General features: G+C 43.9%; 2 protein-coding genes across 5 annotated transcripts; one reads left to right on the top strand and one right to left on the bottom strand.

Moving 5' to 3' along the window:
- Window positions 1–18,952: 18,952 nt before the first annotated feature.
- On the bottom strand, window positions 18,953–84,702 carry IQCE (IQ motif containing E). Of its 2 annotated transcripts, none has more exons than XM_030211298.1 (24): window positions 84,550–84,702; window positions 83,276–83,394; window positions 79,976–80,023; window positions 79,016–79,058; window positions 76,915–77,061; window positions 73,725–73,856; window positions 73,419–73,489; window positions 72,221–72,334; window positions 71,547–71,597; window positions 71,377–71,447; window positions 69,611–69,683; window positions 66,829–66,878; window positions 66,374–66,537; window positions 63,890–63,945; window positions 55,749–55,963; window positions 50,548–50,631; window positions 40,536–40,611; window positions 39,647–39,817; window positions 34,858–34,881; window positions 26,080–26,190; window positions 25,215–25,345; window positions 20,763–20,875; window positions 19,593–19,688; window positions 18,953–19,489 (listed from the first exon to the last, which is right to left on the bottom strand). In XM_030211298.1, the coding sequence occupies exons 2-24, from the start codon at window positions 83,327–83,329 to the stop codon at window positions 19,350–19,352; spliced, it is 2,235 nt and encodes a 744-aa protein (XP_030067158.1). In that variant the 5' UTR covers window positions 83,330–83,394; window positions 84,550–84,702; the 3' UTR covers window positions 18,953–19,349. The 2 variants fall into 2 exon arrangements, with proteins under 2 accessions (XP_030067158.1, XP_030067157.1); XM_030211297.1 differs by having other exon boundaries at window positions 73,725–73,859; window positions 84,578–84,702.
- Window positions 84,703–84,998: 296 nt separating this feature from the next.
- BRAT1 (BRCA1 associated ATM activator 1) lies at window positions 84,999–109,993 on the top strand. 3 transcript variants are annotated; one of them, XM_030211296.1, is made up of 13 exons: window positions 84,999–85,168; window positions 86,080–86,234; window positions 89,736–89,880; window positions 89,979–90,351; window positions 91,162–91,281; window positions 94,710–94,801; window positions 95,780–95,895; window positions 99,930–100,116; window positions 101,651–101,724; window positions 101,939–102,041; window positions 104,265–104,363; window positions 104,803–104,981; window positions 107,739–109,993. In XM_030211296.1, the coding sequence occupies exons 1-13, from the start codon at window positions 85,042–85,044 to the stop codon at window positions 108,462–108,464; spliced, it is 2,496 nt and encodes an 831-aa protein (XP_030067156.1). In that variant the 5' UTR covers window positions 84,999–85,041; the 3' UTR covers window positions 108,465–109,993. The 3 variants fall into 3 exon arrangements, with proteins under 3 accessions (XP_030067156.1, XP_030067155.1, XP_030067154.1); XM_030211295.1 differs by having other exon boundaries at window positions 104,767–104,981; XM_030211294.1 differs by having other exon boundaries at window positions 84,999–85,207; window positions 104,767–104,981.
- Window positions 109,994–112,355: the final 2,362 nt, after the last annotated feature.

The raw sequence follows: 112,355 nt of genomic DNA, 5'->3' as shown, positions 1-112,355 counted from the left end.
AGAGTAGCAAATCACCTGGACCGGATTAGTATTCATCCCACAGTACTAATAGAATTGAAAAATGAACTTGCAGAACTATTGTTAGTAATATGTAATTTATTTTTAAAATCAAACATGGTACCAGAAGATTGGAGGGTGGCCAATGTAACGCCGATTTTTAAAAAGGTTCCAAAGGCGATCTGGGAAATTATAGACCGGTGAGCCTGACGTTGGTACTGGACAAAATGGTAGAGACTATTATAAAGAGCAAAATTACAGAGCATATTCAAAAGCATGGATTAATGAGACAAAAGCCAACATGGATTTAGTGAAGGAAAACCTTGCCTCACCAATCTATTACATTTCTTTGAAGGGGGTGAACAAACATCTTCCCTATGAAGAAAGACTAAGGAGGCTAGGGCTTTTCAGCTTGGAGAAGAGACGGCTGAGGGGAGACATGATAGAGGTATATAAAATAATGAGTGGAGTGGAACAGGTGGATGTGAAGCGTCTGTTCACGCTTTCCAAAAATACTAGGACTAGGGGGCATGCGATGAAACTACAATGTAGTAAATTTAAAACAAATCAGAGAAAATTTTTATTTACCCAACACATAATTAAACTCTGGAATTCATTGCCGGAGAACGTGGTGAAGGCTTGGCAGAGTTTAAAAAGGGGTTAGACGGTTTCCTAAAGGACAAGTCCATAAACCACTACTAAATGGACTTGGGAAAAATCCACAATTCCAGGAATAACACGTATAGAATGTTTGTATGTTTGGGAAGCTTGCCAGGTGTCGTTGGCCTGGATTGGCTGCTGTCGTGGATAGGATTCTGGGCTCGATGGACCCTTGGTCTTTTCCCAGTGTGGCATTACTTATGTATTTATGTACTTATGGATAAAGGTGAGCCGGTTGATATTGTGTATACAATATCCAGATACATCTGGATTTTCAAAAGGCATTTGACAAAGTACCTTATGAAAGATTTCAGAGGAAATTGGAGAGTCATGGGATAGGAGGTAGTGTTCTATTGTGGATTAAAAACTGGTTAAAAGATAGAAAACAGAGAGTAGGGTTAAATGGTCAGTATTCTCAATGGAGAAGAGTAGGTAGTGGGGGTCTGTGCTGGGACCACTGATTTTTAACATATTTATAAATGATCTAGAGATGGGAGTAACTAGTGAGGTAATTAAATTTGCTGACAACACAAAGTTATTCAAAATCGTTATATCGTGGGAGGATTGTGAAAAAGTACAAGACCTTACAAGACTGGGCATCCAAATGGCAGATGACGTTTAATGTGAGCAACTGCAAAGTGATGTATGTGGGAAAGAGGAACCCGAACTATAGCTACGTGATGCAAGGTTCCACATTAGGAGTCACTGACCGGGGAAGGGATCTAGGTGTCATCGTTGATGATACGTTGAAACCTTCTGCTCAGTGTGCTGCTGTGGCTAAGAAAGCAAATAGAATGTTAGGTATTATTAGGAAAGAAATGGAAAACAATAATGAGGACATTATAATGCCTTTGAATCGCTCCATGGTGAGTAAAAATCAAATGTGTTTCAGACAAGAAGAATAATAGTTCCTTAATGTCCATGTTTTATTAATTTATTCATAGCAAGAGGTATGGAGGAAGACATGTATATAAGGACCTTTGTTCCACTGAAAGAAGAAGGCCATCTGATAATCTAATCAGACCTCCTGGAGTACAGGCCTAGATCTTTCTGTTCAGTGAAACTCCCTACTAAAAAAAAAAATATCCTGCTCATCACGTCATGGGTGTCCAGGATCCAACTTTATCTGTCTGCTGGATACTCGTTTTCCTGCCATGCATAGGAGCCAACTCTGTGGGTGCTGTGGGTGCTTGAGCACCCCCAATATTGAGAACATTCCTTGTATGTGTCCAGGGAGGGGGTATTTCCATTGGGCTTAGCACCCCCAATAATTACGAAAAGTTGGCTCCTATGTATATAGTTCTTAATGTCAGTCCATAAGATCTGGCCTAGTTGCATGCCCCAACAATCTCCTACCACTGAAGGACTGGGTCTGTCTCCCCCCCCCCCCCCCCCCCCCCCCCCCCACTTGTTTAGGTAGAACAACTACCTGGTTGTCTGAATTTGAACAATGTAGTCACTTCCTCTGAAAGCCTTCAGAGTGTTCACTTCAGCCCATTGTGCCAGACAATTGATATGATCTCTGTTTTCTCGGATTGAACAAGGGTCCTGGGGACAAGGCATAGAGGGTGAACTCCCAGCCCAGGCTGGAGACACCCATTGTCAGATGAAGTGAAATTTGAAACACTAAACTCAAGCGCCAGATTGGCATGAGCGAGCCACCAAGGCATCTTGGCAGTGTTACCCACAAATTTCACATTTAAGCTTCTTCAGCCCCTTCATGTATTTTGTACATGCGTTCACATGTCTTTGTAGATGTGACCCAGGGATTCAATTTTTTACAAATGTAATAAAAACAGGTCCCTTGAAGACCATCAGTTAAGAGGGTGCCTGGACAAGTACTTTTACCTACACTGAACAGCCTCACTCTTGCCAAAATTTAGACATTTAAATATAGGAAGAGATGGGAGGTCAAGGCAAGACTAAGATTCTCCCCAAAATGCTGTGTTGTAAAGAAATACTTTACCCGCCCACCAGACAACCACATTTCCTGTCGAATCTTCTTTTCCTATGCGTATGTAACATTTCCTAACGCATGCCCCTGAGACCAGCTTGTCTTATCAGTCCAAGCATGAGCTAAGTAAAGATTCACTTTTAAAGACAAGTGAACGAAAAACACGAGAGATGAATCAGCAGCTAGGGTTGAAGTCTTGAGTTTGGTTCCCTGTACTAATCATAGGGGTGCCAGCTCTGTGGGTACTTGAGTAAATTCTTTCACAGTACCCAGGAAGGGGTAATTTACATAGAGTTTAGCCCCCCCCCCCCCCCCCGATTGTTCTGCAAAGTTCAACCTATGCTGTTAATTCAGCCCCTTTATAAGTCTGTTACCCTGTGTCCCATAATAGGGCTGGGCCTACCATTAAGACTGTTTTTCACACATGCCCCCCTCCCTTTTTGGCCCCATATTTCAGCCCCTGCTGAATTAGGCAAACGAGGATCCACAGTGAGTCTTTGCACAGGACCCCACATCCCCCATGGGCTGCTCCCTCCTATACAGGCACATGTATGTTTCGGGCAGGGGAGGAAACGGAAAGCAGCTGCAGTCACAAAGGCGATTTCCTGTCTGCCTGAGGTTGGTGATACACGAACAGCGATAACAGTCAACTGATAAAGGCACCTCTAGTTCGTCCTACACACAAACATATCAGGCTGAAGCACAAAGAGTGTCTGATTTTTAATTACAAAGAGAAAAATGTGCTTAAGAAGGGTGAGCCCTGCACATTAAGCAAATCCCTTTGTTTGAACAAGGCTTGATGCTGAAGGGAGACCAGCTGAAGAATGTTCAGTGAATTTATTTCAAACTGAATCTCTTAAGCAGCAGTGAAGCTAACTGTCAGCATATCAGACACATCTGTTTCATTCAGATTCTTCAATTAGCCACGGGAGGGGGAGGGGAGCTGTTTACATTTTATGTATTTCGTATTCACGGTGCCCTTGGATTTATTATACTGCCATAAAGCAGGAGCGTGTCTCTACTCACCACACAATTCGCCCTAAGCCAACCAGGGTCCTGGTACCTGTTAAATTATTTATTCATGGAGAATGGCCCAAGGTTACCTTGTTCCTCTCTCCTCATGCCCTGGACCACTGTCAAGGTGCAATTTTCATAATCCATTAATTTCCTAGCCACTATTGATTCTGTTGAACCCGTGCTTGAGTACGAGGGCCGCGTTGTCATAATCAATGGCATGACATAAGAAGAATGAGAGAAAACAGTTTCTAGGTAATTTAAACAAAAACCATATATTAAAAAACAAACAGCACAGCCATTTTTCACTTTTTACTTTCACTGTGCACCCACAGTCCTTGTGTTTCAAATTCCACTTATCATTTCCTAGACATATAGGCGTCTTATAAAAGTACTCCCTATGCAGGATGTCCAAAAAGATGCCTATTTTAAGTCTATTGTATAAAGGCAACATAGATGCCTAAGTACCTCTGTACAATATGCTCCCAGATCCGCTTTGATCGTGCACAAACACCAATTTACACCGGCTCCGAAGTGTATTCTACACATGTAATTTATTTAAAAACAAAAAAACCCCAGATGCATCTATTGCAATGCCACTTCCTCTGCCAGATTCGATATACGGTGGCAAAAAAATCTTCGCCAAAAAAGTGCTATTCTCATAGGCGGTCGGTGACCCAACTGTTTGGGAAGACTAAAGGGGGTGGGGCCAGGGGTGGAGCTTACATCCATAATTGTCTGACAACACACAGAAAAAAATAAGTAAAAATAAAAGTCACACTACCTTTTATTAAATTTAGATATTAGATATGTATCATATGTCAGAGAATAAAGTGGTTGCTCAAAGCATATACTAACCACAATCGCTCAACAGCAAAACACTATGCACAAATTTGTGCAAAAACACACTCAGAACCTTACTGTACCATAAATATTACACTGGGCAGAACCTAATACACCAATATACCACCCATACGGAAAATGCAGACCGTCAACAATATGAAACAAGGGATCATAATATCACAATTCTCATGTAGAGCCACAAAACACCCTTTTAGGGTGGACAGTGTTCACAATGAGCTCCTTTTAACGACCAGATACAGATAAGAGTTTTCAAATTTCAATTTTGGCACAGTATAAGACATCTTTATGACTACTGATGCACTCAAGCTTGCAAGTAATTAATTTGAAACTCCAAAGCCACAGTCTCACACTACCTGTGTATCAGTGGCATACCAAGGGGGGGGGGGGGACGGTGGGGGCAGCCCGCCCCAGGTGCACACCGCTGGGGGGGGGGGGTGCCGCGCACCTGTCGGCTCCACTCGTTCCGTGCTCCCTCTGGCCCGGAACAGGTTACTTCCTGTTCCGGGGCAGAGGGAGCATGGAACGAGCGCAGCACCCCCCAGCAGGTAAAAATGCACCCGGGGGGGGGGGGGGGTGCATTGGCGATCCACCCCGGGTGTCAGCCACCTTAGGAACGCCGCTGCTGTGTATAAAACAGGATACAGGAACAAGTTATCACCCACAGTTAAATGTGAATCTTTCAGCATATATAGAGTGGAGAAAAAAGGGGGGAGGGGGTTCAGTAGCGCCACCCAGCCAGCCCAAGATGATCGGACTATAAGGCCTAGGCCCGGCGCAATATCATCTAGCCCCCTCCCCCCACAAAAAAAACGCCACACTATTAAATGGCCAAAATATCAAAAATGGAATTGAAATGTCCTGAGGGTTAATAATGGACAAATTCCTGTATCCAAAAAGTTGAGTATAAGTCATCACAAACAAAATATAGGAAAAACCAAAAGCATTAGGGGCTCATAGCCCATTTAGTTATGTTTAAACAAAAGAGATCTGCATGAAACAAAATATTTATTTTTTTTATTTTGACTTAAAACCTTCAGAGTCAGCACCTACCTCTCCTGAAATCCAACGTGCGCTGCGTGCCACAATTTCTGGGTCTGGGAAGGAAGTGGGAACAACTCCGGCACAGGCAGCTCCTTGTGACTCTGGGCAAGTCACTTAACCCTCCATTGCCCCATGTAAGCTGCATTGAGCCTGCCATGAGTGGGAAAGCGCAGGGTACAAATGTAACAAAAATAAAATAGATACTATTGGAGATTCTACATGGAATGTTGCTACTATTGGAGATTCTACATGGAATGTTGCTATTCCACTAGCAATATTCCATGTAGAAGGCTGCGCAGGCTTCTGTTTCTGTGAGTCTGACGTCCTGCACGTACGTGCAGGACGTCAGACTCACAGAAACAGAAGCCTGCGCGGCCACATTGGGGATCTGCAAGGGCCGACTTCTACATGGAATGTTGCTAGTGGAATAGCAACATTCCATGTAGAATCTCAAATAGTAGCAACAGTGGAGGAGTGGCCTAGTGGTTAGGGTGGTGGACTTTGGTCCTGAGGAACTGAGTTCGATTCCCACTTCAGGCACAGGCAGCTCCTTGTGACTCTGGGCAAGTCACTTAACCCTCCATTGCCCCATGTAAGCCGCATTGAGCCTGCCATGAGTGGGAAAGCGCGGGGGTACAAATGTAACAAAAAAAACAAACCAGCCCTGGTGGTGCATGTAGGCCACCTGGACCTCCCACCCTCCAAAACCACAAATTACCATGATGGCCCAACTCCTGGCCTGGGCCCCCAGACCCCGCCCCCCCTTTCCCCACACACCTTTAAGTTGGAAGGGAGGAGTAATGCCCACTTGATCTTTCCCTGCAACGTCATCTTAAAAAAACACTGTGACCCGCCCAGAATCAGTCTACCAAATAAAGCAGTTGATTCAACTAGTTGGTTCTGGGATAGGAGATAAGAGGAAGTTTGTGACAAGCCAACCCCGCTGCTGTTAAAGAAAATCATACAGTACAATTTGCTTCGGGTACAAAGTGTGCTTCTGAATCAAAAGTGGAAATAAACCCAGCCCCAGCATTAAAGAAGTAGGTTATACTAAGACGCCTGAGGCAGTCACCATAAAAGAACAATAGAGAACGATGACTAGGGAGTCTTTCACCTCCAGTCTGCTGACTTCTTCTTTCCAGTGAATTTATCAATGAAATGCTGTTCCAAGCAAGAAGCAAGTAGTTTAATCTAGGAGTAGAGCAAAAACCAGGTCACTTTCTTACCAGCCTTGAGTCTTCCCTACAGTGACAGCCCCTCCCGCGCATTCCCGCCTATGTGGAACAGGAAGTTGCATCATGACGGGACGGGAGCTCTCGTAGGGAAGGCTGAGCCTGAGGCGAAGAAGCACGATCGGTGACGTTGCAAGCCCGAACCGAACCGAAGCCGGTTTAAGGCGGATCGGCGGTGTGGAGGCAAAAAGAGGAGGAGGAGAGACGCGGCGCGCCGGTGAGAGACCGAGTAGCCCCGGGCATGGCAGCGGTGATGGCGAGCCGGCAGCACTGTCTGCAAAGAAGAGTCAGGACTGGTCTACTCTCGGAGAGAAACAGCCGGTCCATCCTGCTGCAGCTTTATACCGGCGGGCGCCTATGGCTATTCTATAAGCCATGCTTAAAGTTAGGCGTGGTTTATAGAACAGCGCTTATGCCCAGGAATCATGCCTAACTTTAGGTGCAAAATGGAAGAAGTTCCAAGAACTACCAGAAGTGCAATATCTTCAAGCCAAAAAGTTTTATTCTCCAATAAAGGCTGCATAAACACTCCTGACCCAACATGGACGGTGTTTTGGCAATGTGCCTTCCTCAGGGGGTCACAACTTGACGTGAATACAAAAACAGTATGGAGCAGAACTGCAGTGAAGTCACTCAACAGCACAGCTTGTTTGTCCCAGAGACTGTTTTTGGTTGTCTGATTACTGTGGAAGCACTTAGCCTTCCTTTTTTTGGTCTAACTTTAGGCGCAGCCATTCGAAGCAACTGAAACATGGTACAAATGTACAGATCGAAATTAGGCACATAGCCAGGTTATTCTGTAACGATGTGTGTTAATTTTAGGAACGAACCTCCCATTTTCGCACCCCTTTTCAGATTACGTGTAAATTTTAAGTGTGGATCCTGTGTCTAAATTTACATGTGTAGATGCTAATTAAATCTAATTAGTGCCAATAATTGCTCGTTAAAAGCTAATTATTGGTACTAATTCGCTCATTATTCAATTAAATTGTGCATGCAAATTTTTGGTGACTTTTAAAGAATTAGGGGGTGTGTAAAGTTCCACATGCAAGTTATAGAATACTGTCAATTATGCATATTATTTAATTAGCTAATTGGCATTAGCAACCAATTAGCTGTAATTGGTGTTAATTGGCACTAATCAAGTTACATGCATAACTGTCAGTCAGGATTCTACAAACTGAATCTGCAAAATCCATAACGTGCAACTACAAGGGGGGCGTGGACCTGGGAGGGGCTTGGGTAGGTCAGGGAGGGGCCAATATGAACTCAAATAGAACATTGAGATAATAAAATCCTTTAAAAAAAGAGGCAATTAAGAAAGAAAGAGTAGAGATGGGTTTAGGAGGGCAGGCAAAAGTAGGGAAGAAAAGATAGTGTCGCGGGTGATTATCAAGTTAGAAACTCTCTCCGAAAGCTTGTTGGAAAAGCCAGGTTTTTAATTCTGCTTTAAAACTCTTAAAAGTGCTGTTGCTGAATAAAGAGAGGGGTAAATTGTTCCAAGTGTGTGGGGAGAGAAAGAAAAATGCCCTGCGCTGTGTAGATTCTAGGTAAGCTGATCTTGAACTAAGTAATACCAACCTATGGTCATTTTATTGAGCGGAGGGACCTAGTGGGACAGTAAGGAAAGATGAGGCAAGAAAGACAGTTGGTGACATCAGTACGAAAAACCTTGAAAGCAAGCAACGCAATTTTATAAGTAATCCGTTGTTCAACAGGACGCCAATGATATTTTTTTCACAATGGAGAAGTACGGTCTGAACAGTGCTTTAGCGTACAACAAGGAGTCACACATGTAGGCAGAGCATGTCTCCAGTTTACGTGTACCTTTGGCATGCACACATCTCCTAGGGGCACACCATCCTCACCTCATCCATTTCATCTTCTCTCACCCCTAACTCCCTGACCTCTCCTCTGCATTTTTGCTGTCCTAACTTAATCCCAATAGTTATCCATTTAGTGAACTGAATAGTGTCGCTGTGTTAATGTGAGCAAGGGTGGACCCGGAGCCCAGGTACGACAGACCACATAGCGGTTGCAGGTAAAGGCAAATAAATATTTATTAAAGGTATTGGGCAAGGGGTCCTGTTTATTTTACAGGAAGGAAGAAGGCAGACTCAAAGCAAAATCCTTTGAATGTAACAAGGTCCTCGGGTGGCCTGCAAATGTTTCTCAACTCAGCAGCACTCTTACTGGTCTCTAGCTTGGTCCCTGGGTCCAGAGCTACCAGCACAGTCTCTAGTAGGTACACATGGCTGGCCTGCAGCCGGCCTGGTCAAAACAAACTCTTCAAATTGAATTTGGCCTACCTGAATGTAGGGGTTGCAGTTTCTCAACTTCGGGGTGGAGGCCTCTGCATTGGGTGTTGCTGTTTCCCTCTAGGCCTCCTTGGGAGGTTTAATGACAGGCGATGGCATGAGCCTGTCTGGCCCATTATCTGGGCTGAAGCCAGTGGGCAGAGCTTGCTGCTATATAGGTGAGAAAACAATAATAAAACTTGTGAGGTTTATATTGTTTTATTAAGCCTCCTAGGATTTGCATTCTCTCTGTTAGGAGGGGTCGGGGTGGGGTGGATGTATTTGTCAGTGCTCCAGAGCTTGCTTTCCTATTTACAATGCTGTATTGTGGTTTTCAGTGCTGAACTATATGCCTTTATTTTTGCTTATGATGACAATAAAGATATTTTTATATAAAAACAATAACAAACGCTTATGACTGCCTATGGGTGTTTTGTTTTTTTTTATTTCTTTGATATGTGTAGATATATAGTATGAAATAACATTGAAAATCATTAAAATAATTAAAAATTATTGTAGCTGGTAGAAACAACTGTCTGTATTTTGTGCTCAATTTTCTACACTGTTCTATACAGTACAGTAATACATGGCCAAATCTCAGTGAGGATATCCTATTTCCTCATGGGTTCATCTTAACTGCTGTAATCTGCCTGGTGTTAAGATGGAATATATTGAAACTAAATGTAAGTAAAATTAAACTCTCCTTTCATTGGGGGCACATTGAATCACATCTTCCCTTCATCTCATTTGTAGAGGTTTACATTTTAGATACACAAATGGATTTTTCTGTTTTGAGCATGTTTCAGTGACAAGTGATTTTATAAGGCAAAATAATAATAATAATAAATATTTGGTTTCATGCAGATCTCTCACAAGAACAAAATATCAGAAAACCAATGAACCCATCAGGAAATAGGCTATCCTCACTGATTCTCAGAACATGATGTCTGTTTTGGTGGCCCTTTACTAGGTGAAAACATCTCAGCGCCAATACAATGCCTGCTAGGGTGTCCCTATAACCAGCCCCTCGAAATGACACGATTACAATTTAGAATCAAGGTTATTCCATTGTGATAGGTCTTCCGTATACATCCGTATGCTACACAAGTTGTCATGTTTCTAACTATAACCGAGATAAAATAACAACGAACAACGACAACATGGATACAGAAGCTGTTTGTTTTGATAGCAGGGGGTGGGGTCTATTTCAATTTCAGCCTTTTGACGTCACTTCGGCTCCTGCCTTATTAAACCCTCCTTGTCCTTAACCTTGCTCTGACCTGGCCTTTTATACATCCTGGATCATGCTCTCCTGGCTCCACCCCTCCTGTGTCACTTCCCCCTTGGGTGGGACTAGGAGTTTTAAGGTGGCCCTGACACTGTGCAAGTGTATTCTTAAGGGAGCGTAGCAGCATCCTACAGATTCCCTCGCGGTTACTTATAAAAAGATCTATGAGTGTAAATCATCATATATGTATAAGTACCAATTTTAGAAAAAGCACTACCTATAAAGGCATATAACAATATGCAAAGATTTAAAAGGGGCGCTTTCTGGGCAGTCCTTAAAGAGTTTGTGTGTTCCATATGTTAGATTCCTTGACAAAGTCAGGGTGGGAGCCGAAATCATAATAAATCCGAAAGCCCAACACTCCACAAAAACAAGATATGGAGGGAAATTCTCAATGTCCCTCCAGGCTGAAAATAATGGTGGGGAATAAGTATTCTCTCATATAAAACTTTCTACATGTTCCATATGTTAGAGCAGCAATATACGCACATCATTCCTGGCTACCTTCCCGTTTGGAATTGGAGGAGTGCTGGGGGGGGGGGGGGGTGAATAGCGCTTGCCCCTTTGGCATTCAAAAGACCTCTGCTTGCAAAATGTTTAAGGTTCAGAGAATAGTTTCATGATTAGCTACTTGAGGACAAGCAGTTAAACATGTAAGTGGAAGATTTTTTTTTAAGTTGCAAAATTGTTTCTTATATGTGTACATATTATATATAAATCCATTAGCATTGCCTTTCCAGAACATGTTGTGCACGGCACCAAATATACTTATTTCTTCAATGCTGCTTTATGTATTTTATTAAAAAGCTTGGCATTTGCCAAGCTCTTTAAAAACTATATTTGCACAGATTTAAGGGGTCTTTTTACTAAGCTGAAGAAGAAAGGGCCCTGCGGTAGCAGCGGGGGCCATTTTCCCCATGCGCCAAAGCCCTCTGTACCACAGTGGGTAAAATGCCCCCCCCCCTCCACAAAATAGCCATGCGATAACTCTTACCATGTGGCATGAATCACTTACCGCCACCCACTGAGGAGAAAGTAAGGACTCCTGCGGTAACCGGGAACCATGTGGTGATGCCCGATTAGTGCCAGGTTAGCACCACACTATAAATCTTTTTTTTTTTTTACAGCGCGCAAGAAAAGGCGCACACTGCAGCCAGAACTACTGCCGGCAGCTGTGTGGGGCTTACCGTCGCTTTGTTAAAGAGCCCCTAAATGTCCAGTCTTGAATATCAATTTCTGCACCTACAGCTGACCTACACAAAAAGTTATTCTTTTAATATCAATGCACAACTTGTCTAAAACTGTGTCATAAAGCGCATGTTTGAACAGGTTTACATTGCACCATGAGATGTCTAGGTAAACGTTCAGCAAATCTTTCTGCCAAGGCAAACAAGTTACTCAAGAGGTAGTGGAATCTCCATTGTCATCTAGGTCAAAGCAATGAGCCATCAGGCACAGGATCCTGCCTCTGAAACTGGCCATTCCACATCACAGGGAAGAACCCAACCGATCACTGCTCATTCTGAGTTCCTAGTGCCTCCCTAACAGTGGTAAATATCTAAAAAAAAAAAAAAAAAGTACTGAGTCAGGGACCATCAGGAGTTCCCCCTTCCACTCCAGCTGAAATGAGGAAAAGGAAGCAGGTTCTAAAAAAAATTCCAGACCTAGCAGAAAAATCAACACTGCTTCCCAGCAGGTTTGGGTACTGCAAAAAAGCTAAGTGTTAATGGGTGGTGGGACACATAGATTCTAAGGGAGTATCTACTGGATGTGGCTTGGATGGTGCAAAAAAAAAAAAAAAGCTAAGAAGTGTAAATGGACGTATCCTCTAGAACTTGTCCAAACCTTTTTTAAAACCCAACTATGCTATTAACGTTGACCCCAACCTCCAGCAACAAGTTTCACAGGCAAGACAGATGTGTATCTGACCTGATAGCGAATCCCAAAAGGAAGATGGTCTGAATGACCTTTTAGGTCCCTTGCCAGCATCATCTTTAAATGGCGTAAGAGGTTATTAAAGCCAACAGGACATTTTTTTTAAAAATGGGAAAAAAGCTTTAATGAAGAAAATAGGAAAGTCAATAAGCACTGACATGTTAGCTGTAATATTTTAATAAGCCAAACCAAATGTGAATTTGGAAAGATGCTTACCCTTCAGACAAAAGCTCATAATAAAACTTTTATCAAGTATGTTTGAAGCAAGAAGGGAGTCGGTTGTACTACTGGATGGCCAAGTGGTAAATGGAGCACGTGGAGGATGAGGGCCAGTGTAAGAGTATTAGATGCCCTAGGCTAGGGGTGGGCACATCTTTTGAACCAAGGGTCACATTTTGAGACATGACTGAGACAGGATGGTCTAGGGCTTAAGGAGTAGGGGGTGGTGAGTCCCCCCCTAACTTCCAGGACTCTTCCAGCCAGACCCGCCCCACCCTTCCCCAATCTCTCACTCACTCTTGTGTCTCTCCCTCCCTCAATCTCTGCTGCCTTCCTTCAGTCCGTCTTGCACTCTTCTCTTCTTCCCTTTTTCAGTTTCTTACTTGCTCTTGCCCTCAGTATCTTCTCCTTCCATCAGTCTCTCCTTACTCTCTTCCTGTTTTCCTTCCTCTGTCTCTCACACTGCCTTCTTCTGTTCCTCCAGTCTTTCACCTTGGCCAATCCCCCCCCATTTCTCCCTCTCTACTTGCAACCAAGCAGGACATACACAGTTCTTTCCATATTGACTCCACTTTGGAAACCAGAAGTAACTTATGGTGGTCTTGTGCGCCAAGGTTGGCCAGCTACTTGTGGGGCCTGGCTACTGTGCTTCAATCAAGTGAAAGCATGTGGGAGCTCTAAGTTAAATTGTGCAAGTGGGTGATGTGGCATGGAAGCACATGTTGAAGCTACCCTGAAGTGACTGGCTTGGCTAATCTCCTACATCTGATGGTTCCTGCTTCGCTTCCAAACTTCCCCCTCCAAGAACCACTGGTAGGCACTTGGTCTGGCTGCACAAACCCAACTAAAAGTACTTACAGGCCACTCTTGACACCCAGAATGTAATTTGGACACCTCCTGCCCCAGGCAAAATTTCAGAGTTGTTCCTTCTTTCAATTAAATTTCAGGATATTACGCTCCCATCCGAGACTGTGATATTTAAACTCAACAATCATGATCACTCCAATGCCTCCTTTCCTAGAATAATCTTTTAAAATTACATAATTGGATATACTTTTTACAGATTAAACCCTGCTTTGTGTGTTTACTTATTATGAGGGTAACTGTATTAAGTCACCTTGAGCTACTAATGAAAAGGAGTGAGTTAAAGCTAGATACATAAATAAGAACACAATTGGAAAACAGCAAAGATCCATCAAGCCCAGTATACTGTTTCCAACAGCGGCCAATCCAGGTCACAAGTATCTGGCAAGATCCCAGAACAGTAAAGCAGACTTTATGCTGCTTATTCTAAAAATAAGCAGCGGATTTTCCAAAGTCCATCTTAATAATGGCTTATGGACTTTTCTTTTAGGAAATTGTCCAATCTATTTTTAAACTTCCATTCTCTGGCAATGAAGTCCAGAATGTAATTACACATTGAGTGAAGAAATATTTTCTCCAATTTATTTTGTAATTTACTACTTAGTAGTTTCATTGCGTGCCCCTTAGTCTTAGTATTTGTGTAAACAAGTGATTCACGTCTTCCTGTTCCACTCCACTCAGTATTTTATAGACTTCTATCACATTTCCTTTCATCCATCTTTTATCCAAGCTGAAGAGCCCTAGCCTTTTTAACCTTTCCTCAGAGGAAAGTCATCCCATCCCCTGTATCATTTTCATCACCTTTCTCTGTACCATTTCTAATTCCACTATATCTTTTTTGAGATGTACTGACCAGAATTGCACACAGTATTCGAAGTGCAGTCGCACCCTGAAGTGATACAAAGGAATTATAACATTCTCATTTTTGTTCTCCATTCCTTTCCTAATTCTATTCGCTTTCTTAGATGCTGCTACACAGAGCAGAGGGTTTCAATATATCATCGATGACACCTAGATCCTTTTTCTGAGCGGTGACTCCTAGTGTGGAACCTTGCATTACGTAGCTACAGTTTGGGCATCGTTTTAATTTATAAAAGGCAACCTATGTGCCTCTGTGCCTTTATAAAATTACCTCAGACAAAACTAGCACACACATTTATACCTGCTTTGAGGCAGGCGTCATTGTATGCCTGAAGGAACAGATACAAGTGTAGTTTACAAAGTACATGAATAAGTGGCAATCCTGTGCTTTTGTGCCTATTTTCCCCTCTGGGAATATCTACGCATATGTTGCACAGAAGCAGGCTTACTTTTATAACAGGATGCCTAAGTAAGAATTCCAAAGTGCTAATCTGATCGTAAGCCCTTGAGCCTAGGCTTAGGAAGGATCTTGGCCAAGGCCTAGGGTGGACCAAACAGGCACTACGCAAACCCACAGCCACAAAGCCCAGCACACTCAAGACACTCAACCAGCACCAGCAGAAAAGGGAGATAGACCACTCAGGCGGGCCTCACGGCTGAACGGGAACCCACTCGTACAGAGTCCAAGCGTACGGGCCTCATGGCCGATCTGGAACCAAGTCATACTCTACGGAAGGGAAAAAGAACGAGGAACTGGAGCACATGCAACACACACAGTGCTAGCTAGACACAAGGGAAGGGCGAAAGACAAGAAGCTGGCAGGTACAGGCTAGGACCAGGGGAAGAGAAAGCTAAAGACAGAATGGGACACAGACTCTATAGGAGCGAAGCTCCACAGGAACACTCTAGGTAGTACCATACAGCACACAAATACACTAGGTTGTGCCACACAACACCCAAGGGAAAAGGGAAGCCACCTATAGGAATACACAAGGCTGTGCCACTCAGCACTCAAGGGTCAAAGGAAACCACACACAAGGCTGTGTCATTTCCCCTACCTCAACGCAAGCGGCGTCCTCGGGCTGCGCAGGGTCCTGGCAACACACACACTTGACTGGCTCAGCCTTGAGCCATGTCTGTGTACTTCTTCTCTGGCTGCAGGGTCCTTGATTGCCTTGCTCTCATGCACCTGGATCTGCTCTCTCTGCCTGGCTTCCAGGCTCTTTAATTGCTTTGCTACCACGCACCTGTGTTGACTTTCTCTCTGCCTACCTAACCTATGGAAGCTCTCTTGTCTGCTGCCTGCCTGAATATCCTGCCTGGACCTGGTTATTCTCTTGTCTGCTGCCTGCCTGAATATCTTGCCTGGACCTGGTGACTCCCGGGTCAGTTACCTGCCTGTATACCTGCCTGGACTTAAGACACTCCTTAGCCTACTTACTGCCTGTCACTCTGTTGTGACCCGCTCCTGAACTTCTTCCTTCTGCTCTCCTCTGGCTGGTCTCTCTGGGCACCCCTATCCTGGCCTCTCAGTATAAGTCCTGTTGGCCACCCGCACCTGGGGGCTCAACCCTTGGGGAACGGCGGTCACCACAGGTGAACTTCGGGGTTGCTTGGCCGCCAAGCAGAACCCGGGTTCGTGCCTTTTCACACCCAGCAGCACACTGCTTTGCACGGGAACTCACCATATCTGACACTGTGCCACAGAGTCACATAACAGACACTAGAGACAAAGGGAAAAGCAAGCAAACAGGGAAAGCTGCCTTTACATACACCCCACAGATAAGGAGCAATGCTTACAGGACTCAGGAGTCAACCACAGCAGACAAAGAGTTAAAGCAGGCTAAAGGGAAGGGCTGCTAACAACACTCACATCAGGAAGAAGCAGGGCTTACACTAAAATCAAAGGTTTAAAGCTAACAAAGGAAAAACACAAACAATGTTCCAACCAGAACTCAGCAGCACACAGAGACAGAGCAGATAGAGCACCCACAGGTGCAGGGAAGCAAGGTAATCAGGGAAAGCAGCTTAGCTAGGAAAACAAACAAGCATACGCTGGGAACAACCAGCACACAGAGAAGCTATGAGCAATGAGAGGAGTAAACAACTCCCAAGAAAGCACAGTGTGCTACTAGCACAGACAGAGAGAGGGTAACAGGCTTCAGATGACCGGGATCAAACGCTAAAGCACAGACTGAAGGGAGAGGTAGGCTTAAATAGATCTGACCTCTGATGTCTGCTGCCTCAGACGTCAGCTCAATCCCCAACAGTCCAATCAGAAGCGAGTCCCAGTCATTCCCCTGCCTGTCTCAGCAGAATCATAACACAAAGACACCTATTTGAAGCTCATTTGATTAAAGGAAACGCAGGCACCTAAGTGCTTTTATAAAATAATACTCCCCAGTAATGCACAAATGCCGATGACAAATTTATACCTGCTTTGAAGATGTACATGGTGTGCATGTATTCTGTATGTGCATTGCAACTGTACCTCCATTCTGTTCAAATAGGTAGAAAAGGTGATGGTGAAAGCTAGAAGGATGTTTGGGTGCATACGGAGAGGAATGGTCAGTAGAAAAAAAAAAGCAGGTGATGATGCAACTGGAGAGAACTCTTTTAGAGTATTGTATATAATTCTGGAGCCTACACCTTCAAAAGGATATAAACAGGATGAAGTCAGTCCAGAGTGCGGCTATTAAAACAGTCAGTGGTCTTCGTCATAAAGCGTTTGGGGAGTGACTTATCCTCAATATGCATACTTTGGAAGAAAGGTGGGAAAGGAGAGAACATAAGAATTGTCATACTAGGTCAGACCAAATGGTCAATCTAGCTCAGTATCCTGTTTCCAACAGTGGCCAATCCAGGTCACAAGTACTTGGCAGAATCCCAATGAGTAGCAATCCCAGGGCAAGCAGTGGCTTCCCCCATGTCTATCTCAATAGCCGACTGTGGTGAAACAGGGGATTTTCCTGCTTGTAAATTGTATAGTATTTCTATGATATGCATTTCCCTTGTTTGGCCAGAAGATGGTGTCTGTTTTGTTGTTGTTGTTGTTGTTGTTTGTAACGCTGTTGCAGAAATGGCAGTTTTTCTTCCCACCTAAGGAAAAAGAAAAACTAACCTGCACTGCTGTTGGCCAGAGGTCCCTTAGTGCTTATGCTCTGGGCTCTGATTGAAACTGCTGGAAATCTTTAGTCTCAGTCTGGGAGCAATGAGGTAAACATCTCTGTCCTGAGACCCTGTTCAAGGCTTGTGAGCAGTTAATTTCCTGAAGCTTCCCAGGTGCTATCCAGGTAGTGACAAAGTGTTTAGACAGTTTTAATATTGATCCTTATTCAGTTACCTGTTATTGTCTGTTACTTTTCCATCTGTTTTATATGGTCCACTGTTCTAATTCTATGACAATAAACCTTGTTAGTTTATTGACTCTGTTGTCCTGGACTGACTAAGAATTCTGGTGGTTTGTATGTTGGGTCTGTGGGTGATTTCCAGGAACTGTGGAACCCCTGAGAGTGTGGTCCCAATAACCTAGAAATCACTGGGAAATAACTTGAGAGTGGGAGACTTGCCTAGAGGACCCAGTTGGTGGGGTGGAGGGTGTTAGTATAGAACATATGACCAGATGCAGGTGGGCCTGAGCAGTGCTGAGTAACATAGTAACATAGTAGATGACGGCAGAAAAAGACATGCACGATCCATCCAGTCTGCCCAACAAGATAACTCATATGTGCTAATTTTGTATACACCCTACTTTGATTTGTACCTGTGTTCTTCAGGGCACAGACCGTATAAGTCTGCCCAGCACTATCCCTGCCTCCCAACCACCAGTCCCGCTTTCCGCCACCGGCTCTGGCACAGACCGTATAAGACTGGATCAACGTTTTAAAGCTCTCATGAGAAGCTCAGGATTTCTTCTACACCGAACCCATAGCACTTAGGGGTCCTTTCACGAAGCTGCGGCAAAAGGGGGCCTGCACTGGTGTCAGAGCATGAGGGTAATGTACTGCACTGTATTTCTGAACGGTCTTACAAAGAAACAGTTTTAAAAAGAGAATGTATTAATTACACATTTGTACATACAAAACTATAGTAATATGTAATTTAAGGCACATTTTACACACATTTAAAAATATCTTCATATAAAACTGTCCATAATCATAAGTGTTCTATCATATCACAATAGAAATGATGCCAATGTTAACAACTGAAACTATAATTGTTCATCAAGTTTATAAACAGAAAAGAATAAATTAGACATAATTAACATATGGTACATTAGAGAGCACCGCACAAGTATAAAAATTCTGAGTTTTTCTGATAGACTATGGAAAATCTATTATAGTGTTCCTAGTTTCCTGTGATTCTGTAGGAAAAACATCTTAGCTCCTTTTAACATTTTTGAACACACTAGCTTTATACTGGGCCCTGTTAACTAAGCTGCGCTGTAGGCGCACACTAAAAATTAGCACGTGCTAACACTAGAGATGCCCATAGGAATATATGGGTGTCTCTAGCATTAGCACGCACTAAAAACGCTAGCGCGTCTTAGTAAACAGGGCCCTATGGTTGAAATAAAGGGAAAGGGAACTGGGACTTGACATACTGCCTTTCTGAGGTTTTTGCAACTACATTCAAAGCGGTTTACATATATTCAGGTACTTATTTTGTACCAGGGGCAATGGAGGGTTAAGTGACTTGCCAAGAGTCACAAGGAGCTACAGTGGGAATCGAACTTAGTTCCCCAGGATCAAAGTCCACTGCACTAACCACTAGGCTACTCCTCCTTAAAGGCGTAGAAAGTCAGCTGGTGCTGCTCGGTGATTTGCTGACCACCTCCGGCATTATACCTGGAAATTCAATACCAGGCCGTGTCTGGGTGTGAAAAACGGGTTAGTCCACTTGTCTGTAAGACCATCTAGATGGTCTTTGGCTGGGGATAAGGGATCAGTACAGATTCGAGACAGAGAGGAAATGTGTGTACATATGTCATGATTGCTAGTGTGACGATGTTAATTTTACTGTTCACCACCTTAAGTGGTTTAATCCCAGGGAAGCGATTTATAAATTTGTAAAAAAAATTAAAAAAAATCTAAGCACATGAGTAGGTTAAAAAATAGAGCTAATTACTCATTCCAAAATACAATGTCTCTTTTTCTTGCTGGCCGAGATGGAGGCACTACGATGATCTCATCTGAATCATCTGATGGCACCTCGTTCGCAGGCGGTGTGGAAGTTGATTGATACTGCTTCTCATAAAAATGGGCTAAAAAAAGTAAAAAAGGAGCTTCAATAATCTTCAAAAACCCTCACTCTCAGTAGTAATTCTCCACTTCCGCTTTAGACTGGTGGAATATATCAGCACATACCTGATGAAGGCTGTCGAGGTGAAGGACTGTGTTCCACCAGCTTTCTCCACTTTTCCCCGCCTTCTCCAGTCCCCATTTCCGCACTATCTTTCTCATCTGAAATAAATTATAAATGAGACCTCTCATTACTGAAAGACACTAAAATACTACACCTAAACTCAGAAGGACCTTCCTCAATGTGTCTTTCTTATCTAGGGCATAGATCCCTGCTTAGCTCATAATTCATTGCCTAAATTAGGCCAGGTTCTATCAGTAGCAAATTACGATATTTTACCACATCTGGAGACTGAACAGTATATGTACACTTCACCAACCACCTAATTCAGGGAAGAGGAGTGTGATACCCTGAGTGGGGGTTGGGTGTGGCTGGTGAAATAATACAACCAGATAAAAGCATGAAAAACAAAATAAGTATTTTATTTAAAGGGGTTCTCCAGTCTGTTCCTTCACAGGGCCCGAGACACAAGGTGGAATGCCGTATGCGGTTTAGCATCCAGGGTCTTAGGAGAGCCTCTGGCAGCAGGCCAAACACAGTCCACGGCTGCCGGGGTTGTCATGCCCAAAACACAGCCTACAAGTTCTCGGGTTCCACCGAGATCCAGGTCTGTCTTCAGCCAAGACCTCAAAGCAAAACTTCCACAGTTCAATTCAACAGAAACAATGGCTTACCTCAGCCAGGTTAGGATTATAGAATGGGCGCATTCACGGTTTCCTTCCCTGCCCCTCCTTAACTTCTGCCTGACCCTGTCTTTTGAACTTCCCCGTTGGTAACTCCACCCCTCCCAGCTTACTTCCTCCCGAGGCAAGATCTGCAGTCTTAAGGTGGCCCAGGCTAATTAAAGAGGGACTTTTCTTAAGGGTGAGGAGCAATGTCCTATAAACACCGTCACAGGGAGAAACGTTTTGGCAGTTGGAACATCAAAGCATGGCTCTCCTACTCGTCCACTTCAAGAACTGTAAATGAAGTCTCTGGAATGTGACTCTATCGTTAATCATATTAGTGAGGTTAGTTTAGATGTTGAAGCTTAGCAACTGGTCACCTTTCCAGCACACTCATGTGTGGATATGAGAACAGTATGCAGGGGTTTTGAAGACCAACAGAATTACTGCCTATATTTATATACTTCCCACTCATAATGAGCTTGGGGATACTGGAGAGAATGACATTACCTGAAGAAGAGTATATGAAGGCTGGAGGTTTTCCAGGGGACTGTGAAAGGGTTTTCTTTGGACTATAATTTTTAGCAGGCTTTTGTTCATCACCAGGACTGCATACAGAAAGGCTGAGGAAAATATCATATATTAGACAAATTATTAGTTCATTTGTTCAATCTACCAAGAACTGGAGCGGTCACAAGAGAAAACTTCAAATTATGTACACAGGAGGGGCATTTTCAATATGACGTCTAAATCCAATTTTGAATGTTTTGCGGAAAACATCCAAAAATCCAGTAATGAACATGGCCATTTTCAAAGCAAAAAACGTCCAACTTTTTGTTTCAAAAATGGCCATTTGCTAGATGATGTTGTGCTCAGTGCACCAATCTTTTGGGACCACTTTAAAAAAAATGTCCAAGGGAAAAATGCATGAAAACAAACCACTGGGATGTACGGGGGAGGGGGGCAGCATTCCTAGTAGACTGACCACACAGACATCCCAGAAGAGCAGTGGGGCACCCTAGGGGGCACTGCAGTGGATTACACAATAAAGGTCCCAGGTACACTTCTCACTGTTACCTTCTTATATTATACAGTGAGCCCTCCAAAACCCACCAAAAACCTACTGTACCCAACTCTCTCCTACTGCAATAGCCCTTATGGCTGCAGGTGTCACCTACAAGTGGGTTCAGTAGGTTTTTGGTGGGCTCACACTTTCCACCACAAGTGTAACAGAGTGGGATATGGGCTTGGGTCCCCTTCTTCACCACCAGTGTACTCCAGGGACCTGCTTGCTGTTCTGATAGGACTGGTCATAACATCTAAAGCTGTCATAGAGCCTGGTATATACCGCTTCTTTCAAATCTTTTGGGGGGGGGGAGGGTAGAAGGGCGTCAGTGACCACTGGAGTAGTAAAAAAAGGGGGGGGGTCATGCCCTAAACCCTCCAATGGTCATTTGGGGCACCTTTTTGTAACTTGGTTGTGACTGAAACAGGTCTACACCAAAACGTTTAACTTTTAGGCTTGGGCATTTTTGCTTTGCTCCATTATGGCAGAAAAATGTCCAAGTTTTGGGAATGCTCAAATCCCCCCTCTAACACGCCCCCCCCCCCCCTTGTGAGTTGGACACACTGCATACAAAATAGTCTTAAAAATGGGTTGCGAAAATAGCAATTTGGATGTTTTGGCAAAAAAACAATTTGTCCATCTGCCGCTTTTGACATTTTCTTGTTTTGAAAATGAGCCTCAGAGCACCTAGGACACAGCAGTTCAGGAAACACAATGAATTAGTTCAGGTATAGCAGGCGAATTCAGTACCTCAATCTGCCACAAAGGGTGGGGGAGGAGAGGTTAACATAGTAAACTGCCTAGGTCTTCCAATTTGGCGATATATCAAATTTTAAATAAACTTGGAAAAACACATTGTATAATGTTATAATCAGAAGGCAGCCCTCAAAGTTGAATCTCAGATTCTTTCATTTCTGCATGCATCATGAGGGTAATTTTTATAAGGAAATGCGTACTCTATGCTTGAACCTAGGTGCCTGTTTTTCTTTATATAATTCTAGCATATTTAGTGTAACTCCTACCTACATTTATACCAGCCCAAGATCTGAGGCAAATGAACATGTAAAGCATAAGATTTTATAATCTACTTGATTAATTGTGTACTCTGGGCTAGATTCTATATATGGAGCCTGAAAAACCTGCATGGAATAAAATTTCCACCTAAGCGTATTCTATAAGCAGCGCCTAGATTTAAGCGCGGTATATAGAATATGCTTAGTTGATATCCCAGCGCCTAGAACTACACGCATCCATCTACAGCAAGGAAAATGTGGCATAAATACTGGCGGCCATATTCTATAACACAGGGGCATAGCTAGGTGGGGCCACGGGGGCATGGGCCCCCACAGTTTTAGCCCTGGCCTCCTCCACTTTCGACCTCCCCCGCCACTTTCGACCCCCCTCCACCAGGTACCTTTGCTGGCGGGGGTGTCCAAGCCTTAGTCTTCTTCAGCGCCGGTCTCCGGCGCGTTTGCTGATCTGACTGACATCCTGCACGTTCCTTTAAGTGTCACTTAAAGGAACGTGTAGGACGTGCATGCAGGACGTCAGTCAGGACTCACATCATAGATCAGAGAACACGTCGGAGACCGGCGCTGAAGAAGACTTCGGCTGGCGGGGGTTGGGGACCCCCACTAGCAAAGGTACCTTGCAGCGGGAGGAGGGGGGTCGAAAGTGGCAGGGGAGGGTTGGCAGCGGCTGGGGGTGGCGGGCTAAAATGTGCCCCCCTACCTTGGGCTCTGGACTCCTCTCCCGCTGAGGTCTGGCTACGCCCCTGCTATAACAATGCGTGCACATTTTGGAATGCCCACGAAACACCCATTTCCCTGCCCATAACCATGCCCCTTTTTGGCTCTGTGCATTGGAATTTAGGCGCTGTGTGTCATTTTTCAGCGTACCTGCAAAAAAAGTCTTTATTTTTTGGTGGCCGCAAATGAACGTGCGGCAAAATTAAAACAAGCGCATGTCCATTTTTGGCCTGAGACCTCACCGCCACCCACTGACTTAGCAGTAAGGTCTCATGTGTTAACCGGGCGGTAATCGTCAGTGTGCGTACACTGCATGAAAATTTCTACCGCGTGTTTTGGATGCAAGTCAAAAATGGAATTACCTCCTGCGGCACGCGGTAGTCAGGCAGTAGTTCCAATTTGACACGTGTTGTATGCGCATAGGCACCTACGTGCCTTAGTAAAAGGGCCCCTAAGATATGCGTGTTGTTATAGAATACGCTTGGATTTCAACGCGGAATACTAAACGCGAGATATAGAATTCGTCAGTCTGTGCCCAAACCCTGCGCATTTATGCCCCCAACGGCAAAGTACGCACTATCAATTCTACATGCATGTGCTTACAAAAATCACTCCCACTTATGCACATATGTGATCAAGCACTGAGACCACGTAAACGCATAAATGCGCTACATACAAAATTACCCTCTATCCCAGGCTTCCCAAACTGTGGGTTGGGAACCCAAAACCCACATTTGGGGTCATGGCCTCAACACCTACACCATTTGTGCACTGAGGGGGTCTTTTAATAAGCCATGGTAGCATTTTTAGCTCACTGTAGAAATCACCTGGCAGTAAACGCTGAGACACCCATTATATTCCTATCGCTTTCCAAAAATACTAGGACTAGGGGGCATGCAATGAAGCTACAATGTAGTAAATTTAAAACGAATTGGAGAAAATGTTTCTTCACTCAACGTGTAATTAAACTCTGGAATTCATTGCCAGAGAATGAGGTAAAGGCAGTTAGCTTAGCGGAGTTTAAAAAAGGTTTGGACGACTTCCTAAAGGAAAAGTCCATAGACTTATTAAATGGACTTGGGAAAATCCACTATTTCTGGGATAAGTAGTATAAACTGTTTGTACTTTTTGGGGATATTGCCAGGTATTTGTGACCTGGATTGGCCGCTGTTGGAGACAGGATGCTGGGCTTGATGGACATTTGGTCTGTCCCAGTATGGCAGTACTTATGTACTTATGGGTGTCTCTGCGTTTACTGCCAGCTGATTTCTACCACAAGCTAAAAACGCTTCCACGGCGTAGTAAAACACCCTGTAAGATTATAGTATATTAGCACTTACACATGTGAATGTCACATTCACGCACCTAAGTAGGATGTGCGCATGCACAGCGGTGTTCTACAATGTGAGAACAGAAGTCTCAAGGCAAGTAGCTGCAAGCGGCGCTCATAGGAGGACGGTCACAGGCGGAGCATGGGCGTCAAACAATTCTGCACTTAGGTTATATAAAATACTGTCATTTGGAGCTAGATTCTATACACGGTGCCTGAAAAAATTTGCGCCAAAAGATACGCCTAGGCACATTCTATAAAGTATGCCTAAATTTAAGTACATGCATAATTTAATTGGCTAACTAGCTGATTAGTGTCAATTGCCTTTTCAACAAGCAATTATTGGCGCTAATTGGAATTAAGATGCATGCAGCTACATTTTTTGTGTGTCCCATAAAAGGGGGTGCAGGAACGGGAGGGTCATGGGCGTTTTGGGGCGTGGTTTTGGGTTACACGCGTAAATTAGGCAGGGGCACTTACACCATGTTTTCATTAGTGCAAAACGGATGCACCTAAATTTACACGCAATTCACAGGACTTAAGCGCTATTCTATAAACCGTGCCTAACTTTTGGTGTGACTTATAGAATAAGGCTTAATTGGTTTTTATTTGGTACTGATTTTTTAAAGTACGATTTATAGAATTCACCCCATAATGTGTATACATCTAGTAGCGCTATAGAAATCAGTAGTAGCATCAGTGCTTTATTCATACAGTTTACACGCTGCATGAGTATCCCTTTTTCCCTGGAGCTTCAGTGCTGCCTTACCAGCATTCCCTCGTGTCCAGCAGATTACCAGCCCAGCCCTGTTGCCTACCTGCACTGATGCTGGTTTGTTCGTGCCAGATGTGCCCGGAAAACTGACTGGAGGATGGTAATCGCCTCCTCTTCACTGTTGGTGTCGGAAATCGGGCTTGACAGGCTGTCACTGCGGGACGTATGAGGATCCTAGAAAAGTTACATCAGAGGAAAGGACACTATTCACTTAAAAGAAAAGAAAAAGGTTATAGGCATATACATCACTGGCCATTGAGTCCAGCTGTTGGGCTGTTCAAAGCAATGAAATACCGAATGACCAGTACTGAATACCAACGACTGATGACCATTAAGTTAGCTCAGTGTGGGAGACCTGGTTTTGGGAATATCTAATTTCCAGAGCACCCCAAGGAACCAGTTGTAGAGACGATAAACACTAACAGACAGGGTGGCCTCTCTCTGCTAAAGGAGGGTCAATTCTGAAGCACAAACATTTTTCCAAAAATACTAGGACTCTCTTTCCAAAAATACTAGGACTAGGGGGCATGCAATGAAGCTAGAAAGTAGTAAATTTAAAATGAATCAGAGAAAATATTTCTGCACTCAACGTGTAATTAAACTCTGGAATTTGTTGCCAGAGAATATGGTAAAAGCAGTTAGTTTGGTGGGGTTTAAAAAAGGTTTGGATAGCTTCCTAAAAGAAAAGTCTATAAGCCATTATTAAAATGGGAAAATCCACTGCTTATTTCTAGGATAAGCAGCATAAAATGTATTGTGCTATTTAGGATCTTGCCAGGTACTTGTGACCTGGATTGGCCACTGTTGGAAACAGGATACTGGGCTTGATGGACCCTCGGTCTGTCCCAGTATGGCAACACTTATGTACTTATGTCATGAGGGAGCACAGGGAGAAGGCACCGACATACCCTGTCTGAAAGGCGAGGCATGCTTGGAGATCTAGGACCGCAGATGTTACTTGATAACAACTTCTGCCGAGCCAAATGTCCCCTAAAAGCTGCCTGAAGCACTGCAGCCACCTAATGAGAAAAAAAAATAAACAGATTAGGGGTGGGCAACAATAAAATTTTTTAATTGCAACTAATCACTTGATCAAAAATGTTAATCACACGATTAATTGCGCATTATCACTGCATGCATTTTGGGCAAATGCTCTTCAATTTTTTAACACTGACCTAAACATCTTTTTGAACAAATGCTCAGTGTGGCTGATTATCCTGCACACGCTTTTCAAACATTTTTTTTAAACGTTTTAACTTTTTATCTGGCTCTTCATAAGGTCTTTGGCAGCGAGTCCCACACGCTGCTTCCAACTGACGCTGATGCCTTCCCTCTGCTATGTTATGCCAAGGTGAAACAGGATCGGCAGGGAAGAGAAAGCAATGATAGACAACAGAGGGGAGCTAAAAGTTTTGATCAGGATTTAAAAAATGTAATCATAGTTAAAATTGTAAAAAAATGAATTGAATTAAAGGTGCACTAAATGCCCAACCCTAAAACAGATAGAAACAATTTTAGCTTTAGAGAAGTAAAATAGGGCCTGATTTTATAATAAGTTAACTAAAAGGCCTCTATTTTAAAACAACTTTATATAGACATTATGTGCCTTAGGTAGCCAGAACCCCAGAGGTATTAATTGTGTGCATGTACTCGCATATTTTATAAAATATGCAGACACTGCCATTCTGCCTCGGCTCCAACCAAACTATGCCCCAGGAATACCTAAGAAAAGTAGGTGAACGCTATCCACGCATGTGTATGCAGACACACAATTTTATACAGGCAAATCTTTTTATTACATTACCCCTACAAAATCAGATTTCAACTTTCTTGAATCCTGTAGAAATAGGTTTTTTTTAAAAAACCTATTCATCTCTCTGATCCAGAAAACAATAAAACAGCCATTATTAGGACAAAGAAAATTGTACTTACAGTAGCTATGAAATTACCCTGTTGAGATTCAAATTGATTTTTAAATACTATAACACGACACTCATGTATTTGCAGTCCAATATCCCCAACTAAGAAACAGAATTACAGTACAAACATAATTACACTAACCAAGACCACCATACAATGCATTGCAATAAATATAAAATCATGAAATAACCAAAACAAATTAGAAGTTTTAAAAAAAGGTAATTAGGGAGAACCACTAAACCTACAGAGCCGGTAGTGGGAGGCGGGGCTGGAGGTTGGGAGGCGGGGATAGTGTGGGCCAGACTTATGCGGTCTGTGCCAGAGCCAGTGGTGGGAGGCGGGACTGGAGGTTGGGAGGCAGGGATAGCGCTGGGCAGACTTATACGGTCTGTGCCAGAGCCGGTGGTTAGGAGGCGGGGCTAGTGCTGGGCAGACTTATACGGTCTATGCCAGAGCCGGTGGTTAGGAGGCGGGGCTAGTGCTGGGCAGACTTATACGGTCTGTGCCCTGAAGAGCACAGGTACAAATCAAAGTAGGGTATACACAAAAGTAGCACACATGAGTTGTCTTGTTGGGCAGACTGGATGGACCGTGCAGGTCTTTTTCTGCCGTCATCTACTATGTTAATATGTTACAGGCAGGGCCAGGATGGGGATGGGTGGCGCGAACGGGGACAACTGTTTACCCTAACTCCCTCCCTTCCTCAGTTCTTCACCCTCCCATCCTTCCAGGGTGAATGGGCCACCACAGGTTACCCACAGTCAAGCTCCCTTCCACTCTGCATCTCTATAGGCTGGCAGCAGGAGACACATTATTGTCATGTCACCCAAGGGCCAAATCTCATGGTATTAGGAGATAGGAGCCAAACCTTTGATGTGAAATTCTAATTCAAATACTCTCTTATCCACTTAGATTGACTCACTGCATGAGAGGAGGAAAAGACTTCAGTGACTGAATCGGCTTATAGCAATAATTGTCGAATACCCTCACAACTGACATGTCATTAGTCTAAAAAACCTCTCCTCATTTAAAGGTGAGACCCCTGCCTTTCTTTTTCCTTTTGGTTCTTTACATTCCCAATGTTATAAAATTCAATGACTCAATTCATATACAATATCCACAGACGTGCATATTATTTATGTCAAAGAGATTTTTAGTGACGTATGATGTGGCGCAAACGTTCCTCAGTGCTTCTCTTTGAAGCTATTCTCATCTGCTCAATTGAGCTGCTCATTTCACTGGATGCTTCAGGAGCTGCTTCAAAAGAATCACAGTTTGCACCAACACCAGCCTTTCCAATGGAGCTGATTTTCTGCTTGGCAGAGTTTTTGTATGACATATTTGTGTATGATGTATTGAGCTGCTGTTGTTTGTCATTTATGCTGGTTGACTGGTAAAAATAATGATAAAAAAAGAAAACAAAAGAAAAGGAGTGAATTGGAGGCAAGCCACTGCCATACCATTATCCTCTGGAAGACAGAAACTAACTCTTCCCATGAATACTACTGCACTCTGAGTCAGGGGCATAGCCAGACTTTGGCGGGAGGGGGGTCCAGAGCCCGAGGTGAGGGGGCACAATTTAGCCCCCCCCCCCGGCGCCCCTGCCCCGTCCCTTTTGATTCCCTCCTGCCACCGCCAGGTACCTTTGCTGGCGGGGGTCCCCAACCCCCGCCAGCCGAAGTCCCCTTCAACACCGGTCTCCGAGTCCGGCACGTTCGCTGATATGGATTCTGTTTCTGTGAGTCCTGATGTCCTGCACGTTCCTACGCGCAGGACGTCAGGACTCACAGAAACAGAATCCAGATCAGCTACGCGCCGGAGACCGGCGCTGAAAAGGACTTCGGCTGGCAGGGGTTGGGGACCCCCACCAGCAAAGGTACCTGGCGGCGGCAGCGGCGGCGGGGGGGGGGGGGGGGTCGAGGCTAAATCTGCAGAGGCCCATGCCCCCGTGGCCCCACCTAGCTACACCCCTGCTCTTAGTGGTCTAGCCCGCACACTAAGGCTTGCTAACTCTTGCTGGTGTGGTCCAAGGAGATGATTCCTTGACGTTTCCTGAAATTGTTGCCTTAAAAACCACTGTACTTTATTAGATCACATCAATAGACCAAAGATCTATCTAAAGTTTAAAAGGACCTGGGCACCTACAAACATCTCAAGAATGACCGAAAAGTGACTTAAGAGTGGCTATCCCTGCCCTGAACTAGATACATCACATGGTTTATTTAACCATCAGAATAAAGCCCAGTTCCAACAGAACAAAACACCACCCTCAGAAGGAGAAGACCTTTGGGCACAAAGATACCTTTCCTTCAAATTACCCAAGGAGACCACAGGGCTTCAGAGAGGAGGGGGTAGGGGAGGCAAAATTCCCCAGGCCCAGGCCTCCAAGGGGTGCCCGGTGCCGGGGTCTCTCTCTCTCTCCTGCTCCTGACAGGACCTGGGTGATCGTGTCCTGAGAGGAGCTGGAGAGAGAAAACTCCGGCGCCGGACCTCCCTTGGAGGCTAGGGAGGACCCAGAGGATCAAACACTGCAGCTCTTCCTCCAGCGCTGCTCTTGAAACCGAGCATGCGCCGAGCGGAAAAACAGCCACAGGGGCAGGCAACGGGAATAGTGAAGAGCAGCCTGGAGGAAGACCTCTTCTGCTGACGGGGCCTCAGGATCTCTGCCAGCCAAGGTATTTGTATAAGTTGCAGCGGTGGCAGAGATCCGTGGGGGGGGGGGGGGGGGGGGGGGGCAGTTACGACAATTGTTTGTGTGTGTGTGTGGGGGGGGGGGGGGGGGGGGCGGCCCTGCCCTGGGCCCGGCTCAGTTTCTCAGCGGCCCTGGGAGACCAATCTTTTTCCCAAGGCCTAAAAAAATGCTACTCTGTGAGGCTTGAGAGAAAGGGAGAACTGAGCCCTCAGGCCTAAACCCAGGTTCCAAATAGTAGTCCTGCATGTTCAACTCCCATGAAAAAAAAAAAAGAGTAGCCAATGTGGAAGCGTAACAAGAATGCTTCTGTGACTGCCTTCTAGAACCAGTCTCTACCTCTGGGAGATTTGTGAGTTTATCTTCATCCTAACCTCTTGTGGCGATAGAAGCTTGAAGAAACAGATCACTCAAAGGAAATAGTGCCCCCCCCCCCCCTCAAAAACAAAAAAACCCTGAACTTGAAGAGGCTTCAAAAGGGAAGCATCTCTCGTGACTGGCCCCCTCAAAAACTGTACCAGGGTTTATCCAGGCTCCCAGCAGGAACATTTGCAGGAGACTGAATGCCAGTTCTTTGTTCTACCAGGATATCCATTCCCCCTGGCTCCTGCTTTTTGTTCTTTGAAGAACTTGCTTGTCTTGGAGTTTCACTAAGTTGACATGAGGTCCGCTCATAGAGGTGCCCCACCTGACCCCTATAGAGCCACAACCGATTCTTCCAGTCCAGGGTCCCAAAACAAGTTGGCTCAGCAATTTCCTCCGACCGATAATGGTGTCAATCATGTGTCCTGTGCTAGGTCCTGCAAGGGAACTCCACCCCATATAAATCTGATGCACTTACTAGGGCATCTGAGGACTACTAGTTTCCCTTAGTTTGTTCCCATCAGCAAATACTGCTGTCTTGCACCCTCTGCTGGAGCCATAGAAATACTGAGAAGCTGAAGGCAGCACTAGCCCCCTATAAGGAGAGTGAACTCAGCTACAAGGTGTTTTTCCTTGGGCTTCATCTGCTGGCGGGGGGCGTATAACCCACTTATCTGGGCTGGGCTGGCACGGATGATAAAAAATGTCAGATTTGAGTCTCCTGCCACTGGCCAGTACGAATGATCAAGCATGGGTATTTTCATCGTGGCCTATTCATCCTGGGAGGATGAGGAGGGTGGAGAACCAAGGAAAGGAAGGAGTCGGGGAAAAATCATGGAAAGAAAGGAGTCAGGCTGAGAAGGGTGTGAGAAGCAGGGAAGAGGTTTAGGAAAGAAAAGCCTCTTTAAAGGGAGTAAGAAGGGAGTAATACCTTCATGAGGCCTAAACTGTGCCTAGAACAGTGGTTCTCACCCTTTAGTCTGGACACACCAGACAGACAATGCCCGCATATGTGACATCCTCAATACATGGCCCTCATTCATAGTTTGCGTCCACAAAAATCTCTCCCTCATCCCACCGCAACAGGTGCAGATCAAAAGTAGAATTTTTCTCCACGGAAGTTACCACACAAACAAAAAAAAAATATTTCAATTCTAGTAATAGCAGCGTAAATATCTCCACTACTAGGCACATTGTGAAATTAATACAAAACTCGAATGAAAAAAATCCCCACTCAACATGTATGTGGCAAACCTATCATACAACAATAGCACCATTTCCTATGGTTGAAACATGAATTCTACCTATGAACAGGCAACACTAAAAACATTACACTAGCCCTAGGCCAATACATCCAGTGGTGTGCTGGTAAATTTTTAACAACAGGCTCTTTCCCCGGTCCACCTCTGCGCCCCCCCCCCACCCCCAAATTGCAGAGCTGGCTATAGCCGGGGGGGGGGGGGGGGGCAATGCATTACTCTCTCCAGGAAAAAAAATTAAATGATCACAGGTTCCAATCTAATTCACGTTTAATATGGGATAAAATGCCATAAATAAGTAAATAAATATAAACTTTTAACGTTCAGCACTTGATTCTCATATTCCAAACACTATAATGAAAATAAAATTATTTTTTTTCTACCTTTGTTGTCTGGTGACTTTGTTTCTCTGATCATGCTGGTCCAGTATCTGATTCTGCTGCTCTCTATCTGTTCCCTTGACTCCGTTTCCAGGGCTTCCTTTCCATTTATTTCTTTTCTTTCCTCCTTTCTTCTTCATTTCTGGTCCTCCGCAGACTTGACTGTACAGTGGATCCAGCTTCTGCCTATTTTCTCCATCCATGTGCAGCTTCTCTCCTCACTTCCTTTTCCCTCATCTAATCTCCTTCCTCTATCTTCCCTCCATGTCCAGCATTTCTTCTCTCTCCCTTCCCTCCCCTCCATCCATGTCCTGAAACTCTCCTCTCTCCCCTGCCCCCCTCTATCCATCCATACCCAGCAATTGTCTTCTCTCCCCTGTCCCCCCTACCCATCCATGCCCAGCAATTCTCTTCTCTCCCCTTCCCCCCTCTATCCATCCCTGCCCAGCAATTGTCTTCTCTCCCCTGCCCCCCTCTACCCATCCATGCCCAGCAATTGCCTTCTCTCCCCTGCCCCCCTCTACCCATCCATGCCCAGCAATTTTCTTCTCTCCCCTGCCCCCTCTACCCATCCATGCCCAGCAATTCTCCTCCCTCCCCTGCCCCTCCCCTCACAAACATGTCCAGCGATTGTCCTTCGCCCCCACCATCCCCTCCCACTCCCATCCATCTTTTTTATTACCTCTCCGTTGAAGCGCACGTTATTTAAAGCCCTGGTGCCCGTCTCCAGCCTTCCCTGCTTACTTCGATGAGTTCGTTCATGCCCTCTGATGTCAGACGTCAGAAGGCGGGACTAAGGGCACGAACAAACTCATCAAAGCAAACAGGGAAGGCTGGAGATGGGCACCAGGGCTTTAAATAACGCGCGCTTCAACGGAGATGTAATAAAAAAGATGGATGGGAGCGGGAGGGGACGGTGGGGGCGAAGGACAATCACTGGACATGTTTGGGAGCGGGAGGGGAGGTAAGCATGGCCTGTGATGGCGCCCTCCTGCCATGCTTACCTCCCGTAATGGAGCTGGCTCGCCCCCAAGAACAACCAGCTCGCAAGAGCTGTCAAAATTTAACAAGCGGCTCTTGCGAGCCAGACCAAGCCGGCTCCAGCACACCACTGAATACATCTACTACTGGTAACACAGAACAAGCAGAATTCTACACAGAAACTAGATGCAAACAGAATACCACAATTCAGTCACACACAAATGGTACAAATACAAACAGCCAAACTCTCATCAAATACAGAGCAAGGGATCACAAGTTAGAAATACAAGTTTGAAGACAAAAATTGAACTGGGAATCCCAAGTCAAACTTGGGGTGTACCACAACATGGGAGAAATAAAAAAAAAAAACAGAAAAGCATTTCCTCTTGTACTGAACAAAACACAGACATTCCCAACGCACATTTCCCACAGCTAACATAGTACAGTTAATAAATTCAAAATAAGATACTTTTTCCTACTCTGTTATCTGGCCATTTTAATTTTGCAAGCATGTTGGTCCCAGTTTCTCTTTTCTGCTTTGCTATCATCCACTAACTCTCTTTCCAGTAGGAGCTGTCCATTTGTCCTTTCTCTGCTTTTGTCTTCTTCCATTCCCTCACTATATATCTCTCTGACATTTCTTTTCTGCCTGTCTGTGCACTCAAATTTCACTCTCTTTTCTCATTCTACAGTCTTCCATTTAATTTTTCACTTACCTATCAACTTTCTATCTCCTCATCTCACCCCCTATGGGCAAAGTGTAAAGGTAGGATTGCTGCAGCTTTAGTGCAGGCAGTTAGCTTTCTTATTATGTTTGCAATATAGGCTATGCATGTTTTTATGTTGGGCTTTGAGTTATTTTGCAAAGTGTATGGAAGTACAAGGAGAGTATTACTGTTCCTGATTTGAAAACACAATTTGATTTTTTTGTTGTATGGTGAACTGTAAGGGGAAATATCCTACCACCACAGCCCGGGGTCATGTAGAATATGCGTTACAGAACTGGAGGTTGGGATTCTCTTTAATAATGTACAGCATTCAGACTTCACTTCCATGTAGAATAATTAGTTGAATGATGCTATCAGTTGTAATGGTAGTTTTACAGGATAGCTGATAATCTCTGGGTGATTTCTTTATGTAGAGAAGGCTCTAGGGGCCTTTTCTTCTATTGCCTTTTGTAACCAATTTAAAAGCAAAGGGAAAAGTCGTAATACAGTGGTGGGCATAATGTATGGATCTGACTTTTCTTTTCCTCCACCCACTGCCACCCTAAATACTTCTGACCAGAGACACCAATGGCCTGCTGGCCTCCCCTTTCCCCACCTTGATTGACAGATCATCTGAACCTTTGAAGGTGCTGAGGAGAACTGCTGCTCCCTCCAACCAACCCTCCCTTACCCTCTCTACTAAAGCAAACTCAAATTGAAAAAAAAAACCAAAAAGATGAGGAGATGGAGGTAAGTTTTTAATTCTGAATATCTGTTCTGGGTGCCGAAAAAGCTTGTCCTGGCTCTGCCTACAGGACTAGGGCAATGAGGCAACAGACGGACAAAAATAAATAAAAGAATGAACCTGGCAGGATGCTGCTGCTACAAGAGAATATGCTGTGAAGGCAAGAAAAAAAGCTAGGGTTGACCTAAAGTCCCAACCTTTACATTGGGCAAGTTAAAGAGCCTATGGCTTAAATGATGAATTTCAGCCAGTGCAACTTAATTATTAATTCTACCATCAGCATATTTCTAAGATCCAGTAAATAATGTTCTCATATTCTTGTAACACTGCAGAGAGCATATTAGTCTGGACGTACCAAAGATGCACTATGCGAGAAGAACACAACAATATACAGTCTAAGGATGTGTTTTTAATTATCCTTTTTTTACTCTATTAAAAGCTTTCTTATTTTCAGAGCTATTTTGGTCTCTGTTACTGTAATAAATTAGGCTCTTCTTTCTTCACTCAGTTCTTTGCCCTGCCTTCCTTTGGCACGTCATCCCATATCTTTAATGTGTCTGCTTGCAGCTGCAACTTCCTGCACTCTGAAGGAATTTCCATGAATACTGAAGGAAGCTTCTTAGACGCACCACAACTGCTTACCTCATCCAAATGACCTTCTTCTCTCTGAAAAAGAGAAACAAAATTCAAATTAATAGCATATAATTTTGTCTGTTATTGATAGATTCATACGAAACATAGAAGTAGGATGGCAGATATGACTCTCATGACCCACTAAGTTTGCTTTCCTTTGCAGTACCATACACCTCCGTCGATCCATGGCTTTCCCTTCCTTTCTTTGCATCTTCTGTGCTTATACCAAGCTTTTGTGCTTTCTTTTACTGTTTTTGCCTTCATAGGAAGGCTGTTACATGCATTCACCACTTTTTATCTCACACAGTGGCGTTCCTAGGGGCGCTGACACCCGGGGCGGATCGCCGATGCGCCCCGCCCCCCCCGGGTGCAGCCGCCCCCCCCCCATGCAGCGCGACTCCCCCCCCCGGCGAAAGGATACCTCCCCACCCCGGCAAAAGAACCCCCTCACCCTCGGGTGCACGCCGCTGGGGGGGGGTGCCACGCGCCAGTCAGCGTCGTTCGTTTCCATGCTCCCTCTGCCCCGGAACAGGAAGTAACCTGTTCCGGGGCAGAGGGAGCATGGAAACGAACGACGCTGACAGGTGCGCGGCACCCCCCCCCCCCCCAGCGGCGTGCACCCAGGGCGGACCGCCCCCACCTTGGTACGCCACTGATCTCACATTCTTTTTGTAGCTTTTACTGAAAAGAAACAATTAAGCCCCAGAGACACACAGATCAGCAGCAAAGCAAACGTACCAACAGAAAGCAACTGGAGGGCAGCTGCTGCTGTTAAAAGTGAACAAGGAGGATCCTCAAGGGCTACAAACTGGTCTGGTTGTCAGCACGTCAATAAATGTTAGGATATATAGAGCTGGTACTAGACATCCTAGCCAGATCTTCAGCCTTGTACCTCCCTTTAGTTCTAGGCTCCTAGTACCCCCCTCCCCCAAAAATTTTAAGAATTAAACTCAACAATTTCTGCTGTCAGAAGTGACTCAATGACTAGATGCTTTGGAGAGCATTTTTGACTTGATGGCAGTGTTTTCAAGTTTAGGAGGCTATTTTTATTTGATAGCATCATTTTGTGGGGGTAAGAAGGGTGAAGTTTATTGTTTTAATTGATGTTTATTGTTTTGTTTTTTTTGTATATGACTTTGTGGGTTTAAAAAGGTTTGGACAAGTTACTGGAGGAAAAGTCCATAGTCTGTTATTGAGATGGACCTGAGGGAAGTCACTGCTTGTCCCTGGATTGGTAGCATGGAATGTTGCTACTCTTTGAGATTCTGTCAGGTACTTGTGACCTGGATTGGCCACTGTTGAAAACAGGATATTGGGCTAGATGGACCATTGGTCTGACCCAGTATGGCTATTCTTATATTCTTGAATCATGATCACCCCAATATCAATTATAGTAAGGTTACTTACCTGTAATGGAGGCTGTCTGTGGATAGCCTGGTAAATGCCACAGATTGTATCTTGCTTACCCACGTAAATGAAAGACGATGAAAGACTGTCCACCTCACTAAGTGTCAGAAGTTCCTTAAGTTAGTTTGGCTTTCAGGACCCTACTGTTCTGCTTTGACTGCAGCTGATCTTTGCTTCCCCTCCCCCAAGAAGCTATTACTCTAAGCCACTGACCGGTCTGCCTAATAGTCAAGCCAGCCCTGAAGACATATTAGAATGCACTTCCTCCATCGTGGACATTCTGAAAACCAGACTAGTTTGGACACCTTGATCTATGTTGGACTCCAGGCATGCTACTAAGAAAAAATGGAGACTGTAAGTGGACAAACGATGGTAACTGAAAACAGCTCTCGAGTCATTCAGATAACTTTATGTAAGAGACCTTCATATCTAAAAAACCGTGTTGGTTGATTATACTCAAATAACATTACGCAAAAGGAAACAGAAGAACAAAAGCCATCACACATAAAAACTACTGTGAGAAGACAGGTAGCAATAGGCTTGTATGTTTTATTATATATTTTATTATATCATGTTTTTGTGATTTTTCATTCTACCTATATTGTATTGATTTATATGCTCACTTAACATATGTCTGGGTTTATATGCCAGCACAGGCATGTTTTAGGATAGACACGTCTACATGTCTTCTTATAGACATATCTATGTTTTTATTATCCAGTGTTCATTTTATCACATGTACACTCACTTTGTATTATGACTGTATGTGTTGGAATTATTATTATTATGACATTTATATCTCACATTATCTCCAAAATAGGCTTGAGTTCAATGTGGATTACAGATTATATTAAAATCCAACGTACAGAGTACAACAATATTGAAATATACATTACAGTGGCTAAGGACCGACCCCTGAGGCAGGCGGTACTTCCGTCGAAACACGAATCATGTCGGGTCCTTTCATTTCTACTGTTGATGCTCTGCAAATAAATGAGTCCCTGAGGACTTTTCTAAATAAAGAAAAGATTTAATGTAGAGTGATAATCTTGGTGCTACCTGTCAATTTGCAGTAGTTTGTGTGATAGGTTACTCTCCATTGTCCTAAAGGAGGAGGCAGAAACATTCAAACATCCTGAACTGCTTTCAACAACAACAAAATTCAACAAAAAGCACCACCATTAACCATCCTTTACCAGATACATGTCATGGACTTTTTATGTTGTCAATAGCCAGATTTTTCCACAGCTGTGGTGCAGGACCCCAAATATGGCGGGTCACTTTGCATAATATTAGGTAAACTGTTCCCATAAAAAAAAAACAAATGTTTGCCAAGACTATTTTATTTAGAAAAGTAGGGCCGAATATTCAAAGCACTTATGCTCCTAACTTTCCCCCCGTTTACAAAGCCATGCTACTTACTGGCTGCCGGTGAGCTAATGCCGACACAGCCCATTTGAAGAGGCTGTGTCAGTATTGCCGCGTGGCTTTGTAAACAGGGAGAGGTTTGAGAGTTATGCTCACAAATTGGCTTCTTTAAAAATTTACTAGGACTGAGTTCATAACATTTTACTCAAAATTTCACTAAATATTTACATTTAGGAACATAAAAAGTGGTTGGCAACAGGCGCTATTTAGGGCAGGGAAAAGAATTTGGGAGATTAGCACTAATTTTCAGTACTAGACTCAAATTAGGCTCATAAAATGTAGGCAAATGAGTGTGAGACCTAAATTTATGGGTATAACTTTTAAGCTCCTAAATTACGATGAATTTTCAGCTGAAAAGTTACGCTCCTAAATCCGGCTAAAAATAGGCAAACATTTAGGAGGCTAACTTAGAAGCAAAAATTTAGGAGTGCAGCATTTTCTGAATATTGGACCCCCAGCCTTTCACAAAATCATTCTGGGGGTCTTTTACAAAGGCACGTCTCTAGCATTTAGCACAGGAATGCCAGTGCGTCTTTGTTAAAGGCCCCCTCTTTTTCTAGTACTTTAGCGATTTAGAACAAAGAAGTTAATATCCTCTGACATCCCATATATCCTTCGCTTCTCACTCCTGCCCCTGTCACTGTTGTAACAAAGTTATTGCCCTGGCCAAATTCTGATCCTCTATCAAAACACTGTCAAAAGTCCTGACGAGGTGTAGTGGTTAAGGAGTATCTGTAACTGATAAAAGTAAAAAGTGGAGGAGTGGCCTAGTGGTTAAAGTGGTGGACTTTGGTCCTGGGGAACTGGGTTTGATTCCCACTGCAGGCACAGGCAGCTCCTTGTGACTCTGGGCAAGTCACTTAACCCTTCATTGCCCCATGTAACCCACATTGAGCCTGCCATGAGTGGGAAAGCGCAGGGTACATATGTAACAAAAATAAAATAGATACTATTGGAGATTCTACATGGAATGTTGCTACTATTGGAGATTCTACATGGAATGTTGCTATTCCACTAGCAACATTCCATGTAGAAGGCTGCGCAGGCTTCTGTTTCTGTGAGTCAGACTCACAGAAGCAGAAGCCTGCGCGGCCACATTGGTGATCTGCAAGGGCCGACTTCTACATGGAATGTTGCTAGTGGAATAGCAACATTCCATGTAGAATCTCAAATAGTAGCAACAGTGGAGGAGTGGCCTCTGGTTAGGGTGGTGGACTTTGGTCCTGGGGAACTGAGGAACTTAGTTCAATTCCCACCTCAGGCACAGGCAGCTCCTTGTGACTGGGCAAGTCACTTAACCCTCCATTGCCCCAGGTACAAATAAGTACCTGTATACAATATGTAAGCCGCATTGAACCTGCTATGAGTGGGAAAGTGCAGGGTACAAATGTAACAAAACCCCCCCCCCACAAGGATATTCTAAAGAGAAAACATGGAGCAATAGGAGATATGTTTCATATCTGGTGGGCTTGCACACATGCACAGAAGTACTGGAGAGAGGTGTTGAAATTTGTATGTGAGGTAACTTATCCAATGAAAATGGACTATTGTCTGCTGCACTTCAAACGTCCGGGAATCCAGAATGCTACACACCGATTTGCTACACAGGTTTTTGTGGCAAGCAAAATGGCACTTGTGGCGGCTTGGAAACAGCCCGCTCTGCCAGGATTACAGACTGTTTTGCGGAAACTGGACGGTATTTGCCTCCTCTCGAAACTTACGGCCTTGCGTAGGGGACATTTGATGCATTATTCTAAAGAGAAAACATGTAGGAGGCAAAATTACAGCTAGCCATTACAGTACCTCTTAATGCCACAGGACTGTAGTAGGTTTCTAACAGCCAGGCTCTCGAAAGTTGGACCACAGGGACACTACCTTTCTTACACGTCACAAGCAATCCAGGGCTTCTGGTCCTGTCATCTCCAACATCCTGTGAAAAACACTAACCTAATTAAAAACTCACCTTGTGTTTATATTTTCTCCAGTGGCTCTGGATTAGTTCTGCTGCCTCGTGCCTCCGTTGGTCTTCCTTGGATTCATTAGCAGAGTCAGACAAAAGCCGAGACAGAACACTGTTGACACAGTCGGCAGAGTCTTGCTGGGAAACCTGAGGACTGTGTGGCTCTTTCTGTGCCTGCAGGGGGAAAAAAATAAAATACAAACAAGTTAAGCAATTGGGAAACACACACACACACAAAAAAAAATCGCTGTTTGATCTGCAAGAGTGGCAAGTAATTTTAAACCCTGATTCAAAAGAACAGGGAAAGACAGTAGTTCTATAAAAGCTTCTGGGTCAGACCAATGGTCCATCTAGCCCAGTATCCTGTTTTCCAAACAGTGGCCAAGCCAGGTCACAAGTAAACGGCAGATACCCAATTTGCAGCAACATTCCATGTTACCAATCCTGGGGCTTCCCCATGTCTGTCTCAATAGCAGACTATGGACTTTTCCTCCAGAAATTTGTCCAAACCTTTTTTTAAACCCAGATACGCCAACCGATGTTACTACATCCTCTGGCAAAGAGTTCCAGAGCATAACTATCCGTTGAGTGAAAAAATAAAGTATTTCCGTGTAACTTCTTCGAGTGTCCCCTAATCTCTGTACTTTTGGAACGAGTAAAAAAATCGATTTACTTCTACTCGTTCTACACTACTCAGGATTTTGTAGACCTTAATCAAATCTCCTCTTATCCATCTCTTTTCCAAGCTGAAGAACCCTAACCTCTTTAGCCTTTCCTCATATGAGAGGAGTTCAATCCCCTTTTATCATTTTGGTCGCTCTTCTTTGAACCTTTTCTAATTCTGCTACATCTTTTTTGGGATACGGCGACCAGAACTGAACGCAATACTCACTTCATTTATTTGCCTTTCCTTTGCCAGCTCTGCCTCCAACTTCTTCACCTTCTGCTTGAGTCGCTGAATTTCCTCCCTGAAGAAGATACAGGAATGAGATACCAAGCTCTGTTATACAGCCTAACAACTTAATGATAGATAAGGAATCATCATAAAACTGCTCTACACAGCAGACATATGTAGCTACTATTATGATGGGTCATGCATATTTGAACAAAGAGGTTCCACAGACAAGGCATTATCAGTGAATACGGAGCAGGCAAGGTTGGAATTCAATGATTATTGCTAGTCATTGGTAAAATACAAGTCTACACATTACCTTGAAATGACTATACCATAACAAACTATGTAAGCCACATTGAGCCTGCAAATAGGTGGGAAAATGTAGGATACAAATGCAATAAATAAAGAAATAAATAAATAAAAGAACGAATTACGTTCAAAGTTTGCACCTTGGTCCACAAAATCGTCTACGGGGAAGCCCCGACCTACATGTCTGACCTTATAGACTTGCCTACTAGGAACGCAAAAAGATCATCACGCACATTCCTCAATCTCCACTATCCTAACTGTAAAGGGCTAAAATACAAATCCACATACGCGACCAGTTTCTCATACATCTGCATGCAGCTATGGAACACACTACCGAAGGCCATAAAAACAACGCAAGACCTAACCATCTTCCGAAGGCTACTGAAAACAGATCTTTTCAAGAAGGCATACCATAAACATCCATCTTAAATACTAAATAATAACATTATACACAATCGCATGACTGCTTAACCTCTTTGCTATTAATGATCAAGCACTACCACTTTAAACCTTATGTCGAATAGGGTCTCTCTATAGTCGATGACCTAATGTATGTTATAACCCAATTTATTACTCAGGAACCTTCTTGCAATACCATAATGTATTCTGATTTACCATGCATGTATGCACATGGTATATATATATATACCATGACCTGTTCCATGTATGTTACCATGAATGTATGCACCTCAACGCAATACCATTTGTAATCCTGTTAACCGGAAATGGCAACCGCCATTACAGCAAATGTAAGCCACATTGAGCCTGCAAATTGGTGGGAAAATGTAGGATACAAATGCTACAAATAATAATAATAATAATAATACCTAAATAAGATTTTAGACAGAGATGGGGAGGAGCCAGCTATCGTAGTACACGTGGGCACTAATGATATACACAAGTGTTGGAAGGAGGGAGGGAGGTTCTGGAAACCAAATTTAGGCTTTTAGGTACAAAAAAAAAAAGTTTAAATCCAGAACATTCAAGGCTGCATTCTTAAAAATGTTCCCCATTTCACACACAGGACCCAAGAAGCAGGCAGAGCTCCAGAGTTTCGATGCGTGGATGAGACGATGGTGCAAGGAAGAGGGATTTACATTTGTTAGGAACTGGGAACATACTGAGAAAAGGGGGGGGCCTATTCTGAAAATATGGGCTCCAGCTTAACTAAGGTAGAATCAGACTGCTGGCCCTAATGTTAAAAAAAAAAAGTGGAGTTTAAGCTACAACCTCATGGAAAATCAACAGTCACAAATTTTCCAAAGCAGCCGTTAATATCACCTCTTACTACCTTTAAAAAATATCTCTTAGAGGTCTTAAAAGTACCCGAGCAGTCATATCCTCCTATTTCAAAGATATTCTACAGTACACCTTTTCTGAAGAGAGACTCTGAACAAGCAGAAAGAGTAGAGCCCCCAGTAGAAACTGGGGATATAAACTTGACACAAATGATAGAAGATGATATGGCGGGTCTTACAACTGCTACATTCATTCTACAACCCGACAGAGATTGGATACTGAAGCAATATTTTTTACATAGAGAACAGAATTTCCTAGGACATAAAGTACGAATGTGTCCTGATATCTCGAAGGTTACGCAGAAAAAAAGACAAGAATTTCTCAAACTTCGCCCAAAGGCTCAGCAATTGGGCGCGCTATTTTGGTTAAATTTTCCGTGCAAATGTGTTATAAAACTGCATTCTGTTAAATATATATTTTACGATTCTAAACAATTGAACTCTTTTTTGGAATCTAAATTAGTTAGCTCACTCGTTGCACCACCAGGACCTGTAATAACTTCTACGCCGTAAAGTTAAAACACTTGGACTTCTTGCTCTACCTCCTTTTTCACTGTTGAAAAATTGTAAATTTCCTGATGTATAGTTATTAACCCCCCCCCCCACATTGTGGACTAAAGATGAGAAAGGATAATGATTTGATTTGAGTTAATTAAGATTGTTTTAAATAATTCCTGTATAATTATAAATGACCAACTGTCATCTTTTCTGGTTTCAAGAATTGTACTTAAATGATAATGTAAAATGTGATAAATAAATAATTAAAAAAAAGAAAATCAACAGTCACTCAGGAGTGCTTTGTTTAGAGTAGAGTATCTTTGAAAGATACTATCAAAATAGGAAAAACTTTGGGTATCCTAATAGCAAGGCTGCAATAAAGGCCAAAGTAGCCTTGTAGTGAAGAAAAGACAAATTAGTCCTATCAACTGCTAAGCAGGTTATCAATATGAACAAAAAACACACCTTGAAATGTCTATATACAAGTGATAAAAGCCTAACATATAAGATAATGGTGAGAAAGAGGCATCTCGGAGACCTGGTGGAAGGAGAATATCGAATGGGATACTGTGATATAGGGTACAAATTATATCACAATGATACGGTAGATTAAATTGGTAGGAGGTGGTGTTATATGTTAAAGGAGCATTGAATCAAACAGAATAAAAGTTCTGCACAAAAAATTATGCTGTGGAACATTTATATCTATTCTTACTGTACATCGCCTTGAGTGAATTCCTTCAAAAAGGCGGTAAATAAATCCTAATAAATAAATATCAGGACCTTATATTAGGAAAGGAATACAGAACAAAGAATATCATATTGATTTATAGCACTCCATGCTGTTACAGCACCTTGAGTATTGCGTGTTATTCTGGTCACTGCATCTCAAAAGAATTATGGCGAAACTTGGACTTCCAGTCAATTTCCTTTCCTTGAATCCTGCTACACAAATTCAGACAAGTGGGTTATATCCTGCCAATGGAAGGAGCCAGAGAAAAATAGCTCAGAGCTATCTTCACTCCCCTTGTAGGAGGGTCTGGTGCTGCTTTCAGTTCCTCAATACCCTATAATTAAAGCTAAGACTACTGAAGGCAATTCTTAGGTTTTGGGTTTCCACAAAGATAAACCTGATGCTGTCAAAATAACCCAGGAATTAGAATTCCATACACCAAGGCAACAACTATCTTCAAAGTGGGCTTAGTCACTGTTAGCTTTCTGAATTTGTCAGATCGAAAACTTTTCACTGCCATGGCTTCTATGGGTGAGGTCTGGACTAGTCTGGCAGAACTCAAGGAAAGGAAATTAACAGTTAAGTCCAAATTTTCCCTTCCTGGTTGCCCACGCCAGACCAGATAAATAGAATGTATCCAAGCTCTACCAAGACCAAGCATGAAGTCACAACAGTTTTCCTACGCCAAAAAAGTTGAGCCTCTAGACTTGCACACCCTCACTGAGGAACTTAGAGATGAACTACAGATAAGGGCACTCTCCTACCAGTATCCTCTGGAAGACAAGAGTCTAAGTCTGCCTACGAGGACTCTTCTTTACTGACCACATGGGCTAGCTGGCCTTCTGTGACGTGCCAACTCTTGTTGGTATGGTCAGAGATGATCATCTCTTTGATGTCTCTCAGAATTGATCCCTTAAAGACCAACATGCTTTATTAGGACACATCAATAGGAAAAAAGACCTATTCCAAAATTTAGAAGGACCTGGGCACTTACAAATATCTCAAAGGTGACCAACAAGCCACCAACTTAGAAGGAGTGTCAGCCACAGAGATTACCCAAGGAGATAAACCTCTATCCCAAAATTTAAGAGATGCTACCCTTAAAGGTTTGAAAGTAAGGGAGGACTAAGGTTCCAAATAGCAGTTTTACTCCCAAGAATATCCCATCTGAAGAGTAGTGAGGGAATTTCTGTGCCTGTATCTCAGAACTAATCTTTGCCCTCAGAGAGTTGCAAGTTTAGCTTCGCCCCAATCTCCTGTGGAGGATGAAGAAATAAACCTCTCAAGAGGGAGCAGTGTCCCCCAAAACCTGAAATTGCAGAGGGTTCAAGATAAGCCTCCTATGAGGTTCTCTTTTGCACCACCAAAGGTTGCATCACCCAATACCAAGTATCCTTATTCTCCCAACAACCAAGGATGTAAACGCGAATGGAAGGGATCTTCCAAGCAGGAATTTAACTGGGAAAAATGGTGAAGTACGCCTCCTGATTGGCCTCTTCAGAAAAGGGAACAGGGCATATCCAGACTCCCAGGAGGAACATGCACAGGAGACTGGATGTCAATCCTTGTTCTAACAGGATACTCAGCATCCCCAGCTCCTTCTGTTCTTTCTTTGGATAAAGAACTTGCTTGACTTGTGGTTTTGCCAAGCCAACATGAGGTCCACTCTAGGAGGTGCTCCACCTGACCCCCAGTAGAACTACAGCTACTTATTTCTGCCCTTACACATCAGGGACCCAAATAAGGTGGCTCAGAAAATTCATCTCGCCAATAATGGCGTCAGTAATGTGTCCTGCTGTCAGGTCCAGCAGATGAAATCCATCCCTGAGCAAATACAACACATTTGCCAGGGCACTAGTTTCCTTCAGCTCCTCAGCTTTGTTCCCATCAGCAAACAGCATTGTCTTGCCTGCCAATCCTAGCCCTCTAGTCAGTTCCCAAAGTGGGAGTGAAATCAGCCCCAAAAGGATTATTGCTTGTAGCATCCTCCAGACTCAGTCTATTCTCCAATGGGAATCTGGACCTACAGCATTCCTGGGAGCTGCCTACCCCTAGTTGCTGCACCAGGCCACATGCCTGCAGCATGTACTGAAGCCAGAGAAATACTGGAAAGCTGAAGGCAGCACCAGCTCCAGTATCATGGGAGTGAAGTCAGCTTTGAGTTGTTCTCTGGCTCCATATGCTGGCAGGGAGACATAATCCACTCCTCTGAACCGGTTTGGTATGGACAATAAGGAAAATGGAATAAGAAGGGTGATCAACATGATAAAAAGGATAGAACAACTCTTCTACGAGGAAAGGTTAAAGCTTGGAGAACAGATGACTGAGGGGAGATGGAGGTATATAAAATCCTGAGTAGACATCAAGAATGGTAAAGTTGAGATACTCGTTATAAGTTCTGTGCAGTCTACATGGTTCAAGTTTCATGTTTATTTATCATGTATTAGAAAACTATCTAGATCGTTTACATAAAATCAGTTGATATAAAACAGAATTAAAAGCATAAAAAAAAAACAAAAGAGAAAAGGAAAAAGTTTCAATCATCAAAAGGAAAAGAAAAAAAATATATAACTCTGCTGTTGTACAAACTGAAAAAAAAATCTTCAGTGGATCAGAACAGATAAACACAAATTGAGGGGCCCTTTTACTAAAGCTTAGCGCACACTAAATGCCACATGCCCTACATTATACCTATAGGCTACATGGAACATGCTAATGTCTATTAACACGCACTAAGCTTTAATAAAAAGTGTTTCAACAAATAAAAAGACTAGGGGATATACCATGAACTTACAAAGTACTACATTTAAGATAAATAGGAGAAAACATGTTTTTCATTCAAAGCATAATTAAGCTTTAAAACACATTACCAGAGGATGTGGTAAAAGCAGTTCCTTAGCATCCATAGCAGACCAGTCCAGACAAGTGGGTTGTATCCATCGACCAGCAGATGGAGACAGAGAAAGAAAATAGTCCTAAGTGATTCACCCCTTATGGGTATCATGCAGCCATAGAATGTTCAGTATATTCTGTCTCCAAGCAGATGGTTGACAGACCGCGCAGCAGTTTCTGATGCAGTTAATGCCTAGGTGTCGGTACAGAATGCAGTATACTATTTTTTAAATATATATATACTAGTAAAAAAGGCCCGTTTCTGACAAATGAAACGGGCGCTAGCAAGGTTTTCCTCGGAGTGTGTATGTTTGAGAGAGTGTGCACCCCAGCTGACCTTGTTAATCACCCAGGGCAACCACTCGAGGTGCCTGAGAAAACAACTGTGGGAGGAGTTAATTGCTTTACTTGCAAGGAGCTCTGCACCCCAGCTGACCTTTTATATATAGAGATATAATTTTTTTTAACTGCAGTTGGGGGGACACTCTGTGGTGTTGAGTTCCTCTCCCTGCCCCCCACCCCGGTCCTGCAATTCTGCAGTGAGAATATGTGGATTCTGTGGAGGCTACTCACTAACAACGCTTTCCTTTTATTTAAGAAATTTTCAGGGAGGTAAGTTTGTATTTCTCTTTAAAGCCTTCTACGGCTCTGTTCTTTGTTCCAATGGTCACCAGACAGTGGAAACAATTGCTGCCCTGCACATTTGGGAGAGCGTTTCTTTTTCTTCACCGGAGGAGACTTTCTGCCACAATATTTTCTTCTTTACCTCTTTCTTTCCGGTGAATGGCTCTCTTCCACTGTGTTCCTTCCTAGTTTCATAGCAGTTATTTTGGTAGTTTTTTTTTTCATAAGCTTTGGTGGGCTAATGGTTCTCCTTGCCACTTGGTCTGTTCCAGCAAAGTCTGCCAAGTTAAAAAAAAAAAAAAAAAAAAAAGAGCATAGGTGATTCCTTTGTGAGTTTCCTTTAATTTTCCCTGAGGCTTCAGCTACTTTGCCAGTTGAAATTATTTTCTCTCTTCAGGAGTGGTCTTCACTCCTATAATGAAAATGGCGCTGGTTGTGGTGACCGCAGCTTGGGAGAAATCTTATTGCCTTCTGGAACTTTTCAGTCGATTGCATATCATATAATAAGTGTTTGGAGAGTTGCCTCTGTTTTCTGTTTAGGGCCATTCATGATCCCTCTTGTATTTCACTTTACTGCCCTTCCTGTTCATTCACTTTTTATTTTCCTCTTGGGGCCAATTCCTGAGATTTAGCTTGTCACTCTCTTTCTTTAATAGTGCTCTCAGAGTGTTTTAACTGTGGGGTGCATTCAGCTATATTTCATGTCACATGATTGTGCTGCATATTGACTACTGCTTTCCCTTCGGGGAGTGTGGCAGAGGCATGACTGTAAGTCTCTCTTGGATGCCAAGGCTGCACTGCTCGTCTGGACACATGCAATGCATGTCGACAGCACAGTCAATATGTTCATCTTAATGGTGCAGCAGCAATGCTACCCTGGATGGCACAGCTACAATATTCACCTGGATGGCACAGCTACAGTGCACACCTGGATGGTGCAAATGTGCCAACACCCATCTGGATGGCACAAAGCACCAGTGACTGGTAGATTTCGACTATAAAACATTCCCTCCATGGCTCACATGTGGTAGCTGACTGGCTTCCAAGGTGCCTACAGTTTTCTGCATTATGTTTTTTCCACGGCAGCCTGTTGAAATAACAGCATCCCTTCTGCCTCTGGAGCACAGTCTTCCCCACTCTCCTGTATGGCTCCTGTTGGACAATTTTTTTTAGGGCTCCAGAGGTTGTCTACTTCTTGTTACCTACCACAGTTGGCTATGGTGCACTAGCTTCCAGCAGACTGTTTGGCTGGGTAAGGACAGTGAGTAGACTATCGAGATTAAGCCAGGCAATGGTGGCCTACGGTTTCATGGATGGCCTCAATTGCTCAGCCTGCACAATCCATATGTCCCCGCATCTCCTTGCAATATTCAGTGTGTCTACACCTCTTCCGCACCTCTCTGATGGGTACAACTTGTTTTTCCTGTATCCTAGCTCAGACTAGGATATAGTTTTTCCCTCAAGTTCCATCAAGGGAATGCTTTGTTTGTTCTGCCACTGCCTACATTTTCCCTAGGCTCGATTTTTGTTAAATGGAGATCTCTGTCTATTGTTTTGCTTGCAGGGGCTTCTACCTTTCTTTCGTCCCCTTCTCATTCCTACTTCAAAAGGTTTCCTACTTCTGGTACTTTGCATTGTGTTCCTGGAGTGGGTGGAGGTCACTCACATATTTCTTCCTTCCTGCACAAAAGTTGTCTGCTGCTGTTCATTTATTCATGGCCCTTGCCTCTCAGTCTTCTCTCAATACTGGAGTACTCTTCGCTTTTGTTTCCAGTTAGCCCTTGGTTAGCCCTAGTGTTCCCCTTCTTGACTGAGGACAGGCTATTTTCTCTTCAGATGCCTTGGTCCTACACTTTTTGGGAGACTGCTTTGCTACATCCCACTTGTCTGCACTGGGCTGGCAAGAACGTTAAAGAAGAGAAAATGATATCTTACCTGATACTTTTCTTTCCTTTAATCCTACTAGACCAGTCCAGAACCTCTCCCTATTTGGTTGTCCTTGGATTTCCTTTTTTATAGGTCACTTGCAGGCTTATTTTCAAAAGAGAAGGGCGTCCATCTTTCAACACAAATCGGGAGATAGGCATCCTTCTCCCAGGGTCATCCAAATCGGCATAATCGAAAGCCGATTTTGGGCATACTCAACTGCTTTCCATCGCGGGGACGACCAAAGCTCACGGGGGCATGTCGGAAGCATAGCGAAGGCGGGACTGGGGCGTGCGTAACACATGGGCCTCCTCGACCGATAATGGAAAAAAGAAGGGCATCCCTGACAAGCACTTGGGTGACTTTATTTGGTCCATTTTTTCTTACGAGCAAGCCTCAAAAAGGTGCCCGAACTGACCAGATGACCACCAGAGGGAATCGGGGATGACCTCCCCCTTACTCCCCCAGTGGTCACCAATCCCCTCCCACCAAAAAAAAAAAAAAATGTAATATTTTTTGCCAGCCTCAGCTCCATGACAGCAGTATGCAGGGAGCAGTTTTAGTGGGTGCAGTGCACTTCAGGCAGGCGGACCCAGGTCCATCTCCCCCCCCCCCCCCACCAGTTACACTTGTGGTGGTAAATGTGAGCCCTTCAAAACCCACCACAAACCCACCCACATGTAGGTGCCCCCCTTCACCCTTTAGGGCTATGGTAGTGGTGTAGAGTTGTGGGGAGTGGGTTTTGGGGGCTCAGCACACAAGGTAAGGGAGCTATGCACCTGGCAGCAATTTCTGAAGTCCACTGCAGTGCCCCCTAGGGTGCCCGGTTGGTGTCCTGGCATGTCAGGGGGCCCAGTGCACTATGAATGCTGGCTCCTCACACGACCAAATGGCTTGGATTTGGTCATTTCTGAGATGGGCGTCCTCGGTTTCCATTATGGCAGAAAATCGGGGACGACCATCTCTAAGGTCGACCTAAATTTTGCAATTTGGGCATCCCCAACGGTATTATCGAAACGAAAGATGAACGCCCATCTTGTTTCGATAATACGGGTTTCCCTGCCCCTTCGTCGGGATATCCTGTGAGGACATCCTCAGGAAAACTTGGCCGCCCCTTTCGATTATGCCCCTCTTGGACACTCATCAGTCTTCTCTAGTGAACACCATTGCTTGCTTCTCCTGACTTGGTGCATTACCTGTTCGTCAGTGGAGAATATGCCTCTACGATTGGTATAGTTATTAGCTGAATGAACCAAGTCATCTTGAGTTTTTCTATATCCACCGAACCTATGGTCATGAGCACCACTGCTTTGCTAATCGAAATACTGAACATTCTATGGCTGCACAATATCCTTAAGGGGTGAATCACTTGGGACCATTTTCTTTTTCTGCCTCCATCCACTGGTTGATAGACACAAACCACTTGTCTGGTCTGGTAGGACTAGAGGAAAGAAACATCAGGTACGACATAATTTTTCCTTAGAACACCAGAGTTTAAAAAAAGGTTTGGAAGAGTTCCTGGAGAAGTCAATAGACGGTTATTAAGAGAGACCTGGGGAAAGTCACTGCATTAACCCTGGGGTTAAGTAGCATGGAATCTGTTTTGGTGCTTATGACCTGGACTGGCCAAGGTTGAAAATAGGATACTGGGTTTGATGATTTTTATATACACATATTAGTCAATCATTTTAACAGCTGATGATACAGAGATAAAACTGGCAGTGCTTACTTGCTCTTCTCGGTCTTTGTCTCCTGCATTTTTTGCAGTTCTTTCTCCAAATCCATCTCCTTTTTTAATTTCTTTATTTCTGAGCTGTAAGAGAAAGGAAAACACTAAACCCATGCTAGTGTTAGCCAGGCCTCAAATTCTCAAAAATTGCTTCCCCCAGTCCAGCATCACCAACCTAAATCACACCTCTAAATGCAACTGAATCATCTCAAGAAGAAGGGGCCCTTCACACACTGAGGATGCTTCCAGGAGAAGGGGGAGGTGGTACAATCCTCCTATCAGCCAAACACTCCTCCCACTTGCACAGCGCCAGATCCATGGGAAAGCATTTTCAAAATGCGCAGGCCAGTTGCGATGAATGAAAATCGGCACAAGACAGCTCGTGAAGTGTGAAAGTGCTCATTCATGGTGCCAGTATTTTCTCGTAAGTCTACCAGAGCAGAGCACAGGGCAGCTTCAGCAGTACTTAGGCCTTGGTAGCATTAATAGTGAATGCATATAGGGGTAAATTCAACATAGGTTGCTAAAAATTGGCACTAAAAAAACGAGATATACAAAGGTGATGAACACGAGATATTTAAACGTGACTATGTCTGTTGAGTGATTATTTTATTGCCATGTATTGTGGACTCCTGTAGATTTTCAGGGCCCTTTTATTACGCTGCGGCAAAAAGTGGCCTGCAGTAGTGTAGGCACACGTATCAGGCGCATGAGCCAGTTTTTACTGTCTCTGCAAAAAAGGGATTTGTTTTTAATGGGACGGGAAAAGGCCATGTGGTAAAACTGAAACTGGCACGTGTCCAAAACTGGCATGAGCCCTTAATGCCACCCACTGATCTAGTGGTAAGGGCTCATGTACTACATCCGCGGTGACTGGTCAGCGCATGCCAACTGTCGATTACTGTCAGAAAAGACACGTGGGAGGAAATAAAATCATCCAGCTGTAATGGGGATTTGCCAAATCTAAAATTACCACCAGGGGGGTGCAGTAGTCTCATTTAGGCGCACACTGCACAAGCGTAGCGCCTAATGCGGCTTTGTAAAAGGGCCCTTCGATTACTAAAATACTGGGTGCCAAGCTAGTATTCTGTAACCAATTATGCTATGTCTACGGCTGCCGTAAATGGTGTGCCTAAATGCTGCAGCTGGGCGTGTAAATGGAACCATTCTATATAGTGAGCACCAGAAGTCGCAACACCCCTAACATGTCCATGCCCCTCCCACGTTAACACCCCTTTTGCAATTGCACATGAGAGAAATGAGGTGCACTGTTCAAGGAATACAGGCATAAGTTTGTTACACGCACAACGTCAAATTAGTGCCATTTAGGGCCCCTTTTACTAAGCCGCATAGGCGCCTACGCGTGCCCAACTGGACTTACCGCCAGACTACTGCGTGGCTCTTTTGGTAATTTCATTTTTGGCGCACGTCCAATACGGGCGTCTGAAAAATATTTTTTATTTTCTGGCGCACGTAGCAAATGCACGCCAAGTGGCATCTGATACACATAGGTCATTACCGCCCAAATTCTTTACCTCAGCGCTGCGTACGACTAGTAGCGCTTTAGAAATGATAAGTAGTAGTAGTAATGGAAGAGGCTTTTTTTTACAGGTGCACTGAAAAATGATTCTGCGCGCGCCTAAAACCCACACCTACATTACCACAGGCCGTTTTTCAACGCGCCTTTGTAAAAAGGACCCCTTAGTGCTTGTAAATGCCAATTATTGGTATTTATCACCAATTTAATGCCAATTATGTTACACGAATGGCCCTACTCTATAACTGCATACCTATTTACAGAAGCTGGGACATAATCCACCTTATAATTGAAAGAGAAAAACGCCTAGATTTCGACCCAAATTGGGAGACAGACGTTTATCTCACAAAAACGAATAAATCGGTATAATGGAAAGCCGATTTTGGACGTTTTCAACTGCACTCCATCACGGAAGCGTACAAAGTTGACGGGGGCGTGTCGGAGGCGTGGCAAAGGTGGAACTGGGGCGTGGTTATCGGCCGAGGAGAGATGGGCGCCTTTCGCCGATAATGGAAAAAAAGTATGCGTTTGTAGCAAGAATTTAGGGCACTTTTCCTGGACCCTGTTTTTTCACGAATAAGGCCCCAAAAAGTGCCCTAAATGACCAGATTACCACCAGAGGGAATCGGGGATGACCTCCCCTGACTCCCCCAGTGGTCACTAACCCCCTCCCACCACAAAACATGATGTTTCACAACTTTTTATTTTCACCCTCAAATGTCATACCCACCTCCCTGGCAGCAGTATGCAGGTCCCTGGAGCAGTTGTTAGGGGGTGCAGTGGACTTCAGGCAGGTGGACCCAGGCCCATCCCCCCCCTACCTGTTACAATTGTGCTGCTTAATGCTTAGTTGTCCAACCCCCCCAAACCCACTGTACCCACATGTAGGTGCCCCCCTTCACCCTTTAGGGCTATAATAATGGTGTAGACTTGTGGGCAGTGGGTTTTGAGGGGGATTTGGGGGGCTCAACACCCAAGGGAAGGGTGCTATGCACCTGGGAGCTCTTTTACCTTTTTTTTTGTTTTTGTAAAAGTGCCCCCTAGGGTGCCCGGTTGATGTCCTGGCATGTGAGGGGGGACCAGTGCACTACGAATCCTGGCCCTTCCCACGAACAAATGCCTTGGATTTATTCGTTTTTGAGCTGGGTGCTTTCATTTTCCATTATCGCTGAAAAACAAAAACGCCCAGCTCACAAATTGTCAAATAAAACATGGACGTCTATTTTTTTTCGAAAATACGGTTCGATCCGCCCCTTCACGGACCCATTCTCGGAGATAAACGCCCATGGAGATAGACGTTTTCGTTCGATTATGCCCCTCAATATCTCCATTCATATCCCTTAAGAAGGAAAACATCAAACTGAGCAATAGAGGTTTTTCAGATGGTTGTTTCAATAGAAGGACTGTTGGAAGATTAGATGCTAGAACCTGGCTCGGCATTTAGGACATTTGAGCTTTCCATATGAGCAGGGCTGGATTAAAAACCCAATGATCAGAAAGCACAAGACTATCGACTGTAACTCTGCTAAAATCAACTGGATTTCAGCATACAATCCAAGAACTAAATAAATCAACTGTTGTTTTATATGTAATTCATGTGTTTTGCAGTTTACCTTGTAATCCACTTCAAGGTCATGCCATAAGTGGAATATCAAATATAATAAATGAAGTGATGTAGACTCTCCATACAGGAGACTTAGGAGCAAGAGTTATCTTTTCTTATCCATATTCAATTCCTTGATATATACAATGCCTTTTGCTGATACATTTTTGTCAAATTTTTCTCATGAAAGAAATACTATATAAATATGTGGCCTAGATAGCTGATACCATGGGGCTCGTTTTCGAAAGAGAAAAACGTCTAAAAAAAAAGTGGCATAAAGCAGCATTTGGACGTTTTTCTCACAGTATTTTTGAAACCCATTTTTAGACATTTTTCTATGAAGTTCATCAGAAGTGCGTTCAAATCACAAGGGGGCGTGTTGGGGCGGTTTCAGGGCCTGCCTAACACTTGGATGTTTCACAGACATAATGGAACAAAGCAAAAACGTCCAGGATTAAAACCAAGATGTTTGGTCTAGACCTGTTTTCAGAACGAAGGCGGCAAAAAAAAAGGTGACCTAAATGACCAGATGACCACTGGAGGGAATCAGGTGTGACCCCCTCTCCTAGTGGTCACTGACCCCCTTCCACCCCCCCCCCCTCCAAAAAAAATGTGAATAAAAATATGAATTTCCAGCCTCTATGACAGCTGCAGATGTTAAAGTCAGGTCTAGTGGAGCAGAATGCAGGTCCCTGGAGTAGTGTAGTGGTTGGTGCAGTACAACAGTGGGGGACCCAGGTCTCTATCTCCCTCTACCTGTCACCCTTGTGGTGGAAACTGTGACCCCTCCCAAACTCACCAAAACCCTACTGTACCAATATATAGGTGACCCTTCACCCATAAGGGATATTGTAGTGGTGTACAGTGGGGTACAGTGAGTTTTGGAGAGCTCAGGGGACAACATAAGGGAGCAAAGGTGAGATGTGTACCTGGGAGCATTTTATGAAGTGCACAGAGTGCCCTCTAGGGTGCTCCACTGCTTTCCTGGGGGGTAGCAGTCTACAAAAAATGCTGGCTCTTCCTACATCCCAATGGCTTGATTTTCTACGTTTTACACTTATTTGGGGTTTTTTTTGGAGGAGTGGCCTAGTGGTTAGGGTGGTGGACTTTGGTCCTGGGGAACTGAGGAACTGAGTTAGATTCCCGGCACAGGCAGCTCCTTGTGACTCTGGGCAAGTCACTTAACCCTCCATTGCCCCATGTAAGCCGCATTGAGCCTGCCTTGAGTGGGAAAGCGCAGGGTACAAATGTAACAAAAATAAAATAGATACTATTGGAGATTCTACATGGAATGTTGCTACTATTGGAGATTCTACATGGAATGTTGCTATTCCACTAGCAACATTTCATGTAGAAGGCTGCGCAGGCTTCTGTTTCTGTGAAACAGAAATAGAAGCCTGCGCGGCCACATTGGTGATCTGCAAGGGCCGACTTCTACATGGAATGTTGCTAGTGGAATAGCAACATTCCATGTAGAATCTCAAATAGTAGTAACAGTGGAGGAGTGGCCTAGTGGTTAGAGTGGTGGATTTTGGTCCTGGGGAACTGGAGAACTGAGTTCAATTCCCACTTCAGGCACAGGCAGCTCCTTGTGACTCTGGCCAAGTCACTTAACCCTCCATTGCCCACCGCATTGAGCCTGCCATGAGTGGGAAAGCGCGGGGTACAAATCTAACAAAAAAAAAAAATGAACCAAAAAACAAAATGTACAAAGCACAAAACCTTGTCTGAAACAATATTTTCGAAAAAAAAAAAAAAAAAAGCTAGACGTTTTTCTTTTTCAAAAATGACCTTTCCTATTCAGATTCTGGATGTTCATGGTCTCTCCCTTTGGGTAGTGCTGGGACAAAACCGTCAGGGTTGCATTCAGATTAGGAGAAGCTGTATCCTCAGTGCATCACACCCTGTAACCGCGTGCAGGACGAGGAATAACGAGAGCACAGCCAGCCCTGATGGTCACATAATAGTGGGTAGGTAAAAGGCCAGTTCCTGGAACAGAGAGTTCACGGTTCACAGTTATGGCATAGTGAGAACAGCAGTTATCATTTTAACCTAACTCACTCTTTGCTGCCTAGAAGATTTTGCAGTGCGCTCCGATCGCCTTTCAGCTTTTTGACCAGTGTTTGCAGTCGTTCGCATTGCTCATGAGGGTCCGGTCTTGGAGGTGATAGTGGAACTGACTGTTCTGAGACTTGAGATGGTAGAGACAGCTGTGCTGTCCTGGCATGATCTAAATCTGAAGATTTTAATCTGGAATTCTCCAGTTCATCCACTTTCTGCATGTTCAAAAGAAAAAAAGTTGTATTTTAAAAGCGAGCATATTCTAACATTTTCTCTATCTTTCTCTTTAAAGCCTCTCTCTGTTCATGCTCTCCAATCTGGCTCCCATCAGAAGGCAATCGTCCCTATAATCTCTTTTCAAGACAGGCCAAGCACATATTATATTTTCCCTGCCTCTTATAGACCAATGAAAAGCGTTTTGGTGAATGTATTTATTTTTCCTTTAAAGAAACATTTCATGGCTGTACCTGAAATGGTTACATTGTTTCAAGCTAGTGTTTACAAGCCTTACAGATTCAGTAGATCTGAACTGCATATTTCTCTGCAAAAGGTGTCTTGTGTTGTTGCCCCTCAGTAGTGTATTCCTCCCCAGTTCGCAGCTTTCTTTCATCAACCTGCAGTTTCCTCCTCAGTTTAATGTCTCAGGAAGTAGATGCAGGATGCTACAAACGGACCAGTCTTTGATGCTGATGGACAAGGGCTTGACACTTGCAGAACTCGATAATGCATGTAGGAAAGCTATTTTCAAGTTAAATGTCACAGCTTTTTTTTTTTTCTCAGGGAAATTCACAGTTTAAAATGAAATGGACGACTGATTCAAAATGAAACAAACAAACAAAAAAATGGAGCAGAAAAAAAGGGCCTGGATATTTAAAGGCACTTCTCTAAGGGGTCCTTTTACGAAGGTGCGCTGAAAAACGGCTTGCGGTAGTGGTAGTGTAGGCGCGGGTTTAGGGCGCACGCCGATCCATTTTTTAGCATGCCTGTAAAAAAAAAAAGGCCTTTTTTTTTTGCCGAAAATGGATGTGCGGCAAATTGAAAATTGCCGTGCGTCCATTTTGGGTCTGAGACCTTACCACCAGCCATTGACCTTGCAGTAAAGACTCATATGGTAACGGGGCGGTAATGACCTACATGTGCCAAATGCCACTTGGCGCTCATCCGTTACACGTGCCTGAAAATAAAAAATATTTTCCAGACGCGCATATCAGACGCGTGCCAAAAATTAAAATTACCGCACGAGCCACGCGGTAGTCGGGCAGTAACTCCATTTTGGTACGCGCTGGGCGCGCATAGACACCTACGCAGCTTTAGTAAAAGGGCCCTTAAGTGCCGCTCACCGTGTCAATCAGCGATTTGCGGTGGTATTATGCAGGTAATGCCGCTGAAAATCATTTCAGACCACCGCAGTACTATCTGGATAGCGCCAGGGCAGTCTGGGGGGTGGAGCAGCAGTATATTATCTGGACAATGCTGCGCTGTCCTATGTTATTTGGCAGTTAACTGTTACCCCGTTCCCCCTCTACTCATCCCAACCATCTCCTCTCCATTCTCTCCTTTACTATATTCCTCCTTACCCCATTTCCCCCAACCTATATCTTGTCTACCCTCCCTTATCCTAATCATACATTATCAAGCTTCAACTTTATCATGTTTCACTACTGTTTAATTTCTCTCACAATTAGTCTTTGTATTTCGAATTACTAATGTAAGCCGCATTGAACCTGCATTGTGTGGGAAAGCGCGGGGTACAAATGTAATAAATAAATAACGATGCTGAATATCGCCATCAGATATTCAGCTTAACCGGCTCAGTATTAGACTGGTTCACAAAATTTCTGACAGAACGATGTTATGTAGTGAAGAAATCAGGACAACTCTCTCATCCTCGGAGACCTCCCCCCGTGGCCTACCACTGGGCTCTCCATTGTCTCTGCTACTCTACAATGTGTTTTTAGAGTTTTCTGGGATCCCTTTCTCTAGGGCAGGAAATATTATTTTCCTATACTGACGATTGTTTTTGCTTATTACTACCGCTTAAAGATAGCTGTTTGATTTCCACTAAAATTTCTATAATTGTATTATAAATTTAAATGACTGGACCAATTCTCACAGATTAAAATTTTAATGCATTAAAAACAAATGTTCTTTGGTTTAATAGGAAAGGACAACAGATACCAGACTGTATTACACTAAGATCTGGCAAGATTATACCAGTCCAAAAATCTGCTAAGATACTGGGTATTGTGCTGGATTCTTCATTGACATTTATAAAGATTTAGTACTTATCTAAGGAGGTGGTTTTTTTTTTTAACACTGCATAAGTTGAGAACAATATGAGCTTTATTTCAGGAGGAAAGCTTTGCAAGGCTAACATAACAATTAATTTTATCGGTGTTAAGACTACTGTAATGCTATTTACACAGTAAAACTACAGAAGGTTACAGTTACTGCAGAACACCTCGGACACAATGATTTTTAAACAAACGATCTCAATTCATGCATGTGACCCCTTACTGATTATAATCGAAAGAGAAAAACGCCTAGATTTCGACCCAAATCGGGAGATAGACGTTTATCTCACAAAAACGAATAAATCGGTATAATCGAAAGCCGATTTTGGACGTTTTCAACTGCTCTCCGTCGCGGATGCGGACAAAGTTGATGGGGGCGTGTCAGAGGTGTGGCGAAGGTGGAACTGGGGCGTGGTTATCGGCCGAGGAGAGATGTACGCGTTAGGGCGATAATCGAAAAAATAAAGGCGTTTTTAGCGAATATTTAGGACACTTATGTTGGACCCTTTTTTCACACGAACAGGTCCCAAAAAAGTGCTCTAAATGACCAGATGACCATCGGAGGGAATCAGGGATGACCTCCCCTGACTCCCCCAGTGATCACTAACCCCCTCCCACCACAAAAAAATGATGTTTCACAACTTTTTATTTTCACCATCATATGTCATACCCACCTCCCTGACAGCAGTATGCAGGTCCCTGGAGCAGTTGTTAGGGGGTGCAGTGGACTTCAGGCAGGTGGACCCAGGCCCATCCCCCCCTACCTGTTACAATTGTGCTGCTTAATGCTTATTAGTCGTCCAACCCCCCCAAACCCACTGTACCCACATGTAGGTGCCCCCCTTCACCCCTTAGGGCTATAATAATGGTGTAGACTTGTGGGCAGTGGGTTTTGGGGGGCACAACACACAAGGGAAGGGTGCTATGCACCTGGGAGCTCTTTTACCTTTGTTTTTGTTTTTGTAAAAGTGCCCCCTAGGGTGCCCGGTTGGTGTCCTGGCATGTGAGGGGGACCAGTGCACTACAAATCCTGGCCCCTCCCACGAACAAATGCCTTGGATTTATTCGTTTTTGAGCTGGGCGCTTTCATTTTCCATTATCGCTGAAAAACAAAAACGCCCAGCTCACAAAATGTCGAATAAAACATGGACGTCTATTTTTTGCGAAAATACGGTTCGGTCCGCCCCTTTACGGACCCGTTCTCGGAGATAAACGCCCATGGAGATAGACGTTTTCGTTCGATTATGCCCCTCCACATGTGCGTGAATTGAGTTCAGGTTAGCATGCCATGTGTTCAAAATTTTATGTGGCCTGGAATCTCTAAGAAATAGAAGTCCTTTAAATTGAGCTATATACTGCTTCTCTTTAATTTTTCCATCATTTAAAAAAAGGTATCATTGACGAGGGTCCTTGAATTATCATTTCTTTATCAAGGAGCAGCACTTTGGAATGTTTTACCAATTCAGATAAAATCTTAGTCGTCTTATAGGCCGGTGCTTTTTGAGAAACAGATTGCCACTGTAGCATCATTTAAATACCTAGGGATTACTATCTATTCATCTCTTTTACCCCACAGATGATATCACAAATTATGAAAACAGGCTTCTTTTTTCTTTGTAGACTCAGATCTGTTAGAAACACAATAGATTTAAAATATCTCTGTTCGTTGTGTGACGCTTATATTAACACTAGGAAAAAATGCCCGTTTCTGAGCGGAATGAAACGGGCGCTAGCAAGGGGCCCCCTCCCTCCGCCCCTCGAAGCTACTTGCCTTGTTCGCCCTCCCTCCGTTCCTCGAAGCTACTTGCCTTGTTCGCTGTGGGCCGTTTCGGCCCTCGAGTGTCAATAGCTCCGCCCTCGACGTCATGACATTTTGACGCGAGGGCGGTGCAGTCACTCCAGGGCACACCGGATATCTCGGGCGCCTCAACTTCCGTGGAGGCTTCAGAACGTTGGGGTTGCCTTTTATATATATAGAAGATGAGGTATGATTACTGTAATATAGCCTAAGCTGGAATTACCAAGACAAATTTGAAATGTCTACAAATGCTGCAGAATACGGCTGCCCGTATCATATGTCCAGCTTCCAGATACGATAGTGTTTCTCCCCTCCACTGGCTTCCAGTTGAAGTTAGAATAAAGTTTAAGATTCTTACACGTACTCCCAAAGCCTTATACACAGTCACCACGTTGTATCTGGCCTCTTTAGTTATTCCATATACTCCGGACATTCACCCTTTGGTTATCCCTCATCCCTGTAAAGCCAGATGGGAATCTACAAGAAATTCAACATTTTACTATCTGGCACCGGCTCTTTGGAACTCTCTTCCCCAATCTATCTGCCTGGAGAGATCCAATACTTTACGTCGCTCAAAATCATATTTCTTTCAAATAGCATTCAATACACTCTGAGTTTTGGAACTGTACGTTGCTGCTGGTTTCTGCGATGGAAGTATTATGGAGTTCACATATTATCGCACTCATTTATTGCTTTTTCTATTAATTATTGGTATGAATGATTAGTATATTTGATCAATCTAATTAGAGTGATTGACTTGTTTATTACTTTTCCTATACCTTGTTTCATTGCAATGCAAATCAGAACGGTTTACAATGTATTAAAATTCTATAATGAAAGGAACTCCGTGAAATTATAGGACAGATTACACCCACAGCCAAGCAAAAGAATAAAATCAATCAATCACTGATTTTTTTTTTCATATTTTTATTAAGGTTTTACAAGTATAACACAAAACAACCAAAAAGAAACAGTAACAATAATCCATGGCAAAGTTAATAACCAAAAATAAAAAGGCAGAACAACATACCATGACAATACCCATAGCAAATCAGCAATTATACAATTATCAGGTAGTGCTATTAGGAGTCTGACAAAATGAATCTAAACAAGCCCAGGTCTTCAAGACAGATTGAACACAACGGTGCCTATGGGCTAGTATAGTTTCATATTTCCTAATCACACACACGTTACTCCACCATTCATTATAATTGAGATGTACATTATTTTTCCAGTTTAAAACAATTAAATGTAAAGCAACCGCTAACAAAATATTAAACAATTTCTTATCGGATTCTAAAAGAGAGAGGTTAGGAGAAGAGGCCCTTAAAAGCACAATATCATAAGAGATCACGGTTAATGCAGGCAACTGAAAAATAAGGCGCAACTTAGCCCAAATGAGTCGCCAGTATGCTCTTACGTTCTTACAGTAAAAAACCATATGGGAAAGGGATCCATCTGATTCTTGACAGGACCAGCATTTGTAATCAAGACTTTTAGTGATCCTGGCCACTCTAGCAGGTGTCCAATAAGCCCTGTGAAAAAGAAAATAGGAGGATTGGGAAATTGCTGCTGATTTAGTTGGACGCATCGAATGGACCCAAAAAGTGTACCAGTCAAAATCAGACGCATCAAGACTGAGATCCCTTTCCCAAGACAGCCGTAATGGAGCAACAGCATCAACACACGAATCCTGAAGTTTTTTATAAAGGACAGATGCTTTTTTCTTACCATCTACAATACTGAGACAGAGGGCAACAAAATCTGAAGGAGTAGTGAGCAGAGAATTAGTGATTAGTACATAAGTACATAATTACATAAGTAGTGCCATACTGGGAAAGACCAAAGGTCCATCTAGCCCAGCATCCTGTCACCGACAGTGGCCAATCCAGGTCAAGGGCACCTGGCACGCTCCCCAAACGTAAAAACATTCCAGACAAGTTATACCTAAAAATGCGGAATTTTTCCAAGTCCATTTAATAGCGGTCTATGGACTTGTCCTTTAGGAATCTATCTAACCCCTTTTTAAACTCCGTCAAGCTAACCGCCCTTACCACGTTCTCCGGCAACGAATTCCAGAGTCTAATTACACGTTGGGTGAAGAAAAATTTTCTCCGATTCGTTTTAAATTTACCACACTGTAGCTTCAACTCATGCCCTCTAGTCCTAGTATTTTTGGATAGCGTGAACAGTCGCTTCACATCCACCCGATCCATTCCACTCATTATTTTATACACTTCTATCATATCTCCCCTCAGCCGTCTCTTCTCCAAGCTGAAAAGCCCTAGCCTTCTCAGCCTCTCTTCATAGGAAAGTCGTCCCATCCCCACTATCATTTTCGTCGCCCTTCGCTGTACCTTTTCCAATTCTACTATATCTTTTTTGAGATACGGAGACCAGTACTGAACACAATACTCCAGGTGCGGTCGCACCATGGAGCGATACAACGGCATTATAACATCCGCACACCTGGACTCCATACCCTTCCTAATAACACCCAACATTCTATTCGCTTTCCTAGCCGCAGCAGCACACTGAGCAGAAGGTTTCAGCGTATCATCGACGATTTTATTCTTTTGCTTGGCTGTGGATGTAATCTGTACTATAATTTCACAGCGTTCCTTTCATTATAGAATTTTAATACATTGTAAACCGTTCTGATTTGCATTGCAATGAAACAAGGTATAGGAAAAGTAATAAACAAGTCAATCACTCTAATTAGATCGATCAAATATACTAATCATTCATACCAATAATTAATAGAAAAAGCAATAAATGAGTGCGATAATATGTGAACTCCATAATACTTCCATCGCAGAAACCAGCAGCAACGTACAGTTCCAAAACTCAGAGTGTATTGAATGCTATTTGAAAGAAATATGATTTTGAGCGACGTAAAGTATTGGATCTCTCCAGGCAGATTGATTGGGGAAGAGAGTTCCAAAGAGCCAGTGCCAGATAGTAAAATGTTGAATTTCTTGTAGATTTCCATCTGGCTTTACAGGGATGAGGGATAACCAAAGGGTGAATGTCCGGAGTATATAGAATAACTAAGGAGGTCAGATACGACGTGGTGGCTGTGTAAAAGGCTTTGGGAGTACGTGTAAGAATCTTAAACTTTATTCTAACTTCAACTGGAAGCCAGTGGAGGGGAGAAACACTATCGTATCTGGAAGCTGGACATATGATACGGGCAGCCGTATTCTGCAGCATTTGTAGACATTTCAAATTTGTCTTGGTAATTCCAGCTTAGGCTATATTACAGTAATCATACCTCATCTTCTATATATATATAAAAGGCAACCCCAACGTTCTGAAGCCTCCACGGAAGTTGAGGCGCCCGAGATATCCGGTGTGCCCTGGAGTGTCTGCACCGCCCTCGCGTCAAAATGTCATGACGTCGAGGGCGGAGCTATTGACACTCGAGGGCCGAAACGGCCCACAGCGAACAAGGCAAGTAGCTTCGAGGGACGGAGGGAGGGGGCCCCTTGCTAGCGCCCATTTCATTCCGCTCAGAAACGGGCATTTTTTCCTAGTGTTAATATAAGCATCACACAACGAACAGAGATATTTTAAATCTATTGTGTTTCTAACAGATCTGAGTCTACAAAGAAAAAAGAAGCCTGTTTTCATAATATGTGATATCATCTGTGGGGTAAAAGAGATGAATAGATAGTAATCCCTAGGTATTTAAATGATGCTACAGTGGCAATCTGTTTCTCAAAAAAACAGTTTATTTTGATGTTCCTTTGCGACGCATTTGACATCATAATCGAATAACTATTTGAATGGAACTTTTATTTACATGGTTTACTGTATTTTTGTTCCTTCTACCTTTTGGACCAAAAATAATGGGATTTAGCAGGATATAAAAGAGCAGATTGGATTGGATATCTGGATAAACTGGCTGGGGCAGAATATTCGGTTAAAGGTTCAAATGCTGTGGCAAACATTTAAAAGAAATGTTGACCATGGAATTTAAATACTTACTGACCTGAAAATGAAACACAACCAATTTAGGATGCACCATCCAACTTCTGTTTACTTACTTTCTCCAGCTCAGAAATCCGTCTCACCAACCTCTGCTTGTTCCAGTCGCCATAACCTAAAAAGCAACAGCAACGTGGGAAACAAGATAATGTGTGTGAGAAACAAGTTTCCCCAGGGTAGCCGTACAAGGACAGTGTGTTCGAGAAATGTTGAAGGAGATTATGTTGCTAGCTTCAGAGACTCTGAACAGAACCCTCACAGGGTTTTGCCTCAGTTTATAACAGCAGGATACCTGGCAGGAAGCTTCATGATCAGAGAATGATTTCATTATTCCTTCAACGAACCAAGGCGCAGGGCCGATTAAATGGCAACTTCTCTAACCCCTTAATAAACAAGTTCACGAATATAACCATTTCCTGTTGTTCTGAAGAGCCTGCCTCTATCATGTGAATCCACCTTTCAGCTATAATAACTTCCTACCCCTCCCCATTCTTACATAAATAGCCGGAACACCACAATGTACGCTGTCTTGTGCGCAAGATTGATTTAGTTACTTAAAACATTTCTAGTCCACCTTCCCAGTCCAAACAGATCCCTCGATATAATCACATCTCCTAACAATTCATATTTGTACACAAAGGGGTTAAGTGAACAGCTCAAACGTGAATTATGAATGGAGGATCAAGTCACTCAGGTCAGTTGCTCTGAGCGCTAACCATTATTCTCTGCTGCTAACATTTCAATTCAATTCATTCATTTACAGCCCACCTACATCAAAGCAAATTACAGTCAGAATATAAATTAATACAGTCAAACGAGAATGCACTATAAAATCCTAAAAGCTCTTTTCATAACCAGTAATACATTAAAGATTACAAAACCTGTATGTAACACGATACATCGATACATTTAAAAAATGCCCCCTCCCCACCCCACACCGATCCAACTGAAAATTTAATTCAGAAACTACCGAAAAAATCATGGCTGTCAATAATTATCTGAACTGTATATAATTGCACTCACATCTAAGGGCCGTAAGAGACTTCCATTCCTTGGCCATCCTAAACTAAACTGTTTATCCAGCGTACACTTTAGACGGCAAGTTTATGAAGAAGGAAACGCCAAATCAGAGTGAATATTTAACGAGCTATTTCCGAGCCGGGGGTGGGGGTGGGGAAGGGTTTGGAGTTGTCAGAGGAGTCTTGTTGAGGGGGTGGTTGGGTTTGGGGGGGGGGGTTAAATAGGGGACCTGTTAAAAAAAATAAAAGAGGTTACCGATTGCCTTGTTTACTTTCAAAAGATCTGTGCTTGGTAAAGTCTGATGTTATGTTAGGATATGTAATTCTTAGTTGTTCACGATTGCTATTTGTTTTATTTATCAATAAAACCACTACGACAATCATAACCTGGTGCTGCCCCATGCAAAATTTTAAAAATAAAACAGAATTTATAAAGTTGATCCTGACAGCCAAAGGAGCTGTTTTAAGAAAAAGTTGCTTGTTCCCGTTTACAACTTTACAAGATCACCCTGACAGCTGTCCTCTCCCAATAAGTTTACTAAGCTTAGGCATTTCCTTCTGAGTTAGCCTAAATGGCAATGAGCTAGGCACAACATTGCACTGAGGCTGCCTCTTAACCCCCCCCCCCAATATATTCACCGTCTTCTCTGACTTATTCACTACCCTTCCTTCTCCTTTGTGTTTATAATTTTACTAGTACCTTCACCCAGGTGCGTAGCCAGACCTCAGTGGGAGAGGGGGGCCAGAGCCCAATGTAGGGGGGGCACATTTTGGCCCACCTCCACACAGCCACCTCCCAACCACCAGCCCTGCCTCCCACCACAAGCTTAGCCGGTGGTGGGAAGCAGGGCTGGTGGTTGGGAGGTGGGGATAGTGCTGGGCAGACTTATACGGTCTGTGCCGGAGCCGGTGGTGGGAGGCGAGGCGGGTGGTTGGGGGGCGGGGATAGTGCTGGGCAGACTTATACGGTCTGTGCCCTGAAAAAGACAGGTACAAATCAAGGTAAGGTATACACAAAAAATGGCACATGTGAGTTTATCTTGTTGGGCAGACTGGATGGACCGTGCAGGTCTTTTTCTGCCGTCATCTACTGTGTTACTATGTTCTGCCCCCCCCCCCACCGCCCCAAATGAGCGTGCATGGCGCTGAAAACAGGACAAGGCGTCAGGCAATGTAAGACCAGCATGGGACAAACGCCTTAGCTGGCGGGGGTTGGGGACCCCTGCCAGCCAAACCGGGGGCCCCGAAGCCAAGGCCTCCGTGGCCCCCCCGTAGCTACGCCCCTGGCTTTGCCTGTTAGTATCAGACAGTCTCTTTTTGTGTAATCTCCCATTCAACTCCCCCCCCCCCCCCAACACCATTTCTTTTCTCTTTGATTACTGTAAACTACTTAGATATTCTCTTTGACTGGCGGTATATGAAATAAAGGTGAAATGTGTTCTGAAGGACCCGTAATCTTGAAAGATGTCTGCTAGACAACACCATGTAAAGCCGGCTTCCCCTTCTCCCTCTAAAGCACAGTACCTTTGGCTCTGCTAGAAGTTGGCGATACGCTGAGGGCTCGGTCCAGGTCCAGTTTCAGACTCTGGTTCTCATCTTGCAATTCTTTAATGCTCTTGGTCAGCCTCAAGATTGTGGCCTTCAGAACCTTCTGATGTTTCTGGAATCCCTTTGATGCCGGAGGAGCTCTGGAAAGAAAACAGTGGGAAAAAGGCAAGTAGCTGATAGATTATAATATTAGAATTTCACTTAATTCCAGAAGTCTCGCACAGATGCACTTTTCTACCTAGAGATTACGGACGGCAAAAGTTAGTAGAGAGCTTCATGGAGTTCCAACACAAACCTAAATATTTTTTATCAAAACAGGGTTATGAGGCTTCAGTTTGTGTTTCGTTTCCTTTATTCACTGGTGTGCAAACGTGAACAGTTTATACGAGCATGTGCATATATAAACAAACCAACCAAAATACAAAACGTACCTTTTCTCCATTGCCTCAGCGTTTGCCAGCAGTATCTGAAGGCGCTGGATCTGTAAAGTAACAAAGACAAGATTGCATCGGCCAGAACAGAAATAAGTGAACAGATGAAATATTCAAAACATTCCATTTACTACTAGGCATACGCAGCTGTATAGATAACTTACATTGAGGGGCATAATCAAACAGCGCCGGCGAAATCGATCACCGGCGATCTATTTTGGCGGCGCCGCAACAGCTGGCCGGAACCGTATTATCGAAAAAGATGGCCGGCCAACTTTTGTTTCGATAATACGGTTGGGGCCGGCCAAATGCCACAGATCGCCGGGTTTGAGATGGCCGACTTTGTTTTTCAGCGATAATGGAAACTGGAACCGGCCATCTCAAACCCGGCCAAATCCAAGGCATTTGGCCGCGGGAGGGGCCAGCATTCGTAGTGCACTGGTACTTCTGGATGTTTAGATCTTGCTGATCAGTTATGTTATGACTTACTTGTTCAGGAGTGCTGTATTTTGTGATACTGTTTTGAGAAATGTTCAAGAAAGACTTCATACAAATTAAAAAAGTCCCTGACGTGCACTTCCCTTAATAGCCGTCTTTCTCTCCGAAAGTGCACTTCTCTTAATGGCCGGCTTTCTCCCCAAACAGGGAAATCAAAAGTTTTTGCACACTGCTTTTTTTAGTAGTAACAGTGGGATTTGAACCAGCCACCTCTGCATTACAAGACCAGTGATGTAACCACTTGGCCACAGCTCCACTTACTTGGCTGTCCCTCCCTTTTGATTATACCCCTCCAGGTCTCTCTCAGCCACTCACAGACAGCTTAACACACTGTGATTGGCTGAGAGAGACCTGAAGGGGTATAATCAAAAGGGAGGGACAGCCAAGTAAGTGGAGCTGTGGCCAAGTGGTTGCATCATGGCTCTTGTAATGCAGAGGTGGCTGGTTCAAATCCCACTGTTACTACTAAAAAAAACTGTGAGCAAAAACTGTTTTGATTTCCCTGTTTGGGGAGAAAGCCGGCCATTAAGAGAAGTGCACTTTCGGAGAGAAAGACGGCTATTAAGGGAAGTGCACGTCAGGGACTTTTTTAATTTGTATGAAGTCTTTCTTGAACATTTCTCAAAACAGTATCACAAAATACAGCACTCCAGAAATAAGTCATAACATAACTGATCAGCAAGATCCTTTTATTTTTTTTTACGAGCTGGCCAACTGGCTTCCCCTCCTAGGAAGGAAATGTTTTAAAGTTTTTTTTTTGGGTGGGAGGGGGTTGGTGACCATTGGAGGAGTATGGGGAGGTCATCACCGATTCCTTCCGGTGGTCATCTGGTCAGTTTGGGCATCTTTTTGAGACTTGGTCGTGAAAATAAATAGACCAAGTAAAACCGGCCAAATGCTCATCGCTGGTTTTCTTTTTTCCATTATCAGCTGAAGCCAGCCATCTCGTAAGCACGCCCACATCCCGCCTTCACTACCCTGCCGACACACCCCCTTGAAGTTTAGCCGCCTCCGCGACGGAATGCCGGCGAGTGTGTCCAAAAATCGGCTTTCGATTATACTGATTTGGCCGGTTTTAGGAGATGGCCGGCCATCTCCCGATTTGTGTCAGAAGATGGCTGGCTATCACTTTCGAAAATAAGCTGGATAGTAACATAGTAGATGACGGCAGAAAAAGACCTGCACGGTCCATCCAGTCTGCCCAAGAAGATAAATTCATATATGCTACTTTTTTATTTGTACTGTCCTCTTCAGAGCACAGACCGTATAAGTCTGGCAAGCCCTATCCCTCCCTCCACCAGCTCTGGCACAGACTGTATAAGTCTGCCCAGCACTATCCTCGCCTCCCAACTACCAGTCCCGCCTCCCACCACCAGCTCTGGCACAGACTGTATAAGTCTGCCCAGCACTATCCCTGCCTCCCACCACCGGCTCTGGCACAGACCGTATAAGTCTGCCCAGCACTATCCCCGCCGCCCAACCACCAGCCCCGGCACAGACCGTATAAGTCTGCCCAGCACTAGCCCCGCCTCCCAATCACCAGCTCTGCCACCCATTCTAGGCTAAGCTCCTGAGGATCCCTTCCTTCCGCACAGGATTCCTTTATGTTTATCCCACGCATGTTTGAATTCCGTTACCGTTTTCATCTCCACCACCTCCCGCGGGAGGGCATTCCAAGCATCCACCACCCTCTCCGTGAAAAAATACTTCCTGACATTCTTCTTGAGTCTGCCCCCCCCTTCAATCTCATTTCATGCCCTCTCGTTCTTAATCTCCCTTATCCCACCCATTGCATTAGTTCAAAAATATCACGTATTCAACAGAGTCCCCACTGCTGCAGACGTGAAAGGGATCTCTCATTGGGTCCCAGCAGTCACTGCAATAAAAATGTCACTGAAGCCAGAAAATTGACGTTAGACCTCCCTGTCACTAAACAATACACTTTGCTCTTAAGGATTTTTCACTTGTGTACAATAGATTGGGGCTATATGGCTGGTTTAAAGGAAACCGAGATCCGCAAGTTAAAACTCATTCATTTCCGGATCCCATTTCAGCGGGTAACCAAACCTTGTTGAAGGTCTCCCCATCTGCTCTCAGGATATACCACCTGTAAAACAGGTACCTGGCATAATTGTCCTGCTCCGTTTGTTGGTTTACTTGAAGATTATTTACAGAGAAGAACCGAGAACAGATCCAGCAAACCAAGCAGGGGGTCCCGATCAACCTGTTCAGAAAGCAAACCTTTTACTTCCTCTTGGTCTCTGCAGGTTAAATTCAGAAGTACCTCTTCGTAGTAGGTTTCCATAGCTATCTTCATCTCTTCCACACTGGTAGTTCGCAAATCTGTCTGCAGCTTGCTGGAACATGATAATAATTTATTTCCTGAGTGATCAACTTGGGAATCAGTTCAACGCTTCTTAACAATGACAAGGAAATGTTTCAGTGGCAACAGGAGAAAGGTAAGTGGGACGTAAAACACTTATTTAACCTTTTAAGCAAAGAAAGGAATTTTTGGTGAGGAGAGAAAAATTGTACCTCAAGTTTTTTTTTTTTTTTTTGTTACATTTGTACCCCGCGCTTTCCCACTCATGGCAGGCTCAATGCGGCGGGCAATGGAGGGTTAAGTGACTTGCCCAGAGTCACAAGGAGCTGCCTGTGCCGGGAATCGAACTCAGTTCCTCAGTTCCCCAGGACCAAAGTCCACCACCCTAACCACCAGGCCACTCCTCCACTGTTGCTACTATTTGGAGATTCTACATGGAATGTTGCTATTCCACTAGCAACATTCCATGTAGAAGTCGGCCCTTGCAGATCACCAATGTGGCCACGCAGGCTTCTGCTTCTGTGAGTCTGACGTCCTGCACATACGTGCAGGACGTCAGACTCACAGAAACAGAAGCCTGCGCAGCCTTCTACATGGAATGTTGCTAGTGGAATAGCAACATTCCATGTAGAATCTCCAATAGTAGCAACATTCCATGTAGAATCTCCAATAGTATCTATTTTATTTTTGTTACATTTGTACCCTGCACTTTCCCACCCATGGCAGGCTCAATGCGGCAGGCAATGGAGGGTTAAGTGACTTGCCCAGAGTCACAAGGAGCTGCCTGTGCCGGGAATCAAACTCAGTTCCTCAGTTCCCCAGGGCCAAAGTCCACCACCCTAACCACTAGGCGCCACTCCTCCACTGTTGCTACTATTTGGAGATTCTACATGGAATGTTGCTATTCCAATAGCAACATTCCATGTAGAAGTCGGCCCTTGCAGATCACCAATGTGGCCGCGCAGGCTTCTGCTTCTGTGAGTCTGACGTCCTGCACAGACTCACAGAAACAGAAGCCTGCGCAGCCTTCTACGTGGAATGTTGCTAGTGGAATAGCAACATTCCATGTAGAATCTCCAATAGTAATAACATTCCATGTAGAATCTCCAATAGTAGCAACATTCCATGTAGAACCTCCAATAGTAGTAACATTCAATGTAGAATCTCCAATAGTAGCAACATTCCATGTAGAATCTCCAATAGTATCTATTTTATTTTTGTTACATTTGTACCCTGTGCTTTCCCACTCATGGCAGGCTCAATGTGGCTTACATGGGGCAACGGAGGGTTAAGTGACTTGCCCAGAGTCACAAGGAGCTGCCTGTGCCTGAAGTGGGAATCGAACTCAGTTCCTCAGTTCCCCAGGACCAAAGTCCACCACCCTAACCACTAGACCACTCCTCCACATTCCCCAAACTCCCACCTGGCACGTTTAAGCGAGCGTCCGTCTCCTTGTTATTTTTCTCTGTCTGTCTTTCTTTCTTTTTAACGCCAATCTGTTTATACCCTCCAATCTGGCTCTCACCAGAAGGCAATCATCCCTATAATCTCTAGACGTTTCTCTTTTCAAGATAAGCCAAGTGCCCGGCATAGTACATCACTTCCCGAAAACATTTTTTCTTACCCCGCAAATATTCTAGTTACCAGTAATTTAAATCCAACTATCTCTCTTCACTGCACATTGTAATTCCTGCCCTACAGAGCACATGCTTCCACAGGCGCTGTACCTAAGAGCACTATCCTTTTCTTTACACTGCTGTTCCAACTTGAGAATTTTCTGTTTCAGAACATTCATAGCCTAGAAAAGGAAAGAAAAAAAAATAAAAGATATGATTAAAAAGCACAAGAAAACGAGAAGCAGTAGAAAGATGCTCTACTTAGTAATTCACTTACTTACCAAACTGGTGTCACTCTTTCTATCTGCCAGACTTCTGGTAAAGTCCAAACTCTACAAAAAGTCAAAAGCAAAAAGTCCATGATCTCTGGAGCCACTTCTGGTTTACGCTTGTTCCCACTATTAAGTCCCTTTGATTCCAGCTCCACTCAGTGTACTGCTAAAAGCAGATCTCCAGTATAAGCTGGAAACACAAATAAGCTTTATCTACTGGACCTTCTGGCTATAAGGGGCCCTTTTACTAAGCCACGTAGGCGCCTATGTGCGCCAAATTAGCGTTACCACCCACTTACCGTGTGGCCCTTGTGATCATTTCAATTTTGGCGCGTGTCCACTACGCGTGCCTGAAAAATATTTTTTATTTTTGGACACGTGGTAGCTACGTGCGTCAAATAGAATTTGACATGCATAGACTATTACCGCCCGGTTACTGCGTGAGACCTTACCACTTGGTCAATGGCTTGCGGTAAGGTCTCAGACCCAAAATGGACGCACGGCAATTTTCATTTTGCCGCACGTCCATTTTCGTCAAAAATTTTAAAAAGGCATTTTTTGTAGGTGCGCTAAAAAATAATTCTGTGCTCATGCCCAAAACACGCGTCTACGCTACCGCAGACCATTTTTCAGCGCACCTTAGTAAAAGGACCCCTTAATTTAGCAGGGATCAAACAACTCACCCTGGAAGGATCTAACAGCTGCTCTATCTGCCGATCTTTTCGGTTGTTCTCCTCCTCCAGTCGTCGAAGTTTTGTTTTCATCACATCCGTCTCAGACTTCTGAGCTTGTAACGTCTGTAAATGAACACACTCACAGATTAGCTTGCTTACACAGGTAAATATGAAAAGCACATAACATGTACTTCAATTCTTTCCAAGGGCTGGTCAAAGCCACCAGCCACCAAATAAATACTAAGGGCCAGATGCACTAAACTTAACGAGACATTAACGAGCAAGTAGTAAACTCTGGCATGCACTAAAGACTTTTCCGACGACGGTAGCAGCTATTGAAAACGGAATGCAGATGAGCAAATTGTGTAGAAACCCTATTGTAATGAGATGCACTAACCTTTTCTGATTGCCTTAACCCTGGAAAATGTAACGAGAGGTCTGTACCTCTCGTTGGGGCAGTGCGAGATAGAAAAACTGCTAGAAAAGTAACCAAAAACAAATAGCGCGCCGCTTTAAAAAAAAACGTGTATTTTGGCCGTCATCCCCCCAAGACGCCGTGCCGCTCACCCCCTCTGATGTGGCTCGACAGTGCAGTGAGGACGCCCATTAAAAAAAAAAAAAAAGTCCATTCTGGCCATCATTCTCCCCCGCAATAATAAAAACGTCATTTTTGGCAGTGCTTCATTCAGCCGAGAGACCTGGAAGTCCCTGAGCCAATCACAATGCGTTTAGCAGAGCTAAACACGCTGTGATTGGCTCAGAGACTTTCAGGTCTTTCAGCTGAGTGAAGCACTACCAAAAAAGACGTTTTTATTATTGCGGGGGAGAATGACGTCCAAAATGAATGTTTTTTTTGGATGGGCGTCCTCAACTGCACTGTCCGCTGTCGAGCCACATCGGAGGGGGTGAGCAGCGTGGCGTCTTCAGGCGGCACAGGGAGGCGTATTTGGCATGCACAGAGCAGCCAGCGTAATGCTTGGCTGCTCTGCGCATGCTCAACCGGCCGTTTAACGACGGAATAGAGAATGCAAGTGAGCTACAACGAGCAGCTCATTTGCATTCCTATTCCTCGATGCATGCCGTTTCTTACCGATTCGCTAAGGGAATCGGTAAGGAAAGGGCTTTAACGAGTCTTTAGTGCATCTTGCCCTAAGTTCTTTACTGAAAAGGTATTTCTGACGGTTTGGAAACTCCTCAATAATACTACCTTTTTCAGATCAATGATTTCATCATACATATCTTCCTTCTCTTTATAGTCTGGTGTTCCAGGAATATAACCTAGTGAAGATGGAAACAGCATCAAGCCCAGTGCAAAATAAACAGAACGACAGACATTTGTTTAATTTTTCATTTCTCAGCATACAGCACCTCATCCCAAAGTATGAATTGCGCATCCTCTCAGCTGGGGACTGCTGCTAACAGGCTCTGTGAACGTTACTCTAAATGCTCCTGTAATCCATACTTATAGGTGGTAGGTAGGGAAGACTACATGGCCTCCAATCTTGCTTCTCACCGTTGCTGGAAGAGCGGGAGTATTTCGGCTTCTTCATCCCAAGAGCTTCCTTGAGGTACTCTGGAGTGTTACTAGAGGAGTTCATCCAGGCATGCCCTACGTCCATGTCCGATTTCAAAGGCTGAGTCAGACCTACTCAAAACGGGAATGAGAAAGCAACAATCAGTCTCGGGAAAATAGACTCGCAGTAGCAAGAGCAGTAACTGAGCTAAGCCCTACGTACCCAGGCACACAGCAGAAAAAGAATGACGACAGACAAAGGACAACAGAAGGCAAATGCTACTAGCAAAAAACAATGTTAAGCAAGGAAATAAAAGAGAAAGAAAGCCAGACACACTCAATCTCATTTTATGTTTAAATCATCTTTATTAAGCCATACAACAAATGAAACGTCACAGATACAACCTGCTTTGCAAAGGCCATAAATGTAAAACAGCTCATCGACATTAACATCAACCAATCTTCCCCTCCCCCACTCACCTTCGTCCACCCCTCCCCCAACAATCCAGATCCCTCGCCTTGTATTAGGAAGCGGTCAGTGCAACGCCATAAGGGCTGGTTTAAAATTCTGCTTCGTGCCTGAGGCTGCAAAGGGTATTCCAAAAACATTCAACATATCTGTTGAAAACGTCTACCCTTCTTTGAAAAAAGGGAGACGCTGCCAACTCCACATCTTTCTATTTGTAACAATCCTATCATGTGGATACGCCACATCCCAACTGTGGGGGCTAGGGGCTCCTGCCAGCACACCAAAATAGTTTTCTTCCCTATCCAGATAGCTCGCTGCATAAACTGTCTGAATCCCGAGGGGGAGGGGCAGGTTTAGAATAACGAAATACATCAAACAGCAATAACAGATGCAAAGGCATGCACTTCCTTTAATATTTGTGTCCAAAATCGAAGAACCCTGGGACATGACCAAAGCATATGACTCAGCGTGACAGGTTCCTGAGCGCATTTTGGGCATCTCCCAGAAGAGCTAAACGTTGCTCGATACGCCCGAAAAGGGGAAATGTACAGGCGAAGTGCAAATCTGTACTGAAGCTCCCAAACTCAATCTCATTAAAAAAAAAATGTATTTATTATAGCCAGCATCCCTAGCCTTCCATTATTACGTGACCACGGAAAAGGATGCAAAACCAGACAATTTCTGAAAACTTCCCAATTCTCATAAAAGAACTGTGGGAGACAGAAGGCTGGAATACTTGCACCGATGGTGCCAGCTGTTCTAGCAGTCTTTTACTTTCAATTGCGTCCTTCCTCGTCTGCTCCTGGGTCTGAACTACTGCGCTTTAAACCGTGCAATGAAAAGCGAGACGGCTCAGGACTGAAAGCAGAAGAGCGAGGAAGCTGCCCGAGGCAAAGTGTCACCGGGATTTCAAGCACGGGAAGGTAAAGGGATGGAGGAGTCACGTGACAAGGGAGGATGAGTCAGAGGATAGATGGGGAGGCAAGGGAGTGAGTGAAAGGTAGTGTGCACGAGCGAGTAAATGGGAAGCAAAGAGAGCAACAGAGTAAAAGGATGAAGACAGGGAGAATGAGTGAGCGGAAGAGAATGATGATTTGCTGTGGAGAGACTGAGCAAATCAGAAGCAAGGGAACTGAAAGGGTTTGTAGTTTGAGTGAGCATCCCTCCCTATCCTGATACTGAATCCTCTCTTTCTCCTCCTCCCCAAAATTCCTCTTCCCTGTTCTCTACTCCCAGGTTTTCTCTATCCTCCATCCCCCTCCCCCTTAAATCCATCAGTCCCTTCCCTATTTCCCTCCTCTTAAGATTTCTCTCCATCCCTAGATCACGGGCATAGCCAGACCTCACGGTGGGAGGGGGCCAGAGCCCGAGGTTGGGGCACATTTTGAGTGCCCCCACCACCACGCCTCGCCTCCTTGTTTCCCCCCCCCCCACCATCTCGCCCCCTCGTCGCTCCCCCTGCAAAAACAAATACCTTTGCGGGCGAGGGTCCTCAACCCCTGAAAGCCAAAGCCTTCTTCAGCGCCGGTCTCCGGCGCAGCCGCGCTTTTTTCTTCTTGCTCCTCCTTTGCACGTAAAGGAGCGTCAGCGTGCATAGGAGGAGCAAGAAGAAAGATGAGTAGGGCTGTGAACGCAGCTGTACCAGAGACCGGCGCTGAAGAAGGCTTTCAGCTGGCGGGTTTGGGGACCCCCGCCAGCCAAACCAGGGGCCCGGATGAAATTTGCGGGGGCCCAGGCCCCTGTGGCCCCCCATAGCTACCTTTTTCTTTCCATATTCTCTAGCCTCCTTCTGCTTTCCCAGCACAGATCACTAAGAGACCCATTTACTAAGCCGTGTAGTCGCCTATGCGCACCTAACATGTGCCAAATTGGAGTTATCACCCGATTACCACGTGGCCCTTGTGGTAATTTCAATTTTGGCGCGCGTCTGAAAAATATTTTTTTATTTTCTGACACACGGCAGCTACGCGCGTACACCATTACTGCCCGGTTACCGCGTGAGACCTTACTGCTAAGTCAACGGCTTGCGGTAAAGTCTCAGACCCAAAATGGACGCGCGGCAAATTTCATTTTGCCGCACGTCCATTTTCCACAAAAATTTTTAAAAGGCATTTTTTGTAGGTGCGCTAAAAAATAATTCTGTGCACGCCCAAAACACGTGTCTACACTATCGCCGGCCATTTTTCAGCACACCTTAGTAAAAGGATCCCTAAGATCCCTTCCCCCCCAAAAAAGGGGGTCAAATGAAATAACTGGGCATACCAAAAATGTCAGAAAGTGACTTTTACAACATTTTAAAATAAAACTAATTCAATAAATGCACATTTATAAAAATCTGACATACAATTAACACAGAATCTTGAAAATTTACTTCAGGAAACTAGAGGACGATTGTTGCGTAAATCCATTATAAAAACAAAGATCACAATGAACTCAATCCAAGCTCAAGACTCCTGCAGTATTATGAGTCATTTTGATATCTAAAAGCATGGCACAGCCTTTCATTCAGAATACAATACAAGCAATTTATTTAAAGTGCATGAGTGCCTGAGTCTATCTATGCAGGCAGGAACTCCAAAAGTATATTATGGCTTAAACGATTCAACCATATAGCTCTAATGCTTGATTTGGGAAATTTCCAAACAAAAGAACCTACATAGTGTAATTGAGCTTATACATTGCTGAGAATGGAATTCAAAGATCAGACTCCAGCCACATTACCTATGCCTTGTCTGAGAGATGCCAGCCACAGCTGTCTTGGCACTTTGATCATTGGGTTCTCGGTGTGCATGTTACCTGTCCCTTTCAGGGACCGCCACACTGCAGACTTTTTAGGATGTAGGCGTGGGCTAGAGAGGTACGGAGACTCTAAGAGAAAGACAGGACATGTATAATTACTGAACATCTTTTACCTTCCTTTTTCTTTGCTCTAAGGCTCTTTGCCATGTTGATAGCATACATTGCTGGACACACCTGTGAAAGCATTTCAGTCTGAGTTTTTGATTTAGCTATACTTATGTTTATTTCAAGACTTACTATATCACCTTTTCTGGAAGGCAGCAGGGGCGCCGAGAAACTGAGCTGGGCCCGGGGCAAGGATGCTTCTGTGCCCCCCCCCCAGGATCGGTGCCATCGCTGGGTCCCCCCTCCCAGGATCGTCGCTGCTGCCAGGATTCCCCCTCCCAGGGTAGTCACTGCTGCCGCCCACCCCCCCAGAAGCTGCCGCCCCACCCTCCCTGATCGCTGCTGCCGCCCACCCTGGGTACCGCTCTTCTTCCTTCTGCTGCATGGCCTTCCCCTGCAGCTGCTTTTTCTCTCAGGTCACGCATGTGCAGCCTGAGGGGAAAAGCAGCCGCAGGGGAAGGCAATGTGGCAAACGCTGTGTCCGTTCCTCCAGGTCCTCCCCAGCCTCCAAGATTCAGTAAATTCTGTCATGAAACAAAATGATGGGTTGAGCGCTATTCTATAAAGGGAAATGGGACTTGATATACTGCCTTTCTGAGGTTTTTGCAACTACATTCAAAGCGGTTTATATATATTCAGGTACTTATTTTGTATCAGGGGCAATGGAGGGTTAAGTAACTTGCCCAGAGTCACAAGGAGCTCCAGTGGGAATCAAACCCAATTCCCCAGGATCAAAGTCCACTGCACTAACCACTAGGCTACTCCTCCACTAGCAACATTCCATGTAGAAGCCTGCCCTTGAAGATCAGCAACGCGGCCGCGCAGGCTTCTGTTTCTGTGAAACAGAAGCCTGCGCGGCCGCGTTGCTGATCTGCAAGGGCAGGCTTTCCAAATGGAATGTTGCTAGTGGAATAGCAACATTCCATGTAGAATCTCAAATAGTAGCAACAGAATCTCAATATTAGCAACATTCCATCTAGAATCTCCCATAGTAGCAACATTCCATGTAGAATCTCCAATAGTAGCAACAGAATCTCAATAGACGCAACATTCCATGTAGAATCTCCAATAGTAGCAACATTCCATCTAGAATCTCAAATAGTAGCAACATTCCATGTAGAATCTCCAATAGTAGCAACATTCCATGTAGAATCTCAAATAGTAGCAACATTCCATGTAGAATCTCCAATAGTAGCAACATTCCATGTAGAATCTCCAATAGTAGCAACATTCCATCTAGAATCTCAAATTGTAGCAACATTCCATGTAGAATCTCCAATAGTAGCAACATTCCATCTAGAATCTCAAATTGTAGCAACATTCCATGTAGAATCTCAAATAGGAAAAGGGAAATGGGACTTGATATACTGCCTTTCTGAGGTTTTTGCAACTACATTCAAAGCGGTTTACACATATTCAGGTACTTACTTTGTACCAGGAGCAATGGAGGATTAAGTGACTTGCCCAGAGTCACAAGGAGCTGCAGTGGGAATCGAACTCAGTTCCCCAGGATCAAAGTCCACTGCACTAACCACTAGGCTACTCCTCTTGCTCCACTTTGGGTAAGAGCAGAATATAAACCATAATAAAATGAAATAAAAATATATTTAGGGCCTCTTTTACAAAGCCGCACTAGCGATTCCTGCACAACAAATGAGAGGAAGCCCATTCAATTCCTATGGGTTTCCTCTCACTTGCCACATGGCAATCACTAGCACGGCTTTTTAAAAGAAGTCCCTAATGTTCCCAGAAAACACAATGGCCACCTTCCTATCCCTTTTTCACAACCCTTCAAAGTGTCCTATTTTTGATAAAGAAGACACCTAAGCATTAAAAAAAATAAATAGACCTGAAAAACCTAAAACATACGGAAAGCTTTACATTTGCAGTTTAACACCTCCCCTTTAATAAAACTTACTTGGTGATCGAGGTGGTTTATGGGAAGTTTTCTTCTTCTGTTTCTGGAAAAGAGAGAGATTTTACATTTTCTTCTGAAATATCAATAACAAACCTCTTCCACACCTGAATTATCTCAGTAGGCTGATGAGATGGACCTTGTGCTGCTGTGATAGTCTGTTGCATGACAAGACATTTCCAGAACGAAACAAATGAAATTTGAAGAGAACACAATCAGCAATAATTCTACTGAGAAGAGAACTTGTGAAGGTGGTGAGTTTATCAGCAGCCTTCTCCACCACCGCCAACTCCAGGCTCCGGCCTTTCTGCCTCGCCTCATCCCACGCCTGGAACAAACTCCCTGAGCCCATACGCCAGGCCCCCTCTCTTCCCATCTTCAAATCCTTGCTCAAAGCCCACCTCTTCAATGTCGCCTTCGGCACATAACCACTATACCTCTAGTCAGGAAATCTAGACTGCCCCAACTTGACATTTCGTCCTTTTGATTGTAAGCTCCTTCGAGCAGAGACTGTCCTTCTTTGTTAAACTGTACAGCGCTACGTAACCCTAGTAGCGCTCTAGAAATGTTAAGTAGTAGTAGTAGTAATCTATCATAAAGATCCATTCCCCTCTAAGGGCAAAGGTAAGGGGACAGTACCCCCTTCCCCAACCCAAGCAAGAATAGAACGCACTTACAGCAGCAGAAGAAAATGAACACAAACATTACGGGCTTTTGGGTAGCATCTATGGAAGCAAATACTGTCAAGAAGATTCTCTGGACTTTCACAAAATGCTACCCACCTTCTACAGACTTTATCAGTGTCCTATAATATTGTTCAAGTGTACAGTGCTGCGTACGTCTAGTAGCGCTTTAGAAATGATAAGTAGTAGTAGTAGTAATATCATCAGGGCATTTCTGATCGATTTTAAGAGACCCAGATTATTTCTTTACAGAGAGACTGGTAACAAAAACAAAACGTACCTTGTCTGTGTCAGATTCATATGTAATTGCCGAAAGAGTATCATCTCCCTGGAGACAGAATTTAAAGTCACATTGTAAGAATTTTAAGTGATTTGCAAAAATTCACAATCTTAAGGTAAAATAATACGTACTATTCACTATGCTCAGACTATCCCCATATTGTTACAAAGGCCCCAGAATTATGGATATTTCTATGGACAGTCATTTCCCTGATGCATTTCAATAGTGACAATCTATAATGAGGAGTCATGACATGAAATAGGATGGATTCGCAGTTCCACTGCTCTCACAATCTCATTGCTTCTGCTAGTCCAAAGTGTCCCTGTTATCCAGCAAAGAATAAATTAAACTTGAATTACAAGTGGAAGCTCTAGTGACTAAGCTATCTATGTGCACTACAAATTCCAAATAAACCACAGATCAGTACTGGAAGACAAACTTACAACTTATGGTCAAAGATGAAGTCCAAGTCACATCCCAAGTCGGGGATCAAGAGATATTCAGCATTCTCTGTTGACACTAACTTTGTGTCAGAGTCTGAGCAAATCACTTGTCTCCATGTGCAAACTTTGGAAGCTTCCTTACAGATCAAGAACCAAAACTGACAGTTTCCATCTTGTAAGTGGCTGTTTGTATGTTTCTAAAGTAACTTGCATAGTATATCGAGGGTCTATTTTAAGGAGTGGGGCTATAAAAAATCCACTGGCAAGAAAGATGGAGGGTCTAGGGAGTATATTTTTACATTTTTGCTGACCGGAAAGAATGTTAAATCCAAATTTCTGACCAGTTTTGGTGCCAAAGCTGAAACTGAAATTCAGTCAGCCTCTACATATTTCCATATAACAGAAATATGATAAACGTCAGCAGAGCACATAAGAGGCACTATGGAAAGAACATTCATCTAACAGATATAATACTCACGACATGGGCACAATACAAATTAAACAACTTCATAGGCACGCATTAGAACAGGGGTGAGTGTCTACGGTCCTTGACCACCACAACCCAGTCGGGTTTTCATGATTTTCACAATACAAAATCAATCTCGTGCATAAATAGATCTCATGCATATTCATGTACTGCCTTCATTGAATGCAAACAGATCTCATGCACATTCATTGTGGAGTATCTTGAAAACCTGACTGGGTTGCAGTGGCGTACCAAGGGGGGGGGGGGTGGGGGCGGTCCGCCCCGGGTGCACGCCGCTAGGGGGGTGCCGCGGCGCGCACCTGTTGCCCTGTCTCAGTCCGAGAAAGTTCGCAATTCGCATGTGTTCACTGCTCCCTCTGAGTCTGCCCCGGAACAGGAAACAGTGAACACATGCAAATTGCGAACTCTCTCGGAGACAGGGCAACAGGTGCGCGCCGCGGCACCCCCCCCCCCCAGCGGCATGCACCCGGGGGGGGGTGTCATTTCGCCGGGGGGGGGGGGGGGGTCGTGCTGCACCCGGAGGGGGGGGCGCATCGGCGATCCGCCCCGGGTGTCAGCTAGGGTCGGAACGCCACTGCTGGGTTGTGGCCCTCGAAGACTGTGGTTGCCTGTATTAAGGCAATTGAAGTGGTCTTAGTTACAGGATGTGCAGAAAGTTACAGTGGTCCAGGACTAAGGGCCAACGTGTTTTAGTTATGTGGGTTCAGCACTTTAGAATCAATTGCCAGTAGGACTAAGGGAAGGAGAATTACTTGTGCTTTGGAAAGGAATTTAAAATGAGTTTTGTCAGTGGATTTGTGGAGAGGAACTGTTCTCAATCACGAATTCATAAAATATTTACATTATATATATATATACTAGCCCGTGAAAACAGGCTACCTTTGGAATGGGGGGGGGGGTCCGAGCCCCCCCCCCCCCCCCCCGGAGTCGTTGCCACCGCCCCTCCACACGGCCCGAGCAGCACTGTAAACTTACATCAGCACGCAGCAGCAGGCATATCAGCAAAGCTGCCGTCGGGGCGGGCTTCCTTCTCTGCCTGTGTCCCGCCCTCGTGTGACGTAACGTCGGCGAGGGCGGGACAAAGGCAGAGAAGGAAGGCCGACGGCAGCTTTGCTGATGTGCCTGCTGCTGCGTGCTGATGTAAGTTCACAGTGCTCGGGCCAGATGGAGGGGCGGCGGCGACTCTGGGAGAGGGGGGAGGGGGAGCGGTTCCAACATCTGCAGCATGCCAGTAGAGACTTCCCTCTCTGTCCTGCCCCCATCATCACGTATTGAAGCGGGGGCGGGGCAGAGAGGGAAGACTCTACTGCGCATTTGCGAGTGAGTACGGTCACTCGCCGTTTATATGTTTGATATATATATATATATATATATATATATGCATTATTTGTATTCTGTTTACTCCATCTGAATGTTATTTATGACAGGAGGAATATTAAATAAATCAAATGTATTACATACAAAAGCACATAAATCCAAGATGGTACAGTGCACAAAACAATGTTACGTTCTTACATTCTTCAGAACAGTAAAGAAGCTGGAGACCAAATGAAGTAAACTATAGGTAAAAGACTATAATGGAAAATGAATTCCATCAAGAGAACCATAAAGTGGAGGTGCAAAGAACCAACTTACCGTTAACTTAAGAACTTCTCCTGAAAGTATTTATATTTTACTGGTTGTAAAGTAATTCAGCATACATAGAAATAACTCTCACGATTATTCTACTGTCCAACTGTGACATTACGGGCTCAGTTTTGAAACAGAAAAATGTCCAAAAATAAGCACGGACTTCTTTTTTTTGCCAAAATGCTCAAATCACCATTTTCAAAACCCAAGATGTTTTTCTCAGCAGTTCGTCTACAGTGCGTCCAAATCACAAGGAAGAGCGTTGTGGTGGATTTTAGAGGGCTCCCCATACAACATAAGTGAGTAACGGTGAGATGTGTACCTTGGACCTTTCATGTCAAATCCACTGTAGTGCCCTCAAGGGCACCCCACTGCTCTGCTGGAATGTCTGTGTGGTGAGTCTACTAAAAATGCTGGTTCCCCATACATCGCAATGGCTTGTTTTTGTGCGTTTAGCCCTTGGACTTTTTTTCTTTTCGAAAATGGTCACAAAAGAAAAATGCAGAGCACAAAATGTCTAAAAATGTGTAGGAAATTGCCATTTTTGAAACAAAAAGACATTTTTCAGGTTTGAAAACAGCCACGTTTGACACTTGATTTTTGGACGTTTTCAGCAAAACGTTCAAAATTGGATTTAGACGTCATATCGAAAATGCCCCTTTAAATGTTTCATTATACAATTCATTTTCCTACAGATCATAAAAAGTATAAAAACAGTAAATATGAATATCACTTTCTTACCAGTTCCTCCAGCTCTTCAATTTCAGTTCCACTCTCACTGGCTGCCCATGACATTTTTACACAGAGATCCCTTAGCAATGTTACTCAGATAAATTGAGGGCTGGAATCAGAGTGCCTAGCTGTAAAAAAACAAACAAACCCCATTTGAGTTATGTCATGTCACTTCTTCATCTACTCTAGATTACACTCCAGGAGGATTGTCCGAGATCATTCCTAAGTACATAGAGCAGCAGCTGCTATTGTTGTGAGATAACTGCCTGCCCTTACAGATACCTGAAATCAAAAGGCAAAATCTTATGACAGTGCCCACTACCAAAAGCATCTTAGTGATCTTTTGTGCCATCAGTTTAAGTCTTCAGTAAATGTCTGGCAGTCAGTTCCAAAACTGCGATTGAATCAAACTGAATTGAATGTTTATCTTCTCATTACAGATATGCAGCCCAAAAGTCCTTGCTATGTGTCACTTCCAGGAAATTTCATTCCATTATGGAAGCAATGTTGTTGGTAGTGCAACTTCTTTGGCAAGAGTTCGCCTAATCTTCTGAAAGTGGGCACACTCTTTGTGAAAAGGGCATATTCTGTTTTTCAGAGGAAAATGCACTATTAACAACAAAACCAAAACCTAAACTTTCAGGTTTTCCCTCTGTCGTTTCTGGCAGAAAAAAAAATATATGTCACTTCAAACTGAATGCCTATCTTAAGTAATAATCATGCAGCCCTCCCAATTCCTCCCCCCCCCCCCCTCCCAATTATAGGCTAAACAACAATATAGATGTCCTTGTCTCACCCCTTGTTTTCTACTAAAACCTTTGGGCTACGTCTCCAGTGTTTCCCTATTCTTAAGTGTGCAGACTTGGATGGAGCACTAGTTTGGTCTTTATCTACCACCATAGCCCTCATCTATATTTTTGTATCGATTTGGTTATTAGATTCCGCGGCAGTACAAACATTTAAGACCCTATCTTTTTTTGTAAACTGTACTGTAGCTAAGGTGAACATATTTTGGAAGCCAGGAAAAAGAAGTGTATTTTGATTTCAACCCGTGGGAGAGCCAACCAGACCCTGGGGCAGAGGAACCCGCAGAAATACCAAGAGGCATATTCTCAAAGCATATGGAACTTTGGAAGGCTAAGTGCTTTGAAAATAGCCTCCAAGTCACGCGCATTCGTGGTCTGCCATCTCCCCCTCTGTCCTTCGCCCTCAATGGTCCAACATGTCTCCCCGCCCCTCTTCTCCCTGTCCGCGATCCAGCACCTCTCCCCTCAAGCCCCCACCCCATCAAATGTATCCCTGAGGTCGCACCACCGATCCCGCAGCTTTTCTTCTCCGGTGACCCGTCCCCTCTGAATGTAAACTCTCTCTTCCGGATAGGCAACCTGGACGGTCCTTACAGATCTTTATCTGCCGTCAATTAATGTTACTGTCTGTTACTATGGATGCTGGCCGGAAACAGGAAGTTGCGTCGGAGGAGGTTCCGTCTCGCACCTAGGGCGGACTCAAGGAGGTTAACCTGACCTCCTTGGGAAGTCTCCTCCCTCCCAGTCCTCGTCCGCCCGCCCCGGCGTATGCAAACGACCTCATTAATATTATTAATGTTTATTAATGAGGTCATTGGTATGCAAATGACTTTGTGCGGTTTTTGGGCGGGGAAAATTGTTTCCATCTGGTGGCAAGCCGTGTTACTGGCTGCGCGGGCGTGACGTGAAGGCGACGGAGGCGGAGCCAGTTAGGCCGCGGCGCGGCCCAAGGCCCATCCTCCGTCATCAATGGATAGCGAGTGCCAGCAGCTTCTGCCCTCGGTGTGTGCGGTCCTGGCCGACCCCCGGCAGCCGGTCTCCGACGACACTTGCCTGGAGAAGTTGCTGGACTGGTTCCGAGGCATCACGGAGACGGGTAGCCTGGCCGAGAACCGCCTTAAACCTTCCCAAGGAGGTTGGATGAAACCGACTTGGACCTTCCCCTCCCCCTCCCCAAGTCGAAAACATTCTGGCTCTGGGGCAAATGGTTATTAACAGAGGCAGTAAAGTGACCACTACCAGGTCTCCCTTGAGGGCCCTTTTATCTTTATATTTATTTATTTGTTGCATTTATATCCCACATTTCCCCACCTATTTGCAGGCTCAGTGTGGCTTACATAATTTTGTTATTATATGGTCATTCCAGGCAATCAGGTACAGTTATTAGTAAGGTGTAGAGATTTACTACTACTATAATTTCCCCACTGCTACATTCCATAGTTTCTATGACCCGAATGATGTTTTGACTTGACTTTGTCTTCCCATAACTCTTCACAATGTAACCCGTAATCGTACTGTAACAAATTGTATTTCCATCATTCACAATGTCTTGTAAGCCACACTGAGCCCGCAAATAGGTGGGAAAATGTGGGATACAAATGCAATAAATAAAAATCACTTCTATAGCGCTACCAGTCGTACGCAGCGCTTTACAATTGAACATGAAGAAAGACAGTCCCTGCTCAAAAAGAGCTTACAATCTAACTCAGGACAAACAGGCAGGGTCAATAAGGATAAGGGAAGGACAGACAGAAGGACACAAGGATAAGATAAAAGTGACAAGTCAGGAGTCGAAAGCAGCATCAAACAGGTAGGCCAGATTTAGTAAGGGAAGAAAGACGGAAGTGATTAGGGGATAAGTATAGAAGGTGGACTTTCATAATTGGGTGGGTTGGTGAAGTGGATTAGTGGGGAAATGCGGGGAGAGGCCGCAGTAAAGTGGGTCCAACGTAGAGCGGTGACGTTAGTTCATCATCTGGCTCCTAACGAGATTTCTTGTGTTCCTAGATTCTGGCGCGTCGGTGCTACAGGAAAACCCGTGTCTGGTCGACCTTATCCTGCAGGGGCTGACGCTGGAAGAGCCCAATCCCAGCCTCCTGGGCTTCATCCTTCGCCTAGCAGGGCTGTTTGCAGCCTCTGAAAGGGGCTTCCAGCGGCTCTCGGTAAGCAGAGCGAGGGGAGACTTTGGAAGCGTAACCTGGGGGAGCAGCATGCACATGTCCCTCCCCACCAAAATCCACTGAGGTTTGTAGGGTCCCCTGTCCAGGAAGCTCAGCATATGAAATTGAATGCCTCTCTTCAATTAAAAAGTAAAATCATGCATATAGCTACAAGTAGGTGTCATTGTCATAAGTACCCTCTAAATGCTAACAAGTGAACAGGAAGGTGCCCAACTTTTATTTATTTTAATAAAGACACGGGCTCATTTACAAAAGTGTGCTTAATGTGTTATAATGTGCTAAGCCCAGTTTTAAAGCAACACCTTTTGGGGACGTTCCCTAGACTTATTGCTGGTGTTGATGTAACCATTAGGGTGTGTGGTACTTGCAGGATGTTAATTCAGGGCTACATACTGACTCCTATTTATATTATTATTATTTGTTACATTTGTATCCCACATTTTCCCACCTTTTTGCAAGCTCAATGTGGCTTACATGTGACCGTTAACGGCGTTAGCTGATCCCAGTCTGAACAAATACATAGTATGAATGAATACAAAGTGATATTGTGGTAGAATGAGGTACATGTATGGTAGGTACAACTGGGGGGAAAGAAGAGTCAGGTAATGTCCATTATGGTCTTTGGTTACATCGTATCGCAAGTGTCCAGGCATTTTTATGTTGGGTCGGTGGGGTATGCTCTTCTGAACAGGTCTGTGTTTAGTGCTTTCCAGAAATTTAGGTGGTCGAGCGTGGTTTTTACTGCTTTTGGTAAAATGGTTGCATAGATGGATTTGTATTTGAGTCCTTTGCTGCTTGGGTAGTGGAAGTTTAGGTATGATCATGCTGATTTTGTGGTGTTTCTGGTTGGCAGGTCGATAAGGTCTGTCATGTATCCCAGTGCCTCGCCGTAGATAATTTTATGGACAGTTGTGCAGTTGTGCACTAAGTGCTCCTGTGTTAACTATGTCTTAGCTAGTTAATGTGTGCTAAGTGGGAATGCAGTAGCTGGCTAATGCTACCACGCTACCTATGCCTCACTCCCTCAAAAAATTCAGAAAAATACAGTAAGCCATGGTTTAATGTGCAATATTGCACAACCCCTTAATGCATTTGTGCGTTAGCATGTTACGGCATGCTAACCACATAGTAAGGGGTCCTTTTACTAAGCCACGGCAAAAAGTGGCCTGCGGTAGTATGGGCACGTGTTTTGGATGTGCAGTGGGCCATTTTTTACTGCAACTGGGAAAAAGGGCATTTTTTAAAATAGGCCAGGAAATGGGCATACGCTGAAATTAAAATTAGCACTTGCCTATTTACAGCCTGAGCCCTTACTGCCACCTGTTGACCTAGCGGAAAGGGCTCATGCGCTACCTGCGCAGTAATGTTCCAACTGCTGATTACCACTGGGAACGCCACCCCGTGGTAGAAAATTATTTTGTACCACAGGATTTGGTGCGCGCCAAACTCAATTACAACCCGTTAGCCCTCTCAAGCCTTAGTAAAAGGACCCCTCAGTGCTTAATGACCGTTAGGAAAAAGGACCATAGGTGCCTATGGGGCTCATTTTCAAAGCACTTAGACTTACAAAGCTACATAGTAACCTGTGGAACTTTTTAAGAATAAGTGCTTTGAAAATACGCCTCCATGTGACTTAAAATACTAGCACAAATCCATCAGCAACAGCACCTAGATTAAAGGCGGAGACATTACTCCTGCTTAAAAGCAGCTGTAAAAGTCTCTCTGTAAATCACAACTGTGCCCACATTTCACCTCTTTACACATCTACTGTAAACTATATGCTGGCTTGTACCGTACATAACATACTTTTTTGGTATGACCTAATTTTAAAATAGCCCTTTTATGTTTGTAAAGCAGTTTTATGGGCAAAAATGGTTTACAGTCTTATCTCTTCAATGGGAGAAAGCATCCTCTCCCAAGCAGAATAATGCAGGAATCAATCTAAAACCTGTGGTCTTTTTTTTTTTACTATGGAGTTTCTCATTTCTGCATTTGTAAAAAAAAAAAAAAAAAACTTGCTAAGAATTTTTACATTTTTTTATATTTCAGATTCGGATAAAACAAAATTCTACCTAAGGTATCATAACTTAAAATAGTTGTAACCAAGCATACAAGCAAATTCTAATACAACTATTGCTATTTATAAATCTTTATTTCATTATTACAAATTCTTATTATTGTTCATTATTTATTTATTCATTAAAGTGATTGTGCTTTTGGAAGAACTTGAAAAACTTTTAAGCACTGGATTTGTGAATTATTATATCGAATACATTACCAGTTGATAAGGTTTACCACTGTTGGACTTAATCGGCAAATTTGGAAAGAAAAAAATATATATGTGTACTATGGTATTTGAATAGTTTAAAAAAATGTGATGATATAATGTATAAGTTGTGTATGTATGGATGAAGAATGAATGGTTATTTTTGTGGGTTTTAATAAATAATGAACAATAATAAGAATTTGTAATAATATGTAATAATGAAATAAAGATTTATAAATAGCAATAGTTGTATTAGAATTTGCTTGATTCGGATAAAATATATATATATATCTGTGTGTATATAAAAAAATTTTCAAATGCACCTTCTAGATGTAAGAATATTGACATTGCTTCAGGTTTTTTTAATTCTACAATCCAGTTTGCAAGAAATATCTGCAAATTTCAGAGATGCATAGCCTTTTAATGAGCTTATTTCTTAGCTCTTCACTCGATTAAATTTCTGAGTGACATTTAACCAGACTACCACAAGCTATTTTGCAATCCAAAAGAGAGCACAGTTCAGAAGTATGTTTCTTTCTTTTACCATCTTGTTTCTTCTTATGGAGTGACCTGGATTGACCACTGTTGGAAGCAGAATACTGGGCTTGATGGACATTCGGTCTGTCCCAGTATGGCAGTGCCTATGTTCTTATGTAACGGTTCCTCAAAAAATGTACACCTTGGTGTCTCGTTTGTAAGAATAAGTATATGTATAACAGTGGCATAGCCAGACAGCTGATTTAGGGAGGGCCTGAACCCAAAGTGGATGGGCCAGAAATTTCATCACCTCTCCCACCACTTCCCCAGCACCCTCTAAAACTGAAAATAGAAATACCTGAGCTGATGGGGATCCCCAAGCCTTGCCAAATGAAGACCTCTTCCTGGCTGTAACACATGCAACCTGGGCAGCCAGTGGCAGTGCTCTGGAGCTGCTGCCATCACCAGCCCCAGTGCATGCTCAGTTTCACATGTTTGGAGGGGGGGGCAGCAGCTTAGGGACACTCCCATCAGCTGCCCAGGTTGCAAGTGTTTTAGCAGAAAGAAAGGCTTTGATTGGCAAGGCTTGGGGAACCTTGCCAGCCACACTAAGCACCAATTTTTGGTGGGGCCCGGACCACCAGTGGCTATTCCACTAATTATAAATCACATCTACAATTGAGACTGAAGATCAGGTACAGTAAGCATTTTCTTTCCTCATGGACTGTATTTTGGTTTAGGAGGGAGAACTGCTGCTTAGCCTCTTTGGACAGAACCTTTCTACCAGCAGATTATGGGAAGATGCCACAGTTCGAAGTGGCTGGATCCAGGGTGTACACAGCATGGTACAGCATGTATCTGCTGTCCAGTTCCTGTATGATTGTGGTAAGTTGCTTTCTTATTGCCTGAGCTGCTGAAGGAACTATTATATAAAAATGAGGATATCTCTTATATTACCTTTCTTTTTCTAATTGACTTTGTAGGATCTATGAATTTAATCTTAACTCTACAGAAGGACACCAGCCTGTTCATTGCGTCTTCTGCCAATGAACTCATAGTGCACATTCTGGGCTTCTCTATCTTGTCTGCTATACAGCAACCTCTCAGCACATCAGGCTCTAATTGGCCAGCATCTGCCCAGCTGATTGTAGCTCATCTGAATAGATCTCTGAGGTCCAGTGTTCCTTCTCAAGTGGCCCAGTCTTTGAAAGCACTGATAACGGTGTTTAGAGGTTGCCATGATACTTGGACTGGAGTACTCTGGTCCAGCTTCGTTCAACCAGTAGAATCTCTTCTGAAGCAGGAGCCTGTCTGTGAAGCATCCTTGCTGGTGGAACTCTTTCTCAGTATGGCCAGGTAAGGACACCTAAGCAAGTTTTTTTTAAAAAGCTGGAGCTTAAAATAACAACAATGAAAGCATCCTAGCCAAAGTTATAGAACTCCTTGGAATAAGGAATCCTTATTAATGGTTTGAGACGTAATAAAGATGATAGACTCTGGTGATTGTCATGAATTATGCCAGATCTTATTGTAAATTTCCAGTTTTCTGAAGATCCCAGCTAGACTTCCAGATAATTTTATCCGAACGTGGTCTTCTGGCACTATAAGATTATAAGAAAGTGTGTTAAAACATTTTTTGGCTTCCAGCTTAACTAGAACAAGCCCAGCCATTGCTGGGCCATCATTTGCCAAGGTACAGACTTCAGCTCCTCTGGAATCCAGAACATCTACACCCTGAAATTAGCCAGTAGATGTTGGCAAGTCAAGAACTGAGCCTTCTTCCCTCATTGCCTTTGAAGTGTCCTCTGGGGGCAGAAGCTGGCTTGGAAATCAAATCTGGAGCCACTGAGATGGCCTGTAAATTTTTTTTTAGTGAGAGCACTACAATACCACAAAGGGCATGACCTGCTACCTTATAAAATTCTGACTTCTAGATTTTGATATCAAAGATCGTTATTATGTGGAAATGATTCATATAAAGAATGATAAGACTAATTGCATTCAAAAATCTTTCAGCATTTCTGACAAGCCTCATTGGAAACATACTGTTGCTTATAGATTTTCATGAACACCCAGTAACACATGTAATACTTGAAGCCAAAATGTTGACCCCTTTTGGACTTTCCGCTGTGATTGGTATTAACTTTTGTTTTTGTTCTTTTCTAGGTCACCTATTTTCAGCCATCATGAAAGCGAGCTTTGGGGTTTACTGATAAATGCCATGCAGCGATTAGATCCACTGCAAGCCAGCTCCTTATCACTAGGGATTCTGAAGCTGCGCAACTGGTATAAATTTGTATTTATATAATTTAGCCGTTTAATGATTAGCTGCATAGCAGACTAAACGGGTCCCCTCCCAAAAGTTATTGTAGATAAAGTGCTAGTAAAATCAGTGCAGGAACTCACAATGTACCACTGCAAAAGCCTAAGCTTCAGGGCAGGGGGAAGAGGTTAAAAAAAGTGAACCCAGGCCAGTCGTCCTGTATATGGCTCCTGGTTTCATTTTGTGCTAAAAATCTTAGTCATGATAAGAAAATCATAATACCAGAACTCAGTACTAAGTAATTAACAACACAGAGACATAACCATGGGGAGACCTGGGCTCCTCCCCGTCCAAACCACACAATCGTAGTATGTCAGGCAGAACTCATGAGCAGCAAGCTGGTAGTGCACACATATGTGGAAGGCCCCATGCTTCCTTTTCCCATAGCTACGGAATCTAGTCTGTAGTGCCTTACCGTGCACTTAAAAACGGATTTCATAAGTAAAACAGTCTGCAACAGCTGTCATGCATCATGGGTGACACTTCATAATATTTTGGTGCTCATTTTCAAAGCACATAGACTTACAAAGTTACGTATGGTACCATGGAACTTTAACTTTGTAAGTCTGCGTGCTTTGAAAGAAATCCGTTTTTAAGAGCATGTGAAGGCAGTACGGACTAGATTCTGTAGCTAATTTAATCTGTAGCTGTTCTGTAAATGACGCTTTGAGATGGGCGCCGTTTATAGTATAGCACATAGCGCCGGGATCCGCACCCAATCTTGGGTGCAAGGATTTACACAACTGAAACCCGGTGTAAATCCTTGCGCATAAATTAGGTGCAGATGTCCCAAATTTAATAATACTGCATGCTTCTGTAGTGAATGCCCCTGACCCACCTATGCTTCTCCCATGGCCACACCCCATTTTCACTTGCACACTAACACACGCATCTTTATAAAACAGCGCTTAGCAAGATGTGCACGTAAATCCAAATTGTTGCCAATTAACGCCAATAATTAGCACCCAATTGGTGCTAATTGGCTTGTTAATCAAATTGTACGTGCAATTTGGGCACACAAATTTCGAGCACCATATATATAATCCAGGCATATTTATCAATAACCCTTAGATTCTATATAGTGTGCCTAGAGATCCGTGCCAAAATTGGCGTGGATTCTATAACAACGCACACAACTTAATTGGCTTAAGTTTACCAGCGTTGATAACAGCTCTTAACAAGCAATAATGAGCACTAATTGGCACTGACTAGAATTTACGTGCTCAACTCGCTAAGCGTATTCTGTAACGAAGTGCGCCAAACCTCTAACATGCTCAGTCAAAAGGGCATAGTTGTGGGTGGGGAAATGGGCATTCTGAAATTTATGCGTGGAGTTATAGAATATGGCCTAGTATGCCTAAATCTATGCGCCCGGTTTTATGCCACATTTTCATTGGTGTAAATGGATGCGCGTAGTTTTAAGCACCTAACAACTAAGTGTATTCTATAATCAACGCCAACTATAGAATTCGCTTAGCATGATTTCAGCACCATATATAGAATCTCTTCCTAAATGTGTAACTGGTATGACTCAGAACTGCATGCATCCTACCCTCCTTCTCCTCCATGTTAACCTTGAGCCCCTCCAAACAAAAAAAATCAGTTCTGGCTATGCCAATGTACTGTTTATAGCGTAGCCTGGTTAAGTGAACTGCCATACTGATAATGCGTATGCTTGTCTCGCTGGCTGTCCTGAGTTGATTTCTCTCAACTTCTGACCTACAGGCAAAAGTGTATAGTCATACCGGTTGTTTTTAGCAGAGGTGTTCAGTGCAAGCATGATCTGGAAATAGCACATTTTCAGCAACTCTCCTGCCAAAAGTGCATGACTTACCCTATATCCCTTTTCAGAATGGGTTTTTTGCAGTGCAGGAAGAGTTAGCTGATAGCAGAATTCTTTCTTTTCAAGGTTACTTGTTTATATGTCTCTTTGATTAGGTTTTCTGTCTGTATGAATTTTAGGGAGTGAGTGGGTGATATGCTCAGTTTGATTAGGTTTGGAGAAATTTTATTAATGATGGGTTTTATATTACCGATTTTGAAAGTGTTAAGTTTATATGTTTTTACTGCTTGAGTGTTATCATTGATGATGGCTTATTTGTAGCGATGAGCATCTTGGTGATGTTGGCAAATAATATATTTCAAGATAAATAAAATATCTCATCCTTGAATCAAAATTTTCTCCCGTGTGTTCTCACTTGATCTGTTTGCTAACTTCTGTTTAATTTTGGGATGGAACAAATCTTATGTGTAAAATGGGCATGTACTGGATACATCATGTTAGGATTTTTATATATAATTTTTAATGTTCAAATAATTTCTATTATGAGATTATAGTCTAAATAATTGGGGGCAACTAAGGCAAGGGAGAGGTGGAAAAAAATATATATATATATATAAATTTTTTTTTTATTATTGTGAACACTTATCCCACAAAATCCCACTGAGGCAGGCTCCATGTGGCTTACAACAGTCAAGGAAAAGAATAACATACCGTGTTTCCCCGAAAATAAGACCTACTCCGAAAATAAGGCCTACCGGAGTTTTGCTACAAATTTGTATTATAAGGCCTCCCCCGAAAGTAAGACCTACCTGAAGCAGTGCCGCCGAGAGCCGGACAAAGGCTACCGCCGCCCCCCCCCCCCCCCCTCTCCACCGCTCCCGGAACTACCAGTACCTGAAACGCCTCCTTTCACCTTCCTTCGCAAGTTCGGAGCAAGCAGCAGCAGGGCAGGCCACTCCTTCCTTCCGTGTTCCGCCCTTGCCTGACGTAACGTAACGTCAGGCGAAGGCGAGGCACAGAACGAAGGAGAGGTCTGCCCTGCTGCTGCTTGCTCCGAACTTGCGAAGGAAGGTGAAAGGAGGCATTTCAGGTTGGGAGCGACGGAGGGCGGGTGGAGGGGGGCCCCGGCGACCTCGGTTGGGGGGGCGACCTTGGGTGGGGGTGGCGACCCCGATGTTTCCCCGAAAAAAAATAAGACCTCCCCTGAAAATAAGACCTAGCGGGTCTTGGGGAGGGAAAATTAATATAAGACAGTGTCTTATATTCGGGGAAACACGGTAGTAATTCTAGAACAACAGAGAATAAGGCAGTAGAGGGGAAGGGAGGGAAACAATAGGATAAAGGGATGAGGGATTGCAGGAGGTCAAGCAGCAGAGGCGTATGATCGATCACATAGGTAGGTCTTTAGAAAGAAAAGTAAGTTCAAACTGCTTTTATCAACATTAATTAGAGGTTTTTTTTTGCCACATGGGACAATAGAGTTAACATTGTCCATAATGTCAAGTAATTTCACCTCAACACAAGTAAACTATAAAGTTCGGCAGTCTTCTTGCTGTTTGTTATTAGATTCTCAGTTCACTTTTTTCTAGCTAAAAGTTATGCATTTAGTCCACAGGTGGTGAGTATCCCAGCCCTTCGTGTGTTGCTTCAGCCAATGGACTGTATTCTGAGAGCTACCACAGACCATCCAGATCAGCCAGGTACAGTATGAGAGAAGAAGAGGAAAATGGAAAGCTTGGTAAGGGAGCTGAGGAGAGACATGCGTAAGGAGAGACATACGTAAGTAGTGTGTGAGGAAAGAGCTGTTATAGGATATTAAAATCATGGGATGGGGTGGTGAAGAGATGATTGTGGGGAGGGGGGGGGGGTGAAAAAGTGAAAGGAAGAACCTCATTCTGAACGTTGGAGAGCACTATTACTACTACTACTATTTAGCATTTCTATAGCGCTACAAGGCGTACGCAGCGCTGCACAAACATAGAAGAAAGACAGTCCCTGCTCAAAGAGCTTACAATCTAATAGACAAAAAATAAAGTAAGCAAATCAATTAATGTGTACAGGAAGGAGGAGAGGAGGGTAGGTGGAGGCGAGTGGTTACAAGTGGTTACGAGTCAAAAGCAATGTTAAAGAGGTGGGCTTTCAGTCTAGATTTAAAGGTGGCCAAGGATGGGTCAAGACGTAGGGGCTCAGGAAGTTTATTCCAGGCGTAGGGTGCAGCGAGACAGAAGGCGCGAAGTCTGGAGTTGGCAGTAGTGGAGAAGGGAACAGATAAGGATTTATCCATGGAACGGAGTGCAGGGGAAGGGGTGTAGGGAAGGACGAGTGTGGAGAGATACTGGGGAGCAGCAGAGTGAGTACGTTTATAGGTTAGTAGAAGAAGTTTGAACAGGATACGAAAACGGATAGGGAGCCAGTGAAGAGTCTTGAGGAGAGGGGTAGTATGAGTAAAGCGACCCTGGCGGAAGACGAGACGGGCAGCAGAGTTTTGAACCGATTGGAGAGCAGCTGGTAATATATGCACAAGGAAGTGGGGTCCTGGGGTATCCTATAGAGGAGGGGATCTTAGCCCTTATTGGTTTTGTGAGAGACTAAAGAAAGTATTGCATTTGCAGTATTTTAAGCATTTTTTATAATGCTGTGCCAAACCCTTTATCTTATTTTTCTTTTTCTCCATCTAGGCATGCTTGAGCTTGTTTCTGATTCCAAAGCTGTTGAAACTCTTCTTTCCATCAAGTCCTCTTGTATTGGCTTGTTGTGCCAAACTCTGGCCCACCTTGAAGCGCTTCAGTGCCTGGTAATACATAGAAGATTGGGAAGAAGTGGCATTGTGGAACTGCATGCCCACAGGTTCTTCCAGGGTAGTTTCAATTGCCACTTGGTTATTGAATGGGGACTCCTAGAGATAGTGACCTCCCTTTGTTGAATTTGGATCTGTAAAACTGAATCCTCAGTGTTAGCATTGTCAAACATAACTTGCCAGTTAATGCACTTCAGCGGCAAACTACTACTACTACTTAACATTTCTAGAGCGCTACTAGGGTTACGAAGCGCTGTACAGTTTAACAAAAAGGACAGTCCCTGCTCAAAAGAGCTTACAATCTAATGGGCGAAGTGTCAAGTGGGGGCAGTCTAGATTTCCTGAATAGAGGTATGGTGGTTAGGTGCCGAAAGCGACATTGAAGAGGTGGGCTTTGAGCAAGGCTTTGAAGATGGGCAGGGAGGGGGCCTGGCGAATGGACTCAGGGAGTTTATTCCAGGCATGGGGTGAGGCGAGGCAGAAGGGGCGGAGCCTGGAGTTGGCGGTGGTGGTGAGGGTACTGAAAGGAGGGATTTGTCTTGAGAGCGGAGGTTACGGGTAGGGACGTAAGGGGAGATGAGGGTAGAGAGGTAGGGAGGGGCTTCAGATCGAGTGCATTTGTAGCTTAATAGGAGAAGCTTGAACTGTGTGCGGTACCTGATTGGAAGCCAGTGAAGTGACTTGAGAGGGGTGATATGAGTATATCGGTCCAGGCGGAAGATAAGACGTGCAGCAGAGTTCTGTACGGACTGAAGGGGGGATAGATGGCAAAGTGGGAGGCCAGTGAGGAGTAGGTTGCAGTAGTCAAGGTGAGAGGTAATGAGAGAGTGGATGAGAGTTCGGGTGGTGTGCTCAGAGAGGAAAGGGCGAATTTTGCTAATGTTATAGAGGAAGAAGCGACAGGTCTTGGCAATCTGCTGGATATGCGCAGAGAAGGAGAGGGAGGAGTTGAAGATGACTCCGAGGTTGCGGGCAGATGAGATGGGAACGATGAGGGTGTTATCAACTGAGATAGAGAGTGAAGGGAGAGGAGAAGTGGGTTTGGGAGGGAAGACAATAAGCTCGGTCTTGGCCACGTTCAGTTTCAAGTGGCGGTTGGACATCCAGGCAGCAATGTCGGATAAGCAGGCCGATACTTTGGTCTGGGTTTCTGCAGTGATGTGTGGTGTGGAGAGATAAAGCTGGGTGTCATCAGCATAAAGATGATATTGGAAACCATGAGAGGAGATTAGGGAGCCCAGGGAAGAGGTGCAAACAATCATACATTCCCAAATATGTGATGACCACTTCCTATTTTTGCGGTATGTAGTAGATTTCCTAGGCAGAACATTCCTAGCTGTGTGTAGCTTCACTGGGGTATTCGTTAAAGTAAGGTAATCTGACGTTAACATGGGTCACACTAATTTTATTTTGTGAAGTGTCACCTATGATACATGACAACTGTTGCAGACTGTTTACTTAGAAATCCGTTTTTAAGTGCATTTGAAGGCATTATGGACTAGATTCTGTAAATGGTGCACATTTATTTATTTAAAAAAATTTATAGAACGCACTTATCACAGCTCAAGGTGAGGAACAAATTAACATACAAAATTGTTGCAATAAAAACTAGTTAATGCATATTAAAGTTATGCAACCGAGGTTAACGTTAGTGCAGGTTACTACATTTTAATAAATGTATTCAATAAACAGTCTATTGACATTCCTGACCAATAACAGGAATATTTCCAACCTGGTCTCTAGAAACTGCACAGTTATTCACACTGATTAAAATAAAGGTAGATATTCAAGTTATTTTCTGATAATTAGTGGGGGGGGGGGGGGGAAGAAACTCATGGTAAAACAAATATATCTGTATCTGTTTGATTTTCTCTGTTAGTGTTGGTTTGTGAACAGATTAAGAGAAAATGTTGTGATGACTTCAGGCATTCGCCCTGTGATAGTGATTTAAGAGCAGTACCAAAATCGCATTGATGTGAATCCGCCAATAGAAAAGATATTGAAGAAAAGCATTCTCAACGTTTTAAAAATAACTGAATTCTTAAGAAATAAACAAGTTTCTACAACCGGCAGCATTGAATATTCTTATCCACTCAGTAGTGATCAGCCAGTTGGATTATTTATTTTTGTTACATTTGTACCCTGCGCTTTCCCACTCATGGTAGGCTCAATGCGGCTTACATGGGGCAATGGAGGGTTAAGTGACTTGCCCAGAGTCACAAGGAGCTGCCTGTGCCTGAAGTGGGAATCGAACTCAGTTCCTCAGTTCCCCAGGACCAAAGTCCACCACCCTAACCACTAGGCCACTCCTCCACTGTTGCTACTATTTGAGATTCTACATGGAATGTTGCTATTCCACTAGAAGTCAGCCCTTGCAGATCATCAATGTGGCTGCGCAGGCTTCTGCTTCTGTGAGTCTGACGTCCTGCACGTACGTGCAGGACGTCAGACTCACAGAAACAGAAGCCTTCTACATGGAATGTTGCTAGTGGAATAGCAACATTCCATGTAGAATCTCCAATAGTAGCAACATTCCATGTAGAATCTCCAATAGTATCTATTTTATTTTTGTTACATTTGTACCCTGTGCTTTCCCACTCATGGCAGGCTCAATGCGGCTTACATGGGGCAATGGAGGGTTAAGTGACTTGCCCAGAGTCACAAGGAGCTGCCTGTGCCTGAGGTGGGAATCAAACTCAGTTCCTCAGGAACAAAGTCCACCACCCTAACCACTAGGCCACTCCTCCACTGTTGCTACTATTTGAGATTCTACATGGAATGTTGCTATTCCACTAGCAACATTCCATGCAGAAGTCGGCCCTTGCAGGTCACCAATGTGGCCACGCAGGCTTCTGCTTCTGTGAGTCTGACGTCCTGCACATACGTGCAGGACGTCAGACTCACAGAAACAGAAGCCTGTGCAGCCTTCTACATGGAATGTTGCTACTGGAATAGCAACATTCCATGTAGAATCGCCAATAGTAGCAACATTCCATGTAGAATCGCCAATAGTTGCAACATTCCACGTAGAATCGCCAATAGTTGCAACATTCCACGTAGAATCGCCAATAGTTGCAACATTCCATGTAGAATCGCCAATAGTAGCAACATTCCACGTAGAATTGCCAATAGTATCTATTTTATTTTTGTTACATTTGTACCCCACACTTTCCCACTCATGGCAGGCTCAATGCGGCTTACATGGGGCAATGGAGCGTTAAGTGACTTGCCCAGAGTCACAAGGAGCTGCCTGTGCCTGAAGTGGGAATCGAACTCAGTTCCTCACTATAACTCACTATATAAGGGTATCAGGGATCAAAGATCTTCAATGACTACAGATATGGCCATTTGCATCATTAATAAAATTAGCAAATACGATCACATTACATCTCATGTGAAAAAAGCCCATTGGCTACCTATTTTACATAGAATAATGTATAAATTGCTTCTTGTTTTCAAAACACAGACCTCAGGAGAATCTCCTTACCTCTCCCGTCACTTTATCCACTATCTTCCTTCCTGCACTCTTAGGTCTTTTACTCAGAACAGGCTAATTGTACACAGCTACAAAGAAATAATCCATGAACATACTAGAGCGACTGTTTTCTCAGTACAAGACCACTACTATGGCATTCACTGCCCACCCACCTACAATTACTAACATCCCTTTCCCTGTTTAAAACTAATTTAAAAACTTTCCTGTTTAACAACACATTGACTCAGCCACCCAATACATTTTTTTAAACAGATCCTGTCAACAATCCCTGAAAAACACTGGTGCTTCCCTTCTGTATGTTCCTATCTTTCCTATCTCCGTTTTAGTTCCACCCCCCCCCCCCCCCCCCCCCCCTTCCAACACTGTTTTGTCTTACGTGGTTCACTATTTCTGATCTGTTCTATTATTAGATTGTAAGCCGCCTAGATGGTGCGTCCATATGGCAGGGTAGAAAATACTAATAAACTTGAAACTTAGATGTATTTGATATTTAATCTGGCAGCTTCTGACACTCTCCATGATCTTTCTTTTTCAGGACTTTTTCCCATTAGAGTTGCCCCATGAACCTTTATTACACTGCATATTGACAATATTGGAATTCTGCATTGGCCTATCAAACCCATCTTCTTCCTTGGGAAACAGGATCAGCAGATTCTTGGTTGGCTCTCTTCGAGTTCAGCGGTTGTCACTAGATGTCCTTGGAGCTGTTTCTCATTGGACAAGTAAGCAAAAGTAAATTATATTTCCTTATCATCCAGACAGAGTAGTCCAGATATGTGGACTATACCACCTTGCCAGCAGATGGAGACAAAGGCCTATATTTTTACTGTGATATCATCATGGCACAACTAGATAGAAAAAAAAAACAGGGAAGCTGTTTCTAGCAGAAGGTGAACACATGCTGGAGTGGTGTAGCAGGATTCTGAGGAATTTCTCCCAGGTGAAAAAGGTCTGAGGGCTTCTTTCCCCTGGTTGAGGAGTGGGGGAGCAGGGGATAGCATCATCAGTAGGGATTGTCTTGTACCTACTTCCCTGGACTACTGATCACTCTGTGAAGGGTAGTATTGCCATCCATTACAGGACTGGGATCTCTTCCCTCCCCTTGTACCACCAGTATTTATGCCTTACCTCCTCTAGAGTTTGTTAGAATTGGCTGATAAAGCTATATAGAGGAAAAAGAGGCAGCATTACAGCCAGGCTGATTCTGGCTAGTGCAGTAGTGTACCAAGGGTGGGGCAGTGGGGGTGGTCCGCCCCAGGTGCAGGCAGCAAGGGGGGTACATGGAACAGTTGTGCGGCTGTCGGCTTCGCCGGTCCCCTGCCCCCTCTGACTGACTTCCTATTCTGGGGCCTGGCGGAGCCAACAGCTGCGCTACTGCTCCATGCACCCCCTTGCTAGGAGGAAAGGTGGTAGGGATGATGCGGTTTTTTTTGGGGGGGGGGGGGCGCAGCGGTGACCCGCCCCGAGTGGCAAGCAAGCTAGGTATGCTACTGGGCTAGTGGCAGCTGTCCTTTGGGAAATGATTTGGGGAAGCTATAAAAATCTCAGGTATGATGGAGCAGTGGGGGAAGAGCTGGCGATGTGGGTGAAGTGGCAACCATTTGCACAGCCTATCCCTGGGGTCGGTAGCATGAAATCTTGCCACATCTTGGAATTCTGACAAATACTTGTGGTCTAGCTTGGCCTCTGTTGGAAGCAGGATATTGAGCTAGATGGACCTTTGGTCTTACCCAGCATGGCAATTCTTATGTGTTAGGATGGGGGCTTTTCTCCCTAGAGGGCAGGATACGATAAGGGCTTTGCACTCAATTCATTGAAGGTGCAAGTGATGGTTTTATTGTGTTTCAGAGGTTGTTTGGGAGCAGTGGCTCAGTGGCCTCTAATGTCAATGTCATTCTTTCCTTAGAGGAGTTAAGCATATATACCTTAATCAATCTCATGCATATTCATTCTGTAAATCTTGAAAACCCAACTGAGTGGTGGCCCTCAAGGACAGTGATTGCCCACCCCTGCTGTAATGGCACGGAGGCCTGTGTGTTTTCTCTGTGTGCCCTAATTATACAATTACCCGCTTTCTAATTAGTTATATTATTTACCTTATTCCAAAACAGCCATCCAAGGTAATTCTTTTTGGAAGTCATACCATACAGAACTTTTAGCTGCTCATGAAAAATTTCTTATTTGTACAGTTCAGGATACAAAATAAAATTGTTAGCAAAATCAGCAAAGGAATATTTTCTCTTCGTTGTATTTCAGTCAGCAGTGTATCTTTGGGAAAGATATTTGATGTTCTTCTTGTCTACCTCAAGAGCCCAGATACCAAACCTACAGTAAGTGTTTATTACCACTGTATAACCTATCCATCCATGATAGCCTGTAATACACACGAGTTCAGTTCTGTTCTTGTACCCAGATGTCTGTCTCCACAAAGCAATACCAGCTGATGTGGCTGACAGGTTGATCTCACATTGCTGCAGTTGTAAAAACCTGTGGAGGGCAATACGTGGTCAAGTTTCTGAAATCAGTCTCTCTGTGCTGTTCCAGATTCTGAAGAAGTCCTTTCAGGCCACACTTAAATGGCTTCTGAGCTGCTCCAAGCTGACAAACCTCAAGGACATGTCACATACTAGGAACAAGTTTCTGAGAGGTAATGAGGGCTCTGCAGGGATCCTAGAAACAACAGAGGTTGTGTGTGTGGGGGGGGGGGGGGGGTAGTCTGTGTGTTTTTATTGAAAATTTTATATAATACAAAAGCACAAATACATATAAAGCCGAGTCAGTATCGAGAATAAAGTAGGTATACATATAACAAAGAGCAATACGCTTCAAACTTGAAGCATAAAATGACAACATATGAGCAGATTTAAAAAGAGAGACATAGCATTTCGATGCAACAGAAACATTCGAATATTTGGATAAATCGTTACCTAGCTTATGCCATTTGGTGGAGAAACAAATTTTAAAGAGATGGTAAGTTGGAGTTATCTTTCCAGTGTTGAATAATTAGTTTTAATGCTATTGAGATGAGAAAGTCAAATAAAGCTGCTTCGTCATCAGAGAGAGAATAAGATACTTCAAGAGATTTCCAAATAATGTGTTTAAAAGATAAGGATTCTGTGAACTCTAGAATTTCTTGAACTTTCAGCCAAGTAAGGGTTTAGTTTGTGTTACATCTTCTTTTAAACTTCTGTTAATAGACACTTGTACACTAATGGACCTAAATGTAGAACCAACAGTCTTCTGATCTAAAGGTGTGAATTCTATCATTCAGTCAGAAGGAAAGCACTCCAGCTGGGTTAAGTTGGAAAACTATCACTATTTCGCTTCAGCTGTAGCTGAGGTCTACCATTAAAGGTGTTGTCTTATTAGCCCTTGTTTTAAGGTTTTGTCCAAACTCTTACAGCAAACCATCACGTCATTTTGAGTGAATTAGTAAATGAATTAGTGGCCAATTCAAATCTGGATCTTGGGCAAGTCACTTAACCCTCCATTGCCTCAGGTACAAACTTAGATTGTGAGCCCTCCTGGGACAGTGAAATATCCAGAGTACGTGAATGTAACTCACCTTGAGCTACTACTGAAAAAGGTGTGAGCAAAATCTAAATAAATAAATGAGAAACTAGTCTCACTGCATTAATAATCCAGGTTTACTAATACAAACCATCAGACACCATCGTACCATGGGGTGATGGTGTCCGAGGACCTTAAAGCAAAAAAACAAAACAAAAAACAGTGTGACAAAGCAGTGGCCGTAGCCAGAAGGATGCTAGGCTGCATGGAGAGAGGAGTAACCAGCAGAAGAAATGAGGTGCTGATGCCCCTGTACAAGTCGCTGGTGAGGCCCCACCTGGAGTTTTGTGTTCTGTTTTGGAAGACGCATCTTGTTAAGGATGTAAAAAGACTAGAACAGTCCAGAGGAAGGTGACAAAAATGGTATGGGGTTTACGCCGAAAGACAAATGAGAAGAAACTAGAAGACCTGAATATGTATAACCTAGAGGAGAGGAGGGACAGGGGAAATATGGTACTGACATTTAAATACTTGAAAGGTATTAATATAGGAACAGGTCTCTTCCAGAAAAGGGGAAATGATAAAATTAGAGGCCATGAACTGAGGTTGCAGGGTGGTAGACTTATGGGCATATTTTCAAAGCACTTAGCCTTCCAAAGTTCCATAGAAACCTATGGAACTTTGGAAGGCTAAGTGCTTTGAAAATATGCCTGCATGTAGTAATTTCAGGAAATTCTTTTTCACGGAGAGGGTAGTCAGTTGATGCCTGGAATGCCCTCCCGAGGGATGTGGTAGAGACAAAAACAATGACAGAATTCCAAAAAGCGCGGGATGGACACAGAAGAACTCTATTTAGAAAATAAATGGTATAAAACAAAAATAAAAAGCTTAGGATAGGCTGGAAAGGGCTTCAATGGCAACTTCAGTAACTGGAACCGAGGACAGTGCCAGGTAGACTTTTACACTTGGGTCCTGCAGACGCCAAGACGTATTTGGATAGGCTGGAGTGGAATGGGCTTTGACGGCAACTCCAGTAGGTAGAACATAAGGACAGAGTCAGGCGGACTTCTACGGTATATGTCCCAGAAACACCAAAAAGAGACTCGTGATAAAGTATATAATATATCACATCCATTGTTGATTTAATCATGAATTGATAATGAAATGTGACTGTTGGGCAGACTGGATGGACCGTTCAGATCTTTATCTGCTGTTACTATGGAACGGAATGAAGATTTTGCAGAAAATTCTTTGATTGAAGCTATGATAATTTTAAGAACCAAGTTATTGATTTGACTGTGAGATGTGTTTTGGACTCACCTGTGTGATGAATCCAGATGTGGCTTGTTCCTATTTACAGATCTACTTCCACTGCTGCAGAAGCGTTTTTCTAGCCCTTGTTGGGAGGTGCGAGACTCTACCTTAGAATTCCTTGCTCACCTAGTGGACTGCTGCCCAGGTAGGGGGCCTCTATAGAGATTTCAGTTTTGTTTGTGGGGATGGGAGGGGAAGGGAAGGGCATAGTTATTATTTTGCGTTTATAATATTGCTTTTCTTATCTACTGAGAACAAGATTCAGATTGATGGGATGGAAATGCTTTTAAAAAAATAATTAAAAAGCTGTTATAATCTCAATGCTTATATGAGTGCTCAGAAAGGTAGGGAACAGCAAGGATTTATGCAGCCTGGCCTATAATACACAGAAAGCTTTTAGTGCATTTTCCTAATATTATAAAAACTACACATAAAACAGAAAATATGTGTATATATAGATATTGTGCAAAATCCTAACTTGTTTACAATTGAGTTTAGTCAAGATCCTCTAACATACAGCAGTTGTCTTAACTTCGTTGTTCTTGAAGGCATGGTTTACCACCGAACTGCACATAGTTTTACAGATCAGGATGAACTGAGGCAGATTCTTCAGTCCTCAGCAGTGACTAAGCCTGTGTGGGATCTTCTGAAAGACTCTGAGAGCTACGTTCGAGCCAGTGCTGTAATCACCCTGGGCCGGCTGGCTGTCATCGGCAGCCTTAACCAGACTTTACCTGGACCAGCGAGAACAAATAATCAACAGGTAGTCATTGGTTTCCTAATCTGTTTTAAAATATTAGAAGCGAGTGTCCTGATAATACCCGGGGTTTTCTCATCCCGGTATATACAAAGTAGGAGGAAAAAACATATTGAGTCGGGCTCCAAACCAGCAAATTCTATGTGTGAATTTTGTTTAGAAACCTATTTTGCAATTTTGTGAATTATTGCGTAGCTTTAGGAGAAAGGCATTGGGCTACTTTGTATTGAAGAGGCAGGAGCGGACTGACCATTTGGGCAACTAGTAATCTAGTGGCCTCAGCCGGGGGGGGGGGGAGAGAACATGTTCTTTCCTGCCCAACCCACTGGGCTGGTGCTGTTTCCCCCCGCCCGGCACCACCGTCTTTTAAAAATGGTAGCTGAGACTCCCTGCGGAAGTCTCACAAGACTGTCGAGACCTGCGAGACTACCGCGGGAAGTCTCGGCCACCATTTTGAAAACACAGCAGTGCCAGTAGGTGGGGGATTAGCGGTAGTGCAGCGAGCAGGAAAGAACCCCTCCCCCCCCCCCCCCCCGGGCAGAGGCCACCAGACAATCAGGACCCCTCAGGTAGGACTGGGGAGGGGAGGGGCTCAGACCACCCTCATTCCGCCTCTGTGAAGAAAGTAGGTTTGTGTGTCTAGGAATCTAATATAATAAAACGCACCGTGAACGTTCTGAAGCCTGAAGCTTGAAGCCGGAAGTCTGAAGCCTTGAAGCCTGAAGCCTTGAAGAACGTTCTGAAGCCGGAAGCTTGAAGCCGGAAGTCTGAAGCCTTGAAGCCTGAAGCCTTGAAGCCTTGAAGCCATCTGACGTCACTCCCAGGCTGAGGCTGAAGGGTTCGGGGATTCGTGGTGTGAAGCCTTCAAGCCAGCCAGCCGTCTCTGCCCCGCCCTCGCGACAAAACAAACAAATCCGGAAGCGAAACGTCAGGGAAGGAGGCGGCGCTCCCGACGTCTAGCCTTCCCTTCGCTGTGTTCCGCCTTCAAAACAAGGCGGAACACAGCGAAGGGAAAGCTAGACGTCGGGAGCGGCGCCTCCTTCCCTGACGCTTCGCTGCACGAACCGCCACGGAGGTAAAGTTAAAAAGAATTAAAAAAAAAAAAAAAAGGGATGCATGGATGCGAAGGGGGGGGGGGGCATGGATGCGAGGGGGGGGGGGGGGGAAGAAGAGGGCGGGCCAGGCTGGGACATGGGAGAGAGCGTAGCATGGATGCGAGGGGGGGGGGGTCATGGAAGGGCGAGAGGGGACTTGCTGGAAAAGGATGAATGGAGGCGGCAGGGGACAGAGGAGCATGGATTACAGAGCAGGCCTCAGGCAGAGAGGGGAAATGCTGGATAGGGAAAAATGGAGGGGCCAGGTGACAGATGAGCATGGATGGGCATGGATTGGAAGGGCAGGACTCAGGGAGAGGGGAATTGCTGGATAGGGATGAATGGAGGGGACAGATGGGCATGGATGGATATGGATTACAGAGCAGGCCTCAGGCAGAGAGGGGAAATGCTGGATAGGGAAAAATGGAGGGGCCAGGTGACAGATGAGCATGGATGGCCATGGATTGGAAGGGCAGGACTCAGGGAGAGGGGAATTGCTGGATAGGGATGAATGGAGGGGACAGATGGGCATGGATGGATATGGATTGCAGGACAGGCCTCAGGCAGAGAGGGGAAATGCTGGATAGGGAAAAATGGAGGGGCCAGTTGACAGAGGAGCATGGATGGGCATGGATTGGAAGGGCAGGACTCAGGGAGAGGGGAATTGCTGCATAGGGATGAATGGAGGGGACAGATGGGCATGGATGGATATGGATTGCAGGACAGGCCTCAGGCAGAGAGGGGAAATGCTGGATAGGGAAAAATGGAGGGGCCAGGTGACAGAGGAGCATGGATGGGCATGGATTGGAAGGGCAGGACTCAGGGAGAGGGGAATTGCTGCATAGGGATGAATGGAGGGGACAGATGGGCATGGATGGATATGGATTGCAGGGCAGGCCTCAAGCAGAGAGGGGAAATGCTGGATAGGGATGAATGGAGGGGGCAGGTGACAGACAAACATGGATGGCCATGGATTGGGAGGGCAGGGCTCACGGACAGAGGGGAATTGCTGGAAAAGGATGAATGGAGGGGGCAGGGGACAGATGGCCATGGATTGGGAGGGCACGGCTCACACTCTCTCTCTCATATACAATGTCTTTCTCACTCTCACACACTCTGTCTCACACTGTATCACATTCACTCTCTATGTGCCACACAGTCACTCACACACTCGCTTGGTCTCATACACTCACTCAAACAGAGAATCTGTGTCTCACACACACTCTCTCTCTCGCCCACACACACACACTCTCACTCACACTGTGTCTCACATACACACTTGCACACACTCTCATTCTCACACACACACTCTCTCACAAACACACTCACACCCAGACTCACGCTCTCTCTCACACAATCACACTTTCACTCCGACTCTCAAACAGTCACTCTCACATACACTCTCCCAAACATACACACTCCGAGGAAAACCTTGCTAGCGCCCGTTTCATTTGTGTCAGAAACGGGCCTTTTTTACTAGTTTATAATAAAAGCAGAAGATTTGGAAATAAATTGGGTCATGACCTAAAGGAGGCAGAGAACTTGACTAATCAATGTATTTCTACTCTGAAAACCAATATTTCAGCCTTCAGGGCTTGCCTTTTCCATGTTTAAGTAGTAGTTTATAGAGGTCTCTGTGAACTTAATTTCTTTCTTTTTTTCTTATCAGAATGTAATCTCCAAGTTGCTGGAAATCCTGGGTGAGGACACAGAGAGCTTTCCAAGAAGGGCTGTGATCAGAGTGGTTACAGACTGGTTTAGAGAAGGTCACTTGGAGCTGCTGGGAGATCTGGATCAGTTGATCTCCAGAGTGTTTGAACTGGCAAACTGCGACTTGGATTGGGAAGTCAAGCTTCATGGGTTGGAACTGGCTGAAATTTTTATTAGTAGAACAGCTGGAAATTCTAATTTAAGTTTGTGTCCTTATGCTGTAGTTTTGTCTTCAACTCCTGAATCTTCCCTTCTTGAAAAGTCACTACAGAAGTTCTGCCAAGTGAAACTTTTTGAGTTCTTGTTGAGTGCTCTCTGTGACTGTGATAGGCCTGTGGCCCAGAAGTCCTGTGATATCTTAATATCTCTAAAAAGAACGCTCTGTGTAAAAGAAGTTTTGATTAAGGGACCTGTAGCACAGAAGTCACAAAGGACTGACTGGTTAGAGGAGAGTCTGAGGAGTTGGAGATCTTGCTGCAAAGATCAACCAGACCAGGACTGTACAGCAGGTCCTCAGCAGAAGCCAGAGTGGGCCCTTGGCATTTTAGAGGCAGTGGACTTGGATGGCCTACAGGTGGCTCTAGACAAAAGCAGCGACCACATGGAAAAGAGTCCTCGCTCTCTTTTGCAAGATATCCTGGCCACTGCGGGAACTTTGGCTGAGAACGGAGTTGACTGCTATTAACCTTAGAATGGTCCCACTTCTGTGTAAAGGAAACTTGTGAGGTTTAATAGCAGGAGAAGATGGCTGGAAAGCAGTGCAATGAGGTTTAGGATCTGGTATCTTGAATTAAATCTTTTGGGATTAGCAGTAACCTCATCAGCACCCCAGCCTTGGTTTTTAGAACTCAACAGAAGTTGGCATTCTGCTTGTATAACAGCTAGTCAGATTACTGTTAAAGAATGGGTACAAATAAACAGTGAAAGTGGAGAGAAGGAAGGCTAATGTAGTTCTGACCAAAAGATTTAGCATAAAAAAATATATATTGTAATCTATTTTCTTACCTATGTAAAATCCAGAAAAAAAGAATCCATGACCCCTTTGTGTTTTTATATTAACATTACTTTTGGATAAGTGGAATATTATCTACATTAAATAGCTTGATTGACATAATCACAAAGATCATCATGGCCAAAAGCTTTCTTCCATACTGAATCTTAAACTGCTCTGTTCTGTGTAGACGAGTCCTGCTGTAGGAGTTAGTTTACTTTCCCTGAAAACGTTGTAGTCATAAACCCTTATTATCAAAGTGCAACGTAGGCTGGAGACTAACAGCTTGTCTTAGGTCATCAATGTTTCCTTCTGTTCACAGTAATCTCATCTCCTTTTCACCCTCTGTTTATTTTCTTTTTTGAAAATACAAAACAAAAGAGAATTCAAAATAAGTCAAAGTACATGGTGCCAAGAATCAGATTAACGGTGGTGTGAGACGGACAAGCTTAATGAACTGTGATTGACGAGGAATCCCCAAGAGGTTATCACGTGTGCGCTGCTGATCAGTGAAAGAAATGGTCACACCTTAATTCAGTGCAGCTGAGTGAGACCTTATGTAGAACTACGCCGCGCAACATCCACAATCGAGTTCTGTAATAGTTCTTAAAAAGTCTTGACAGTTATTTCTTGCCCACTTGTAAAGACTCTAGCGGGAAATTATCAATGTAGGCCTACTGTTAAGTCGGATTATTTTCGCACAGGGTCCCATTTTATGCAATGAAGGCCCTGTGCTAAATTAGCATGACTTGCGGTAAAATAGCCCAACTCAACAGTAGCCCACTTTGATAACACCCTCACCCCCCCCCCAGTTTCATATCTCCTATAACCGGTCACTATTCCTATAGACATTACCCAGCAAACAGGTGAATAAAATCAGAATGGAGACCGAATTCATTTTATAGTCTTAAAGAGAGTGGATCCATGTAACTCATTATGTACCAATCTTTTGCTAAGCTTAGTGGCATCTTCCCAGTGATTGAGAGTTTCCAGAAACGTATTCTCGTAAAAAAAAAAGGGTTCTGAAGGGAATTGTCTATCTGAATATCTCAAAATGTCTTTCCAGGGTGTGAAGGACATAATGCCTAGTATGGATGAACCCAAAAAAACAGGAAGGCAATCGGTCCACAAGAGCAAACAGGTGAATAAAATCAGAATATAGACCAAAATGATCCAGAGTCTGGAGCAGTAAACATATGCCATCTTTGAAGTGTTTGTGTATATGTGTATGTATATATATATATATATATATATATCCTATATAATAAAACGCACCTCCAACGTTCTGAAGCTGACTGCATGGCTGAGACATTCCTGCTCTCTGTATCCATCTCCTGAATTGACATCACGTACTTCTGGGTTCATCACAAGCAGAAGTGACCAACCACACGAGGTTTCTCGGCTTCAGAATGTTGGAGATGCATTCTATTAAATAGGATTGGTCAGTTCCTTGAAGCATAGCCAGAGCTCAGCATCCTGCACAGTAATGCTCAGACACCAGAGAGAGAGAGGGAGGGAGGGGGGCCTGACACCAGAGAGGGGGGTGGGGTATCTCTGTCACACACACACACACACACACTCTCTCTCTCACAGTCAGTCTTTCTCTCTCTCACTCTCATACACTGTCTCTCACACACTCTGTCTCACACTGTATCACAGTCACTCTCTATGTGTCACACAGTCACTCACACACTTCCTTGGTCTCAGACACTCAGTCTCACAGAGAGTCTGTGTCTCGCACACACTATCTGTGTGAAACACACTCTCTCACACTGTCTCTCACATACGCAGTTGCACACACTCTCATTCTCACACACACACACTCACTCTCTCACAGACACACTCGCACCCAGACTCACTATTTCTCTCTCACACACACACACTCGCACATTCACTCTCTCTCTCACACACATAAACTCTCTCAAACATACACACTCCAAGGAAAACCTTGCTAGTGTCTGTTTCATTTGTGTCAGAAACGGGCCTTTTTTACTAGTATATATATATATTTTAGTGGTGTATGTTCTTCAGTTATAGTTTACGTACTATAGATCTTTTAATTCATAATGAACTGGTTTTTAGTTATTCGTTTATTTTAATTTGTATTTGTTTCTAACAGTAATTTCAGCCCCTGAGGCAACCCCACACGGGGTGAAATTTGGCCGAGTCGGGTGTGTGTTTACCCCTCCAGTTCTGTTGTCTGTTCAATAAACTCTACTTTGGATCATTCCGGTTAGCGTTGTGATTTTATTCACCTGTTTGCCGTTCTGGATCTTGTGGACTGATTGCCTTCCTGTTTCTTAGGACCATATACATTACCCTTCATTGCTCAGGGGACACAACCAAAGCTCTTAGGGGGCAATTCTCCAACTAGGCACCTCCATTTAGGCGTCCTAAGGACATGTGAGGGGAACCTATTCTATAACGCCACCTGGGTGCCCAAGTGGTGTTCTAAAACACTAGCATAACCCAGTTATGTTGTTATGTTCACAGGGATTTATTACTCGCCTGCTCTCTTAAATTTAGATTCAAGGCAAGTACAAAATTCCAAACTGATAACAAGTATCAGGAGTTACAAAGAAAACAAATTCAAAAACTAAGTACAATAATACTAACATCTGAGGTCTATTAAACAGATAAGTGTTTAGGGCTTTACAGAACAACAAATGTTTGCGTGCCCATAATTACACCAGCCATAGACCTAGCCTAAGTGTGGCAGGGATGCCCCATTTTCAAAGCACGTAGACTTACAAAGTTCCATAAGTACATAAGTATTGCCATACTGGGAAAGACCAAAGGTCCATCGAGCCCAGCATCCTGTTTCCAACAGTGGCCAATCCAGGTCACAAATACCCAGCAAGATCCCAAAAATGTACAAAACATTTTATACTGCTTATCCCAGAAATAGTGGATTTTTTCCAAGTCCATTTAATAATGGTCTATGGACTTTTCCTTTAGGAAGCTATCCAAGCCTTTTTAAAACTCCGCTAAGCTAACCGCCTTTAGCACATTCTCTGGCAACGAATTCCAGAGTTTAATTACACGTTGAGTGAAGAAAAATTTTCTCTGATTCGTTTTAAATTTACTACATTGTTTTGTTTTTGTTACATTTGTACCCCATGCTTTCCCACTCATGGCAGGCTCAATGCAGCTTACATGGGGCAATGGAGGGTTAAGTGACTTGCCCTGAGTCACAAGGAGCTGCCTGTGCCTGAAGTGGGAATCAAACTCCGTTCCTCAGGACCAAAGTCCACCACCCTAACCACTAGGCCACTCCTCGCATGCCCCCTAGTCCTGGTATTGTTGGAAAGTGTGAACAGATGCTTCACATCTACCCGTTCAACTCCACTCATTATTTTATAGACCTCTATCATATCTCCCCTCAACTGCCTTTTCTCCAAGCTGAAGAGCCCTAGCCGCTTTAGCCTTTCCTCATAGGGAAGTCGTCCCTTTATAATTTTCGTTGCCCTTCTCCGCATCTTTTCTAATTCCACTATATCTTTTTTGAGATGCGGCGACCAGAATTGAACACAATATTCAAGGTGCGGTCGCACCATGGAGCGATAGTTTACTTGTAAGTCGAAG

The sequence above is a fragment of the Microcaecilia unicolor genome, chromosome 8, assembly GCF_901765095.1.
Source record: "Microcaecilia unicolor chromosome 8, aMicUni1.1, whole genome shotgun sequence".
Classification (NCBI taxonomy): Eukaryota; Metazoa; Chordata; class Amphibia; order Gymnophiona; family Siphonopidae; genus Microcaecilia; species Microcaecilia unicolor.
The sequence above is the reverse complement of the archived record's forward strand: the minus strand, read 5'-3'. Positions and strand labels throughout refer to the sequence as shown.

Bases quoted from the DNA above. Each gene is read 5' to 3' on its own strand.
- IQCE (XM_030211297.1), bottom strand. From the start codon at position 83,329: ATGTCATGGGCAGCCAGTGAGAGTGGAACTGAAATTGAAGAGCTGGAG. The intron at 80,024-83,275 runs GTAAGAAAGTGA...TTCTGTCTCCAG, and splicing joins TTGAAGAGCTGGAGGAACTG to GGAGATGATACTCTTTCGGC. The intron at 19,490-19,592 runs GTATGTGCTGAT...TACTTTTTTTAG, and splicing joins ACCTCGACAGCCTTCATCAG to CCCATTTTTATGAGAAGCAG.
- BRAT1 (XM_030211294.1), top strand. From the start codon at position 85,042: ATGGATAGCGAGTGCCAGCAGCTTCTGCCCTCGGTGTGTGCGGTCCTG. The intron at 102,042-104,264 runs GTAATGAGGGCT...TCCTATTTACAG, and splicing joins TAGGAACAAGTTTCTGAGAG to ATCTACTTCCACTGCTGCAG. The intron at 104,982-107,738 runs GTAGTCATTGGT...TTTTCTTATCAG, and splicing joins CGAGAACAAATAATCAACAG to AATGTAATCTCCAAGTTGCT.